The sequence below is a fragment of the Eschrichtius robustus genome, chromosome 17 (assembly GCF_028021215.1).
Source record: "Eschrichtius robustus isolate mEscRob2 chromosome 17, mEscRob2.pri, whole genome shotgun sequence".
NCBI lineage: Eukaryota > Metazoa > Chordata > Mammalia > Artiodactyla > Eschrichtiidae > Eschrichtius > Eschrichtius robustus.
Window position 1 is genome coordinate 85702449 of NC_090840.1, and position 123990 is coordinate 85826438.

General features: G+C 61.5%; 2 protein-coding genes across 3 annotated transcripts; both read right to left on the reverse strand.

Moving 5' to 3' along the window:
* Nucleotides 1–25384: 25384 nt before the first annotated feature.
* MAFA (MAF bZIP transcription factor A) lies at nt 25385–26416 on the reverse strand. Its single transcript, XM_068525944.1, has one exon. It carries the CDS (start codon nt 26414–26416, stop codon nt 25385–25387), a length of 1032 nt encoding a protein of 343 aa, XP_068382045.1.
* A 7992-nt stretch (nt 26417–34408) lies between these two features.
* Nucleotides 34409–117087, reverse strand: ZC3H3 (zinc finger CCCH-type containing 3). Of its 2 annotated transcripts, XM_068526055.1 has the most exons (13): nt 116933–117087; nt 114198–115515; nt 112779–112975; nt 85948–86101; nt 60437–60624; nt 55465–55507; nt 55230–55391; nt 55078–55147; nt 53024–53155; nt 44932–45048; nt 37167–37351; nt 36219–36580; nt 34409–34518 (listed from the first exon to the last, which is right to left on the reverse strand). In XM_068526055.1, the coding sequence occupies exons 1-13, from the start codon at nt 117018–117020 to the stop codon at nt 34487–34489; spliced, it is 3048 nt and encodes a 1015-aa protein (XP_068382156.1). In that variant the 5' UTR covers nt 117021–117087; the 3' UTR covers nt 34409–34486. The 2 variants fall into 2 exon arrangements, with proteins under 2 accessions (XP_068382156.1, XP_068382157.1); XM_068526056.1 differs by lacking the exon at nt 44932–45048.
* Between the last annotated feature and the right edge of the window lie 6903 nt (nt 117088–123990).

Genomic DNA, 123990 nt, shown 5'->3' on the forward strand with positions numbered 1-123990 from the left:
AGACCCTGTGGGTGGAGGGTTTGATGGAGCAGGCATGGGGGAGGGGAGGCGGCAGCGGTAACGACAGCCCAGCAGCGAATTGATGTCTCCAGGCGGCCAGAAGCAGAGAGGGTTTCTAATGGTCCCTCAAGCCCTCGGTCAGCCCGCAGCGCTGAGCTCAGCATTCCCCCGTGAGGCTGGGAGGGGCCCACCCGGGAGGGGCCCACCCGGCACTCATCTCCCACCCGCTCTCCTCCTCCCCTCCGGGGCCACCACAACTGGCCGCCAAAGAACTCAAGGAGAGGGGGGCAGAGCCCTGTCCTGTGGGTCTTCAGACCACAGTTCTGACCCCTGCCTGCCAGGCCGGAACTGCCCTGCCCTTGGAGGCCCTGCTGGGGGGCAGGGACAGATCGGAAGCTGCCCCAGCATCCTCCATCCTGTTTGTCAAGGGACCCATTAGGAGCTGACAGCTGCTTCCCTGTCTGCCCACCTCGAGGCAGGGCCTCGGCCCCCAAACCCCCATCAATCATGGACCCTGGGGTCTGCAGCCCCCTCCACCTTGGTCTGGGCCAGGGGCCCTCAATAGGACTGTTCGTTCAGGAAGGGCACCATGGAGGACTTGGGAGCATGTGGAGGGGAGGTAGCTCCCAAGCCAGGAGGGGCAGTAGTACGGCCCAGCCCCGGCTGGCGGCCAGAGCAGGTGCCTGGGCCTGGAGAGTCAGGGTCAGGCCGGTCACAACCCCGCCCCTCATGGCCCACCCTCTGGAGGGGGCCTGAGGCTGACACTGCTGGGTCTCTGGGCCTCTGTTTGCCCATCACCTGGGCTAGAGGGTGCATGGGAGGCCAGTCAGACCCCACGAGGGTCCAGCCGCTGGTCTCATTGGGCTGAGCCACTGCCGGCATGGGTGCTGGGCCAGGAAGAAGGGAGCCACCGGAAACGTCTGGCAGCTCCTTCCCTCTTCCAGAGGCTGCGTGCAGGCCTGGATGCAGGTGACGGCCTGGCCAGGCACACCAGCTGCCCCCAGGTCAGGACTGCCCGGCAGGCTGTGGTTTATTTATATGACGAGGTTTATTTATTTATAGGGCTCCCACTGGGCGGTGCCCAGCCATGGACTGGGAACTCCCAGCTGCCAGAGGGGCCTGAGCCCTGAGATACTCAAGGCCCCACTGCAGAGAGGCCCACTGCAAAGGTGGCCGATGTCCACCCCTCCACGGGGAAGCAGTCCCCAAGGGGCCTCCCTCCTCCTTCTGGGTGGGGAAGCAGCGGTCACGCAGGTGAGGGTCACCAAGGAAGGGGTGTCAGGTCACAGCCGGGCTGGACCACGATTATGACAACAGTCCTCCAAGACCACGTTTCTGGAGCGCCCACACCCTGGACCGGCTCGCGGCTTCTTGGTGCCCTGCTGGTCATGACTTTGGGAGGCTGGCGGGGATGACTGGGCCTGGGGCGGTGTGGGCCCTGCCAGGCTCTGGGGTCACAAGGCTTCCCTCCTGCCTGTCCCGTGCTCCCTCCCCAGGTCTTCAGGTAAAGCACAGGACCCCAGGGGCATGCGCATTTTACACAGGCAATGAATACTTTTTAGTATAAGTAGTCCCCAAATCAAGCATGGGGCGTACTTATAACTCAAATTGTTAAGTTGTTGTTGATCTGAAATCTGGCTGTAACGGGGCCTCTTGGGTTTTTATTTGCTAAATCTGGCTGCCTTCCAAGCACAGGACAGGCCACTGTCTGGGACCCCCTCTGAGGACAGAGGCAGCCCCACCCCCGCAGAAAAGGGCCCTGAGGGCCGGCCTGGCCAGACCTGTCCCTGCCCTGCTTCCTCCTCATATTTCAACCTCCCACTTGCCCTGTGCCCACACCCCTGCGCCTGGATTAATTTGGGAAGGACAATGTTTATATTAACCATTCATTTATCGACGTCTGCTTGCTGGGTCAATGGCCAAATTTATTGTCTCACAAGATGGGCCTCACTGAGCCGTGTATGCCCCTCCCCCCCCAGCCCTGGGTGGACAGACGCTGTCAATACACAGACAGCTGACCTTGGGCCTGCCAGCCTCTGCTGGGGGCTGGGGGTCTCCCGGGAGAGGCTGCAGGAACAGGGAGGAGAGCGGGGGGGGGGGGCGTTCACCCCTGGACCCCACCATCGCTGTGGCCCCTTAGTCGGCCGCACCCTCCCTCACGGATGGGGGTGGCACTGCCCAGAGGCCAGGGCTCTGACCCAGGCAGGGGGAGTTCAGAAGCTCGAGAGGATGGGGGACAACGGACCACAAGCCCACTAGGCACCTGCCCAGTGATGCAGAGGCCTGAGGCATCAGTGCATAATTACACATGGCACTTAGTGGCCAGAGCCTGCGGGGAGCGCCCAGGGCAGGGACGGGGCAGAGGAGCCAGGGGTGCAGAAGGCCTGAGAGCCGGCCACCCACCCTGCTGCCCGGCTGTGTAGACGGCTGGTGTAGATGCCTGGGTCAGTGCTGAGGTCCTGTGCAGAGAGACTGGGGTGTGTGCTGGCCTCAGGGAGGCCTGCGCCTCCAGGCCGGCCCGCCACTGGCTGAGGGGGAGGGCGAGGCCCGCTTGGGCCCTGAGGGCCGAGCTTCCCCGCAGCCCAGGCTCGTTCAGGTCCCAGGGGGCAAGATGGGCTCTTGCCCTCCCTCTGTCTGCAGAGTCCTGCGGGGCCTACGGACAGGGCTGTTCTGGGCAGGGGACCTGCCAACTCCAGGGTCCTGAGCAGGAGCGGGCCGCAGGCTGGGGGCCAGGGGCCAGCAGAGCCCCAGGAGGCTGCTCAGCTTAGGCTTCGGAGGGGCCGGGAGGGGTGACAAGGTGAGTTCTGGTGTCTTTGAAGGACGATCACGTGGGTGTGAGAGGGGTCTGGCGCTGGCGGTGGGGTCTGCACACTTCCGGGGCAAGGAGCTGGCTGGGGGTGGGGAAGAGGCGTTGCTGGGGAGCTGCTCCTGCCAGAGGTGTCCTCCTGGGGCGCAGCCCGCACTGAGCCCCTCCCAGATCCTCCCCTTTCACCCCCACCCCCCGCACTGCGCTGCCAAGGGGAGCTGGCGGGTGGGCTCATTTGTGGGCAGCAGGTGGTTGATGGGCCTGGGACAGCGTGGCGCTGATGAAGATGTCACCCTGGAGTTACGGCCTCCTGGAAACAGGGATGATCCTTCGGTCAGCTCAGCTCGTCCGGGGAGCAGGGCCCAGAGGTGGGGAGAGACGGGGCTTGGGAGGATGGGTCCGTCCCCTTGGGCTAGGTGGATCCCAGCCCCTCAGAGATCCCCCTAGCCCTCCATCCCTTCCGATGGGGACAGGGCCATAGCAGGCCCACATCTTTTTGCTGTTTCCTTTGATAGATAGATAGATAGATAGATAGGTGTAGATATAAAATTAATAGACTTTTTTGGGTTCCTTGGTGGTCCAGTGGTTAGGACTTGGCGCTTTCACTGCCGTGGCCCGGGTTCAACCTGTGGATGAGGAACTAAATCCCACAAGCTGCGCGGCCAAAAAAAAAAAAAAAATTAATAGCGTTTTTTGGAGCATTTTTATATTTATGGAAAAATGAGCAGTAAGCACAGAGTTGCCATATATACCCTCGATCCCTTCCCAACACATTGCGTTAGTGTGATACTTTTGTTGTAATTGATGAGCCAACATTGATACATTATTATTATTAACTAAAGTCCATAGCTTTCCTTCGGGTTCACTCTCGGTGGGGTATTGTACATTCTATGACGTGTATCCACCATTACGATGTCATACAGAAGAGTTTCACTGCCCTAAAAATGCCCTGTGCTCCCCCTCTTCATCCCTCCTCACCACACACACCCCTGGCAAACGCTGATCCTTTTACTGTCTCTATTAGTTTTGCCTTTTCCAAAGTAGAGTCATAGAGATAGAATCACACAGTATGTAAGCTTTTCAGATTGGCTTCTTTCACTTAGTGATATGCATTTAAGGTTCCTCATGTCTCTTCATGGTTGGTAGTTCATTTCTTTCTTTTTTCTTTTCTTTCCTTTTTCTTTTTCTTTCTTTTTTTTTTTTTTTTGGTAGTCTTGAAGAAATCTCTCTCTCTTTTTTTAATTGAAGTGTAGTTGATTTACAATATCATGTTAGTTTTAGGTGTACAGCAAAGTGATTCAGTTTCATACACACACACACAGAGATATATATCAATATATATATTCTTTTCCAGATTCTTTCCCCTTATATGTTATTACAAAGTATTGAGTACAGTTCCCTGTGCTATACAGTAGGTCCTTGTTGGTTATCTATTTTATATATAGTACTGTGTATATGTTAATCCCAACCTCCTAATTTATCCCTCCTGATAGTTCATTTCCTTTTAGCACTACTATTCCATTGCTTGGATGGACCACAGCTTATCCACTCACCTACTAAAGGACATCTTGGCTACTTCCACGTTTGGGCAATTATGAATAAAGCTGCTATAAACATCCACGTGCAGGTTTTGTGTAAACATAAGTTTTCACCTACTTTGGGTAAATACCAAGGAGCAGGGTCCCGGGATGCTATGGTATGTTAATTTTATAACCAAACTGCCTTCCAAAGTGGCTGCACTATTCCGCATCCCATCCAGCAACGGATGGGAGGTCCGGTTGCTCCACATCCTCGCCAGCACTTCCGGTGGTGTCTTCTCCACGTTTCCAAATAATCTGTGAACGTGGCTCTCTTGAGTTTTCAGCTTTAGTCGTCCCCAGTCCCTTCCTCCTCAAAACGAGGGTCTCCAGCCCCTTACCCTGATTTGTTCACATCCTCGTCATTGCCAGCTGTGGTTAGAGCACCGTTTCTGGTCGGTCATTACTGTGGCAGTGTAGATCTGTCCACAGCTGACACTGTGTGTCCTACAGCCCACAGGATCCTGGAGCCAGTCCCCCTTCCCCTCCCCACCCCGCCCCCTCCTCCCTGAGGCTCAGGGCCCTACGTGGCTTCCCCGCCCCCGCACTGGGTGTCAGCAGTGTGAAGCTCCCGCGGGCTTTCCCAGGCCGTACTTCTGGACCTTCTGTCTGCAGTGTGCCCTCGTCCTGGGATGACCTTGCCACTCCTGTGGTTGGTTCCCTGGGCCTCTCTCCTGTGCTGGGGCCCCGTTTGTAGGGACCCATGTCTTCCTCCTCCCTGGCTTTCTCTCACAGCTGCTGTCTGCTCACTTCCCCAGGAAGGACACTGCAAGGCAAACCTGTGGGGACTTTGCACACCTTAAATTGTCCTGATTCTACAACCCACCTCAAGGGGCAGCCGGCCCAGGATTCTGGTTGCCAAGTTGGCTGTGAGGGGACGCTCTGTTGTCTTCTGACTCTTCCCCTTTCTGCTTTTCTTCTTTGTATGTGACCTGGGCCACCCCCTCCCCCAGTCTTTTAGGATATTCTCTTTGTCCTCAGGTTGGGAAGTTTCATAATGATGTTTGGCCTCTGTCCACCAGACGTCAGAGCAAGAGCTCATGGTCCAGGAGTGGGGCGCGTTTCACCATCCACAGGCCACGATGGGCAGCATCCTTCCTCCGTGTTCTGGGAGACGAGGACGGGCACTGTGGGACCCACTGGGGAAGATCCCACCTTTCCACACAGAAGAGGGGTGCCCCCCTCCCCAAGCTGCTGTGCCCCCTGCCGGCCCCCAGCAGCCTCAGCTGCACTGCTGCTCCAACACTCACGGCCTAGCGGGGGCCAACGGAGGCTGGGGCATAGGCGGGCAGCCAACTGGATGCCCAGGCAGGGCAGGGGCTGGGAACCTGCTGTCCTGGTTGGCAAAGGGGAGGCTAGGACAGGCTGGAGGCTCTGGGGGTGTCCCCACCCCCCAGGCTGAGGTCACCTTCCAATCTCAGCCAGCTGCACTATTCATGTCGTGGTGGAGTGGCCTGAAACCCAACCCCACAGCTCCAGTTCCCTCCGCAGAGCCCAGAGCCTGGCAGGAGGGCCGGGAGGGCTGGTCCACTGAGGATGCTGTCCACCACTGCCCACCAAGGGGAGCCATCACTGGCCAGGGCAGGTGCGGTGAGCAAGGGAGAGGGCAGAGGGGGGTGGGGGCACTGCTTACAGTCACCTGGCCAGGGCCCTGTCCTCTCCATTCCCTGGCTAGCCTCTGGCCTCTCTGCCCTGGCTGCAGGTCACCTGTGAGGTCATTTCAATGCCACCTCCTCAGGAAGCCCTCCCTCCCAAACACTGTCCCTCCACCTTCCAAGGCCCTTGTAATCAGCCATGTAATCCTGGGCCCTAGGAGGCCCTTCCCAGACTCCTGAAGGCAAATTCTGGGCGGGTCCTTGGCCCCTGGGCTGTTCTGCCACCCTGCCCGCGACCCCTCATCCATGGATGCCCCCCCCAGCAAGATCGCCTCTCCTTTCCAGCCCAGCTTGCCCCCTCCCGCCCCCAGCCCAGGGTCTGGTCTCCTACATGCTTGGCCTGATGCCAGGTGTCCCCAGCGGAGTAGGTGGCAGGATCTCTGGGGTATCTGTTAAAAATGCAGATTCCCAGGCCTGCCCTCGGGCCTTGGGATCCCCAGGGTGGGGCGAGGAGTATGCACCTTGGACTGCTCCTGGGGCGGGGTGGGCACTGTGGAGGGGGCCGCCATCAACCACACGAGGTCTGGGACCCCTACAGAACCAAAGCCTCCGGAGGACGGGAACGTGTGGCCCTTCTCAGCCTTTGAGCACCTCACCTCCACCAACACGGGTTATTTATGATAAATACATTCCACTTTGGTCAAATAGATTTGATTAGGAAAACACCTTAATTTCATTGCTTTGAGAAACATAGCAAATGCAGGTTGGAATGAAATTTATTCGTTTTAATAAAAGTGCATTGGGCCTAGTGTTTTTTTCTTTTTTTTGGGTGGGGGGCCTAGTGGTTTTTAAAAGAAGGCCACAGGCCGGAGCCTGTCCCAGGTCCTCACACCAGCCATTTGCTTCCAGGCTAAGCATCCCGTGTCCAACCCCACACTCACTCCTGTAATTCCTGGCTGGCCACTCCTTCCAGGAGCCTTGTCTGAGGTGCCCCATCGCAGGCTGCAGGACACCCCGCTCAGGACCAGGCACAGGAAGAAGTCCTCAGACCCTCCAGACCCTTCTGCAGCCTGACCCCAGTGACCTCACCCTGCTGCCCACAGTGGTCCCTGGGCTGCAGCACCCCCAATGCCTGCTCCCTCGGCCTCCACCCTGCCTGGACTGTTCTCCCCCAGCGACCACAGCACCATCTCCTCCAGGGCCCGGGAGAAGCTGCCCCTCTGGGGATCCCTGCCACATTCCAGGCCCCGCCCCTGGCCGCCCCTCCCCCACCCCTTCGCCTGCTCCACCGGACTCAGCACAGCACTCAAGGCAGCACCGGACTCAGCACAGCACTCAAGGCAGCCGGGAGTGCAGGGGGCCCCCTTCAGCGTGGGGACCCAGTAGGCTGGCCTGGCCTCCCCGCAGGACTGGACAGGAAGCGTGCCCCTCTCAGAGCAGCCCTTCACGCACCTCCTGCCTTCACCCCAGGGCGGTCTCAGTTATTCACAAGAGAGCCAGCTCCCGTGACCTCCACCTCCTTCCCGGAAGCCTCTTCAGCCCACCGCCCCGCCCCGCCCCCCGGGGGACAAGGCCGGAGGTGAGGCTGCGGGAGGCGGACCCTGCGCTCCAGGAACGCCAGCCGCTAGCTCTGCTGCCTGCTGCTTGCCGGGGGCTGCGACCTCCTCCTCGGCCTCCAGCACCCGCACCCCACCGAACTGGGGGCCTCACAGGTGCTCACAGTCAAGTGCTCAGCTGGCTGCAAGAGTCAGGGGACCTGCCTCCCCTGGGCCCCTAGAGCCACCACACGGGGGCAAGGCCACTGTCCGGGGACTCCCACCCTGTCCTGTGGATGTCCCGGGCAGTCATGTGCTTTGAGGCTGTGTGCCCCCCACTGCCCCCATACTCCTCATCCTCATTCTGGGAGTAGCCGGCCTGGAAGAAGCTAAGATGGACCCAGAGGGCCCACCAACCATGCCCTGAGGGTGCCCTTTTAGCTCCGTCCTTGGCGTAGGGCTCTCCGTGGGGAAAAGCCCCCAGGAAAACCGGGGTGTTTTTCACTTTCTGACAAGGAGACACGGGTGACTGGGGTTCAGTTCAATTGGGCCACGGGAGCTTCTTTTTGTTGCTTCATCTCCTCTTCTTTTATCTTTAAGGACGTCTATTTTCTGCCTTACCTGTGGATTTCCTGCACGTTACCTCAAATCGTTATACGGCCCCACGCCCTCCTTACCCCCAGCCTGGGTGGGGAGTGAACGGCTCACCTGGGCCGCAGGGGCAGGCCCGGGCAGGTGCCATGGCACAGACGCAGTGAGAGCCCGTGGGGGGATGCGAGGGCCAGTAAGGGCGCGTGGGCGGGGTCACAAGGGCTGGTCCCCGGGCCTCCCGCCCCGCCCTGGGAGCCCCGGCCGCGCACGCGCACTGGCGGCCCGCCCTGGCACCGCGCAGCTGCGAGGAGACAGCTGCGCCCGCCCGCGCGTTCCCACCTCGCCCCGCCGGGGCGCGTCGGGACAGCCCCGGGCACCGGCGGTGGCAGCTCGGAGTGTCACCTCTCCTGCCACCCGCGCGGCGCAGCGGGCACGCGGCCCCTCCAGATGCGCAGGGCCCAGGGCCCCAGCACGCTTCCTCGGCGGAGGCGGGGGTCCGCCCGGGGCGGCACCATCTGACGCCCCCCTCACCTATCCGCCCACCCCGCCCGCTGCCATCTGTCTGCCGTGGAGCCGCGCCAGGCCAGGGGCCAGGGCCCGGAGAGCGCCCCAGCCCCTCCCCACGTCCAGCCGTCCCCGTCCGCATGCCGGTCTGGAATGCAGAGTCCCTGCTCGTCCCGGATGACGCCCTTGGGGCCGAGGGCGAAGCAGGGGAGGGAGGGTGTCGAGAGGTACGGGTGCCCGGACCTCTACGTGGAGCCAAAAGAAGAGCTGCTGGGATCCTCCTTCCCGGGAGTCTCCACTGTGGGGCCTCCTCAGCTTCAAGCACCGGCCTGCTCCGGCCCTCACCGCGCCCCGGGCCCCGCCCCCCCCCCCCCGGCCCCCAACCCCGTGCTGCCCGGCTCCGGCTCTCCAAGCGCCCCCATCGGGCTCCTCAGGTTGGACCCTAGTTTGCAACCCCCGACATCTGCAGCCCCAGAGCAGCAAGGAGCCTGGAGGCGACTTTCTCCTCCACTGGTTCAATCTGCGTGGCCCCTACTCAAGACCGCTAGCGGGTGGGGGGGGGCTCCCCTTGCCCCCGTGGCCATGCCTCCTCTCTCCTCGCCAGGGAATCAGGCTGATCAGCAAAGAACCACAAGGGGGGCCGGCCCCATATCCCTGGAGGGAGGCCTGTCATCACCACCCACTTTACAGATGAGGAAACTGAGGCTTAGAGGGAGTGTGGCCATCCTTTGGCCGTCCCACCCTCCTCACCTGCCCATTGGCTCCTTCAGGGAGAGGAGGGGTGTGGTCCTCCTGGGGGGGGAGGGTGGAATCCCCCAAGCCTCACTGCGGTGGAACACAGGCATTGTGGGCTGCACAAGGATGCCAGGAGGTCCCTCAGAGGGACCCCAATCCCTGGGCTCCCCACCCACCCCCAGCCTTTCCTCTCTCCCCCTTTTTCATCAGCCTTCCTACTCTCTACCACCTCTCTACTTACCCCCATGACCCTGTGGGGAAGGGGCTTCAAAGGCATGGGGGCCTGGCCACAGTCACCTGCCTGTCAGGCCACTGTGTCCAGGTCCCCTGTGGGTCTGTGGCTGCTTGGGGTGAAGGGAGGGAGAGCCAGAGTCCAGAGGAGCCCAGGTGGTCACAGATGGGCCAGGAGCCTGGAGAGGGACAAGGGCCCTGCGGTGAGGTATGGGCACGCTGCCCTCATGGCCAGGAGTCATGGTCAGTGCTGGTGGCTGGAAGCTCTAGGACACATCTCCCCTGGGAAAGCCATCTCGAGAGGGAGGGGGGGCTCTCTGTCACTGGCTGAGCTCAAGTCCTTTGCTCTCTCCTCTGGGCAGGGGTGCTGAGGGGGAAAGAGTGGCCAGGGGCTGCTCCGTCTAAGGTGGTTGGAGAGGGACAAGAGAGGCCGTGGGGGGCTGTCTTGAGGGTGAGGGCCTCGGGGTGGGGGCCAGGCTGGGAGACTCCAGCTGGGAGAGCCGGAGAGCAGCCCAGCGGGGAGGAGCACCCACTGCCAAGGTTACCCTTCACCCTCCTCCAGTCTCAATCAAGCTGCTAATTAGCATCCTGACCACTCAATTAATTAGGCTGTGCGTGCTTAATTATGACAGAGTGCCCGGCGGGGGTGGGGCAGCACCGTCAGCCCACAGCCCCAGGCCCCCCCGGGAGCTGAGGTTTATTGACCAGAAAAGACATATGAGGAGACCCTGGCCACGTGCAGCAGGGTGGGGTGCGGGGTGAGTGGAGGGGTAGGGGAGGGAGGCGGGAGCCCCGAGTGTGTGTGTGTGTGTGTGTGTGTGTAGGGGGCACTCCCATATCCTTAGCCCGGTTCCCGCCCAGTTCCCTGGGGGCGAGTCCTCCCCTTTCCACATCTCTGGCCCCCAAGTTTCTACTCATACCTGCCTTGCCTGAAGACAGCAGTTACCTGAAGTTATCCCAGGCAGGGTGGGTGTGTGGCCTGGAGCCCCCAGAGTGGAGGCCACACCCCTGCCCAGCCCTCTTCTCTTGGGGCCTGGAGCAGGTGTGTGCCCTGGGCCAGCCAGGACACCTGGTGTGCTCACCCCCGATCTGTCTGCTATGCTGTTCAACTCATGATGTGTTCTGCCAGACCACCAACCAGAGTGGCAAGGCTCAAGGCCCTCCCAGATGACCCCAGCCCCAGAGACTCCTCCCGGTTTACTGTTCTGTGGGCAGAAATAGTCAATTTGGCATTGAGTTTTTCTCAGAAATACAAGAGGTTGTGTGTTATCTCCCAGCTAGATGATCATGAATCTAGCGAGGTCCACAGTAGGCACTGATAGTGCATAATGCAGTGGTGACAGTGATGATGGTGGTAGTGGTGGTGGTGGTGGTGGCGATGGCGGTGGCAGTGGCGGTGGTGGTGGCGATGGCGGTGATGGTGGCGGTGGTGGCAGTGGCGGTGGCGGTGATGGTGGCGGTGGCATTGATGGTGGTGGTGGCGGTGGCGCTGGCGGTGATGGTGGTGGCGGTGGCAGTGGCAGTGGCGGTGGTGGTGGCGATGGCGGTGATGGTGGCGGTGGCAGTGGCGGTGACAGTGATGGTGGTGGTGGCGGAGGTGGTGGTGGTGGTGGCGGTGGTGATGGCGGAGGTGATGGTGGCAGTGGTGGTGATGGTGGTGGTGGTGATGGTGGCGGTGGCGGTGGTGGTGGTGATGACAGAGGTGGTGGTGGTGGTGGTGGTGATGGTGAGGTGAGGGGCCCTGCCTTGGGATGCTTCTCACAGGCTTGAGTGGCATGTGTCCTGAACACAGCCTGGTGAGGCTGAAGGAAGGCACCCTCATCTAGGAAAGGCAGTGCAGGGTGTGGGCCCCAAGGGCCTGGGAAGATGTTTGGTGGAGGCTGGAGGTCCTCAACAGAGACTCAGTGGGCTCTGGGGTTCCTCTGTCTCCTGAGATCCTGGGCCTGACCTCACCATTTGTGTGGGGAAACCCAGGGTAGAGCTCTGCCTGATCTTTGACCTCTATCCCAGATGGCTTGTCCCAGGCACACAGTAAGGCCACACTGTTGAGGACCCCAGTGCCTTCTGCCCAGCTGGGCCTGGTAGGTGACAGAGACCTGGAGGCACAGCATGGGGAGGAGAGGGACTGGCAGTGCTGGGGCCGCGTGGGGGCAGAGGCCGGAGCCCTGGGGGTGTCCAGGGCCTCTGAGGTGGGTCTGAGGGGTTGGCAGCAGCTCCCTAACGTGTGGGGCTGGGGCAGGGTCCCCAGGTGTCTGCCCGGCATGACCCTGCAGTGACCGAGGCTCCCCCACGGTGTGCCTGCGCCCCCCATGCAGCCAGAGCGGGCCTGGAAATCCCTGCTGGAAGGTCACGTCCCAGCAGATTCAGAGGCCCACCAGCCACGCCGTACAGCCAGGAGGCCCCCACGACAAGGCCCTGTGGGGAATCAAGGAGGCCAAGCGAGACCCAGACGAGAGCCCGGAGCGCCCTGGGGAGGGAGAGAGGGGGTGCTCTGTCTCGAGGCGTGCAGCCCCATCCTGGCTCTAGTTGGGGTGCCCTGGGCCCCTGCCCCGCCCTGGGAGGGAGGCCCCATCAACTCTGAGGAGCTGAGAGCCTGGCGTTCCCCAGACAAACGAGGCCAAGGAGGACCCCTGCACCAAGGGGTCAAGGGCTGGAGGTTGGTCCCAGGCAGAGGGCAGAGCTGCCCGGCTGAGAGGCCAAAGGCTGGTACCCCCGCCTGCCCATCCCCGAAGCCATGGTGGGCGCTGGGAGTCAGATACAATTACTCACTCCGTGCATCATAATTACCGCAAATAGCCCATTAAAGAGAAATTACCATCAATATGATATTAGCAGACAGCGGGGAAATGAAGAAAGAAAAGTGCTTATTCTCCCATTGTCCCCCTAATGGGGACAAGGGATGGGGAGGCAGTGACACCCCCCTTCACTGACCTGCAGCCACGAGAGAGCCTGCAGGCCCAGGGCCGAGGCTTGGATTGGGGTGGGCCTCACACCTGCCCAGCTGCCAGAGGCTCTGCCCGCCCCCTCCCAAAGGCAGCTCCAGCCAGACCTGGCTGGCTCAGGCCGCACCCACTAGCCTCCCCAAGCCCTTTGCTAGGGCCCTCCCGCCCTCACACCTTGGGGAAAGCCCTGCAATAGGAAGGGTCTGAGCTCTGCGCATCCTGGCTCAGTGCGGAAACACCAGGGCCCCGTCAAGTCCTGGGAACCCAGACTTCTGTTAGACGTGGCGGTGAGGGCAGGGGTGTCACTTCTTGGTGTCTCCCAAAAAGCGACCAAAATGACAGAGAAACAATAGAGAGAGAGGTGGTCTGTGGGACCAAGAGCAAAGCAGAGCCAAGAAAGCCAGAGAAGGGACGCCCAGCAGGAGAGAAGCCAGAGGTTCTGCTCTGGACCTGGGGCACCAACATCTGTGGTCAGAGCCACTGGCCGCCCTGTGACCTCTGCCAGCCACAGGGGACCAGAGATCTGCTGTTGGGGAAGCTGGCTGTGGGCACGGATGGGGGGGGCGGGGGGCATGGTGAGAGCACATCTCTGTTTGCAGAGCACTCAGTGTCCCCCATCTTGGCAAGCGGAAGGGACGTGATGACTGATGGCCAAGAGGCCACCTGTACCCAGGAGGTACTTGCAGGATGAAGGACCCCATCAGCGGACACGGAGCAGAGAACTGGCCATTGGGGGCGGCCTGACCCTGCCCTGTGCCCCCGCCTGTGTGCCAGGCCCCCGCCTGGGCTCACTCTGGTGGTAGTAGGTGAAGCGCGGACTTCAGTCTTGGGGAGAGATGGCGGTGGGCGGGGGTCGCAGAGGGACAGTGGCTCAGGGCGCCTTCAACGCTCAGAAGAGGGCAGGGATCGAGAGGGAGGGTCTCAGCACTTCTTGAGCAACCCAGGCTACCTGGAGGGAAGCAGGAGCCAGAGAACGGCTTAGGGGGCAGCCGTGTGTGGGCAAGGTGGTCGCTGTAAGGAGAAGGGACGAGGGGCTGGAGGGGGGCGCTTACAAGGTCAGTCCATCTCTCCACCTCTCTTTCCTTTGTTTTCTCCTTTCAACACTTATTTATTAAGCACCTCCTCTGTGCCAGGCACTGGTGTCAGCTCTAGGAAACCAACAGTGGAGTCACACAGACCCTGCCCTCCTGAAGCTGATATTCTGCGGTCAAGGGAGACAGAGTAAATAGAGCAGTAAGGTATATTAGAAGGTGACAGGAGTCCGGAGAGAAGCAAGCGTGGGAGAGGAGAGGGGAGCACTGGGAGGCCCAGTGATGATACAGGTTTCTCGAAAATGCAAGTGCAAGATTTGAGGAGGGCTCTGAAAAGAGGAGAGAAGGGGAGAGATGTGAGAAGGTTCTGGTGGGAGAATAATAGTTTGGAGTTGCCCCATAGCTTTCTACAGCATCCATGTGCCTATCCACCCATCCACCCACCCACCCACCCAGCCATCCATCCACCCATCCATCCATCCCCCATCCATCTACCCATCCACCCATCCACCCACCCACCCAGCCATCCATCCACCCATCCATCCATCCCCCATCAATCTACGCATCCATCCATCCATCCCCCATCCACCCACCCATCCATCCATCCATCCACCCATCCATCTACCCATCTACCCATCCACCCACCCACCCAGCCATCCATCTACCCATCCATCCATCCATCCCCCATCCATCCATCTATCCATCCATCCATCAATCCATCCATCCATCAATCCATCCATCCATCAGTCCATCCATCCATCTTCCATCCATCCATCTCTCCATCTTTCCCCCATCCATTCATCACTGTATTCATCCATCCATCGTCAACCATCCATAGATCCTTCTATCCAGCCACCATCCTTCCATCTTCTCACCCGCCCATCCCTCCTTCCATCTTCCTAGTCACCCATCCAGTTTTCTGTCTGTCTGTCCATCCATCCAGCCTACTCATATTTATCAAGTGTCTTCTCACTCCAGGTGGCCAGTTCTGACCCCAGGTTCCAGCTGCTACCCCAATAGTGGTCTGGATTGTGGTGGTAGGAGTCTTGGGGTCTAGACCTGGACCCTGGATTGTAGGCCTGTTGCCTGTGGCTAAGTTATGCTTTCCTGGGTCATAATCTCGACAGGGCCCTAAGTACCCTGTCCATGCACCAGATTTTCTGAACTCAGCTTAATTCAGCTCCCCAAACTCAGTAGGAAGTGCTGAGAGATGGGAATGGGACTGTCCCCCAAGAATAACCCCTGGTGCCCAGGTCTGGACAAGGGCAGTGCAGGGACAGACCTAGATTGGAGGTGGAGGAAATTGGAGGGGCGGAGGGCTGGGCACCTCTGTGTGTCCCTCCTATGCTTCTTCCTTCCCTGCCCACCTCCCACCAGGAACAGGAGCCTGGAGCTAAGCTCCTGCAGGTGGTGGCTTCCACAAAAGTGGCCATGGACTGGGGGCAACCCCTTCTGCAAACCCTGCCCCAGTGCACCTGGAGAGGCATGTCTTGCTCCATGCCCTCCCCTCCGTACATCACCTCCTCTTCCAGGAAGCCTTCCCAGACTGACAGAGGACTTGCCTTTTCTCATTTGTCCCTCACAAGGACGCTGTGTGGGCAGGGGGAGCTCAGTGTCCTTTTACGGATGAGGTGACTGAGCCCACAGAAGTCACTCCCCCTACTTCCAGCTGGTGAGGGGCAGAGCTGGGAGTAAAGTCAGGCCTGGCTCCAGCCTTGGTGTGGATGGTGATTGGGGCAGGGGAGCCTGCGGAGGTGTCCCTCCAACCCGACCCGGCCTTTAGGCCGGGACTCTGCCCACCCCAAACTGCCATGACCCACTTCCAAGGCATGGGCAGCCCTTATTCCACTCTAGAGAAGGGGCACTGAGGCCTTTTCTGGCTCGCCAACCCCAGGCGGAACCCTCCACACCAGCCATGCTTCCTGAGCCCTGGGGTGTCGTGCTGGTGGGCTGTCTCCAAGCACCCACAAAAGTGCCCGAGGGGCTGCCCTTCGGGGGCACCCAGACCAGCCTCCTGCCTTGGCTCTCTTGGAGGGCTGGTGGGATGGAGGGAGGGGCTCTGATCACTGTGGGGGTGGAGGCTCTGGGGCTAAAGTTAACCTCACTACACCCATGGGGGACATCTGTGTCACCCCCAACCACAGAGGAGACTGACGCCAGAACGGGGCAGCCGTTGGCCCAGGTCTCACCCCAGGCAGCCTGGGGAAGTGCATGCCCTGGTACAGCACCCCCAGAAACAGGAGGGCTGAGATGATGGCCGGTCAGGGGACCGTGTGAGCACCTACCCTCAGGGGGAACAAGAGGGTGAGGGCACCATCCACGCCCCGCCATGGCTATACCCTGCCCCATTTCATCCCCAAGCAAACCAGGGAAGCAAGTTCTATTATCATAATCCCACGCTCCCGCTGGGAAAACTGAGGACTCTTGCCCCTCTGAACTACGGCACAGGGGAGGGAGAGAGAACTCAACGGCCTGGCCAGCCTCCTGCCTGCACCTGGGGGTGGCCTCCAGCTCATCCCCCAAGATCTGTCCCTAAGGACGAGAAGGGGGTGGGGGGGGCAGGGGGGGTCGGGGGGCCCTTGCCCTGTTCCCACACCAACCAGACTTCTGTGACCTGCCCTGCTTCCTCTCAGCCCTCCCCCCACCCTCCCCCAGCCCCTCCCCGGCAGCTTTGTGGGCCCCACCTCCCCTTCAGGCCCAGCCAGGCACCCCTGCACCTGGGCACCTGCTGCTGCCTCTGTCCGGAGGGTTCTTTCCCTCTCCCCTCCCCCTGCAGTCCCCCCTCCCCATGCAGTCCCCCTGCAGTCCCCCTGCTCTCCCCTCCCCCTCCAGTCCCCCCTCCCCCCTGCAGTCCCCCTGCCCTCCCCCTCCCCCTGCACCCCCACCCCACCTTCCTTCTGCTCCTCCGCCCCACCCAGCTGCGCTGTCTCCTGTGCCTACCTCACCTCGCTCTCTGACTTACTCTGTCATTTACTTATTTAAGTTGCTGACCGGCTCGCTTCCCAGTAGAGCAGAGCCCCCCCCCCCCCAGCCCTGTCCCTGCAGCTCGAGGTGGCAGCAGTGCTCACACGTGCCCACCTGGAGTAACAGGTCCCAGGGCTGCGCTTCCACGCGATCTGTGTACTGATCCATGTACGTGTCCTGCAGGGACCCAGCCAGGGCGTCTCACCCACTGACACACACACCTGGAAGTGCCACTTTTTGACATCCTCTGCCACTCACACCCACAGTCACGAAGTCACGTGCCCCACCCTGGGAAGGCGTGGCTCCCACCCCCATGGCAGCACTTGAGGAAAGCCTCGGGCCTGTGGTGGGTGCAGGCGTGGGACCCCCGCCACCATCTTCCGGTGCCCCTCTGGCCACGCCCCAGCCCCCTCCCAAACCCCAAACGGTGGGGTCCCCTGAGGATAGGGAGGTTTCAGTTGTGTTGTGGCCCCAGGCAGTGGGGGTAGATCTGGGGCTGAACCAGTGGCCGCATGGGGTGGGTGGGGCTCCACTCACCACCCGTATCTGGGGTGGATGAGTGTGGGATCACCAGGAGTCAGCAAGCGGGATGCTGGGACCAGGTGGGAGTTAGCGGGGAAGGTGAGGAAGGAAGAAGCCACCTGGGACAGGAATCAGAGAGCCCTGAGGCCCCAGGGCTACAGTCAGATCCCTCAGGAGCTGGGGGTGAGGGCACTGGGGAGTCACCGGCGGCTCCTGCCTGGAGTTGAAGAGGAGAGACCAGAGGCACGAGGGAGGAGCTGGGGTCAGGTCTGCGTGGACTCCAGCCATGGCCAGTGGTGTTTAGAACCCCTTCCGTCTCGGGGAAGGAGTGGGCTGTGCCCCCCGCCAGGTCGTCAGCTGCTCGCTGGGGCACCTGTGCCCTGCAGAGAGCTTGAGGGAGCCTCGAGGGGACCCCGCCCCTCCGCCCTGGGTCTGACACTGTGGGAGAAGGGGCAGCGGAACTCTCCTTAACAGAGGAACTGGCAATTGCATCCTTGTCGACTGTCCTCTCGGGTCCAGCTGGGCCCCACTGAGCGACCTTGAGGACAGTCGCTGGCTTCTCCATGCCCAGCCCCTCAGCCCAGCCCCTCATCTGCAAAATGGGCCCTTGCCATCCAGGACCATTCCCAGGAGGCCATCGGGCGATCTGGAATCTGGCACACGCTGGACACTCCACTGTGGCATTCCTGGGCCCCTCTCTGAGGACAGGGTGGGAGGGAGGAGCGTCAGGGGAGGGCCCGTGGGAGAGAAGGGGAGGGCAGCCTCCTGGGGGCTGGGCCCCGACTGCAGTGATGCAGGTGTCGAGGTGGAGTCGCAAGGGACATGGCTGAGGCCACAAGGCAACAGGCCAAGGCGCCCGCCCCTGTGGGGACCGGGAAGGGAGCAGGAGGGGGAGGGTGGGATAGGGGGCAGAGGCAAGTCGTGGGGGGGGGGCGTGCAGAGCGTGGCTATCTGGGAAGGCAGTGGCCCAGCGATGGGGAACAATTCCCCTTGAGGCTGGCATGGCCGATCCCAGCTGGCCTCAGGACACCTAACTAGGGTGTCAGCCAGCAAGGGCTCCAGAGTCGGGGAGGCCAGTGTGGAGGAAGTGGCAAGGCTCAGGGTAGTGCCAGGGCCAAGAGGGATAGGAGGAGGGCTGCTGCTGCAGGCAGCTGGAGCACCCCTTCCGCACGCTGCTCCCCATCAACACTGGGTTGAGGTCCCACACCCACAGTCTGCTTCTTTCAGCGCCACCCCCTGACTCTTGGGGGCGTCTCCCTGCAGGCCCCTCCATCCTCCCAAACCTGTTTCCTCCTGCGATCCAACCCGGCCCCAAAAGAAAACCTTCTGGTCTCCACACCCCCTGCCCTGTGGCTTCAGCCCCGAGCGCCCTAGAAATGCAGGTTCTTGCCGCCCTGAGGTTCAGGGCCTCTGCATTTTAGCAGGATTCTAGCTTGGCGTCCGAGTCCTGAGAATGTTCCCGGCCCGGTTCTCCTCCCTAGGCGAGGATGCCCGGTCAGCCTGGAAGCTGACTGAAGGAGGGGGTGGAGGAGGAAGAGGAGGTGGAGAAGGAGAGGGAGGCGGGAGAGCAGGCGTGAGGAAGCGGGAGGAGGAGGAGGAGGAGGCAGAGCAGGAGCGGGGGACCGCCCCCAGCGCACTTGGCCTGCCCCTCCCCTGCGCCCGCCCCTCCGCGTCCCCTCCTCCGCGTCCCCTCCTCCGCCCCCGCCGCCAGCCTTCTTTCCCCCGGGGTCGCGGCTAATCGGCTGTGACAACTCGAGCCCTCAGCAGCTGAGCGGTGTCACCGCGAATTAGGCCGGCGCTGAGCCCGCCAACGGCAAATTACTCGTCGCTGCTGCGCTGGGGCAGCGGCCGAGCGCGGGCGAGGCTGCGGCGGTGGCGGCGGGAGCCTCGTGAACGGCCCAGGGGCAGGTGTGCCGTGAGCTCGGCGCCAGCGAGGGTGTGGTGGGAGCGAGGGGTGCCCCGCAGCGGCCCTGCCCTCCCTGCAGCCCACCCCTCCCAGCACTGCAGCCCCCGCCGGTCCCGTCCTTCCAGCTCCCGCCCTTCTGCCTTCCCCAGCCCCGCGCCCTCACCCCCAGGTCCACGCCCACCTTCTCTAACTTTCTTCCCAGCCCCGTTGTTGATCTGCTCTCCTTTCAGCAAAACTTCCCCCACAGTGACCTGGGCTCAGTGTCCCACTTCCCGGGCCCCAGCGCTACCCCACCGGCTCACCAGCAGCAAACGCAGGACGGCCTTTCCGCCTCCTCTGCTGGTCTGGCCCTCAGGCTGGGGGGCGGCCTCCCACCAGAATAGGACCCCCAGGCAGTGGGCTGTCTGTCCTGTTCCCAGTTCTGTCCTCACCTTCTAGAATAGACCTTAGCACACAGTAGGTGCTCCATGAATAGTTTTGAGTGAATGAATGAGTCCCCTCCCCCTGGAGGAAAGGCAGACTTTTCTCCAGGCTGGCCCTCCTTCCATCCGGTGTGGTGTCCCTGTGGTGGCCAGGCCGGCTGGGCTTGTATCTGGGAGAGCAGGGGTGAGACCAAGTTCCCTGCACCCCAGCAGGGCCTCCCTGGCCCGTGGCCAGACTCTGTGGTCTCAGGAACTGCTGACAGTGTGGCCCAGGGAGGTGACAGAGCTGGTCCTGTGGGGTCAGAGCCGCAGGCAGGGCTAGGGGCTGTGCGGGGGGACAGCTTTGGACCTCCACAGGACTGGTGGCCCTTCCCTGTCCCCCAACTGTCCCCTCAAGTGCTGGGTGTCCCCTGTCATCGCAGCCTGTCATCTCTGTGGCCAGCTCAAACCTGCCACTTGTCTGCTTCCCCGAGCGGCTAGAGGTGAGAAGACCCAGGCCCACTGGGGTCTGGGTGAAGACCATTCTTGTCCGGACGCCCAACGCTCACCCTGTCCCAAGTCCCTCGGCCTGGGGCCAGAGAGTCCCAGGGCCAGTGCCATGGGATGGCTTGACCCTTCCTTGGGCCCCAGGCTCCCAGCCCTGCCTGGTGGGCAGGTCACACAGCGCCGGCCCCACCAGTTCCCCACAGGTCAGTCTGCAGCTCGGAATCCTTCACAGCTCCCTGCGCCCTTCTAGGCCAGGCCAGCCCGGCACCATGCAGGCCCAGCGCGGGTCTGGACCTGGTACCCGCTGAGAGAGTGAATTCTGGACGTGGAGCCCCCAGTCCAGTGCAACTGGTGATGGTTCCCGCTGGGGCAGGGCCTGGCCTTTACCACACGGGGGGCGCGGCGTGAGCCTGAAGAGGCCGCTGCTCTTAGCCCAGGCTGCGGAGGAGGCCTCCATCCTGGAACCTCACCAGTGGCACGGAGGGCGCAGGCTGGCCAGAGAGAGGACAAAGGGGCAGGTAGGGCAGCTGTAGGGTCCGGGCCTGGGCAGTAGCTGAGGGTGGCACTTCCCTGGTGTGGCCAGTGTCAGAGCTCATGAGGCCACAGGGCCAGGACGTGGGGTGAAGGGCCTGGGCCTGGGACAGAAAACCCACGCGGTCCCTGTGCACGTCTGTGCAGGTCCCGCGTGTGCTGTCACGGGCTCCTGGATCTGTGTGCTCCTGAGCACGTCCAGTCCTGTGTGCGTGCGTATGTGCGTATGTGGGTCTGTGCATTTGCACATGTCTCAGCCCACGCGTGTGGCCGTGTCTATCTGCGTGTGCGTGTCTGCGTGTGCGCCCATCCTGGGGAGGGGGGAGGCCAGGGAAGAGGACACCTTGGCCTTGGCTGGCCCCGCCCAGGAGCAGCTATAAATAGGAGGCCGGGGAGGGGCCAGCGGACAGCCACCCGCTGCCCGCAGAGGGCTGGGCTGGTGTGGAAATGGAGAGAGGCAGGGGAAGGGGGCGCTGCCGACTGCGAAGTGAAGTGGGGGCCCCAGTACCGAGCAGCCCTGAGCATCACCTAGGGCCAGCAGCTGGGGAAGGGGCCTAGGGCCTGTCTGGGTCCCCTCGAATCCCAACTCAGGATTTTTCCTGGAATCCTGAACCAGCTGGAGGACGAGGGCAGCAGCTGTGCTGTGTTCGCGTGTGTTTGGGGTGTAGGGATCCTTGCAGGAGGGGAAGATGAGGCCCAGCTGGGTGCTCTGTGGGGTGAGGGCCTGAAATGCAGGGGCGGAGCAGGGCCTGGACGGGGTGTGGGGTGCTGCGGCCTCAGCTCAGGCAGCCTCCCGGGGCTGGGAGCTGAGGCTGTCGGTGCAGGGGTGGCCCTGGGGATCCCAGCAGGCGGCAGTGAGCACAGCTGTGGTGGGCGAGGGCGGGGGAGAGGGACTCTATCCTGCCACCCACCGCCCGCAGTGGGGCAGCCATGCGGGGGAGTGTGTGGAGTGCATTGAGTGCATGTGTGGGAGCCACAGCTGCGCTGTCATCTACGTGTGGACCTGTGTATGTCGAGTGTAATGAGTGTGCACGTGTCCAGTGTGTGTGTATGCTGCCCTGTCCTCTCCAGGGCCACGGGTCACAGTCCGCTCACTCAGCCCCCAGGCCCCCGGAGGGCGACTCCTGGGCCCTCTGGGAACACGAGGTCCTCATGCTGCCTTCCAGGCTGCCCCAAATCTGCTCTAATGTCCTAGACCGCCCCCCCCGCCCCGAACTGCCACCCCCTCCTTTCCTCTAGGCACTCTGCCGCTGCTGCCGTCTAAGGAACTTGCTTACTGGGTGGGTGATTGTCTCTCTCCCTTGGAACGCCAGGTGAGGGCTGTCATTTTGGTCCCTGCTGTGGTCCCCACTGGGCCTGGCACAGAGTTAGGACTCAAACTGAATGAAGTAACAAAGGAATGAAGAATGGATCCCCCCAGAGGTGGGGGCAGGGTCGGGGGTGGCCAGGGTGCTTGCGGCCCCAAGGCCGCTAGGTGCAGATTCTGTCTGTATGCTGGTTCTGGGGAGCCCCCTCCCGGAGGGCAGAGGATGGAGGTGTGAGCTGACAGGGTGCGAGTCTCTGGGATAGGCCCTGCCAGGAGTGACCAAGGCAAGGGTACCACCACGGCCCCGTGAACATCCAGGCTGGCACAGCAGCCCAGGGACCTGGGCGTCGAGTGGAGGCTTGTCCTGCAGCTTGGGCGCTGCAGTCACCCCTACCCCAGGCGGGGGCCCTCGCTGCCCCGCCAGCTCCCTCTCAGACCAGTCCCGGTGGCTCCAGGGATCTCGGTGCTGCCACTGCCCTCCCCACACCTACAGGGACACAAGTCACATCACACTCATACAGGCAGATAGAGACACACCTGAGCACTGGCTGTCACACGCCCGAGGTCCCCCTGCTCTCGTGGCCCCAGGCCCAGTGAGGTGGAGTCTCCACCACACACCTCCCTCTCCCGCCCCCACCCCTGGGCCCCGCCCCGCCCCCCGGCTGCAGCAGCACCTCCCCCGCGGGCAGAAGCTCCGCCCCCAGCACCTGCCCGACGGCGCCCCGCTAGGAGGAGGGAGCAGGTAGGGAGCCTAAGCTCTGCACTCCTGGAGGACTCAGAGGTGCTCCAGGGACTCAGAGGTGCTTTCCACAGGCTGGCTGCTTTCCTGCAGGAGTTCGTGGATCCCCTGAAAGCTTTTTGGAAAAGATCTGTCTCTAAACACAAAAATAAGCGCTCCTCCTGCCTCCCCCAATAATTTCCCTGTCCTCCATGTTCATTTGTCTTCTCCATCTTATCCTAGAGGGAAAACCAGAGGAAAGAAGAGGTGGGGGAAGAAAGGAAGGAAAAAGAAAGAGGAAAGCAGGGAGGAAAAAGCAAAAGAAAATAGAAGAGGAAAGTGAAACCAAACCCAGCACTCAGCCCCTCGCTCAGGCCCACCCTGCAGAGGAACCCAAGCACTGGGGCGCGGGGGCGGGGGTACTTCCCGAGCCTCCCCGCCCCACCCCAGCCCCACTGCCCGGTCCAGGCCCCGAGTATTGGGCTCTGAGAGGCCTGGGGTGCTGGAGGCAGAGGGATGAGCGCGGCTCCCTGCCCACCAACCCCTCCCCGCAGAAGAAGACCGTCAGGCTGCATGGCCCTCAGCCGGCCATCCGCTTTCTCTGCCAGGAGGATGGCTCTCCAATGGCCCCTCAGGCGGCAGCAGTGGAAACTAAGGTGCCCTCATCAAAACCAACCAGCAGACCGCCCTCGCACGCACCCAGACTCTGGGCCCCTCCTCGTCGGCAAAAGTCTGAGCCGCGGGGCCGTCCTGAGGTTGGCTGGGACCCGCCGGGTGCCCCCTCTCCCCCTCGCCACGCTGCAGTCTCCCCAACTGGTCCCCTTAACTCACTCCCCCACGCCCACACTTCTACTTCTCTCTGCACCAGCGTTTTTTGCCTGCGGAGAGGGCAGCTCGCTCCCCTCCCTGGGGGCTTGGAGGACTCAGCCCCTGGGTTTGGGGGTTTTGCTCAAACCCTCACGGAGACCCAACCTCTTGGTTCTAAGTTTCATTCTAAGGCAAAGAGGGAGGGGGCAGCCCTCGGCTTTTCTCTGTCTTGCAGACAGAGACACTAAAACAAACTCAGGCGACATCCTCGCGGGACCTGCAGTTGTCCCAGCCCCGAGGAGGAGCCTTGCTGTCCCCAGACAAAAGCGGGGAGCCTTGGCAAGTTCCGTGGCAAGCTCTTCTCCAAATGTGCAAACCACAGACTTCACCCGACTCCGTCCCCCATCCCGCTATGAACAGAGGTTAACAGTAAAGTTATCTTACGGTGGCCCCAGCTCTCTTAGCATGAAGTTTCCAGAGGTGCCGCCCTCCCTGGTGCCCTCGCAGTTCAGGCCTCGGCCCTGCAGGCGGGAGACCGCAGGCTCAGAAGAGCTGAGGACAGCGTTTGCCACCAGGACGCAACGGCGCTGTGTGTGTGGGGTCGCCACCAAGGATGGCCTCACGCACCGGGCCGCGTCCTGCCTTAGCGGGGCCAAGGCCACCCTGTGCGGCCCTCCTCCCAGTGGGGCAGCCCAGGGGTGGCAGGGCAGGTGCCTGCGGGTCGGGCCCTGACAGCAGCCTTTTTTAAAAAACTCTGGTCAGTCTCTCCCGGTCGGCCCAGGCGGGTCACCCAGAGCTAAGGCAGGGCCCAGTTCAGGGACCTCCTTTTCTTTCTATTCAGGAAGAAATATGGCAAAAACGAAAGCCACAGAAAAACCAGCCAGGCTCCAGTGACTTTTGGATCTAAACGGATTTATTTTGTGTGTGTTTTTTTCTTTCTTCAGTTTCGTATTAAAAGAAAAAAGAACCCAACGAAATACAACAACACAACGAAACTTGCAACGACTTGGAGTCTCCTGCGCCCAGCAGAAGCAGGCGCTGAAGGAGTGCAGGACGGGCTGCAGTCCGGGGCTGGGGGCTTGCAGGGGCCGGAGCACCGGCCTCCCCACCCTCTCTTCCGGCTACTCCAAAAAGTGATCAGCTCTTAAAACAAGAATCCACAAAAAACGAAACACATTTTAAATTAAAGTAAAAACACTTTCTCCACCCGCCCCCATGCCAGGAGATTCAGGCGAAACCTCCTCTTTAAAAAAATTTTTTTTCTGCTAGAAATACTGTGCATTACTTTTTTTCTTTCACTTCTCTTGAGGGTTAAAATAAGATATATTTTCCCGGGAGTCATAAATACGATCTGGTGCACAGAGAAATAGCAGCTCGGGAGTCCGGGCCAGCTCCCACCCCCCTCCCCCCGTGGAGTACAGCAGGGCAGCAGGACTGAACACAGCATAGATAATGCTCCTCGGCTTCAATCTCTAGGGGACGCCAGCGGCAGGGTGGGGGGCAGGCAGGCAGGAGGGCAGGCAGGGGCCAGGCCCCTCGGAGCGAGCGACACATGCTGGGACACGCGACGTCCGAGGGCAAACCCGGCCGGGAAGCAGGGAGCTTCCTCTAGGGTTTTCTTTTCTCACCACCGAGCAAAATAAATATAAATACTTCGAAAATAAGACCGCTTTAAAAAGGAGTAGAAAAGGGCAGGGTAAGGAGGCCAAAAGAAAGGAAACGAAGGAGCGCGAAGGAGCGCGGGGCGGCGGCGGAGGCCCTCGCGGCGGTCCGGGTGAGGTTGGGCGCAGAACCGCACCTCACGTATGTACAAGCGGACGCCAGGAAGGACTTCGACCCGGCCCAACTCTCCCGGGAATCGCCGTGCTCCGAGCAGAGGAGTCGTGGCAGCGTCAGGACGGCCACCCGCTAAGGTGCGCGGGCCGGGAGCGAGGAGGCCGAGGCGCGGGAAGGGGCCTCCAGTCCGGAGCCTGCAGACGTCGCAGCGGGGCTCGCGGGGCCGGCCCGGCCGGAGGCGGCGGCGTTAACGCGGGCGCCCGCGCGCGGCGGGCGCCTCGGCCCGGCCGTGCGTCCTCGCCCTGGGCCGCGGAGTCCGGGCCGCGGAGTCCGAGCCGAGGCCCCGGGCCGCCCGCGCGAGCCTCTTCTCGGCGGCGGCGCGGGCTCGGGGTCCGGTGCTCACAGGAAGAAGTCGGAAGCGCCCTTGGCCCCGACTCCCGGCGAGGACTCCCGCGGGAAGCCGGCTCCGCCCGCGCCCCCGGGGCCGCCCCGGCCGGCCAGCTTCTCGTATTTCTCCTTGTACAGGTCCCGCTCCTTGGCCAGGCGCCCCACCTCCAGCTTCAGCTGCTCCACCTGGCTCTGGAGCTGGCACTTCTCGCTCTCCAGAATGTGCCGCTGCTGCACCCGCTTGAAGCGGCACGACTGAGCGTAGCCGCGGTTCTTGAGCGTGCGCCGCTTCTGCTTCAGCCGGATGACCTCCTCCTTACTGAAGCCGCGGAGCTGCCTGTTCAGCTCGCGCACGGACATGGACACCAGCTGGTCGTCGGAGAAGCGCTCCTCCAGGCGCACGTGGTGGCCCGTGCCGCCGCCGCCATGGCCCGCGCCGCCGTGGTGGTGGTGGTGGTGGTGATGGTGGTGGGCGGCGTGGTGCGTGCCGTGGTGGTGGCCGGCGCCCATGTCGTCCGCGCCGCCGCCGCCCGCGAAGCCCTGGCCCCGGAAGGCCTCGTAGGCCGCGGCGGCCTCTGGGTGGTGGTGCGCGCCGTGGTGCCCGGTGTGGTGGCCGCTGCCGATGAGCGCCTCCACCGCGTCCTCGGGCGTCAGGTTGAGCGCCTCGGGGTTCAGGTGGTGCTGGTAGCCGCTCATCCAGTACAGATCCTCCAGCGCCGGCTTCCCCGAGGCGCCCCCGACGGCGCCGGGGCCCCCGCTTGCCGGCCCCGGGGCAGCCCCGGCCTGCACCGCGCCGCCGCCGCCCCCCGCGCCGCCGCCGGTGCCCGGGCTGGGCGCGCAGAAGCTGGGCGAGGAGGGCACGGAGGAGCAGGGCGTGCTGAGCGGCGTCGAGGATAGCGAGCCGGGCGGCAGACGGTGGCAGAAGCGCTCGGCCTCGGGTGGCTCCTTCTTCACCTCGAACTTCATCAGGTCGAAGTCATTGACGTACTCGATGGCCAGCGGGCTGCTGGGCAGCTCGGCGCCCATCGCCAGCTCCGCGGCCATCGCCCGGGGGAGCCCGCCGCCTCGCCCGGCTGAGCCCCAACAGGAGGCGGGGGGGGGGAGCCACGGGCCTCTCCCCCCCCTTCCCTCCCCGCGGGCGGCGGGTCCCTGCCGGGGCGGCGGCGAGAGGCGCGGGCTCCGAGCCGAAGCGCGCGGGGAAAAGTTTCACGCAGCCAACTCAGGGGTGGCCACTGGGGACGCCGCCGGTAGGGCCTCTCGGGCAGCCCTGGGTCGCTCCCCGGCGGGTGCAGGCCGGCCGCGGTGCCCTGTTCCCGAGCCGGCGGCCAGGCGGTGGCCCGGCGGGTGGCGGTGCGGCCACCGCCTCCGGCTGCTCGGGTTCCCCTCGCTCCGCCCGCGTACAGCCGGCCCCGCCTCCACCGCCGAGTGCCGAGCTGTGCGCTCTCCCTTATAGTGCCGGGCGCCTGGGCCCGCCTTTCTGGGAAGGGTACGCGCCTCCGGGCCAATCAGAGCCCCAGACCCGGCGCTCTCATTTGCATATCCCCATGGCAACCGGAGCCCAGCTGTCAATCTCCTGCGGGGAACAGCTGTGGGAAGGGGTGGTGACCCGCCGCCAGGGAGAGGAGGGGCAGGGCCCTCTGGTGGCCGCCTCGGGGGACTGCACGGGCAGAGGGCGCGGGGCGCGCGGGGGCCGCGGGACGGGGCCCGAGGCCTCCGAGGCCTCGCGTCCGCGACGGGGCGGCCACAGAGTCTCGGGGAGCAGGGGCTGCTCCTCGGTGCCTCCTTCCCCTGCAGCCCAGCTGGCCGTGACCCGGCAGCCCCTTCCCAGGTTGTTTTCCGGCCGGCCAGGAGCCTGCGTCCAGCCCCGCTAGCGTGGTGGCGCCGGGACATTCCGGTCTCCCGACACGGGTGACACTGCGCGGCCTGGCCGGGCGCTGCGCGGGAGAGCCGGTTATTTTTAGCTCCGCGGTTCAGGCGGGTTCAGGAATTTAGTCAACAAAGTTGCTGGCACCTCCGTGCGGCGGGATCCACCGCGGGACGCCCGACTCCAAGGGTGTGCGGCGCAGGTGGGGAGGGAGTCGCGCGCAGGCCAGCGAAGTGGGGGCGCCAGGGACCCTAGTATTGGGGCCTGAGCTGCGGGACGGGTGAGGCCTGGGACTCAGGGGTTGGTTGGAGGGACCCGGGGTGGGAGGGGCGCTTAGGGCCAGAGGGCCGCCAGGCCCGCACCGCATTAGGCGTCCGGGCTCCAGCTGCCCGCCTGCCCAGGTCCGGCCTCTTGGCGGGGGTTGTGGCGCAGAGCTGGGCGGGGGCGGGGATTGGGGCGGCGGAGGTGGGGAGCCTGCAGTGCGAGGAGAAACCGGGCGGGCTGGGCTCAGGGAGCGGAGGGGAGCGGAGGCGCGCCTATTGCCCAGGGCTTGGTGACTAGGTAAAGAACTGTGGAGTAGTGGGTGCGCCCAGAGCAGGGGGCGGTCCCTGCCACGGCCCTCCAGGGTCGGCTGAGATGGGAGGGCATGACCCAGAGAGGCCCCCAATTCTCTATACTATTATGTGACTTTTATAATTTAAAAACTCAGTCTTAAATGCAACCATCTATGCACATAGAAGCAAAAGTCTGGAGGGACTGTGGGCAAGACGTCACCAGGGGCAGCCTAGCCATGTGCTGGGGGTGTTTATCTACCAGGGTTTTTACCTTGTTCCTGGCATGAATATCTAATATTTTATAATAAGAAAAGTGTCATACAATGGGGAGTGAAACCGCACTTCTTAAGATGCCATGGGGGTGGCCCGGCCCCATCTGCACAGTGGGCACCTCTTGCCCCTTCCTCCTCTCCCCCACGTCCCTCTGGGTGGGGCTGGGCTGTGAGGCCGGGCCATGCGGAGAACAAGGACCCGTCCCACAGGGATGGCCCAGCAAGTGGCAGAACACAGGCCCCAGGCTGGGGGTTTGGGCTCTAAGGCCAGATGCGTTGCCAGGTTTGGGGCTCCCTTTAAAGCCCGCAGCGTTCAGAGGGGTGATGTCGAGCTGGTGGTACGTCTGCCTGTCTGAGGGGGAGAGCGTGTCTGCACTGGGCTGCTGTGTCTGGCCACCTGGGCTCGGCCCCTCACACTGTGGCTCCCGCCAGGCCGCTAGACCAGCTACGGGTTTGGTCCCAAGCGCAGAAGGCTGCTGGGGTGGAGCCAGGCTTGTGCACATGGGGGCCCTCCTCACAGCTCCTGGCCTCAGGCCGAGGGGCACTGACCTACAGCCATGCCTGGGCTCTGTGGCACCCCCAGTCCCACCCAGTCGCCTCGTCTTGTCCTGAGACGTGCAGTAAGGCCCACCCCAAGCCCACCCTGGACCTCCTCGAGTCCTCTGCTCGGCCACACCAAGTCAGGGACAGTTCCCGCCACGTCCAGCCCCAGAATGTGATGCTCACGGATGCTGGGCCCCGCCCCAGCCCAGAGCCAGCCCGCCCCTCACTCAGTCACACGCACAGGCCACAGGCCGTTCGTTCACTCCCTCCACTGTGGGGGGGGGGACCCAGCGCAAGGCCTGCTGCAGAGACTGCATTCAGAACTGGGGAGAGGCACGGGGGCCTTCGGGGCAGCCTGGGACCAAGTAGGGTACCCATGTCCCTGACTGGCTTAGGCAGCCGGTAAGCTCCCTGGTCCTGGACTTTGCCTCGGGGTCGGACTGGCTTCCTAGAAGGTCTTTGGGCCGGCAGGCCTGACCTCAGCTCCTGGCGGTCCCCGAGCCTGGGGAACAGGAGCCCCTGGGGGGCCCTCAGTCTGCTCCCTGACTCTGCATAGTCTCAGCTGAGCTTTCTTCTCTCCTGTTAGTCACAGCCGGGCAGGTGGGAAAGGGGCCAAGAGTCCCCGTATGCAGGCTTTGGAGGGCTCGCCCGACCACCCGGCGCCCTGCACTGTGGGCAAGACAGGCTCTCCCAGCCCAGGGAAGGTGCTGCCCCTTCGTGACTCAGGTGGTGGGCTCCAGGCTGGCTCCTTTCTCTTCAGAAACTCCTCTTTGCCACTTGCTGGCCTGGGGTGGGGCAAGTTCAAGGAGGCGCTCACAGCAGGGTGTGGGGAGCCAAGGCCACGAGGGACCAGGGCCATCCTGTCTGCCAGGAATGGCTGGTAGAAGGCCACAGAGAGAGCATACAGGTGTGCTGTGTGCCCCGGCCGTGGCTGTCCTCTCAGCTCCCTGGACGGTGGAGGCTGGGCGAGAACACGCCAATTCCATGTTGCCCAGAAAAGGATCACTTTCTTCCCATCCAGCGCCACCACGTCCTCTGGGGGCCTCTCGCACCCACCAAACAATCAGCACCTGAACCCACGGAACTCCACAGGGAGCACCCGTGGGGCTCGTCATTAAATGTACCCCACGAGTCTTTACTGAGCACATTCTGTGTGCCAGGCTGCCTGCCCGAGGGCAGTGTCCACTGCCTTTCACCAGGGAGGTGGCCCTGGTGTGTGGGAAGCGTGGTGCAGCCAATAGTGTGCTCATGGGCTCTGCAGTGGACGGTTCGCCCTGGGTGCAGCTGGACGGCTCTCTCTGACCCCGACAGCTGGGAGGACTTGAAGGCTAGAGTGACTGGACAGCTGATGGCTGGCAGATAACAGGGGCTGTAGCTGGACTGGCATCTCCACACGGCAGCTGACCGGTTGGGCTTCCTCGCAGCATGGCGGCTGGTTCCCAGAGGGAGTGTCCAAGAGAGACTGGCGGACGTGCCTGGCATTTTTGTGAGGTGCGGCAGTGCTCAGCCCACATCCCAGGGGGGCACAGACACAGTCTCCTACAGGTCACGTAGAGGAAAAACACTACACTGGTACAGCATCGTTGGCAAATACAGTCTACCAGAGTGGGGATGAGAGAGCAGGAAATAAACCATAAAATAATAAGTAAATTACACAGCTTATCGGTTTCCCACTGCTGCGCAGGAAATCACAAGTCCAGCAACTCCAAACAGCATCTTTACTGTCTCAGTGCTGTAGTCAGGAGTCCCGCAGGGCTAGGGTCTCAAGGTCGGGGGTGGGTGCATGTGTGTTGTGTATGTGTGTGTGTGTGTGTCTCTCTCTCTCTCTCTAGTCTGGAGGTTCCCCTGGGGAAAGAGACCCCCAAGCTCCCTCAGGTTGTCAGGACCATTTCTTGGAGTCTGAGGAACCAAGGCCCCGGGCTCAGGGGGCTGGAGGCCGCCCTGGCTCCCTGCACCCCATGACTGCCCCAAGGTGGCCAGGCCAGCGACAAGAGCCTCTGGAGGAGCCCTGCCCACCCGATGGGGAGGGGCCACCACAGCAGGTGAGAAAGGGAAAGGTCGAGGGGGCTTGGCCTGATGTGGGGAGGGATCAGGTGCCTGTGGTGCCACCTCTGGGGACCACAGGATCGCCCATGGGCAGTGCTGCGTCAAAGTCCCAGCTCAGCGCCCTGGGCTCTGGGCAAGTCCTGTTGCAAGGGCTAAACGCTCCATCACAAAGTGCGGCGCTGCAGGTTCTGCACGGGCCCGCTACTGAGCTGCCTCATGGAAGTCACAAGGTGAAGCCCCAAGACTCCCGTCCTGAACAGCCGGCCCCAGGCTCTCCAGGCTAGGGTCAGAGGTGCTGCTCAGCCTCGGCCAGGGCCCAGCTGAAGGCCTCTGCTCAGCACTCCCTCCCTCCGGGGATCTCTTCCTGAGCTCAGAGCGCCAGCTGGTGCTCTCCCCACCCAGGGGCTCATCAGCATTCAAAAGTGAGGAACCGGGTCTGCATACTCTGCGGGGTGGGCGGTGCCTCCCTGGGGAAGGGCTCAGGCCGCTGGAGTGCCACACACGCCCCCTTCCAACTCCTCCCAGCCCCCAGGAGAGGCCGGGCCCCTGCCCAGGCAGCACCTCCTCCAGACTCCATGTGGGAGTCACCTTGGCGGACCCCAGGCCCACAGGCCTCCCCAGTGCACCCCCCCACCTCGGATGCCTCGCCTCCCCTGGGGCTAGGGGCCCAGATTCTGAGGACCCTCGTGTGGTGGACCAGGCCCACGCCACCTGCTGGTCACCTGACTTCAGGCCTCACCTAGAGGGCCTGCCCGGCCACGGCTCCCTGTCCTTGGGGCCATCAACTGAGAGGCTGCATGACCTGCCTCACTAGAGCAAAGGGCAGTTCACGGGGTAGCAGGGGGGACAGGCCTGAACAGGGCAGCGGGCTCCTGACAAGGCAAGAAGGCTCCAGGAGACCCTGCCTGGGCTCCACGGCCCTCACGCAGTTGGGGCTAGTGCAGGGCACTGGGGCGGCGACCCGCACCTTCAACCCCAGGGCGCCTGGTTGGCCTGCCCCTTAGCACGAGGAGCCCAGAGTGACCACTGCCCCCTCCTCCTGCCTGGGAACAGAGACTCTGACCAGGCTGAGCCTGAGGCTGACAAGGTCCTCAGGGGGTCACAGGGGCTGAAGGGTCCCCAGGGCACGGGCCCAGGGGCCCAGGGCAGCCGCTGGTGGGGCAACTCCTCTTCCCGGGGTGCCCAGCCCTTCCTGAGCTTTGCACACTGGCCTGCAGCTGTCAGACCGGCTGCTTCCAGGCGGTGGGCTGCGCCGTGGGCAGTGGGGCCAGGGTACAGGTATGCACACAGAGGAGAGAGAGCGGCTGGGGAGGGTGGAGGGTGGACCCCGGAGAGCAGTGGCGGTCCCAGGCAGGCGGTGGGCGTCCAGCTGCCCACTGGTCTGTCGGGAGCCCCCGCAATGGACACACCTGCCCACCTCCTGTCCAGCTGGTGCCCACTTTGCAGTCTTGGGTGCGTGTCCCCTCTTTTACCGTGGAGGGAGGTACAGGGAGTTAGTGAGGAGGTGAGGGTCTGAGCCGGCCTCTCAGATCAGGAGGGACCAACAGCTGTGTCCCTGGTGGTCTCCTATCTGCCCAGTCGGGGGAGGGAGGGTTTATCCCCCGCCCTCCCATCATCGAAGGTTTGCCCGCTGTGGTGGCGCTGACGGTGGGCATCAAGAGGGAGCCTGGGGAGGGTCGCCGGGCAGCGGGGCAGGTTGCATCCCCGGCTCTTGCGGTCTCCTCCGTCATCACTTAGCCCAGGATCCTCGGCCCCCGCCGCACCAATCCACGTGGCTCCTCCAAGGCCCTGGGCCGAGGCCACCACCGAGAGACCCGAGGGGTGGCCGGGTGAGGACACGGGCTCTGCCAACATCTGCCCGCGGGGCCAGGCTGGGGAAGCTAGCTGGCCCACAGCTGGTCCACTCAGTTCCCTGACGGGCTGGGGGCCCTTTTAAAAAAAAAATCAATTAATTAATTAGTTAATTAATTTATTTTTTTGGCCGCGTTGGGTCTTCGTTGCTGCGCGCAGGCTTTCTCTAGTTGCGGCGAGCGGGGGCTACTCTTCATTGAGGTGCGCAGGCTTCTCATTGCGGTGGCTTCTCTCGTTGCGGAGCACGGGCTCTAGGTGCGCAGGGTTCAGCACTTGTGGCGCACGGGCTTAGTTGCTCCGTGGCATGTGGGATCTTCCCGGACCAGGGCTTGAACCTGTGTGTCCTGAACGGGCAGGCGGATTCTCAACCGCTGCGCCACCAGAGAAGCCCCTGGGGGCCCTTTCTTCACAGCTGGGTCTGACTCCAGAATCCACCACCCTGCCGAAGTGGCACACGTCAGGCCCCAGCGATCAGCACGGGACGACGGGACCCCTGCTCCGCTGGATTTAGCGGCGCCACCGCATGCTGACGCTGGGCAGGACCTTTGCCACGAACCGGCCTTGGTTCTTGTCACCTCTGGGGCTGCCGCAGGGACGTGCCATCACACAGACAAGGACTGGTGGAGAGCAGGAGCCCCGGATGCTCACCTTGGCCTCCCGGGGTGGAGTGTCCATCCCTCCCGAGCCGGGGCTGGGCCGAGGGGCCTTCTTTGGCCCATGTGACCCTCGAGGATGCAGCGTGGGTGGAGGCCCGGAAGGAGCCCGTGGAGGACAAGCGGCCGTGCAGCTGCCCCGACTCCAGGCAGGAGTGTGAGGCTTCAGGCTGGGAACAAGAGGGCCCCCAGCGCACGGGGTGGTTTGTGATGCAGATCCCGGGGCGGTAGCCAACTGATACAGAGATGCAGGCATGGGGCGGCCACCCCAGGAGGGAGGCTGCTGGCACATGCTCACCAGGGGGAGCACAGCTCACTTCCCTGGGGGTGAGGGGTAAATACCCTGAGCGGCCATGCACCCCTCTAGGCCTGGGCAGTGGCATCCAGCAGGGGGCCAGACCCTGTCCGAGGCCCCCGTGCCCTCAGCCGGGGCTCCCCAGGCCCTGGGGCCAGAGACGCTGCCTCCTCCCCCGGGCTGCCCTGTCCCAGGCCTGGTGACAGCTTGGGGCAGGTCCTCTGGCCCCAGGCTGTGGCATCCAACGTGTAGCCAGGCCCCTCCTGGGTCTCTCCCAGCCACAAATCACACTGGCCTAGCCGTAGGGGACAGGCTGCCCCAACCCTCTGAGCCATCTCGGGGTGGCAGGGAAGTGGCCCACGTTCCTGCCCGAAGGCACAGAGGGGCTGTGCCTCCGCCTCGCCAGGGCCAGGCGGGCAGGTGGAGAATGAGTGGGGGCCGCTGGAGGGGGGTCTGTGGCCTGCCCCTCACCTTCCCCTCCATCTCAGGCCTCCAGGTCACCCTGGGGAGGCTCTGGGGCCCCTGGGTAGTGTGCGCCCACCCGAGCCATGCTCAGCAGGCCGGGCAGCGGTGGGGTGGCAGTCAGGACAGCCACGCGGACACAGGACAGAACCTTTATTGCTGAACACAAAATGCCCACCAGGGAGGCCTGCCTGGCAGTCTCTCCCTGGGCAGGAGGCCTGCGGAAGGACCGGGGGGGGGGTGGGGGAGGCGGGGGGGGGGGGGGGCGCGTGCATCGCATGGCCGCTGCCACACCCACAGAGGGGACGGGCCTGGGGGTGAGCCCTGCCAAGCACCCCTCGGGGCAAGGCTGAGGACCCAGGGGTGGGCGGGTGGGTGGAGCCCAGCCCGAGGGAGGCGAGGCCTGGGCACTGATCACACAGGGCTGAGAGCCAGGCGGGCAGAGCGACGGCCCTGCAGCCCCCGGGGGGCGCTCTGTGGCAAGCGGTCCCTCCTATGGGGCAGTGGCGGGCAGAGCCTCCTTCCTCTCCAGGGATGAAGGGCTGAGGTAGGCGTGGGCCGGCTCCCTGGGCCCTCACAGACGGGGTTTGATGTGCAGCGATTTCCCTGTTCCAGAGAGGGGCAAAGGTCAGGCACCAGGAGCCCCCCAGCCAGGAGGAATGCCCCGCCTCCCAAAGCTTCTGGGTCAGGGACCGCTAGCCATGGGGAGAGGGGCTTTGACACCCTCGTCCTCTCGTCCACCACCCACTGCCCTCCCTGGGGTCCGGCGTCTAGCAGGGTGCAGGCCTGGCCTGTGGGGCTGAGAGCTCCCCTGGGTGGGGGAGCAGAGGCCTGCCAGCTGGGGTAGCCCCTGGGGAGTGGGTGGGTCACGGCGGGAGCCACAGCAGTCTGCAGGCTGAGCTATAAACACCAGGTGCAGGTGGCCTGCACGCAGACACAGCACAGGCTTGCACCTGGACGAGTCTGAGGCTGCCAGACGGAGCCCCTGACGTGAAAAGCCAGGGTGGGTGCGAGCAGTTGCTGGGCGAGGGGCGGGGCTGAGGCCCCTGTGCAGGGTGACGTGCCGGGGGGCAGGAGGGGCGGGGCGGGAGAGGCTTCCCACAGCAGAGCAGGCTCCTGCCCTGTGTGGCCCACGCTCACTGGGTGCCAACGCCCCTCCCCTCCTGTGAACACTCCAGGCCAGCAGCCCGCTGACCACAGACACCTCCGTGCGGCTGCCCATCGGCACGGCACTGTCCACGTGCCCCCTGCCAGCCCGCCTCTCCTCCTGGGACCCCACTTCAGGGCCAAGGACCCCAGTCACCGGCTCAGCTAAGCCAGTGCCTAGAGGTCAGCCCAGCCAGCCAGGGCCCCCCGCCTGCAGACTCCACCAGCCTCTGCCCGAGGGGCCTCGGCCCCCCTCTGCCTGTCCTTCCAGCTCCCGGAAGGTCGGCAAGGCCTGAGCAGGGAAGGAGGCTGATGGGGTCCCCCAGGCCAGTGGGGGTCTGCAGCCTCTCACCCACCCTGCCTGCTTCCCCTGATTCTGGGGCTGGCTGCAGGGTTCCTTATCTTACTTAAAAAAAAAAAGAATTTTCAAAGGTGGCTGCCTCAGGCTCTCTGCTCCCTCCTCCCATGCTCCAGTGTGTCCTCCCGATGGAAGGAGCTGGTGACCAGCCAGGCCGGGTGGGCAGGTGGAGGGCCTGGCCGCAGCTTGGCGCCCGTGACGCGGGGGCTTGAGCAGGCGTGTGAGTGAGCTCAGCCGAGCTGTTAGAAAAGGCTGCAGCAAGCGTCTTCCATTAACGTTACGACCGTGAAATATGACAATAAAATGATAGCCGTATGGTCGCAAATTTGCAGCCCGCCGAGCTGCGTGGGGTTTATCGTCACTCAAACGCGCAGAGAGCTGTAAAATGTTTACAGAAAGGGTCGTTTGCAGCCATAAAATCCTCTTTTCTCTCCTAAACAAGGCTGAGTGGAGCCATTTACCAAGCCCCAAATGTTCATCGGGGGAGAGGGAACATCTGTTCTCTCCAGGAGCGTGCAGCGATCTTCCAGAACAAATTAACAGAAATGGGTGCTTTCTAATTAAATCAGCCCTCGGCTGGGGCGGTCTGTGCAGGCGGCGCTGCTGTGCTCGCACCTCGCCGGCCCTGCCCCTGTGGGCCCCCGCAGGTGCACACCTGCCAAGCCGGGGACAGGGCACAGCAGCGCCCGGCCCACGCCAGCTCTCCGGAACCATCCAGGCCCCGCCTAGAGATTCTGACCCAGTGGGTCTGAGGCGGGCACTGCAAGAGTGCAGGCTGGGCTCCGGCGGGCGGGCTGCCTACCTGAGTCCTTGGTGGGGCTGCTCCTGGGGGTCGGGGCCCTGGGCTGGCCTCCTGGGCCTGGCGAGGACTGCAGGGAGATGAAGGAGGGCAGCTTGCAGAGGCTGCCGGAGCCCGTCCCCGCCGAGGCAGCCTCCTCCGGCAGAGACAGCTCCTCCTGGTCCAGCGGCAGGGAGGCGGAGGGGGAGGAGGGAGAGGGGCGGGAGGGGGAGGATGGGGGGGAGGGGCGGGAGGAGACAGAGGAGGAAGAGGCCGAGGCTGCAGCTAACAGCCGTGGGGAAGGCGGTGGGGAGGCCGAGCCGGCTGCCGCGGAGGTGGGGGAGCTGGACGTCTGCCTGGTGGGGCGCTGGGTGGCCAAGGACTTCCTGCGGGAAAGGAAGGGGAGCAGAGGCGTGAGGGTGGGCGGCCGTGGGGCAGGCGGGCGTCGGGGGGGCTGGCCGGCCACCTGTATATTGCCTGTCCCGGAGGCAGCCATCGGGCATGGCCGTGCGGGTTCAAGGCTGGCCCTCGGCCCAAGGACAGGCTGGCGGCGCTACAGGGCCTGCAGCAACGCCACGCTGACCCTGTCCTCACCTTCTGCAGCCTTCCTCGTCCACACGGGCTCCCACACTCACAGGGGGGTGAGCACAACAGGGGCCCCAGCCGTGAGCATCACCTGGGACCCTCCCTCTCCTGGGGAGTTGTGGGGGGCAGCTGAGAAGCCCCCACCTTCCTCCCCAGGGCGGGGGCTGGGCAGCCCTGCACAGCTTGGTCTGGGCCAGGGATGCCCTTGGCTCCGCCCAGCCTGGGGAGCAGGGGGTGGGGCACCTCAAGGTCACTTGATCGACTCTGGACTGAGGTTTCTTTTGGGGTCTGAAGCCCACAGAGCTGGGTGGCGGCGGGGGGGGGGGGCTCCTTCCTGACCACCCCCCACCCCGCGCTTACACATGCAGCGCCCACTGTCCCCGTCACCTGGGCCCGTGGCTGGTGGAAGCCCTGCTCCTGGGGGGCGTGGTGTTGGGCTCCGGGGCCGGGGCTGTGGCTGCCCGCCGGCCGAGGTGCCTCTGGTTGCGGTGGAGCAGCTGGCACTGGGCGCCCCGGGGGCAGACGCCCCTGCGGGAGAAGTCGGGACACAGCAGCGTGTGCTTCTTCTTGCACTGCGGGGAGAAGGGGTGCGGCTGGGCAAGCCAGTGGAGGCCTCTGTGCCACTGGGGTGGCCCTGCCTGCTCCGCCCGGTGGGGCTTGGGCCAAAGGCTTCCTGTTGGGGGACTGAGGCCCTCAGGCCAGAGTGGCCCCGCGGCCCACACCCCACCCACCAAGAACATGCCCCTGAGCAGCCCAAGGGTCGAGGGCACCGCCCTGGCTGTACCAGCACCGCCCAGCCCGGCCCTGGGCCTGGACCGAGGGCGGGGCCTGGCTTGAGGGTCCTGCCAGGCTGAGGTGGGGATTCTCAGGGCGCTAACTCCTCCTCCTGACCACAGCCCACCCATCCTGGCAGAGGACCAGGGTGGGGGGGTGCTAGGCCTGGGGGCCCAGGGTGGAGGCCGGCTGCACACCTGATCCGCCACACCTGTCACGGTGCTGATTACGCCCTGCGGGGGCGGCCTGCGAGCAGCTCGGGGCGACGGGCAGCCTCAGCTCTGCCCGCCAGGCCCAAGGCCTGCCTTTCCTCGGCCCTCCTGCCCCCAGGACTGGGGCTGCAGGGCCCAACTCTGCAGCCGGGCTGTGTGCCCACGTCTTGCCTGGCTCTTCTAGGGGTGGGGGTCCTGTTCTTCCCCACCCCCAACAGCTGGCTTAGGGGGCACGACCCAGCAGGAGAGAGCCAGGTGTAGCAAGCCTCATGTTGGGCCCGGTGACAGGCGACATGCTGGAGACAGACCCGGATGGGAACCACTGCAAGCAGAGTCCCTGTCAAACCCACCCAGAGGGGAGTTTAAAACCAGCCCCGGTGCCTGAGCAGCTCGAGGGTGCCCACCAGCTCAGCCACTGGAAATATACGGCAACAGCCTCGAGAGCACTTCCTCCTGGGCCCCGTAACCTCTCCCCGGGCACGTGCCCTCCGACTCCCGGATCTTAGCTCTGCTCCCAGCACCCAGGACAAAGCCGGCCGAGGACCCCACGGGGCGTGCACCCATTCTGTGAGCAGGATCTGGGCAATGACCCCATTCTTGTCCCTGCACCGGGCTCCCGGCTGCCCCCAAGGGACTAGACGCCCCTCACACTGGAGCCTGGGGGCTGGCGTGAAGACAGGCAGGCAACAGCCCCTGAGCACCCCTGCACCACCACAGCAGCCCGTCCCTGTGCTGGGCAGACCAGCCCTGCCCCCAAGCAGAAGGCAGGCTCATGCCAACGCCTGCTCTCCCTCCCTCCCTCTCTCCCTCCCTCTCTCCCTCCCTCCCTCTCTCCCTCCCTTCCACACGGCCCTCTGCCCTGGGCCTGGCCCGTGACACGATCCGGAACCCAGTGGCCCCGCCCTTGCTGGTGCACACTTAAAAGGGACACATGGAGACGTCGGGGCCACGCAGGGCTGCCCCTCGGGGTCTCCTGGGGAATAAGGGGGGTCCGGGCAGGTAGAGGGAACAGGAAGGACCTTTGGGTGGAGAGGGCCCAGCACCGGGCTGCACACAGAGAGATGGCTAGAGGGCACTGGACCTGCACTGTCCCGCGGTGACCACGAGCCCCGCGGCTGCTCTGAGCCTGGACGGTGCGACAGGGGCAACACACAGGGGGCGCCAGGTAAAAGGCGGCACAGAGGTTTCCTCCCTGGTCGCACGCTGACGTTTGTGATCTGCTGGGTCAAATAAACTCATCTCACCTGTTTCTGTTTCACCTTCTTAAGGTGGCTACTAGGAAATGTGAAATCCCGCGTGGGGTTCACATCTGACTGACCTTCCTACTAGAGACAGCTGGTCTGAACTAGCTGTCCTCCCAAGAACAACCGAAACCTAGGCTAGAGCGTAAAGAACTTTCTCAAATCGTCTGAGAGCTATCGAGAAAGTGAAATGATGGAGGAAAATCTATGCAGAGACGTGGCGGACACAGGGCTAGTCTCAGGTCTCAAAGGCCTGACATCCCCCTTAGACCAAGGTCACTGAGGAAGGGGCAAAACCAACCAACCACACAATACCCCCCGCAGAGCTGGAAATTAAGAAAGTCACTGCTAAATAATTCATTGGTCAAACAAGAAACAATGGAAATTAGGTAATACTTAGAACCAAATGATAACACCAAAACAACCCATCAAAATTTGTGGAATGCAGCTAAAGCAGCACTTGGAGAGAAGTCCTCAGCCTTACAGGCTTATGTTATTAGCAAAGAGGATGTACCTCAAAAGTTAGAAGGAAAACACCAAAATGACCCAAAGAAAGCAGAGGGAAGGAAATAAAGAGAAAGGGAACATAAGAACAGTATTAGGAATGACAAAAGTGCTGTTAAACTGCTGACGCTGCAGAAAGCAAAAAAGATATCAAGATGATACAATGAACAAACTTTATGCCAATGAATCTAAAAGCAGATGAAATCTACAAATTCTAGAAAAACTGACAAGAACTGACATAAAACCTGAATGAACATTCCTATGACCATAAAGGAATTTGAACCAGTAGTTAAAAAATAAGGAAAGCTCCAGCCCAGGGTTTCACTGGTAGTTCAACCACATATTCAAGAGTTGCATCATTTCAACCTTACATGAACTGGTCCACAGAAAAGGAAAGCAGAGAATACTTCTCAACTTAGTTTACTGGACCAGAATAATCTTAGAACCAAACCCTGACCAGAATTGGATGACAAGAGAACATTTAGGGACTTCCCTGGTGGTGCAGTGGTTAGGAATCCACCTGTCAATGCAGAGGACATGGGTTCGAGCCCTGGTCTGGGAAGACCCCACATGCCGTGGAGCAACTAAGCCCGTGCTCCACAACTACTGAGCCTGCGCTCTAGAGCCCGCGAGCCACAACTACTCAGCCCACATGCTACAACTACTGAAGCCCGCGCGCTTAGAGCCCGTGTTCTGCAACGAGAAGCCACCGCAATGAGAAGCCCGCACACCGCAACAAAGAGTAGCCCCCACTCGCCGCCGACTAGAGAAAGCCCGTGCGCAGCAATGAAGACTCAACACAGCCAAAAATAAATTAAAAAAAAATAAAATTCAGCATCAATTCAAAGTTTAGCAAATTAGTGATAGAAGGGAACTTCCTTAGCTTAATATAGAACCTTCCAGAAAGCCTCACTTGCCAAGGGGCATGGCTGGAAGCCCACGGCCATGACGAGTCAATATCACACTGGACTTACAGGCAGGGCAGAAAAAGAAAGAAAAGGCATTTAAACTCAGAGGAAGAAAATATGGTCGTTACTTCAAAAGATATGACTGTTTATGTAGAGAAACCCAAGAGAATCAACCCTACGGATGATTTACTACAATTACTAATATAGTTTAACAAGGTTGCTGGAAACAAAATCAATATTAAAAACTGTATGTCCATACACCAAGGAACAGTGAGAAGATAACATTTAAAAACATGTTCTTTGTAATAATAATAAATGTGACAGGAATAAATCTGACAAAGATAAGACAAGCAAGAATTTTATTAAACGAAAAGTTTCTGACAAAATTCAACACCCATTTATGATAAAAACTCTCCAGAAATTGGGCATAGAGGGAACCTACCTCAACATAATAAAGGCCATATATGACAAACCCAGAGCAAACATCATTCTCAATGGTGAAAAACTGAAAGCATTTCCTCTAAGATCAGGAACAAGACAAGGATGTCCACTCTCACCACCATTATTCAACATAGTTTTGGAAGTCCTAGCCATGGCAATCAGAGAAGAAAAAGAAATAAAAGGAATACGAATTGGAAAAGAGGAAGTAAAACTGTCACTGTTTGCAGATGACATGATACTATACATAGAGAACCCTAAAGATGCCACCAGAAAACTACTAGAGCTAATCAATGAATTTGGTAAAGTTGCAGGATACAAAATTAATGCACAGAAATCTCTTGCATTCCTATACACTAACAATGAAAGATCAGAAAGAGAAATTAAGGAAACAATCCCATTTGCTTACATATCAAAAAGAATAAAATACCTAGGAATAAACCTACCTATGGAGGTAAAAGACCTGTACTCAGAAAACTCTAAGACACTGATGAAAGAAATCAAAGATGACACAAACAGATGCAGAGGTATACCATGTCCTTGGATTAGAAGAATCAATACTGTGAAAATGACTATACTACCTAAAGCAATCTACAAATTCAATGCCATCCTTATCAAATTACCAGTGGCATTTTTACAGAACTAGAACAAAAAATCTTAAAATCTGTATGGAGACACAAAAGACACCGAATAGCCAAAGCAGTCTTGAGGGAAAAAAACGGAGCTGGAGGAATCAGACTCCCTGACTCCAGACTATACTACAAAGCTACAGTAATCAAGACAATATGGTACTGGCACACAAACAGAAACATAGATCAATGGAACAGGATAGAAAGCCCAGAGATAAACCCATGCACCTACGGTCAACTAATCTATGACAAAGGAGGCAAGGACATACAATGGAGAAAAGACAGTCTCTTCAATAAGTGGTGCTGGGAAAACTGGACAGCTACATGTAAAAGAATGAAAGTAGAACACTCCCTAACACCATACACAAAAATAAACTCAAAATGGATTAGAGACCTAAATGTAAGACCAGACACTATAAAACTCTTAGAGGAAAACATAGGAAGAACACTCTTTGACATAAATCACAGCAAGATCTTTTTTGATCCACCTCCTAGAGTAATGGAAATAAAAACAAAAATAAACAAATGGGACCTAATGAAACTTAAAAGCTTTTGCAAAGCAAAGGAAACTACAAACAAGACGAAAAGACAACCCTCAGAATGGGAGAAAATATTTGCAAACGAATCAACAGACAAAGGATTAATCTCCAAAATATATAAACAGCTCATGCAGCTCAATATTAAAAAAACAAACAATGCAATCCAAAAATGGGCAGAAGACCTAAATAGACATTTCTCCAAAGAAGACATACAGATGGCCAAGAAGCACATGAAAAGCTGCTCAACATCACTAATTATTAGAGAAATGCAAATCAAAACTACAATGAGGTATCACCTCACACCAGTCAGAACGGGCATCATCAGAAAATCTACAAACAACAAATGCTGGAGAGGGTGTGGAGAAAAGGGAACCCTCTTGCACTGTTGGTGGGAATGTAAATTAATACATCCACTATGGAGAATAGTACAGAGGTTCCTTAAAAAACTAAAAATAGAATTACCATATGACCCAGCAATCCCACTACTGGGCATATATATACCCAGAGAAAACCATAATTCAAAAAGACACATGCACCCCAATGTTCACTGCAGCACTATTTACAATAGCCAGGTCATGGAAGCAACCTAAATGCCCATCAACAGACGAATGGATAAAGAAGATGTGGTACATATACACAATGGAATATTACTCAGCCATAAAAAGGAACGAAATTGGGTCATTTGTAGAGATGTGGATGGATCTGGAGACTGTCATACAGAGTGAAGTAAGTCAGAAAGAGAAAAACAAATATCGTGTATTAACGCATATATGTGGAACCTAGAAAAATGGTACAGATGAACCGGTTTGCAGGGCAGAAATAGAGACACATATGTAGAGAACAAACGTATGGACACCAAGGCGGGGGGTGGGGTGGGGAGTGGTGGTGGTGGGGAAGTGGCAGGGGTGGTGGTGGTGGCGGTGGGATGAATTGGGAGATGGGGATTGACATACATACACTAATATGGATAAAATAGATAACTAATAAGAACCTGCTGTATAAAAAAATAAATAAAATAAAATTCAAAAAAAAAAAAGAAAAAGAATTTTATTAAACGACATCAAAGGAGAACCCTGTGTAACTAGAGATGGTGCCTTGATCATGGGCAGAAGACTCACTGGAAAGACAGATGCCAACTGTCCAAGGAAACCTAACTACAGAGGGGCCCACGACAGATCCACGGGGCGAAGGGGCTCTTCAGTGCAAGGTGTGTGGGCGAAACAACACTGGTCCCCTACACAGACACAAAATCACTTCCAGCTGGACTGGTCCTAAATGGCAAAGATCCGACCACAGGACGCAGTGGGGAAGGAGGTCTCATACAAGCACAAGAGGTGCAAACTGCAAAGAGAGATGAATAATAGTATTTCCATTAAAATTAAGAGCTTTTGTTCCTCAAGATACATCACAAAGATGGGACTTCCCTGGTGGTCCCAATGCAGGAGGCCTGGGTTCGATCCCTAGTCAGGGAACTAGGTCCCACATGCCGCAACTAAAGACCCCACATGCCGTAACTAAGACCCAGTGCAGCCAGATAAATAAATACATAAATAAATAAATATTAAAAAGAAAAAGATACACCACAAAGAAGTGAAAAAATAAACGACAAACTGAAATAAGATGCTTGCCACTAATGTGAATGACAAAAGATTAATATTCAGAATATTTTACATTGATATACATATTTTTTTTAATTTTAAAAAATATTGATTTATTTATTTTTGGCTGCATTGTGTCTTCGTTGCTGCGCGCGGGCTTTCTCTAGTTGCGGCGAGTGGGGGCTACTCTTCACTGCGGGGTGCGGGCTTCTCACTGCGGGGGCCTCTCTCGTTGCGGAGCACGGGCTCTAGGCGCACGGGCTTCAGTAGTTGTGGCACGCGGGCTCAGTAGTTGTGCCTCGCGGGCTTAGCTGCTCCACGGCATGTGGGATCTTCCCGGACCAGGGCTCGAACCCCTGTCCCCTGCATTGGCAGGTGGATTCTTAAACACTGCGTCACCAGGGAAGTCCCACAATGATATATTTTTATGTTCACGTTTATATTTTATAAATTTCCCATGAGTCAGTAAGAGAAAACCGACACACTGGAAAAATGTCTCCACAATCACTTAAAAACAAAACAACAAAACCCCAGGTATTTTTCAGAAGAGAAGGCACAAGGGGTTTAAACATTAGGGAAGATGTTCTGCTTCATTTAAAACAGAGAAAGGCAAATTAAAAAATGCAAGGTAGCTTTTAATCTTTAAAATGATCAAAAAGAAAACAGAGGCCGCCGTCAGGAGGAACGTGTGGGCATGGCCTCTGGGGGTCACCTGGAGGTTCCGACTACAGCGACCCGCCACACACTCCGCGCCTGCGGCCCTCGCTCTCCAAGGGCTCTAAAGTCCTGGTCCCCTCGGGGGCGGCAGAGCCCGCGGCACAGACTGTCCCCAAGGCGCCAGCCTGCCCTCCCGAAGCCCTTCTGCAGGGGCGAGGCCGGGAGGACCGCTGAGCCGCACACCTGCGCTCGCCCCTCAGCCACCAGGGCTCCCGGGGGCCACTCTGTCCAGGCCGCGTCCCCGCTGGCCGTCTGCGCCAGGCCTGGTGGTGACTGTGGAGGAGCTGGTGTGGGGCTGCAGGTCCTCTCCTCCTTGGCCAGCAACATGCCGGAGTCTTCCGTCTGGCTTGTCCACAGCAGCCCCACATGCTGGTGTGGCCCAGGGGCCGCTGGCCCTCGCACTCTACCTGGGTCCCGCCCACTCATTTCCGCCCTCCCCTGGGGGCCAGGTCCTCCCTCGGGGGCCAGCAACACCTCCACTGGGTGACCCATCAACGTCCCCGGTGACTCACTAGCTTCCTTTCCACCTTCCCAAACCAAAGCTGCCCCCTTCTCCAGCTTGGAGACCCCCTCCCTCGCCACCTCTGCCCACCACTGGCCCCTCTGCAGGCCTCTCGAGTGCGTCTACTCTTGGCCACTGTCGTGGAGGCCCTGCCTCAATCACTTCATCATTCACTCCAAAACTGGCGCCCAAATGCAGCGTGATACCCTAGAACAGAGAACAGAAATTAGGGGAAAACCGGGTAAAACCCAAACAAAGCCTCAAGTTAAGTTGGTAGTAACGTACCAATGTTAATTTTTTAGTTTTGACAGACAGTTACAGTTATGTAAGATACTAGGGCTTTCCTGGTGACGCCGTGGTTAAGAATCCGCCTGCCAATGCAGGGGACACGGGTTCGAGCCCTGGTCCAGGAAGATCCCACACGCCGTAGAGCAACTAAGCCCATGCACCACAACTCCTGAGCCTGCACACTAGAGCCCGCGTGCCACAACTACTGAACCCCGCGTGCCTAGAGCCCGTCCTCTGCAACAAAGAGAAGCCACCACAATCGGAAGCCCGCGCACCGCAACGAAGAGTAGCCCCCGCTCGCCACAACTAGAGAAAGCCCGCGCGCAGCAAGGAAGACCCGGCGCAGCCAAAAATAAATAAATAAATATTTTTAAATAAATAAATAAATAAACAAACAAACAAACAGCACTTACCAAAATGATATTTAAAAAAAAAAAAAAAGATACTAGCAGTGCAGGAGCCTGGGTGAAGGGTGCGCGGGCCCTTCTCTGCACTATCTGCAACTTTTCGGTGAATCTACACGATCACACAGAAGATGCTTAGCCCAGGATAAAACGACGAGCACTCTGTGCCGGGGCCGTGCAGAGGACAAGCCGCCCCCTCCCAGTCCAGGTGCCCGCTGGGCTCCTTCTGAGGGCATCAGAGGCCACTGCAAGGCCAGGGCCCTGCAGCAACAGAAGCTGATCCCAAGGGTGAGACCTGTTGTCTGAAAAGGACAATTCGATGGGCAAACCTCGGGCGAGACAGCCCAGAGAAAAGGCGAGAAAATGCCAACTAAATACAGATGGAAAAGGTTAAGAGCTCAAGATACAATAGAGAATGCTATACACACAAAGGCACACCAATACATTGAAAACCTCGATAAAACAGATCAATTTCTGGGGGAAAATAAGTCAAAATCGGCAAAATAAAGAAATAGAAGGGACTTCCACTTCCTGGAAGACAAAGGAGACATATTTGTCCCTACTCCTCCACTAAGCACCACCAAAACCCTGACAACCGTAGGAAGACCATAAAAGGTGGAAAGGAGGCAGGCCACCAGGGACCTGGGGACCCAAGGAGCGACACAGGGTTGGCTCCTGGGACTTCCTGCTGCCTCGTCATCCTGACCTGGAGCGGAAGAAGTTGGCACCTTGGAAGTGTCAGTGGGTGCAGATAAGGGGTGGCCCTGTCACACCCGGGCCAGCAAAGGCTGAGTGGGGAGCCTTGACCCTGGCGTCCCTCCCCACCCTGCTGGGATGGTGCTGGAGGAGGCCGAGTGGGAAGCGAGTACTGCCATCCACCCAGGACCACCAGGGAGACCCCTCCTCAGGGGTCAGTGAAGGCCGAGTGGGGAACCAGGATTTCTACCTGCACGCCCCCTGCCCACCTGCCCACCTGCTGGAGTGGACTCAGAGGAAACCTGCTGAAACAGAAGGTTTAAATAAGATCCAGACTCTCATAACAACCAAAACATCCAGGTTTCAATAGGAAATGACTCACACACCAAGAGCGGCTGGCAGGGAACCGCGTATACGGAGGAATAACTGTAAAGTTGTATGTGGATTTTCAACTGTGCCGGGGATGGGGGGTGTTGGTGCCCCTGACCACCCCCCACCCCGTGCTGTTCAAGGGTCAACTGTATAGTGCAGAGACTGAATCAGTAATCAAAAGCCTCCCCACAAGGAAAAGCCCAAGACCAGATGGTTTAAACAGGTGAACCCTACTAAACATGTAAAGAAGAACTGATACCTATTCTTCTTAGATTCTTCCAAAAAACTGAAGAGGAGAGAATACTTCCTAAGTTACAATAGCCAAAACAATCTATGAGGCTAGGCTTACCTTGATTCCAAGACCAGACAAAGATACTACAAGAAAAGGAAACTACAGATCAATATTACTTATGAATACAGATGTAAATCCTCAACAAAATACTATAAAACTGAACTAGTGGCATATTAGAAGGATTATACCTCGTGATCCAGTGGGATTTAGTCTCAGAATGCATAGATGGTTCAACATCCAAAAATCAATCAATATAATTGTGATTGATCATTGTGATCAATATGTTTATTGACCAGCTTAACAGAATGAAGGGAAAAAACCCCACATGATCATCTCAATTGATACAAAAAAGATTTGACAGGACTCAACACCTTTTCATAATAAAAACACCAAATAAACTAGGACTGGAAGAGAATAACCTCAACGTAATAAAGGCCACATACGACAAGCCCTCAGCTAACAGCATACTCAACAGTGAAAGACTGAAAGCTATTCTATAAGATGAAGAACAAGACAAGGATATCCCCGTTGTTCACTTTTATTCAACATAGTACTAGAAGCTCTAGCCAGAGCAATTCGGCAAAAAAAAGGAAGGAAGAAAAGAAGGGAGGGAGGGAGGGAGGGAGGGAGGAAGGGATAGAGAAGAGACTAAAAGGCATCCAAATCAAAAAGGAAGAAAATTATCTCTGTTAGCAGATGACATGATCTTGTATGTAGAAAACCGTAAAGAACCCACAAAAAAATTGTTAGAGTTAATAAGTGAATTCAGCAAAATTTTAGGATATAAAATGAACACACAAAAATCAACTGCATTACTATACATTTACAATGAACAATCCCATTTAAATAACATCAAAAAGTATAAAACACTCGGGAAAAATTTATTTATTTATTTATTCATTCATTCATTCATTCATTTACTTATGGCTGCACTGGGTCTTCGTTGCTGTGCGCGGGCTTTTTCTAGTTGCGGTGAGCGGGGGCTACTCTTTGCTGCGGTGCGCGGGCTTCTCACCGCGGTCGCTTCTTTTGTTGCGGAGCATGGGCTCTAGGCGCTCGGGCTTCAGTAGTTGTGGCACGTGGGCTCAGTAGTTGTGGCACGTGGGCTCTAGAGCGCAGGCTCAGTAGTTGTGGCGCACGGGCTTAGTTGCTCTGCGGCGTGTGGGATCTTCCTGGACCAGGGCTCGAACCCGTGTCCCCTGCACTGGCAGGCGGATTCCTAACCACTGTGCCACCAGGGAAGCCCAACACTCAGGAATAAATTTAACCAAGGAGGCAAAAGACTTATACACTGAAAACTACAAAATACTGCTGAAAGAAATTAATGAAGGTCTAAATAAACGAAAACACATCATGCATTCATGGACTGGAAGACCTCATATTGTTAAGATGACAACACTACCGGCAGTGATACACAGAGCTGATGCAATCCCTGTTAAAATCCCAAAGGCCTTTAAAAAAAAAAACAGAAATAGAGAAACCCATCCAAAAGTTTACATGGAATCTCAAGGAACCCCGAATAGCCAAAACAACCTTGGCAAAGAAGAACAAAGTTTGAAGGATTCACATTTCCTGATTTCAAAACTTATTATAAAGATATAGTAATCAAAACACAAACATACACAAACATACAATGTAATAGAAAAGAGAAGCCAGAAATGAACCATCTCAAGTATGGTCAATAAATTTTCAACAATGGTGCCAAGACCATTCAATGGGGAAAGGACAGTCTTTTCAACAAGCAGTGCTGGGACTTCCCTGGTGGTCCAGTGGTTAAGACTCCGTGCTCCCAATGCAGGGGGCGCGGGCTTGATCCCTGGTCGGGGAACTAAGATCCCACATGCCGCGGGGCATGGTCAAAACAAAAAAAAAAAGGAAAAAAGGCAAAGGACTTGAAGAGAAATTTCTCCAAAGAAGATACAGCAGTGACCAAGAAGCATGTGAAAACATGTTCAACATCATTCATCTCTAAGGCACTGTGAACTGAAAACAGTCAGATGCCGCACGCTGGATGGCTGTTAACCAACGAGGAAGATAATTCACGGGTGAGGACGTGGAGGAAGCGAAACCCTCGCGCGCTGCTGGTGGGGATGCGAACGGCGCGGTCATTACGGCAAAGTCTGGCGGTCCCTCAAAGAGCTAAATACAGGATTATCGTATCATCGGCAATTCCACTCCTGGTGCCTCTGTACCCAAAGGAAGTGACAGGAGTAACCTGAAGAGCCACTCGTACGTTGATGGTCACAGCATGCAAAAGGTACAACCCCCGTGTCCATCCCCAGAGGAGGGGACAGATGAGTGTGGTCTGGACGCACGATGGGCCGTCGCTCAGCCATAAAAGGGGTGAGCCCTGAACGCGTGGTGCTCAGCGGGAGAAGCCCGACGTGAAGGGACAAATACTGTAGGATTCCACTTATGTTAAATATCTAGAAGAGGCAGATTCATGGAGACGGAATGTAGATCTGTGGTTGCCAGGAGTTGGAGAGAGAGGGGGAACAGGGAGTCATTGCCGACTGTTTATACAGATTCTGTTTGGGGTGATGGAAAAGTTTTGGAAATAGACAGTGGTGGTGTTGTACAGTATTGTAAATGTAATTAATGCCACTGACCTGTATACTTAACAAGGGCAAATTTTATGTTTTATTTAGTTTACTACAATTACAAAATTAAAAATGTAATACACCAAAAACCACTGTACTGTGCACTTAAACGGGTGACAGCGTTGGCAGGTGCTGGCAAGGAAGTGACAAAATGAGACCCTCACTCATTCCCGGTGGGAGCTGGACCAGTGCGGGCGGGTATCCCCGCAGGCTGTGCCCACACTGAGACCCGCAGACGCTCACAGCAGGCTCACTCCAAACAGCCCCACTGGCCACAACCCAAGTGCCCATCCCCCAACGAGCGGAGAAACAGAAAGTGGTCCCTGCACACAGTGGAGGGCTGCTCGTGTGCTGCTAAAGACCACAGCACGACGACCCTCAAAAACACGTTCACGACAGAAGCCAGACGCTGAAGTCTGCATGGTAGGACTCCCCCGTGTGCGCTGCCCACAAAAGACAGGTTCACGCAGACGGAGGTACGTTAGTGTGTCCTGGGGGTGGGGTCGGGGGGGCAGCAGAGACAGGACCGACCACAGAAAGGGTTGAGGAAATGTTCTGGGGTGACGCAAATGCTCCAGCACCGGGGGGTGGTGATGGCTGCACAACTTCGTAAACTTACTAAAACCTACCGAATCGTACACCTGTGCAACAGATGAACGGGGCGATATGTAAACCGTACCTCAATAAAGCTGGCTTTAAAAAATGGCACCACAAATCAGAGAGGAAAGAACGGACAGCTTAGCACGTATCTGCGGGGAAAGGCTCACTACGTGGAAGAAACGAAGCGAGGTCGCACCTCACACCACAGGCTAGGTAACAGGGACACCGAGCCTCCCCGACACTCCCCTTCCTCAAAGGGCTGTGAAGCACTGCACTAATGTATGTACGTATTTACTTACTTACTTATTTATTTATGGCTGCATTGGGTCTTTGTTGCTCCGCGTGGGCATTCTCTAGTTGCAGTGAGCGGGGGCTACCCCTCGTTGCGGTGCGCGTGCTTCCTGTTGCGGTGGCCTCCCTTGTTGCGGAGCACGGGCCCTAGGCGTGCGGGCTTCAGTAGTTGCGGCACGGGGGCTGAGCAGTTGTGGCTCGCGGGCTCTAGAGCACAGGCTCAGCAGTTGTGGCTCACGGGCTTAGTTGCTCCGTGGCAGGTGGGATCTTCCCGGACCAGGGCTCGAACCCGTGTCCCCTGCATTGGCAGGCAGACTCTCAACCACTGTGCCACCAGGGAAGCCTCCTGCACTAACCTCGTAATCTTCACAACCTTCCTACATGCTAAGTACTACCGTTACCCCAATTTCACAGAAAGGAAACCGAGGCCCAGAGGGTGAACAACTTGTGCAGGGCCACGGCCGCGAGCAGACTGGGGTCTGAGCCCCATCCAGAGCCTCGCCTCCAACCCGCCTCACCGCAGCTCGTAAAGCCAAACTGGAGAAGGCGCAGGGGGGGTGCATGGCCTTGGGTGGGGGCAGATCCTGGAACCAGACCCACATGGAGAAAAATGGAAGGACGCTCCCATAAAAACAGGAAGGATTTCAGCCTAAGAAAGGGTACCCGGGGCAAGTTATCAGGCGGTGACAAGGAGACGCTATCTGTGACTCCAAAGACTGATATGACGGGACAAAGAGCCTCCGAAGGGCAGGAGGAAGCAGGGGACAGGGGCGGAGGGGCCTCTCCAGCAGGCAGAGAGCCCCTGGAAGGCCAGACCCTGACACACGCAGGGGCAGGGCGAGAAGGAGGTCGAGGAGAGCATGTGAGGGCGGCACAAGGGCCGGGACGCAGCCGGGCGGGGGCTGTCGGTACAGAGGTGGCCGCGGATGAGACTGCACGTGCGCTGCGGCAGGAGGGGCTGGAGACGCGCGACACCCCAGCTGCAGTGAGCGCCCTGACCACAAGCTGTGAACACGAGGAAGAGGAGCCAGGGTGCCGGGAGGGACGGCCGTTCCAGGGCAGGGGTGGGCTGCGCGTCCTGCAGCGCCAGAAGGCACCTGGGGACCACGCGAGCCACCGGACGGCGACAGTGCGGTCGCGGTGGGAGTCGCGGAGTCGGGGAGTCGGCACTGCTACGCACTCCCGGTGGGGGCAGGCAGGGCAGAGCGCTCTCCCTCTGAGGGCAGCGCTGGTGGCGGTGCTCCGACGCGGCGGACAGAGCAGCAGGGCTGCTAGCGCCGCGCCTCACAGAGGTGTGCCCCACGGCACGCGCGTTAACAGCTGCTCCGCCGACCCGACAGCAAGGGACCAAGGCCACCCCGCCGCCAGCGCCAGGAGTGACGGGGCTCGCGCAGGAAGCTCTGCGGCGGCGACCCTGTGACGTGTGGCCACTGGACCACCCGAGGTGACAGGCTTCCCACAGGAGGACGCCGTGTCCCCAAGTGTCCTGAGAGTCCGGAGGGACAAAGTGAGGAGACGCGAGGGGCTGACCGCTGAGCCTCAGGCCCAGGAGGAGCGCCTGGCCCCCGAAAAGGGGAAGGAGCAGGGACCTACTCCGGGCCTAAATTATCCACAAGGAAAGGGAACGCGCCTCTTTAACAAGCCAGCGCTTTGTGAAGCAAGGTTAACAATTCCACTTGATTCAGTGGAATATTATAAACTCTCTGGGGCCCATCTGAGGACTTCCACTTCAGGAGCAAGGTGACGACTCAGCACTTTTTATATTATTTAGAGAATAAAATTAACCCTCGCCGGCCCAGGCTGCTGCCTCTGCTCCCACCGGATCCGGCCTGCTCAGTGCTTTTCCCACCTATAATTACCAGCCGCCATCCATCATGGGGCAGCCTTGCAGCGCCCACACGCCGAAAGGGACGCACTATAAGCACTTCCACTCATAGAGGCAGACCTTAAAGACCGCTTTGATATTTTCATTTAAATGGAATCTCTTACAATAATCACCCCCAGCCTCCGGGGGTCCTGCCCCCAGCCCCACCTGGGCTGCTCGGGACCTGCCTGCTGGGCCCCGCCTCCAGGAAGGGCCGCACTCAGGGTCACCGCCGGCTCCGCTTGGCTCCGCTTGGGGCCCTGGGTCTGCGGAGCCCAGCCCGGCCCAGCCCTTAGGCTTGGGCAGGAGGAAGAGGATTCGGGGAAGGGCTCGACCGACTGGAGAGAGCCGGCGCAGGACGGGAGGGGAGCCGGCCCCGCACTGCCACGCGCTCCCCTTGCGCAGGGCCCAGGCCTGGTCCCCCACAGCAGACCACGGGTCCCCGAGGCAGGGCGGTCACTCACAAGCGTGTGGGGAAGGGGTGGCAGCGGGCCTCGCTGCAGCCCCTAGGCTGGTGAGGGGGCTCCCTCTCGGGGCACCGGGACCGAAGAGGCCTGTGCGGGGGGGCCCCCACGGCCCGTGCGGCCTCCCCGCTGCCCCGCAGGCCCACGGGGGCGGGCCCTCCCTGAAGGAGCCGCGGTGGCACGGAGGGCACCCGCTTCTCAGCTTCTCAGCTGCCGGCAGCTCTCCCACAAAGCGGAGCTGAGCTGAGCCCACAGGCGAGCGTGCCGGCGAGGACGCAGCCACGAGCCCCTCCCGCCGCCCCGCCTCTCACCTTCGCGCCCAGCGGGCAGTAGCCTTTGAGGAAGTCGGTGCAGACCTCCGCCCTGCGGGACACGTAGACGTGGCTGTAGGGACAGTTGCTGTTGCTGCAGATTCCTTTCAGGAAGTAGGAGCACACGGGCATCTGGGGGGGCGGGAAGGCAGTGAGGCTGAGGGCAGGCCACTTCCCCCGAGCCCCCTCCTCAGCCCACTTCACAGGCAGGAACGCCGGGGCCCCACCCAGGGCTCCACCGCCAGGCATGAGCCACACACTGACTGTGGAAATAAACACAGTGCTGGCCAGCAGGAGGGGCCGCCCACCCTGAAGTCAGACCCTCAGCCTCCCCAGAAGGTCGCCCGGGCAGAGCACGTCTGCCCTCACACGGTCCAGATGAGGATACTGAGACAGGGGACCCAGCCCAGCAGGCTGGCTCAGGCCCAGATGTGCTGTCACCTGAGTCCATCACCTGCCCCGAGCCTGTCTGGTTTCCAGGGTGTAGGGCTGGGGTGGCATGGGCCAGGAGGAGGTTGGTCTAGAAGAGCAGGGCTGGGGGGTAGGAGGGAGGTGGCGCAGGGGGGCTCTAGCTGGGGTGTCAGCCCATAGGGCCTGAAACCCAGCAGAGTTTCCAGCTGCCTGATGCGTGGACAGCTGGCAGCGTCCGTGAACTGGAGACCTGACTTGGCCGGTGAAGCCTGGCCGCGGGGCTCTGCTGAGCACTGACCGCAGGCGGGCACTGTGGGGCACTGGTGCAGGCGGCAGGCTCCCAGCACCCTGGCCCGTCGGCAGGTGGGCCCAGGGGAGACCTGGTGGGGGACACAGGGTGCGCAGCCCCCCTTCTCCCCCGTGGGGGGACTGAGGCCTGAGGGCCAGCGGACGGCGGGAGGGGAGGGTGTGTGCCTCTGAAGTCGCCCATGCTGACCCCTGAAGCCGCCACTCTTCCAGGCAGCAACGACTCCTGGGTTGGGGCCCCTGGGGTGAGCCCTGCCCCTCCTGCAGGGCAGCCTCCTGGGGGGATGGAACCTTGCCAGGAGCTGTCACCCTGTAGGTCTCACACCCTCCACAGGCCTCACACCTCTCGGGGGGGCCTCCTCCCTCCGCTGTCAGACCTGCCTGCCCTGCCCACGTGGTCCCCGGGCACCCCCCCACTGCTGGCCTCTCCCGGCCGGACTCCTCACCACACCCCACTGGACTCCTGCCTGCCTGCAGAGGACACACAGGGGCTTCGAAAAGCCACTTTTCTGGGGAGAGGCGTGGGGTGGGGGGAGCGGAATACCACTACAGCTGAGGAGGGAAGGAGAGAAAGCAGAGAAACAAAGGGTGATTTAGCGAGGAGACTTTATTTTTAATTGCCTTTTAACTGCAGCGCAGAAGGGAGCGGCCGGCCTGGGGCTGGCAGTGCCTTGGCTGCAGACAATTCCCTTAATGTGCGCTTTGATACAGGGCCCAAATTAGCGCTAATAAAAAGGGGTAATAAAGCCAACTCTTGCACCAAACGGAACTCCTCTAGCTGTCAGCACCATTATCAAGAGGAAACTGCGTTCTCATTTCAATTAACCTTGTTTGCACTCAGCACGTCCACACAAATAACAAAAACATTAATTCAGGGCGCTGGTGCGGGGCTTCCGCGTTAGACAGCTCAGAGCCTGCACCGGCTTTGGAGCTGGAGCTAATGAACCCGAAACTCGACGTGAATTTCCAAATTGCTCACAGCAGAGTTTCGAAGCTCTACTAGGGAGAAAAATGCTGATTCTTTTCAAGTTCCTCAAGGGGAAAAGCTGCAGCAGCAGCACGCCTCTGCCTGATCCCGCCTCCCCTGACCCGCTGCAGCCCCCGCTCCGGGCGGCGGGCGGCCCCCCGGCCAGCACTGACCCCTGACCTCAGAGCTCCCCGCACTGTGGGGGGCCCAGCTGTGCGCCCCCCTCCGCCACGGCCCAGCCCCACGCAGCTGCCCCTCGCCAAGCCCAGGCGCACCTGGGGGCCACTGGGCACGTGGCGGGCTGGAGGGGCAGAGCCTCCAGGTCCCACCCCCCCCCCCCAACGGGCGCAGGGGACAGGGGAAAACTCACCTTCTCCTTGGAGACGTGGTGGGAGAAGGGGCAGGTCCCGTCCGTCTTCTTGCACGTGCCCCGAACAAACCTAGGCAAACAGGGAGGGTCTGAGGGGTGGGGAGTCCGCGCCAGCCCCCACCCCACCTGCAGGGAGGCCGCGGCGGGCGCACCTGGTGCACACGGCCACCTTCTCGGGGTCGTGGATGTAGGGGCAGTGCTCGCCGCGGTTGCACCTGCCGAAGCGGTTGTAGTACATGCAGTACTCCTCCTTCCTCCGCCGCCGCCTCTGCCGCGCCTGCCGCACGATGGCCAGGCTGCGCTGCACGGCCCGGCTGGGGAGGGGGCAGACGTCCGTGAGCCCCGGAAGGACGGGGAGCACCCCGCCCCCAACCCCAAGGGACGTACCTGGCCAGGGAGCGGCTGCAGCTGCTGGCAGGGTCCAAGCGGCCTGTGGGGGGGAGAGGCCGGTCACTCCAGGCCCACCGCCCCGGGCTCTGCCCTCTCCCCGCTCACCTGCCTGGCACCGGCCCCCTGGGATGCCCCACCCTCAGCCCCACCCTCAGGAAACCGCTTGCCCTCCTGGACCCCTGCCAGGCCACCTCCCAGCCCCGTGCAGGGGAGAGGCCGAGGCGAGAAGGCAGAAGCGGGCGGGGACGAAGGCTCAGGGACCAGGTCTGGTGGCACAGCTCCCTGAGGCCACCCTGGTTGCTAGCCAGTGGTCTTTTTTTTTTTTTTTTTAAATTAATTAATTAATTAATTTTTGGCTGCATTGGGTCTTCGTTGCTATGCACGGGCTTCCTCTAGTTGTGGCGAGCGGGGGCTACTCTTCGTTGCGGTGCGCGGGCTTCTCACTGTGGTGGCTTCTCTTTGTTGCGGAGCACGGGCTCTAGGCGCGCAAGCTTCAGTAGTTGTGGCACGTGGGCTTGGCAGCTGTGGCCTGCGGGCTCTAGAGCACAGGCTCAGCAGTTGTGGTGCACGGGCTTAATTGCTCCACAGCATGTGGGATCTTCCCGGACCAGGGCTCGAACCCGTGTCCCCTGCATTGGCAGGCGGATTCTTAACCACTGCGCCACCAGGGAAGTCCCTGGCCGGTGGTCTTGTCTCAAGGCAAGTGGTCCCAGGAACAGTGGGTGGTGGGGCTTCCCTGCCACCTTCCTCTGTCTGGAGCAGAACCCAGGGACGCGTGACCTGAGTGGGGTCTGGGAATGCCAGCTGGTAATGCAGTAGCTAAGAATAGCTTATTTAAAGCGTCATAAGATAAAAACAAAAAAGATGTGTATGGCCACAAATCCTGAAATCCTCACTGCCAGGCCCTGAGGAAGCTGCGTGCCGACCTCGGCCTGCGTCGTGTGGCTGGAGGCCCTGGCGGGTACCCGCTCCTCACAGTTTCGGAGGCACCTTGTAAGACACTCCTCAAAACCCCAAGTGCACAGACCAAGCAAGGCCTCTCTGAGGTCACTGACTGTGGCCTGAAGGGGAGTTGCTCACAAAGTGGTCGGTGGCGACAGGAAGGGAACAGGTGGACGCTCAGCCAGGGCAGCTGGGGTTCGGGTGGGGCTGGGCCCTGGGGGCAGGGGACGCGGGGCAGGCGAGTGGCGCTGTCTTCTGCGGTGTGAGCTCACCCTGCAGAAGGGGCATCTGGGCTAATATACGGCTCCCGCCTGCCTTTTTGATACCAGGTCACTCCCCAGGACCAAGGCGGGCCGGGCAGGGTGAGAGCTGCTCAGGACGGCCACAGTTCCTCAACACACACATGACCCTTCCCAGACCAGATCCAGTTTCCCACAGGCAGCTGCTGAAATGGATCCGGCAGCAGGAGGCACGAGTGACATCACTCAGAAATTCTAGGGACCTGAGGCGATGACAAAGCATCCCAGGTTTAAAAAGGGACACCCCCAAGCTGCCTGGCCCCGAGCCCCCCGCCCCACCGGAGCCGGAGCCACGTGGGAGGCCTGGGCAGGCGGCCCTCCTGTCACCTGTAGGGCCCTCTCCCTGGCTCGCCCCAGGGCATCCTTTCCCAGGGCCCGCTCAGCTTGGTCTCCCGAGCTCCTCACCCAGTCACACCAGTGTTCTGACACTTCACTCGGCCTGTCCAAACCCAAACCCCTTTGCGCCCCACAGGCCGGACCCTCAGACGCCCTCCTCCACATCCCACCCTCTGCTAAGCCCTGACCGCTCCCTGGACGCTCTGTGAGCCCGTTCTGGGCCAGTGCCCTCACTGCCCTGCTGGAGCTGCCCTCTGGCCAGCGTCCGCCCTCCTCTGACCCTCAGTCTCCTCAAGTTAAAAAAGGCGGCTCCAGGGCTGTGCCGCAAGACCCCGGCAGGAGGGAAGTGCTCTGCACGGTGGCCCAGGCGGCTGAGTTACTGTGTGAATGGGGGAAGGGAACGCGATGACACAGAAGGGAGAGAGGGGGCTCAGAGCGTGAGGGCTGGCGGGGAGGGGGTCTTAGGATGGCTCCAGGCCATACTAGAGTCTGGTTTCCAGGCCGGGGACACCCATCCTCGGGGTGGCAGTGGAGGCCAGTCCAGATGGCATGCGGTGGCCCTCCACCTGCCAGCCTGAGGGCGACGGTGCAATCTGATCACTGCCGGTGAGCGCGGCTTCCGGGGCAGCCACCCAGGCTGCCGGCGACGCTGTGGCGCCATCTGCCCCCGCCAGGGGCCGCTGTCGCCATGTGCCTGCCTGTCAGGGCGGCCCGCAGGCCTGGCCTCTGGTCGGGGCAGGGGGCGGGCAGGTTTACTCCTCTTTCCACTTCTGCTCTTAAAAAAAATGCCAGTGCAGGGCCCGGTAGGAGTTTTTACAAGAACAGGAGGCACCTTTTCAAATACTCTGCAGTGCTAAAAAATGCACATAAAGTAGCTGTTTGAAAAGAGGCGTGGAGGCGCTGAAAAGTTCAGCTGAAAACCCTTGGCGACCTCGGAGCAGGAGGCACTGAGCCTTCCGGAGAGCTTGCACTTCCCAAGGGTCTTCCCAAAATAGACTCAGGAGGCGAGGCAGCCCCCGCCCAGGCAGCGACTCAGACACCGCCCGCCACCCCCACCCCCCGCACTACCTGCCCAGGGCGTGTGGTGGCAGGTCAGCAGCAGCAGGGAGACTGCCCACCACAGCCTACTTCTGCCTCGGTCTGGGGCCTGGGGCTCAGGAGAAGCCTGGGAGCCGGGCCTGCAGCCCAGGCCGAGCGAGGCGGCTCTGGCAGGGGGACGTGGGGCTTCTGCTCCACTGCAGGGACCTGCTGGCTCTCGGGGCCGAGGCACAGGCCAGGCCCAGTGGAGCCCCCGTCACAGCCACCGCCTGGGGGGACCCCCGCCAGGTTCCAGGCCGAAGCATGTGGGGAGGGGTCCCAGGGTTGGGCCCTTCGGGTGGGCAGACCTTAGACCTGGGAGGAAGTGCTTGGCCCCGGGGTTCCAGGGAAGCGGGGTTTGCCTGCTAGAAGGCCCTGCCCCTGGGGCTCGGGAGCTGGGCAGGGCAAGGCTCTCCCCAACGAAGCCTGGGATGGCTCGGGCACCCCAACCAGGGGCTGATGCTGTCCCAGAGAGGCCGGCAGCCAGGAGGAGAGGGGGTGGAGCCCCCGCCCCCTCCCAAGGAGGCCTGCACTTTCTCGCTGAAGTCAAAGCTCTGTCGACTCCGGAGGAGAAAATTTCTTTCCTTAATTATCATTCACCTAAGTGGGCTGCCGGTCCACAGGCATTCCCACAGCTGGGAGCAATCCACCTGCCTTACAGCCAAGAGTCGGCCACCCGTATGGGGGTCCAGGCCGCTGCTGCTGTGTTGGGCCGGCCTCGTGCCCCCAGGACAGGCTGCCCTGTGGTCTGTGCTCCAAACCCCACCTCCCTGCCCCGACCCTGAGGTGGGAGGGCTGAGCCCCAGGGCTGCCCGCAGGGGCTGGTCGGCAGGGAGGAGGCCTCCACACCCCCCCCACCTCACCTAATCGCCCAGAGGCTGGAGGGCTGGGGGAAGAGGGGTGGGGAAGGCCAGGGCGCCACCCTGCAGCCGTCCTGTGCCCACCTCTCTGTCTGAGCAGGGAGGTGGGACCCTGCGGAGCTCAGCACTTGGAGGGCAGCGGGCTCAGCGTGGCATCCTCCCCGGGGAGAAGTGCCCCACAGTCCCTAACGCCGGCCCCGCCCACCGGCTCTCACGGCACCCCGGGGCAGCGGCTCGAAGGTGGGGCCCCGCAATGCCTGTGGGCTGGTCTGGATGCCCGGGCACCCACGGCCCTGTCCAGCCCGCCAGCAGGCCTGGCTGCGGCAGCCCCGTGAGGGGCCCGGCTCAGGGGAAGCAGCAGGCTGGAAGCGGCCGTGGACAGAGGAGGGGTCTGAGGTCCCTGCCCTCTGAGATGCCCACAGCTGCGTGTGGGCCCCACAGACTACGAGCCCACGTGCTACAGGCCTGCTGAGCTCTGGTGTCAGAGGCAATCGGGGTGGGGCAGGGCTGTCCCCTGACCCCAGGCCCCGGCCCCCCGGGCTGAGGCTCACCGAGGCCCCTGAGGAGCCCGGCCAGGGCTGTGCACCCGCTCCTCCACCACCAAGCTCTCGAGGTCGGGGCAGAGGCCCTGGGAGGCCACACAGCCCAACCCCGCAAGGTGGGAAGCAGGCACGAGGCGGGCGGAGACTGCCTGTCCTGGGGAGCCCGGGGCACCTGGCCTGGAATTCAGCAGCCGGGCGCCCCAGGCCAACAGACCGAGGCCCTGGGAGAAGAGAGGCAGGGCTTCCGGGAGGGGCCCTCGGGCTGTCACCCACGCCCCGCCTCCTCCCTGGACCGGGCCTCTTCTCCCTCCTGCCCCTTTGGGCGGGTCGGGCTGGGGGCTGGGGGTAGCTGGGCCTGTGCAATCCCCGTACCACCTGCAACCTCTCCCTGTTTTTTTCCCTTTTCGACAGCAAAGGAAAAGAGTAAAATTGGACTGAAACCAAAATATTTTTCTAGTTAATGTGCACACTAAGCAAATCCAAAGCATCTCCTTCTCCGCGGCCTGGGGGCGCATGTGGTGGTGCCGGCCTCCAGGCACAGCGGGGAGGCGTTGCCAAAGCGATTAGGCACCGCAGCCCCAGGTGTTCACTCGCCCAGGCCGCGTTTACCATACCTGGCTCATCTCCTTTGTCCAGGAGCAAAACACAGAAAATCAGAGGCGGCTTAGCCAAGCAAGAGGCAGGTGCACCCGAGCAGTCCCTGGGGGGCCTCCCCATCGTGGCCGCTGCCAGCCTTGTGAGGGGCAATTCCTGAGGCTCTGCGAGCAGGAGTGAAACGGCCCTGGGGCTGGGGCGCTGTCTGGGGAGCCCTCGCTCGGGACGGCTCCGGGAGAGCCCCAGGCCCGGGGCCTCCGACCGGTGGCCAGCCTAGAGCAACGGCGCACGCACAGCCCTCACCCGCCAGGAGCCTCACCTGCGCGCAGGAGGGGCCTGCTGCCCCCGTCGCTGCCGGGCCGGCCATAGGTCTTGGAAAGCTTGTTGGCTGACACCTTGTAGAGGACGCCTCCGATGCAGCGGTAGCCTTTGTTCCGCCACCGAGGGGAGCCGGGCTGGGCTTTCCCACCTGCTGCAGCAGTACGCAGGCCGTTCAGCACCAAGGACCTGCAAGGACAGGGAACGCCTGTCAGCCCAGCCCCAGGGCCCCGCGGTCGGGAAACCTCTGCCCTCCGCCCTCCGCTGGCACAGGAGGGGGCACCCTCAACCCCACCAACCAGGCTGGGACTGAGCCTCCCCCTCCAACACGCGCGCCCCTGCGACACAGCTTCGAGAGGGCTCCTTTGTGCCCTCGGTGCTTGCACTAAGGCGGCCCTGAGGGTCTACTCCAAGGCCTGTGGCCGTCACCACTGCCCGGGAACACCTCCTGGACGCTGCCCCAGTGGTGCCACCCCGGCTTTGGGAAGGCCGTGCTGTGGGGTCAGCAAGCTCCACTGCCCGCCCTCCCTGCCTCTCTTTCCACTGCACGGAGGGCCCTGCACGGAGACTGGGAGGGGACAGGCTCACAGACCCCGCTCCTGCCGGCAAGCTGTGTCGGGGGAAAGACTGAAGTCTCCTCGAGGTCAAGGGCTGACAGAGGACTGAGCCGCCTGTCCTGGGATTAGCGGACGCCCAGGCCAGCCCAAGGGCAGACGGGCCGGGAGAAGTCCCCCGACAGACACACAGCGGGCAGCGGCCGCACAGCCCCAGACCCAGGTCCCACAGATGGTGGGCCTGCAGCTGCCCTGGTGGACCTGCTCCCCGAGCCGCCACGAGGGGTCCAAGGCCCTCCCGCTGCCCAGGGCCTCAGGGCTCCAGAAGGACTTGGCCTTGGCCCCCCGGTGCATTTCAGCAGGAATCTGTTTATGCAAATTGAGCTTAATTCCCTATGAGCTCAGATTCTGCTCATCACGCTGTCACCGCCCAGTGTACATTCGGGCCCCACTGGCAAACCTGGGCAAGGGGGCACCGGCTGTCGCGTGAGCATCACCTCTACCCGAAGATGGCCCCCAAGCAGCAGGAGGGGCGGGGCGTGAGGAGGGTGGCCCTACTGCAGGCAGTGCCACCAGCGGCAGCTTGGGGCCCAGCAGAGGAGCCAGCTGAAGTCAGGGCCCGTCCTGGGGCACACATGGCACCCTCCCTCTGGGTTCTCCAAAGTGCTCCCGTTGAGGCCCCCACGCCCTGCAGCCCCTTCCCCTGGGAGCATATGAACCCCAACTCCACCTGGGCAGCAGTACACCCTTTCCTGGCTCCCTAGGGCCAGTGGGGGGGGCGCCCAGACCTGGGTCTGAAGCGCAGACGGGACGCGGCAGGCCTCCGGGCACCCTAGCACGCAAGCTGGCCCACCCCTTGGCCTCCATCTCTCCATCTGCGAGTTGGGGGTCGTTGTAACCAGCCGAGTGAGCCGGGCGCTGGGGGCCCGAAGCGGCAGCGCCAGGCAGGAGGCCGAGGAGGACTTCCCGCCAGAAAGCGCGCAACCCAGCTTCCCTTAATTAAAACTTAAGTTCACAAACACCAAACTTGGAGCGAAGGACACCTGCCAAGGGTCCTCGGCAGCCCGGCCCACGCTGGCCGTGCCGACAGGCCCCAGCTGCCCTCTCACGGGGCACGTGGGCATCCTCTGGGGGAGGAGCCAGACCTCTAGGCTCTCCCGGACCTTGGGACCGCAGATCTACCCGCTGTGGCCTCAGGGCACCTGCCCTGTCCCCTGGGCTCGCACCAAGGCCAGGTGGAGGTGTGAGGAGGGGCAGGCCTGGTGGGGTCTCCTCCCCTCACTGCAGAACGCTGTCAGCCTTGGGAGCCGGGGACCCTCTGCAGGAGCTGTGGCTGCTGTCCGAAATGCACAGCTTGGCCCGAGTCCTGAGCCCCAAGGTTGAGAGCAGAGCCCAGGCCAGTGGCCGCCACAGCTCACTTAGCCCGAGGCCGAGAGGCCCCCGACAGCCCCGGCGCCCAGCCCCGCACCGTCCCGAGTCCTCAGAGGTCTCCCCGCCCACAAAGCAGCAGCCCTTTCATCTGCCAGCCCTGGGCCAGGGGCAGCGTCGGGGCCCCCTCACTCCACAGCCCCCACCTGTGCACCCAGGGTCGCCCCCCCGAGCGCCGGCGGCTCGTGGCACCCAGGCCCTCACCACGGGGTGGCCGCTCAGGGCCGGCCCCCAGCCTCCGGCACAGGCTGTGCATCGCGATCGCGACCGTGGGACTGCGCTTGCCGGGAACGAAGACGCGCTAAGCCGCCCCTCCCCTTACCAGGGGCACCCCCTCTCCCACCTGCCTCTCCCTCCGCCCACGGAGCTGGCCCCCATCAAACGTGAGAGACGGGGGGAGGGAGGGAGTCAGGCCCTTCGAGGGGTGAGAAAGCTCCCCACCTGTGGGCATGCGCTCCTGGCTGAGGCCGGACAGGGACAGACCACCGCCCCCACCCCAGAGGCAGCCACGCAGGCGACGCCGCGGGATTCAAGCAGCACGTGGCAGCCCAAGGGAAGAGGAGGCCCGCCCAGGCAGGGCCCAGCGGGGTGGAGGCCAGCAGGTCCTGGGGTCAGAAGGAACTGGAAGCTTCAGGGCAGAGCGTGTGCCGGCCCCCTCGGGCGGCCCCCCACGAGGGCCTGCGCCCCACAGCTCTGTGCACGGAGAAGCCTCAGTCTGGGGCTGTTGCTGGCCACCCCCCGCCCCCAGGAGAAGAAGTGGCCCTGTTAATCACTGCCTTCCGCGATTTGCTCTTACAGCTAAAACGCCCGTCTCAGGTGACGCTTCTTTCTCGAGACAATGTTGATTATTCTTATGGATGAACACGACCAACCGATCCATCCCCTTTCCGACCCGAAAAGCCATGTCCCTGGGCTCTGGTGCGGTGACGGGGCGACTGCGGGCCTCTGGGAGGAGCGGAGGCGCAGCAGGCCTCCTGCTCCGAGGCCCCGGCTCTGCGCTCACAGTCTGTGCTCACACCTGGGCCCGAGGACCCCGCGTGCCTGGGCGCAGGGCTGCAGCACGACAACAGCCCTGGACCCACAGCTCCCAGGGGCACCCCAGGAGCCTGGGAGCCAAGCTGGGAGAAGCTGCATTCCCAGATGGTGCCCTGGGGCTGCCTGGGGGAGGTGGATGCACCCAAAGAACTCGGGGAGGGCTGGCGAGGGTTGGGGAGGGCCCCCCGCCCATGGAAACCGGCCTGGCCTGCAGTCTCTCAGAGCCGCCTCTGCCCTTCCCTCTCCCGCTGGTCCCGCTGACTTTGGACCTGTGGCCCGGCAGGTGCCGGGCAGGCGGGGGCTGGAACAGTGGGCTGGGGGGCCCCCCCCCGCCCCAAACGCCTTGTAGCTTTTCACTGCCGTGGGTGTCACAGCACTCCAGTAAATTGTTACACTAATGGAGAGGACAGCCTTTGGAAACGAACTGTATTGAGAAGAGGGAATAAAATTAATGAGATAATAGCAGGGCCAAGGACCCAGGGAACACGCCTGCCCTCGCTGCAAGGGCCTGTAATTCCTTTTCTACAACAGGAGCCTCAGATCTAAAGCTTCTCCCATCCGTCCGGCAGGCCCCTGCCGCCAGGAAATTTCATTAACGCTGGAAAATAGGAAAGGTATTAAGCGTGGATAATGAAGGCCAGGGAGGGAACCGTGCCTTACGATAGTCCTCCTTCTCGCCTTTGTGATGGGAGGCATGAACTTTCCCTTCAAATCCATTTCTAATCCATTTGAAATACTACAGCAAATTATCCTTCCTTCAGCCCGAAAGCGGCCAGCCAATTTACTCCGAATAGCAGTGACAATGCCCCAGGATTTATCACCATAACCTTGACTACTCTGGGGTGAGGGCTGGGCCTCCCCTCGGCCCCCTGGGGGCCACGAAGGACAGGTGGGGGGGGAGATAACGTTCTAAATGAAAAGCGGCAGTAATGGGGAGAAAGACACACACGCCACAAAAGTAGGTTTAAAAAGAAAAGCAGTCCGCGTGCCCGCTGTCTGGGGAGCAGCTAGAAACTTCTAGGCCCAAGGCCATCCAGGAACTCCAAGGGGCTCTGCCCTCTGAGGCCCCTCTCACCTGCTGTACCCGGGAAGCGAGTAGAAAGTCCCAGGGAAAAGGGACCCCGAGAGACCCGGCGTCAGGGTCTGGGCAAGACAGGAAAGCTCTCCCCAAGGAGCCAGGATGAGTGTGACGCATCCTCTGCTCGGCCTGCGGGGCGCACTGCTGTCACACTGCTGTCAGTGGCCGAGTGCCCAGCCTGCCAGGGCTCCCCCACCCCCCAGCGGTTTCGAAGGCTGGCCCTGGACACCCAGGCTCCCTGCACACTCCCTGGCCACTGCCCAAGCAGGTCTGTGTAGCCCCCAACACCGTGCGCAGGGCGCCCCTGCTGCGGGTCTGCTTCTCAGGCTGCACGGCTGAGATGGGCCCAGCCAGGGCATCCTCGGCTAAGCGGCCTGGCAGCCTGGGGCACAGGTGTGCATGGACGGAGTGGACAGGCAGACCAGCTCCTGAACACCACGCACCTCGCCTGTCCCAGTGCACCCAAGACCCTGGGCCGAGGACAGGCAGCCTGCCGGGCCACGTCACCTGAAGGCCCACAGAGTGGCTGGCTCCTCCTAACAGAGGGCACAGTCGGGTGCAGGGAGGCGAGGGGCAGGGAGCCGGCCTGGCCCTGGAGACCCTGGAAGCAGCCCCAGCCTCCAGGACACCCTGGGCAGGGTGAGCGTCACCCTGGAGCTGCGCCCGGGTGCCCGGGCCTCCTCGCCAGGTCCACTGGCCTCTAAACCGACACTGCCTCAGGCCGCCAGCACAGCCCCGCCGGGCTCCTCCTTGGCTGTCACTGCTCAGGTGGGATGGCAGGACCACACCGGAGCTGAAGGGGCCCCGCTCCGGCGCATCCACTGCTGAGGGCCAGGCCTCTCAGCACCCAGTCCTAAGGCAGCCTGGCACAGGCCACGTGGACCCAGAGCGGGTGGGAGAGACCCCGCCAGGGACAGAGCCAGGCCCAGGGAGCCCGCGCCCGGACGAGAAGTTGCTGGCGGAACCGACGGCTATGTTCCCACGGGAAGGCCCCCCAGGCACAGAGGCGTTTTGCTGGCACCTTCTTCCCAGTCCCCACAGTCTGCTCCCCTCCTCCGCACGCCCCGCCCCGCCCCGCCCCGCCCCGGGATGGGGACGCAGCCCAGACCTCTGTCACCGTCACCCAGGAAGCTGCCCTCTCGCCCCAGAGGCAGTCTGGGGTCCTGCCCTCATTCACGGCTCCCTGGTGGGGTCCCCGTCCCATCAGCTGGTTTGAAAGCTGCAACGTCTGCTCAAGCTCCCCGCGCTCCACCTGCCCCCCTGCAGGCGGGTCTCTCGGGCCCTCACCGGCCACTGCTTCCTGGAGGGCACTGTGACCCCCCTCGAGCCGGGCCTGCGCACGTGCCGTCCCTCTGCCTGTCACACGGGTCTGCCCGGAGACCAAGCTCAGACGTCAGGTCCTTGGGAAGCCTCCCCCAAACCCCGACGGCTCACTGTCACGGGCCCCAGGCCCCGCATAGGGCCGTGTCACACCTGGGAGCGAGCACCACGGGGCGGGGGCCGTGCTGGCGAGCGGGGGCTCCAGTGACTGGTGCTGGGTGAACGCACACCAGGAGGGAGGCTGGGGGGCCACCCGGGTCCCGCACACCGGGGTGCCCTGAGGTGTGAGGGGAGACACGCAGACAGGACACCTCGGTGGGCGGGAGACGGGACACGCGGGGCACTTACACCAGGAGAGGCCCCTGGGCTCAGCTGGAGGGACTGAGGCCGGGGCTGGGCCGCGGAGGGCCGGGAGGCGGGCAGGCTGGCCGGGAGCAGAGAAAACAAGCGGGGAAGCATTTTTCAGGAAATGGACCGGTTTCCACGCAGCTCCAGGCAAGCGGGGAGTGCGCCGTCAGCAGAAGGGGCGCCCGGGGCGGCGGCTGCGCGGCGAATCCCAAGTAGGTCAGGCTCAGCCGCTGCCGCCACCGTGACGGCTGCAAACTGCTTAAGCGGGCTTTCCACGGAAACGCTGACGGCCTGGCTCCCCGCCACAGGCCGTGCCCTCCCAGCCGAGGCCTCTCTCGGGGTCCCGGCCGTCGTGCAGGTGCTGACAGAACGTTCTGGGTTCTGGGGGCGAGGGACAGAGGCCCTCGGGGGCTAAGGTCCCGGAGGGGTGGCAGGGCGGGCTCCCGGGAGCCAGGGACTCAGCGGACGGACGGACGGACGGACGGACGGTGCGGGCCTCGGGATGACTGGGGCCACCTGGCTTCCTAGGACCCTCCTCCCGGCACATGATGTGCTCCTCCTGAGTGTGGTCCTGGCCACCCTGGGGCAGGGGCGAGGTGATGGCTCGGCTTCCCAGGACACACCTGCTCGCAGTGGATGCGGGGCTACGGGTCCGGGGTGGGGGGGGGTGGGGGGTGGAGCTGAGGCCTGAGGGCCCTGGTGGGTCGCGACAAGGACAGGACGGCCCTGGAGAGGGCGGGCCGGCCCAGGGCACAGGCTGAGCACTTGAGGGTGGAACTGGGGGGCGGGGGGTGCAGGCAGGGGGCTGGCTCCCACGGGCCCCCCTGACCCAGCAGGACACCTAGGCGTCGTCTCTGAGGGCGCTGCTCCTTCCCAAGGGACCCCGCCCCATCTCTCCCCGGTAACGAACAGAAATGATTCGGGGCGCCCCTGGCCAGCCGGCATCTGGTGGGCAACACTAATCGTGCTGCCTGCAGTACAAGCGCCACGGCTGCATGATGCGGGGCTGGGTTGTTTTATGTGCTCACATCTATTCAATTGGTATTTAGATCAATGCATGCATTACAAGCTTTCCCTTTAAGAGCCTAATAAACAACAAGATAGAAAGTAAAATTCTCCATAAAATGACACGTTTAAAAATCCATTTCAGCTGAAGCTATTGGTGTTTTGTATGTTAGCTGCAAAAAACAGGTATTATTGGGCCTTAATGGCCCCACTCCAGAGGGCAGAGTTCAGCTCGCTGGGCTGAGGGGCTGGAGGGGGCCCAGGATCAGGCAGCCAAATGGCTGGTGTAGCCCAGGGCGGGACCCCGGTCCTCTGCGCCCAAGGGTCGCCCTCCAGGCTGGGCTGTCGCCCAGGGCTCCCCTGGCCCCTGACTGCTGGTCAGTCAGCAGGAAGGGCGGGCCCTTCCTCTGCTCCCTCGGCCCCTCCCACGTCGCTCTCTCTTGCCCACCAACTCCCCCCCACCCACCCCCACCGGCTCACCGTGCCCGTGAAGTCCAGCCCACCCATCCCAGCCCTCTCCCGCAGGGCTGCATCGGGGAGGGGCTCCACGTGGGCAACAGACGAGGGAAGGCTGCTCAGGCAGTAGAGCGCCAGCCCCAGGTTCTCTGGCTCCCAGAGGACACCCCTGAAGGAGCCCTGTGCCAGTCGTCTGGCTCATCCGGTACCCGGCCTTTGCAACCCGAGGACACCCCCGGGCACCATCCGCGATGCCCGGGCTTCAGGTCCAGCCCAGCCTCCACCACCCCTCCACGTCCCACCCCGAGCCAAGACCTCAGACTCTGCCCCCCCCCCCCCGCGAGCCCCGAGGGCGCTTCCTCAGGCTCCCTCCTCAAAGCTGGGCCGGCCCGTCAGCCCCTGCTGCCCACACACCATCCTCAGAGCAACCCCTCCTCTGTGCCCTGGTGTCCATGGCTCTGACCCCCATCACCAGGGACGCGGGGACCAGCCCAGAGAGCGCCCCCGTGGAGCCCTGGTGGCGGGACGGGCCGAGGCCCCAGTGAAAAGCCAGGCCACCTAACCTCTGGCAGCAGAGGGCTCGCGCTCCTTGGCCAGGCCTCCCATCACCTACCTGCCTGGCGGCCCATCTCGGGGCCTCTGCCCTCGCACTGCCCGGCAGCCCTGCCGGCTGGCGCTCGGCGCGCTCCACCTTGCAGCCGGCCCTGCTCGGGACGCGGCTCGCAACCCCTCGCTCGCTGAGCGCCACGTGGCCTACGGCTCGGGGTTAGAGGGCCCTGGCCACCTACACCCCTCCCCGGCTCTCCAGCTCCCCTCTGGTCCCAGGGCCCAGGGCTGCCACCTGCTCGGCAGGCACCTCCCTGCACCCCCGCTGCACCTCTGGCTCTCACGCCAGTCGCCCGTGTCCCTCTGGTGACCCCCTAGGACATTCACGCTTGCGTGTACGTCACGAAGGGGCCCCAGCACCTGGACGTGGCCAAGCTGAGAGACACTGGAGGGCAGCCCAAGCGGGAGCATGTGACACAGTGGGAACACGACCAGACCCCCAAATGCTACAAGCCCCGGCCCTCAGGGACCCGCATGTCACCGCTACCTAAAGAGACTCAGGAAGAGAGGAGATGGGGGGGGCAGGTGCCCCTCCCCCACAGTCCCCAGTGGGACGGCTCCTCCTAGAGTCACACGTGAGCACAGCCTGGCTCCCCGGGGAAGGGGGTGGGGGCCGCGCAGACGGCGGGATCCACGCAACTCCAGGGAAAGGCCCACGAGCTCAACAGCAAAAGCTCCTGAGAGTCAGAGGGCGAGCAGGTAGCTGGCTGCAAAGTGAACACACGCCCGTCAAAGCCTCCAAGACACCAGCAGGACTGGCTGGGGCCACAAGAAAAGGCAAAACAAAACACTAAAGGCGACACCTCAGCAGGTGTGCCCGGAGACAGGCAAAACCCACGCAACACTGTTCCTGCAAGACTGAGACGAGGCAAGCCCTGCACAGCGGGCAGATGAGAAGCTTAAATGCAGGTGGGTGGGTTTGGAGGCTGGCTGGCTGGGGAAGGCTGAGAAACTGAGCCAGTGTTGCTACGGTTCACCTGAAGAATACGGAGGCCAGACACACAGGTGGGTGGTGAGGACGGACAGCCCAGCAAGAGCACAGTCTCCGGCTCTGCATTTCGGTGGGGGGAGGGGCTCGTCTCAGCAAACGTCTCTGGGAGGAGACAAAGAAACCTTGACCCCCCCCCACCTCAGACGTCGAGTAAAAGTTAACTCACAAAGGATCGTAGGCTGAATATAAACGTTAAAATAGCCAAACTTCTAGAAGAAAGCGTGACCTTGGGGTAGGCAACTATTTCTTCAACACGACACAGAGCACTACTCATAAGAGACTGATAAATTAGACAGCATTGAAAGGCAAGCCCCACACTGTGAGAAGATATCTGACAGAGAAATGTAGCCATAATATATAAAGAACACTAGCAAATCAATAAAAAGACAAACTAATACAAAAGTGGGCAAACGACTCCACGGGGCGCTTCACGAAGGACTGCAGAAGTGGGAGAAGACGCTGGCACCGTGAGTCATCTGGACGTGAGATACCACCCCAGCCCCCCGTGACCGGAGCACCCTCACACTGTGGCACAAGTGCAGGCTAGGACAGCCATGGGGGAGACCGGCCTTCCCTGCTACAGCCCAGCATCCATCCACCCGCTGAGGCCACAGTTCCATAGAGAGGAGGGCTCCCAGTCACTCGGCAACATGCCCAACAGGACAGAGAGCAGCAGAGACCGGAAATAACCCAGACGTCCATGGAGAGCAAAAGGAGCCCAGCGTGGCGCACCCTGAGAGGAGTACGGCACGGTGAGGAAAAAGAAGGCGCCTCTGCTGCACCCAGCACCGTCTCAGCTGGCTCAGGCTGCCATAAGGCACCACAGACAGGCGGCTAGATTGGCCGCAGTTCTGGAGCACCAGCAGGGCTGGTTCCTGGTGAGGCCTTTCTTCCTGGCCTGCAGGTGGCATCTGAGTGCTCAGCTCTGGTGTCTCTTCCTCTTCTTATGAAGACACCAAACCTATCAGATTAGGGCCCCACCCTAAATGACCACATTTAACCTTAACCACCTCTGTAAAGGCCTCATCTCCAAATACAGCCACACTGGGATTCAGGGACTCAGCCTATGAATTTGGATGATTCAGTCCACAACAAATGGTGAGCAAAAGAAGTTACACACAAAACAGTACCTACTATATGAATCCACTCGTATGAAGTTCAAAAGTTTTGAGACAGAGCTAGTCTAGAGGCCAGAGGCCAGAGGAGTGGGACCTATGGGTTGGCTGGCTGGGGATGTGACGGGAGGGAGCATGTAGGAGCTTCCGGAGCAGGAGGTGGGCATACGCTGACCTGTGCGGTAGGCACGCAAGATGAAAACCCACAGAACTGACCACTGAAAATACAAACCACCACAAATGTTTTGCAAAGGGAAATCAAAGAGAAAGATTTGTCCAGAAGGCCAAGTTCAGGAACAAGATTTGTACATGACAAAAGTGACATTTTTAAATAGTGGGAAAAAAGTCTGAACGTCTAGTGGTCCAGAGACAACCAGGTAAGCGTTAAGCAAAATTAAATTTGACCTTTAGTCTTACACCATGTCCCCAATAAAGTCCAGGTAGGTTACAGTTTTTTTTGTTTTTTTTTTAAAGATTTATTGATTGATTGATTGATTGATTGCTGTGTTGGGTCTTCGTTTCTGTGCTAGGGCTTTCTCTAGTTGCGGCAAGCGGGGGCCACTCTTCATCGCGGTGCGGGGGCCTCTCACTATCGCAGCCTCTTGCTGCGGAGCACAGGCTCCAGACGCGCAGGCTCAGTAGTTGTGGCCCACGGGCCCAGTTGCTCCGCAGCATGTGGGATCTTCCCAGACCAGGGCTCGAACCCGCGTCCCCCGCATTGGCAGGCAGACTCTCAACCACTGCGCCACCAGGGAAGCCCTAGGTTACAGTTTTAAATGCAAACCTTGACAACATAGCACTAGAATAAAATAATTGAACTCATGTAATCTTGGGATGAGGAAGGCTGTTCTAAGCAAATCAATATACTAAGTCTTAACAGACTGACAGATTTAAGAACACAGAAAAGTAAAAAGTTCTGTTAAAAATCCAAAAGGGTGCCCCCCACCCCGAATACTTAGAGAGTCTTGAAAACCTGTAAGAAACAGGCCAGAGACAAATGAATGGTACATATAGAGAATGTTGAACTTGACAAAGGGTATGAATAAAACTGAAATTAAAAGAGTTCCCTGGTGGTCTAGCGGTTAGGATTTCACGCTTTCGCTGCTGTGGCCCGGGTTCAATCCCTGGTCGGGGAACTGAGATTCCCACAAGCCGTGTGGTGTGGGGAAAAAAACAAAAACAAAAACTGGATAGCATTCTCCTTCAGTAAATTGTCAAAAAGCTTCTGGCAGTGGCAGCTAACACCAAGGAGGACACGAGAAGATGCAAACCAGCATGTCAGGAGGTGCCCCCCTGGCTCTCCCTAAAGCCCAGAACCAGGGCGGCCCCTCCTGGATGAACCGACCTCAATGAGGTAGACAAAAGAGGCACAACTTCAACAGCCGGGTCAGGCTGTAGCCACCTACGCGGCAAGCCAAATGTCACCTCCTTGCCTCGGGAACACCTCCGGGCTGCAGACACCACTGGGCAGAGCCATCTGTGGGAGGGAGGAGGTGGCGGCAGTGCGGTCCCATCGGCGCAGGGTCTCACACGGCAGAGACCTTGCTAGCACCTGCTGGTGGAGGATGGTCCGGGTGGAAAGCGCTCAGCCAGGGCCCGGCCCCAAGGAGGTCCTAGGGGTGGGGTGGGGGGAGCCCCGGAGGGCAGAGCGGCAAAGCCCACCCTCCCAGGGCCAGACGCCTGAGCCCAGCAGGGCGGGGTCAGGCAGGTGGCCTGGCCTCGCCCACATGCAAGCCCCGACCTGGGCATACCCGCCTGGGCCCCTACCGGGCAAGTGGGCAGGGCGGGGCGGACTGGGAGGGGCCTGGCGCACCCCCTCCGCCCTGCCCCACCCCCAGAGGATCTGCCTTGCCAAGGGGACAGAGCCTGGGCCATAATTTATGCTCCCCCGCCTATGCTTTATGGCTTTCTTAATTCGGCTCCTGCTACTATTAATGTAGTTAATGCTGAGATTATATCTATTTTCTGGCGTCAGACGGTGATTTATTCAAGCCATTTTTCCGGTGGAGGCTCCCACGCTGTTAAATCAAGCGCCTTGCCAATTAAGTGCTGACTTGGGAAGCGGACGCGATCTTAACAGACGTCTCACCGCAAATTAAACCGGGGCCCCTCACTCTGGGGAGTGGGTGGGGCAGCCACAGAAACCTTGCTGACTTCGAAGAAAGTCCGAGGAAAATAAGCCGGCTCCACACCCGCCTGCTGCTCTGGCTCCAGGAGGTGGGAGTGCGGGCCCAGAGCCCGGCTCAGCTGGAGCTGGGCTCAGGGTCCTGCCTGGCCGCGGTGACTGCCCCGCGGCAGGGGTGGCCGGGGGAAGGGCAGCCGTCACCGGGCCCGCCCCAACACACAGAGGTCTGTGCAACTGCAGCCCCTCCCACTCGGGACAAACGTTTGAAAGGAGACACCCCACGATTCCTCCACTGTCCACCAGCTGGCACGTGAAGTGGCTGAAGAGGCCCTCTGACGGCCTTAGCAGGGTGCCAGGTGGGAGAAGATGTGACGGGGACGCCCCAGCAGTGGATGGACGACATTCTGGCTCTGCAACCCCGGTCCTGCGTGGAGCCCTCAATGGCCATGGGTGGAAGAGGGGCGAACCAAAGGCCCACCTCTGAGGACTCGCATGGCGACATGCTGGCGGGGGGAGGTTACGTGCCGAGCCACGGCAGGGGGAGGACATGCCCACCCCACCCCCCAAGGGCCCAGCAGCTCCTTGGGTGCCCCTGTGCCCTTTGGGAGCCCCCTGCCCAGAGAAGCTGAGGGTGACGCGGAGCAGGGCTGATGCCACAGGGTGGGGCCCAGGGAGGAGGTGGCGGCCAGGCTGCCTGAGGCCCACCAGGGGCCTGAGCGGGCACCTGCTTGTGGGAGCCCTTTGGGCACGGTCCTCAGCAGGGGGGGCCCCCCGGACCCCGCAGCCATCGTGGGGAGCCCATTATCCTAAGCTACCCAGACCCCTAGAACAACGCCTCCCCCCCACCCATCTCCAGAGGCCCCAGCTCGGCCCCGAGAGGGGAATCGTGCCGTGGGGTAAGATCAGGCAGGAGGGTGGACATACGCAGAGAGTTAAATATGGTATTGATTATTTGGACGATGCTTTACTACCACCTCTAAAGCCAGGATAAAAGTGGTATTTAAAACGGTGTTTGATTGTGTAAGGCACCCAGGAAGCACTGGGTGGACAAGGCCGTTTTATTTCTTCCTGTCGGGGGCAGTCTTTTCAGCTTCCCCTGCTCCCCATCCCCCGGGACACCGACACAGACGCACGAGGGCCCACAGTGCAACGTGCAGCCAGGGCCTGGGCACAACCGAGGGCCATCTCCCACAGGGCTCCACGGGGAGGGACCTCACGGGACCTGCCCAGCTTCCTTCCAACAGTCCCGCTGCCTTTGGAACAAAGCTTCCCCCGGGGCCAACGGCAGGGATGCTCTCTCTAGGTTTATCCTGAGACACCCAACCTGGCCTGTCCCACTCTTCCTCTGTGAGTCGCTGTGCTGTCACCAAGCGCACGGGGAGGCCACACCGTGGCCTGTGCTTTGGCCGTGGCAGTGGCAGCGTCGCACGGGGCCCTGCAGGGTGCTGTCCCGTCAGCGTTGGCCCACAAGGAGCCAGGCCCGGGCGAGGCGCCCGCCTGCCTGACCCTTTTCCACGCCGGTCTGGAGGCTGCTGGGCAGGCCTTGGCCACACAAGCCAGCTCCCGTAGGGCGAAGAAGCCCCCTGCACATCTCATGATCAAGACGCAGTGCACTACGGCAGGCGAAGCAGGCCCGGCCACAGGCAGCAGGGACGGAGGGTGGCCTGGGAGAGCCCTTCCCCGCGGGGCAGCTGCAGCGAGGCGCGGAGGCTGGGGGATGGCACCGGGCCGCGGGGTGGTGCCAGGCTCGGGCGTTCTAGCGTAAGAGCGCCTCACAGCCTGCCACCGCCGGGGCCTCGGCCACTCGGCATGCCCGCCCTCCTCACCTCCCTGTCCCCGGCACCCCGTGCACGCCTGAGGCGCCAGGGAGCGGCGCCCCACACCGCAAGAGGAAGGGCGCGGGGCAGTGGGAGCAGGACAGAGGGAGGCACGCGCACGTCCGTCCATGGAGAGAAAGACACCAATGTGCGGAGGCAGCGACAAGAAAGCAGGGCCAAGGGATGAAGCAAGAGGACTGATGGCTAGAGGGCCCAAGTCACACACAGACGAGGGAGCAGCAGGGCTGGTGGGGCTGGCCGGACGACAGAGACCGTCCCAGAAGGGACCTGCGGCAGAGCGCCCTGGCCTTCTCAGGGGGGCCGCTGTGCCCTGCACCCCAGCCTTGGCCCCAGCCCTGTGCGGCAGCTCCTGCCTACCAGCATGGCCCTCAGGGACACTGACCCAGGGATGCACCCTGGGCCAGCGAGCTCCAGGCCAGCTCACCACGGGCCCGGAGAGGGAGGGGACCACGGCCACGGAACGGCAGCCCCTGGCCTGAGACGGAGCAAACGGGGGCTCCAGTGTAGGCCGCCAGCCTCCGCTCCCACACCGTCTGCAGATGGAACACAGGTGCCACCTGTCACGTGGTCTCGCCACAAACACTCTGGCTATAGTGCCTGTGACCCTGGGCCCACACCAGCGGTCCCCACGGCCAGGGAAGAAGTGGTGGCACAGAGCTGCGTTGGGGGCAACTGTCACGGGGGGCTGTGTGGCCACTGGGGAGGACGGGCCGGAGGCTCGGACGGATGGGGAAGAGGCACGTGAGCCCCACCCGGCCCCACCCCACACCAGGCACCCGCGCACCCCATGTCAATGCCCCCGCAGTGCCAGCACAGAGAGCCGAGGAGGAGGATGGCTCAGCCTCGCCCCTGCCTGGGAGCGCAGAGGCCGCGTGGCACTGGGGTGGCCCGGCCGAGCGCAGCCTCCCCTCACTCAGGGCTCCGGACCCTTAGTGCTGACTCCCTGCAGCGCTGGCCGTGTCCCCCGACATCACACAGGTCCGTCCTAGAGCTGCCCACACGGGGCAGGACGGGGACTGAGAGAACGAACAGACCCCGGACCCAGAGGGCCAGGCTGGCCTGGTGCTCAGCTCCTGAGGGCGGGGGGTTCCACGTGCCAGCCCACACCGGTGGCGGTGCTTGACAGAGGGCACAGAAGAGAAGGAAGGCAGCAGGGCCACCTCAGCCTGTGCACCAGCTGGGCCCTGGCGCCCAGGGCCCTCTCCTCAGGGTCCTGCATCCCAGGCCTGGCCCTGCCAGCGAGGGGCTGGGCTCTAACGTGGCCAAGAAAGGCCCCCCTTCTGGACCAGGTTCCGGAGGGAGAGCGGGTAGCCCTCAACGTCCCAGCCTCAGTGCCAACAGGGGACGGCTGTGCCCTGGCAAGGCTGGTCTCCTCCCTCACCTCCCCGAAACCATCAAGGGGGTGAGGAGTCAAGGCCCCACATTGTCGCCCGAGCCCCAGGCCCTCCCCAAACCCACCGGGGAGCGCAGGCAGGCATTCAGGCCTCAGGGCTGCCGACAGCTGAAAGGCCTGCTAGACTCAGACAGAGAGATAAATAAATAACCAAGACGCGCTTTGAACCGACTTCCAAATTAAGAGTTGCACCCTTGCTGTCAGGCCCCCGCCAGCAGTTTCCGCGGCACCTCCCGTGCAGAAACGCACCTCAGCCCATTTATTAGAATGATGAAGGCAAAGGGACCTACAACTGCACTCCTTCCTTAATGAGCAGCCGAAGGGATCGGTAAGCATAATTTCAGAGGCCGGTAATATTTTATATAATCGCCGAGTGGTTTAAATTGAAAACCCCCAACTGAATCAATATTTACTGCATTGAAACGAAATGAATAGTAATAAGTCACTAAGCTCTCTGTCCTGTTTCATAAAATAAAAAATTATAAAAATCAGCCCAGGCGCAGGCAGGCCATCACATTAACTTTTACAGCACTTGGGGAGCCGTAACCGCCTGTTCTCATAAAATAAAATTCTAAAAAACCTGCCAGAGGAGACCTGCTTCAGCACCACGTGGGGAAGCAGGCAGGGGTGGGGGGCAGGAGGGGAGGGGGCAGGGTCACCCCAGGTCCCTCCCTGACCCCTACTGGCGCCCACCAATTCCCTTAAAGAGGCCCCACCCTAATCTCTCCAAAGCTCAGCACCAAGAGCTGGGTCACACCTCCCTGTCACCCTCAGGCCAAACTTCCTGCTCTGATTTCTTTTCTCATAATCCTTTTTCTTTTTAAATAAATAAATTTATTTATTTTTGGCTGCATTGGGTCTTCGTTGCTGCACGTGGGCTTTCTCTAGTTGCGACAAGTGGGGGCTACTCTTCATTGCGGTGCGCAGGCTTCTCATTGCGGTGGCTTCTCTTGTTCCGGAGCATGGGCTCCAGGCATGTGGGCTTCAGCAGTTGTGGCACGTGGGCTCAGCAGTTGTGGCACACGGACTTAGTTGCTCCGCGGCATGTGGGATCTTCCCGGACCAGGGCTCGAACCCGTGTCCCCTACATTGGCAGGCGGATTCTTAAGCACTGCGCCACCAGGGAAGTCCTTCCTGCTCTGAGTTCTTTACCTATTTCTTCCAAACCCACCCTGAGGGATGCTCTTGGCTGCGCCCGTGGCACAGGAAAGGCTGTTCTCTGACCACTCCCAGGCCCGGGGCTGGTGAGGGGTGCATGTGAGTGAGGGCAGAGGACGGGGTCCAGCACAGAGCAGCAGCCTGCGCTCCCCGTGGGCCCAGAGAGGTTGAGAAAGGCCAGGCTTCCCCTCTGGGGCTCCAGGTCCCCCAGGAGACCCAGGCCTGCAGGGCTCCCTCGGGGGCTGGGGAGGCGATGCTGGCAGAGAGCAGAGCCAGGTGAGAGCCTCCGGGAGGAAGGGCCCTTGACCTCACACTCTGAACGTGGGGCTGAGGATGGCGGCACAGCAGCCACAGGGCACAAGCCCCCCAGAGGGCCGAGAGCCCCCGTGGACCCGCCACCAGACTCCTGGGCAGGAAACAAGGCGCTCATTCAAGCTGAGGCCGACTTGGCCAGGAACGGCACGGACACAGGGCCTTGAACAAGTGGACCACTCCCGCAACTCAAGAACAGGAGACAAACCAGCAATTAAAAACGGGCAAAAGATGTGAGCACAAAAGAAGACACAAAAGAACACAAGAATGGCCTTAAACAATCCCGTGCCTAAGCGTTCAACATGACTGGTAATCAGGGAAATTCAAATTAAACCACGACGAGATGCCACGGCACCTTGAGAACGTGCTGCGATGGGAACTGGAGCAGACAGGGGGCGCTGCTCCGGGAGGGGACCCGCGTCTACACAAAGAGCCCCGTGAGAGCGGGGAGCCGCCCGCCCGCCCGCCCGCGAGAGCAGGGCAATCAGCAATCGCTGGGGGTGGCTGCAGGCGGACGTGCTGAGTGTGCACCTCCCCTGCGGCGTCTGGAACCAGCCAGAAGGACCCCAGTGAAAGCGGCCAGAAGAGAGCTCCTCAGGGGAGTCGCGAGGGCACAGGGGGAGGCGGCCTGAAGCAGCAGCAGCAGCACGGAGACAGCTGTGCGCACAGGTGCGCGGATCTGACCCAGGAAGGCCTGCAAGGAGGACGCGCCCCGCTGCCCAGACCCGCGCGACATGCTCCCGTCACTCCTCAGCAGCGCGGCTGCGAGCGGCCAGGAGCCACTGTGCTGTCAGGAGCCGGGGTCCGCAGACGCGGCTGGTTCCGGGCTGGAAGAGGGCAAGTCCCAGGTGAGCCTGGAAGCTTCCACTGGGCAGGTGAGGGAGTCTCGGTGAGTGACGGTGCCACGTGGAAAGGAGACAGGGCCAGCCCAGAGGGGGCCTCCGCGGGCCAGCGCCGTGGCCAACGGAGGGTCGAATGAATCACATCAACAGATTACAGCCTGAAAAATAAGAATCGGGAGTCCATACCATTACAAATAAATGAATATACAAGGCAACAAGGGATGAGGGACAGCAGTTCCTTACAGGACCCCGACCAACCGATACGGAAGGAATGAGGGGCTGGAAATCACTAAGGGTCTAGAAGGAGCGGGTGAGGCCCAGCGAGGAACAGGACGCCCACACAGGCTCGACGTCACCAACACCCAGAGGGACCCACAGCGCTCCTGCCCAAACGGCGAAGCTGAGTCCCGTCACGCACGAGGAGGCCTCTGCTGCCCCGGTCAAGGGCACCGAGGCTGCAACGCCCTCACAAACGGTGGTCTGCGGTCAGAGAGTGGAAACAATACAGCAGACGGGGCAAGGTACAAATAACCGGTGGATTTAGGTGAAGAATACACAGCAGTTCTGTGTACTACTTTTGCAACTTTTCTATAAGTTCAGAAGTATGTGAAATAAAGTTACTCCCCAAAATTAAACGCAAGACACTGACTAGGAGAGGGACCAGGAGTGAGCCAGGAGCGCACGGCGACAGCCCCCGTCCCCGCCCTCCCCACTGGCCCAGGCCCGCCCTGGCTCCTCCATGCACCCCTCCCACACGACAGCCCCCGGCTCACAGCCCTCCTGGGGCTGAAGGGTGGTCAGCAGCAACAGGGCGCTGCCCCCAACGTGCTGACATAAAAGTGGCCCACTCAGGCCACAAGCCACAGAGCAGGGCTACAGCCCAGTGGCGACCATCTGCAGGGCCAGGCAGAGAGAGTGGCGGTCAGTGGTCAGCAGGGCCCTGGGCGGCCAGGCGCCCCCGAGCAGGACCTGGGCCAGGGCCGCTCACTACTTGACCAGACTAGCCCCTGAAGCCTTAGGCCTGGTCACACCTCCGCCCGTGAACCTGCTCTGCCTCCTGCCCGGCCGTCTCGCGGCTCCCCCGTGCGGTGTGTGTCATTTCCCCTGCCGGGGGAGAGCCCCCGGGCCTGGTCACGCCCACTCACCGCAGCCAGGCCTGGGGGAGACCCAGGGCTGCGGAGAGGCCTTCCGGCCCAGGACAGTCTGTCCCCCACTGGGCCGCAGCTTCCAAGCAGGCCGGGGCCTGACGCAGGACAGGCCCTCCACGGACACCTGGGGAGTGAGTAGACTGGCTCCTCTTCCGCAAGCCCAGGGGCAGCTAGGAGCCACTGCAGCCCCCCACCCGGGGACCCCGCCTGCTCTGCTCCGCCAGGCCTGAGCTGCGACACAGAGGGGCCGGGGAAAGAAAATGCTCAGGTGCCACCCAACTGAAAGCCACAACCCGAACAACCCCCGAGCTCCAGCCCAGATGGAAGGCCCTTCTCCCAGAGGGGACAGCCCCGTCAGGGCAGAGAGCAGGCCCCGCAGAACGTGTTGGGGGACCCCTCCTCCTGTCCCACTCTTCCTCCACTCTCACTGCCCCCAACCCCGGGCACAAGCCGGGTGGGGGCGGGCGGCGGGGAAACCCTGCCTCTGACATGAACCCAGGACAGTCCTGACTGCCCGCTGCCGACGGAGCAGGCGGGGCCCGAAGCGGGCATCCGGGGCCCTCAGCCCAGGGGGCGTCCCGGTGAGACCCGGGGAACGTCCTCCTCGCTTGAAACGGGCGCTTTCCGCTGTAACAGAACCAGTCCAGAGCTCTGCTACCCACTCGCCACAACCCCTCAGCCCCTTCGCAGGCAGCCTGAGCGGCGCTCGGCCCAGCGGCCTCCTCGGCTCTCAGTACAAGCCGCCCACGGGCAGAGCTGTCATGGGGCAGCCAGGGGCACAGGGCTGGACGGAGCCAGGCGCGGCGTGCAGCTCCCCAGGCTCCACGTCAGAGGCAGGCGGGCACCCCCAGAACCATGCAAGCCAGGTCAAGGTCAAGGTCGGCCACGGCGTGTGCCCAGGGCCTGCACGCAGCAGTCACAGCCTGGGAAGCGGGGCCGCCGGGAGGAAGGGTTGCAGCCCCCACCCTGACATCCCCCCGGCCCCTGCGGGTCCAGCAGCAGGGCCCAGGTCCCACCTTCCACGCCAGCCTCTGCTGCCCTCTGAGCAGACATCCCGGGCTCCTTCCCAGCCCTCCGGGAAAGGCCCTCACAATGCGGCCCACACTGACCCCACTGGCCCCAGCCCCAGAGGAGCCTTCTCTGGGCTCCTTGGTGGCCCGTCCACCCTGGGTGAGTCTCAGTGCTTCCCAGCACTTGCCACCCCGTGCAAGTATTTGCTTCATCCTCTGCTTGCTTCCTGACCCCCTGCCTACTGGGAGGCGAGTGCCGCGGGCAGAGAACTCGCCCACACAGGACGGCTGCCCGCAGGGATCTGCAGGGGAGCCCCGCTGCCCAGCACTGGGCACCCTACTAGCTCTGTCACAGGGTTGCGGCCTGGGCTGAGCCGGGAGGGGTCCCTGCACACCACCAGGCTGGGGCCTTGCCAGAGACAGAGCGGGGCCCCGGGCTGTGGCCATGGTGGAGGCGACTGGAAGGGAACACTGCTTTCCCAGAAGGGTTCTCCCCAGGTCCCTCTAACTGCCACACCCTTCGGGGCAGGGCAGGAGGCTGTGGGGACCCCAGTTCCGCTGGCCTGCGCAGGACACTCCCTGCTCTGACTGAAGGCTGTGTCCCCCCCTTCAATTCCTATGTTGAAGCCCTAACCCCAGTGTGATGCTGTTTGGAGGTGGGGCCTTTGGGCGGTGATGAGGGTGAGATGAGGTCGTCGGGGTGGGGCCCCGTGATGGGGTTAGTGGCCTCATTAAGACCCCCGAGGCTTCTGCTCTCCCTCCACACGGGAGGACACGGCGAGCAGGTGGCATCTGCAACCTGGAGGAGACGTGGGCCCGGCCAGCACCCGGACCTCAGATGTGCAGCCTCCAGACCGTGAGGAACACACGTCTGTGGCGTAAGCCGCCCCGTGTGAGGCGTTGCGTTACGGCAGCCCAAGCTGCCCAACACCCCGATAACCGGAGGTGAGAAGGAGGCCGGGCAGGGCCAAGGCTGGCCTCCTGCTCACCAGGGAGCCGGCAAGGGTACGCGTGAAGGGAGGACGTCGAGCTGAGGCCACCCCGCAGGGACACTGCCCATCCTCGCCCTGGATTCCTCTTCAATAATGACTCGTCACTTCGGAGAAGCATTTTAGAGCCTTCAAAATCGCGGCCCAAACCTCGACAAACTGCCCGGAGATTACTTAAAGATTTACCGCACAGACACAAAAATAAAATAAAATAAGGCAGCCCAGCGAGCGGCAGCCCCTGTGACAGCACCATTTGTAGTCGGGATGGAGCAGCCGCCAGACTCATCTGCTTAAGCACAGGGGCTTCTGTTTATTCTGCACTTCCATGTCAAATGAATTTGGAAAGAAAAAAAGTGACAGGCAGTTTAGGGATATAGGTCACATTTCAGCTTCAGTTCAGATTAATGAACTTGTTGGAAGCCGGCGAGGGCACAGGCAAATCCACAAATCTTCGAACAAAAAAAATTAAATCCTCGCTCAGTGTGCGCCTCAGCCCCGGGGTGTGCTCGTGGGTTCCCCTGCTGCCCAGGCCCCGGGGGCCGGCTCTGGGCCGTGGCGCTGTGCAGTCCTCGAGCCCCAGCCATGCCTCCTGGGGCCCTGGACCTGGCCTGCCCGGGACAGCTGCCACTCCCCCTGCACGCAGGCGGCCCCAAAGCCAGGCATCTGCTGGCCGGGGCAGCAGTACAGACGTGGCGCCGAGGATTCCGCCCCACTCAGGCCACAGTCCTTCCCAGGAGGGGAAGCCACCCCCCACCCTGTGTCCCTCCGGAGCTCCGGCCTCCACACGCTCCCCTGGCCAGGGCAGCGGCCACCTCATCCAGCCCATGGCTCTCGATGGGAGGGGCAGTGCCCACGGGGTCCAGGAGCTGAGGCCCGGCGGCTTCCCACCTTCCGTCTGCCCCAACGTGGATGAGGGCTGAGCGGCCGACAGAACTGACGGGCTAGCTGCCCTACTTCCAGCTGACTCTCCTCTCAGATGTTTCTGGAGTCAGGTCCTCAGCACAGAAGCACCAGAACCTCCTCCAGACCAGACAACTCGTGGTGGGAAGGGGACCCCAGGACTCCTGCTGTGAACGTGGGCTACCACGTGGCCCCTCAGCTCCCCACACGTTAGGCCAAAACTGACATGGGGCTCAGAGTAGGTTTCTGTCTAAACCGGGAAACAAAGTGCAAAGCTGCCTTGTGAGGCAGACGTGCAGCCTGGCGCCCAGGACAGCACTGTCAGTGGTGGCCACACTGCCACGTGGCTCAGGTCACGGTGCAGAACACGGGCTTCCAGGGAGGGGAACGGGCCAAGGACCCTGCAACCCTCTGCCTCTTCCCAGACACCAGGAGCCAGGCCTGGGGATGCCCACCTCCCGAGCCCCCCCGGAGCAGGGAGCGGGCAGAGGAGCTGCGCCGCCCCTGACCCAGGGCCAGCAGGGTAGGGAGGAGAGGAGAACGTCATAACATGCCTCTCCTGAGGCCGCCGGCCCCGCCCCAAGAGTGTGGAAGGCGAGGTGCCCCAACACAAGGGAGGGCTGTGCTGAGAGTGGAGGAGGGGCCCGTCTCCAGCCTGGGCAGCGCCCTGTCTCATCCCTCTCGGGAGAGGGCTCGCAGCAGCCCCGCCACCTCTGAAGTCTTTCTAAAGCCAGGCCCCGCGCGGTGCAGGACTGAGCGTGGCGTCCCCACCGCTACAAGGGGCGTGTCATTCGTCGCACAGGGAGGGCAGGGACTTGCCAAGGCCATGGCTGTTAGGCGCGGGTCTGGGCTGAGCCCAGGGTCACACGCTGTGTGCCGCCTACCGGGGGCTCCCTGGGCTCCCCCAGGCTGGCAGCCCCCCCAACGCACACACAGCTTCCTCTCTGCAGAGACTCACAGTGAGGGTCTGCAGGGGGGTGGGGTCCAGGGCCACCTCATGCCAACACTGGCACTCAGCTGCTGGGCCACCTGCCTCACCTCCCACCTGTGTCCACCAGCCCCCAACTCTGCCCACTGAGATTTCCAGGACTGCTGGGGCCTGCCTGCCAGCCCCTCGGAGGTGCCCTCTCTCCATGGGGGACACAGATCGGGAGGCCCAAGAAGAGCCCTTGGTTCCTGGGCTCAGCCCCACTGCCTGTGGGACCGCCCTGCTTTCTCATCACTGCAGCAGCCCGTAGCCCACACTGGCCTCAGTCCAGCCACCAGCCCAACCCCCGCTTCTGCCAGGGAGAGCTGAGGAACCTGCAGCTGCAGAGGACAGAGGTCAAGGTCAAGGCCAAGGCCAAAGCCAGTTGGCCCCAGAACCTCTCTGGGACCTGCTGACCACACACAGGCAGCCCCAGCTCTGATGGAGCTGAAGGAGGAGGGTGGGAGGGCATCAGACTGGCCTCCGGCCCTGGAGACAAGCCCTTCCTGCTGCCTCGACACGCTGAGCCTGGCGTGTACAGCCGACGGCGGGCTGGACAGCTGGCGGGTGGCAACTGCTGAGAAGGCAGCCTCGCCAGGGCACAGGTGGCCTTGGGCATAGGAAGCCCGGGCCACTGGCAGCCCAACCCACACTTCCCAGGGCGTCCCAGCCGCTCGGCCCTGCCGCCCTGCAGACCACGTCCAGAGGCCAGGCCCCCAGGGTCCAGGGCTCTGGGTTCAAGGAGCCTCCCAGGTGCACGGCGATGGGTCACGCAGGCCTGCAGAGAGGCAGGCAGGCGGAGGGAGGCCTCACTGAGCACAGCCCACACGTGCCCTCAGTGCACATGTGGCCATCCTGGGGTGGGCATGGCCGCACCTCCACGCCCAGGGAGGGCACTGGGGCCTGGCGCAGCTGGGAACCTGCCTCAGAGCGCCCAGCCACCAAGCACAGGCCAGGGCTGCGGGGCCTGAGCTGTCTGGCACTCGGCACGGCCCTTGGTGGGGCTACACACAGCCATCTAGGTGCGCGCCCTCCCCACAAAGCCCGGTACCACCTTCGCTGGGAGCTTGAGGCAAGCAGTGGCCGGGCGGGGCTGGCAGCTGGGCTGGGCCTGTCCCGATGGCCCGTCCTATCCACCTGACCCAAGTGCGGACCTCACACACCTGCCCATGAGGCAGCCCCCACCTGTCTCCAGAACTGAGGGGCAGGCACACTCCCCGCCCTGCTGCTGACCGGGCTGTCCTCGGCCTGATGCGCTTGACACTCCGGCTGAAAGTATGAGGCGGCGGCTGCCTCGGGGGTGCACCCAGCCACCTCCCTCCTCCAGAGCCCTCGGCCCCTAAGCCTGGCACCTGTTTCTGCTCAGTGACCCCATCAGGGCCTGGCACACTCAACACTGGGCCAGCTGGACCCACACCTGGGCTTCCGTGGCGCTCAGAGGCCAGGAAGGAGAGGCCCGCTGGTGCCTCCCTGACGAAGGCCACCCCCGGCCCCCAGCCAGGCCCCCTGGGAGAGGCGGGGCCGGGCCAGGGCTGCCCATGCAGGCGGGAAGGCCGACTGCAGGAGGGGGAGAGAGGAGCAAGAATCAATAAATCTGAACCTCATTCATGAAGATCTGGGGCTCTTATTAAGTAAATTAATTTAAGTTAATTTAGCTCGATCATGACTCCCGATCACAGTGATTTAGTGAGGGGGAAATTGCATTAGGAAAGGCCGTGCTCACCAGATAGGAGAACGGAAGAAAATTAGACCCACTTAGCACTGTGAATTAATATGGAAATAGCAGGTGTAAATTCAACCTTATCGAGAGAGTGAAAACTATCTTCATAAATTTGTAGAAATAGCCCCCAAGATGCTTATAAATCTATTTAAAACAAAAATACTACAAAAAGTGCAGTAAAATTAATTTAAAATATACTCCCAGCTACTGCCTCCAGAAAAGTCGGCAGCAGGGCCAAGTTTCGTGCGGCCTGGTGGGAAGGGAGGAGGGCAGTGGCCACCGCCGACCGCCTGGGCAGGCTGACCTCCTGGCACACCTACCATGGGCCAGTAGGCCAGCACCTCCTCTCCCATGTCCAGAGAGCGGGGGGTCCGTGGGGGGCTGGCAGGATGGCCCCTGCCCAGGACTATAGCTGCTCTGCCCCATGGCCCAGCCCTTTGGGGCACAATGGCCCCCTGGCCCAAGGCCCGAGGCCATGTGCTCTGGAGTGCCCAGTGCAGCCAGCTGGAAGCCCACACTGGGCCAAGGGGCTCCCACACCGCTCCCCAGAAGGACAGAGGACAGAGGGAGGGGGCCTGCCACTGCCCGATTCCAACCCACCCAGGCTGTCACCCCTTCCCCTGACTCATTGAAGGAAGGAGCCGCACCCCAACCTCGGCAGCCCTCCTGCTTCTGGGCCCAGGGGACCCAGAAAAGAAGGTGGAGCCGACCGCACCGCACATGCCCTCCGGCAGAAGCAGCCTGGAGCGAGGCCACAGCGCTCAGCGTGCAGGCCAGACCCTGGTGTGGGCAGCTGGAGAGGGACACAGCCTCACCTCCGCCCGCAACAATCAATATATCGACAGTGAGATGGCCCAGCCTCTCTCACCAGAAGTTTCTCCCTGAGGGACACCCAGGCGTGGTGTGGCCTCAATGGTCCGGCAGCGGCTGCTCCCAGACCACCACCCCACCCCCCGGCCCAAGCTGGCAGCTTGCTGCTAACGGACAGGGAGCGTGCGTGTCTGCACGAGTGCACAGCACACACAGGCCGGCCACACGTCTCGTGCAGAAATCGCTAGACAGAAAAATTAGCCCATTCCCCAGCCAACAACTGTAGACCAAGCACTTCCGGGGGCGTGCTCAGTCCTCGGGCCCCGCCCTGCACTTTGGAGCCCACCAGCCACAGGCCTCCTACCTGGACAGGGAGAGCCGCAGTGCCCGCCAGGAGGGTGGGGCCAGGGGACCGGGGGGGCTGCTGAGAGGTGAGGCCTGGGTCTTCTTGACGATGCGGTAGCGAGTCTTGATCACTTTGCTGGTGGGAGGGTTCCGCTGGCCGTGCAGGCTGGAGGCTGCAGGGAAACCCAGACACGGGTGGTCAGTGGAGGTCAGTGGGGCCTCCCATCACCCCCTGATCCAACCCCCCGCCCACTCCCAGAGAGCTCAGCAGCCCAGGGCTGCCGGAGCCGGAGGCGGCCAGCACGGCCTCCAGGAGAGCAAGCGGGGTGGGTGTGGCCAGCTGCAGCAGCCGGCATGGCAGGCCGGTGCTCCCCGTGGGCAGTGAGGAGGGGCCCACGGGCGGGTCCGGGAGGCTGCGGGTGTGAAGCGCTCACCTCCCTCTCTGGGAACCCTCACTGGGTATCCACGCAGATTTATGTACTTAATCACTTCTGTTTTCAGAACATTTTGCAGGGTGATGTACACCACAGCTTTATTTCTTGCTGAATGTTTCATGCAATTAACAGGGATCTGTTTTGCCCCAGTTCCCTTCCACTTGATAGCCAGCAATTTCCCCATAGCTATAAGGAACGCATCTAATTGCCCGACTTTCATAATATACAGCTCTAACTGCCCAGATAATTAAAGCTAACGCAGCACGGGAACACGGGCGCTGCTGCCTCTTGTGACCGATCCAGCACCCCAGTCCCTCAGGCCAGGCTGCTCGGACCCAGGTTCCCAAAGGTGCCTCCTTGTGGCCCCACCTAACTTGCCTGCACGGAGCCCAGGCTCTGCTTGGAAGGGGGGCCCCTACCAGCCACCCCAGCAGCAGACGGCTTCTGGGCAGCACAGCCAGGCAGGGGGTGAGGGGCGTGGGGGGAGGGTGAATGGGAAGGAGCAGAGACAAGGAGGCCAGGAAAACACACGTGCTCTCACCACCAGAGCTTCGGCACAAGGACAGGCCTATGACCCCTGGGCAATAACTAGCTGACCCTCAGCTGAAGGCCACCGGGGTCCAGGGTGGCCCAGGAGAGGGAGCACGGCAGGGGCACGGTGGTGCCAGACCCACAGGTTCCCACACTCCTGGCTGCTCAGGGCCAGCCGTGACAGCGGCCAGCCACCCCACTCCCTGACAGCACAAACCGGTGCTCCACGACCCGAACCTGCTCCCCTAGGCCCCAAGGACACATCCTCCCAGCACCTGCAAACTCCACGAGAAGCGGTGACTGCTCCATGAACAGTGACAGTAACACTGGGCAAAAATCACCTTCCAGAGCCCTAAGCACAGCAGACCACCAGCCCACAGCCAGGCCCTCCCCCAGTCAGCAGTCAGCACCTTGGCCCAGATGTCTTCTCTCCAGGGCTCACCCAGCCTGATGGGCGGTGGGGTGCGGGGCCTGCCTGGGAGCAGGCAGGACAAGTCCGCCCCACGGGAGCCACCGCACCTGCACGGTCATCGGAACTGGCACTGTGTCTCCTTGTCCAGACGCTGGAAGAGCCCCTCCCTCAGGTGTCCCCAAACCCATCCCTGGGGCACTGCAGCCTCTAACAGGGCTCCCACGCACCCACATGAGAAGGCCAGGACACAGCACAGGCTCAGAGCGCCCCTGCGAGCCCCCAGACCAGAGGAGCAGGCTGTGCAGGGTCCACGCGCCCAGCTGGGGTCGGGGTGGACGTGGGGCTGCAAGGCCCCGGGAGTGCTGAGAGCGGAGGACGCCTCTGCCCCCGGGACTGGAGGCAGGGGCCCACAGCGGCTGCCCACCAGGGGTCCACAGAGGTCCAGGCAAGGCCAGGCCAGCACCCCCCCAGTCTCCATCTCCGTCTCCGTCTCTCTCTCCTTGCAAGGGCTGCAGCTCAGGGGGCAGTGAGGGAGAAAGAGGGCAGCTGGGCAGAAGCAGCGGCAGCACCCGGGACGCCTGATCCTGCTGAGCGACCAAAGCGACGGACCCTTCAGCTCCGGCAGCCCCCACACATTCGGGATGCACGGGAGAGCCTAGCACACGGGGGGCATCAGTAAATAAATGTTTGTTGAATTGAATTTTCAAGGTCTTACAAGCAAGAAGAGACCAATGAAAATCAATAATAGCTTGTTCCAACTAAGCGCTCAGGAACACAGGAATTCCTCTAAGTTACTGCCAAGCCCCACGCTGACCCCATGGCCTCCAAACCCACTCCCTGCTCCCACAGCCCCTGCACCTGGACAGCCCACCTGCCCCTCCCCTCCGCTGCCGCGGGGGCCACCCGCTCTCGGCCCCCTTTGGCTCCCACACCAGCCACCACCTGCCAGTCTGGGCTGCGACACACACCCTAGAGCCCCAGGGCCCTGGCTCTGCAGCTCGGGGGCACAGGTGTGCAGGGTGGGAAGGAGGGCTGGGCTGTGCTGGGGCAGGGCCCCTCCTCACCAACCCTGTTTTCATCCTGAGCACCGGGAGCCCCAGGCCTGGCCAGCTTCGTGCCCCCCTCGTCCAGATGCACAACATCGGCTTCTCCCATCCCCCTTCCTGTTCCACCAGATGCCACCTCCTCCAGGAAGCCCCCAGCCCCCAATGCCCAAGGGACTGGACTCTGCATTCAGCAAAGTTCCTCTTGGGACATACCACCTCTGGGCCTGGCCCTCATTCCTGCCGTTAACGGGCATCAGTATTTATAACATTCCTTTGCAACGCAGCCCCACTGTGAAATTTAACTTTTCACTAACTTACTGCATTTTACTTATTAGTACCTGATAACCACTTCTAAGAAAATACAAAGTAATAAAGTAGGCCCCCCTCTTAAAAGGCTTAGTGTCACCTCCCAGACTTCGGCACCCGTTAGGCCCCAGCCCCCGCGATCCCGAGGGGCAGAGGGGAGGGCACACCAGCCCATGCCCCGCCCCCCAGAGTGGGGCTGTGACCCTCACAGCCTGGCCCCGCAGACCCTCCTGGTCTTCCCCATGAGCGACTTGGCCCTGGGGGTGGAAGCACTCACGACAACGCCCTGAAGAGAACAGTCCAGGGCGCCCATGCTGAGGGCACATATAGCTCAGCAGGGCGGACAGACGGGTGGCATCGCCCCCCCATCCTACGGCTGATAGGAGTGAAAGCTCCTCAGACCACGCGTGGCACACAGGGACCGGAACCGTGAGCCCAGTGCAAAGGCAGAGCGGCAGGTATGGGCGAGCTCCCCGTGGGCAGGGTGCCCGGCCTCCCCCCGGCCCTGTGGTGCTGGAGGGTTGCCCCGGCAGCAGCCTCGGCAGGCAGCAGTCTCTCCCCTTCCTCCTGGCTGGCTGAGGGTTTGTGTAGATAATCATGTTATTTAGATAGGATGTTGGTTTAATTCCCTTCATTACAGACTCCCAGGGCTGTAATTTTTTTCTCAGCATGATGTATTCCCCGTGGCACGTTTCACTCAAATCAAACCCTTCGTGCCTTTATTGCCAACGACGCCCGGGTGCCGCGTTATCAGGCCCACACACACACACAGCCCTCTCCACCCTGCCGTGCAGAGGTCACTTCTAATGACTAATCGATCTCATTAGCTTCCCTAATTAAAAACTTTACTACCGCAATGGAAGACAAACTACAAAAAAACTGCTGGCATCATATTTGAATGGGATGTGAGCCCATCTATCAGCAGGGCCCGGCTCCTGCACGAGCGAGCTGGGGAGGGAGGCCACCGGCCAAGAGGCGGGGGCTGGACGACGGCAGCAGAGCCCAGGCGGTCTGGCACTCGGGCTGCGGAAGTGGCGAGAGCGCCAGCCTTCCCGGGGCCTGTGCAGCTCGCGTGGCCGGTCAGGCGGCGCTGTCTGCAGCAGCCCGGCCTCCGGCTGACCCCGGCCCCGGCCTCAACGAGCCACCACAGACGGCAGAGCCCATCAGACGGAGGTCACGGCTCTTGCTCTGTTTCACTGCGACTGGGGGTCGAGAGGGAGTTCAGGTTTTCGTGGAACTTCAAAGGGAGAGAACTAGGAAGAAGGGGCGCTGCTGATCTCACCACTGTATAGTGAGTGAGGAAGAGACGGAGCCAGAGCTCCTCTGAGCAGAGACTGCCCGGGGCCGCCGGCAGGAGAGAGGCGGCTGTGGGACAAGCCCCAGGAGCCCGGCGGCCAGCAGCCCCCACGGCCGCCCAGCTGTCCGTCAGGCTCCGTCAGGAAAGGCGGGGGCGGGGGGAGCGAAGCAGACCTGGGACCTCGGGGGGCCGGGACCTGCAGGCCCCCCGCCCCGACTCGCCCTGACCGCGGCCCAGGCCCCGCGGCTCGCCATCCACCAGCCTCCAGACCCACGCGGGGCACCAGGGCCTCCCGAACAGGCAGACTGAGCAACGGGGGGAGGAGGCCCAAGACGGCAGACGGTTCTCGGCCGGGCCTCCCACGCCGCCCAGCATCTGAGGACCAGCGGGCGTGAGGAGACAGCTCGGGCGCTGCTGGTGAGGGCCCGGCCCGAGAGCACGGCCACCTGCAGCCCTCCCAGACAGCTGAGCAAAGGCCGGTGCCCGCTGCCCGAGCGCAGGGCTCACCAGACCAGCCGCACAAGGCGCTGGGCCGGTGGAGCGCGCGGACGAAGAATCCCGCCTGCCTGTCAGGCACCCCGGAGTCCAAGCCCCGCTCCCGAAAGGGGGCTCCAGGCCAGGCCCCCAGGCCCCACGGGCGGAGGGGACGGGTGGGGGCCAGCACAGGCGCCCAGCCTCGCGGGGTCACCGCAGTGTGGCCGCCGGGAGCCAGGCTGGCGGGGCTGCCGGGCCCGGCCTTTCCCGTGCCCGGGTCCTACCATTCAAACTCCCCGCGTGTCGCCGACTGCTCTTCATCAACAGCTGCCTGGACGCTTCTGCAGGACCCCCGCCTTCGCGGCTGAAGACAGCCCTGGAAGGCCGCGTCGCGGCTCAGCCTTTTCGGGAGCCGCCCTGACTTCCGCTCTTCCGCCCCGCAAGCCACCCTCCCGTCCCAGTAACTCAGGTCCCGGCTGGCCTGTCGCCTCACCGTCAGCCGTCAGTGCCCTCACACCCACCACTGCGCCCGCCTCCCCCAGGCCGACCCCGGCCCCCGACCCCGGCCGGGCCCAGCACAGCACACGGGGCCTCCACCTGACGGGGCCCGTGGGCGCCGCCAACCAAAGCAACTTCCACACCCTCGAGCTCGCTCTTCCTGGTTTCCGTGGTCTGAAAGGGCTCGCACGCCCATGGTCCCCAAGGGGGCTCCCCTGCGAGGCCTCTTCCCAGCGCCCTCGCCCGGACCAATCCCCGGCCCCCCGGAGAGCAGGCCTCTCAGGCTAACCGCCTGCTTAGAGCTGGGGTCACAACGCAAGGCGCTCAGGGGTGCAGCGGGTGCACCACGGGCTGGACCCACGAGGGGCGGCCCCCACAGTGACACTGCTGGCCGGGGTGGGGTCCAGGCCGAGGGGGTGGCATGGCCACAGGCCCCAGGACAGTGAGAAGCAGGGGAGAGCCGTAGGCAGGCGGTGCCCTCGCATCTCCTGGCAGGAGGGGGAGCGTGGGCCTGCCCTGCGCTGCCCCGCGGCTGGCGGAAGGCTCACACATTGCTCCCAGACTCTGCACCAGCACGGGGACAAGGCCAGGCCGGGCCGAGGGGGGCAGGTGGCTCTGGACAGCGGGAAGGCAATGAGCCCACAGAGCCTGAGCCGGGGAAGGGTCCCCAGAGAGCCAGTGGGAGGGATCGAGCCCAGACAGGCCCCTGGTACCCAGCTCAGAACACGTCACACGGCCCGTCCAGGGCTTCACCTTCCCACCCATCTGACAGGAAAGCCGGGCCTGCAGCTGGACTGTGGGTGCCCAGAGGCTCCTGGCCCTCTCGGCAGCAGCAGGCGGGCCTCACACAGGACAGGAAGCCGTATGCAGGAGCCCGACGCGCAGGACCCCGGCCGAGCAGGGGTCAGGCAGCCTCTCTCCCACAGTGGCCGAGCCGCCGTCTCGGGAAAGTGGCCACAGAAGAGCCGGCACGCGTTTCTGAGAGGCCTCCACAGCACCTGCAGGCTTGCTGCACATCTGAGGTGTGTGCAGAGCCCTGGGCCTGGCGGGATGGCACTGACCACGACTGGAGCCAGAGCAAAGGCCACGCCAGCGGGACGCGGCATCTCCCGATGAGGGTGCACTGCTCCTGGGTGGGGAGACCCTGCCAGACCACACGATGAGGGGCGCTGCCCTCTCCAGACACTGCCCGTCTACCAGGGCATTTCCGAAAGCCAGCCCCGTCTGAGCTGTCCCCTCACTGACACAGTCCTGGAGACAGCAAGGCCACAACAGCATTTGGGGGTGAAAAGCGCCCTGGGGCTGAGGAGGGGCGAGCAGACCCCAGGGGCCACAAGGAGAGGCTCCGCCACCAGCAGGAAGCAGCAAGAGGAAGGCCGAGGCAGGCGCTAAGGAGGCCGCGCAGCCGGAGCAACTGCCAGAGTGGTAGTGCCCAGCAGGTGTCCAGCAGGTGGGTGGTGGATGGGGACGGCAGGCCCCACGCGGACCCCTCACGTCTCGTTGAAGGGCCGGGCCGGGAGCAGAGCCGGGCGAGACACCTGCTGGGAGGACCCTGCCGCTGCCTGCGAAGAAGCAGATGAAGCCGGTTCCACGGGGGGGCTGGGCCCTCCTCCTGCCCAGACCTCCAGGTCCCTCCGCTGTTTACAGGCGAGGACCCAGGGAGGACTGGCTCTGGCCAGCTCAGGTGGCACCTCCCTGTCAACAGAAGTGAGGACCCTCTGTCCCCTCATCCCCTTCGCACAGAATCCACAATGCCCACCGCACAGCAGAGCTGACGGGGCATGCCAGCCCCCCGGTGAACAGATCAGAAGACTAAGGCCTAGAGAAGGAAAATGACCTGCCCACCATGCCCAGCAGGATAGGGCCCAGGCTGGGCCAGGGGGGGCACTGGGCCAAGGGGCCTCTGCTCAGGAGTCTCTCAGGAAGGACAGAGATGGACTCAACTCCCACTGACATCAGCCTAGAAGACACACACCGCTCCATCCCATAAAGACAGCTAGAAACACACCTGCAGACCTTCCCCTGCACTCCCAGACCTCCAGCTGTGCCTGTAGATCTCCACCTGTGCTCCCAGACCTCTCCCCGTACCCCAGATCTCCCCCTGCACCTGCAGACCTCCCCCTGTGCCCCCAGACTTCCCCCTGCACGCCTAGACCTCTGTCTGTATTCTCACACGGGTGCACTGCTCACCTGGTGCCAGCCCCGGGCCCACTGCACTCAGCGCTCCGGCACCCAGCCAGCCCCAGCCAGTCCCAGCCCAGGCCCTGCAGGTGCAGGGAGCACACAGGTGACAGGGCTTGGCCCTCCTGCTCCCACCCACGAGAACACAGCTGTAATAACATGACAAATCCCCAGCCCTGTGAACGGTTCTTCACGTGCTTGCGGAGGCCTGTCCATTTCTCCAAATGAGCAGGGATGGCAGCGGGCAGGAGGCAGCAAACGCCCCGCCCCCGCCCCTGCCACGGCGGGAGCTGCCAGGGACCGCGCTCTAACAAGCTTCAGACGTGGGATGACTGAAGTGGGATCGCAAAGTATGAATTTTTATGAGTCTAATAAATCACTCCACTTTTCCTGTGCCTGATGGTTCCCGACACTTCGAACACTGGAAAAGCCCTGCTGCAATCAGGCGGCTCAGCCTTCATCTCCGGTGGCAGTCACAGAGGAGGTGACGGGACAGCCAGAGGCCCCTCCTAGGCACCCAGGACAACCCAGCTCTGCACCCTGGGGCCACTGGAGGCCAGCACTCATGCAGGCCCCTCGGGAATGGGTCGGGCGGCCCGTGGAGAGGCCCTGCCAGACTCCGACACACAGCTGGCCGCAGCACCTCTGCGTTTCCAGCCAGAATCCACACGGGCGGCCCTGGGAGGATGAGTGTACGTGCTCGCTAACACACACACACACACACACACACACACACACACGGTGTGCACACGTCTGCAACGGTGGGGGGAGGGGACCCCCGGCCCAGGGCCTCACCTTGCTGGGCTTCCTGCAGCACTGCTGTCTGAACTGGGGACCAGCCTCTGACACACATTTACCGATTACAAAGACTCAAAGCAGCCAAAAATAAAAAATAAAATAAACTTATTAAAAAAAACCCCAACATTTACTGATTACTAAGTCACAGTGGCAGCCCGACAGGGCCATACGTCACGGAGCAGCGGTCAGCACCACCGCAAGAGGAGCGTGGGCAGCTGGGTGATGACAAACCGCCGCTGTCAGCTGCCTGTCCCTGCGGCCGCCTTCTCTGTCGTCCCGCACTACCTGGTGTTTAATGACAACACTGTCAGCCTGAGACACGCGGTGCTGGGACTGTCGGGGCCCTATTAGAGGAAAGATTGAGACCCTACTCTTCTCAAACTCACTCAAGCGACACAAGCCGCTCGTTCCTATAATTACTGTGCGAGAGCCATCGATCGCGCGACGACACTGACCCGTCTGTATGAAATGGGAGTAGTTTGCTCCCTGACAGTCGCTGTACATTATGGGGGTGGGTCTTCCCTCCCCTTTTAACCATCCCTCTAGAGGATGGAAGAGGGGAAGGCGAGCACCTCCCAGCCCCCACCCCGCCTGCAGGCCTTGGGCCCAGGGGGAAGGGAGCCCCAGCACATCCCAGGGAGGCGCGCCCCAGAAGGCGGAGGTGACAGCACAGCGTGTGGCTGGGAGATCCAGGTAGGGGGAAACTCGCTGAGCGGGGCCCACAGGAGCAAGAGGCGGCCGCACTCCAAGGCCATGAGCCCCAAGCGAAGGCAGGGGAGGCAGGGTCCGTGCCAGGCAGACAGCGTGCCCTCCCAGGACCGCCCCCCCCCCCCCGAGACAGGACCAGGCCTGAGGGTGCTGGGAGCAGCGTCTGCGTGATGCAGGCTCGTCCAGCTGCACGGCTGGTGCTCACCCCTTCCCCAGCAGACCAAGCAGCCCCTGCCCGCTTGGGGCCACACCCTGTAGGCACCGGACTGTGAGGCCAGCTGCTCCCCCAGTGCCCCATCTGACCTCAGCCAGAAGCAGCTACGACAGGACATACCCTGCCCTGTCCGCTTTCACTCAGACCCCGATGAGCAAAATCCACCTCTTACTCAGGACAAAAGGCAAACCCACTTCTGGCTCAGCAGCCCCGGCCGGGCTCCAGGACCCGCGGGCACGAGAGGGGCCAGTGTCCAGGACAGCAGGTGGGGTGGCCATGGAGGTACCGACGCGAGCCCCCAGGGCCTCACAGGTGAGGGCACGCACATGCATGTTAGAGACAGGAATCTGCCTTCAGCGGGGAGCAGGTCCTAAGGCTCGGCTCCAGCCTCCAGAGACGCAGCTCACAACCGGGGGGCCCACCCTGCTCCCCTCCTCCCCTTGGCCCTGGGTCATGGAGCAGGACCGGGACGTGAAAAAGCTTAGAAAGAAAACAGTGAAAATGAAGTGTTTTAAAAGCAACTGCAGACCATGGAGGAAGCCAGAGAGGGAACTGGACCCTCATGCTTGACAAAAGCCACCCCAGAGGTCAGAGGGCTGAGGAAAGGATGCCCAGGCAGCACCAACACCAGTGTGCCCCTTGCACAGAGCTCGCTCAGTCAGTCAACAGACATTCGGCGAGCCCGCTGTATGCTGGCCCCTGGGCTCTGGGGAGGCGGCAGGGAGCACAGCAAGCGCCCCTTCTCAGGGCAGGTGAGTCCTCTCAGCCCCTCCCGGGAAGGGCAGGTCGCTCCACAGCACGCTGGAAGAGGCAGAGGCAGCACTTGATACGTTAGCCCGGAACACGAAGAGCATCCGCACCAGCACCTGGACTGGGCAAGCCCTTCCTGCCCAGGGTTTCAGGGGCTCTGGAGGGCCAGCACCACCGGAAGCACCTAAACTTCTCTCGAGATGGCCCCCCTCCGTGCCGGTGCCAGGGGCTCGGATGACCCCTCGGTCCTGCCCACCCGATGCCAAGGCTCCCTCTCCACCTGCTGCAGGCCTCCCCGCCTGGCAGGGCCCAGCACTGGTGGCCCCGAGCTCCCTGCGATCCAGGTGGGACGAAGCACAGAGCTGCTGGCTGCCGGCGGGGACCCCCATCCAGGTAAACACGGAGCCGGCCACAGTGCCCCCGCCCCGGGCACGGTGCCCAGCCCAGCTCCCTGCACCTGCCAGGGGACAGGAAGTGAAGCCAGCCCAGCAGGAGAGGCCCCAGAGCAGGCCAAGACCTCACGCCGAGGCCTCTCTACCTACGCTGTGCCTGGGGCTGACATGCTCAGATGCAGAGGCCAGAGGCCTCTGACTGCCCAGGAGGGACCAGGTACCAGCCAACACCTACCCCGCACTGGGTCTACTGGCGTGTGTCTCCGCCCTCACAAAACGGCAGTCCTCCGTCATCACTAAGTCTCTCCATTTGAGGGCCTGGCCCAGATGTGCCAGGAGGGCCGGAAGGGGCATCCATTCCCTCACCGGGCTGAAACTCTAGAAGGCCAGAGCCCGGGGGAGCAATGGGGGCTCCCAAGTCCCCGAGGGAGAATCAAGGGGCCTTGTCCACACTCCACCGACAGCAACGGGGCCTCCACACGAGCCGGGCCAGCCCAGCTGAGGGGACGAAGCCCAGCCTGTGAGGTAAAGGCCCATCCCACCCTGGCAGCTTCTGCTGGGGGCTTTCAGGGGCGCAGGAAATTGCCCGCTAGTCCCAGGTGGACAGATACCCCACGTTCCAAGCCACGAGAGGCGGAGAGGGACCGGTCCCTGCCCCTGAAGGGGGTGCTGCAGAGCACACCCCGTCCCCCCCCTGGCAGGTGCTGTGACACTAACGGGGCGCCACGGGACGGGCACCGACGAGCCCGCCTCTGCCTTTCTGACCCCCAGGGACCCCCCCATCCTCTCCCACAGGGGCGGGAGCACGAGGGGGGCTTCCCCCGGCAGACACAGGGCGGGCGGCACAGCCCCGCAGGTGTCTGACAGACACTGGGCCTCAGCCACCCCAGGGAAGCCCGGCTCCACCACGTGGCCCGGAGCTGTGGCTCTTGTGAGGGCAGCGCTCCTGCTGGCCACAGCCTAGCCTCTCGGGATCCCTGCCCTGCTTCCTCGGAGTCAGGGCCAGAGAGAGACGCTTTCGAGAGAGCCTGGAAATAAGCCCGCTATAAAAAGCAGCGGCCATGGAGAGAAAACCACGTATCCCCTCACAGGCTCCGGGCTGCCCAGGCTCTCCGGCCGCTCACCCGTTCCTTCCTGGTGGCCGAAGGGGCAGGGCTGCGGCACAGGGGCAGCGGGCAGGCCGCGGAGGGGAGTCTGGGTGTGGGGTGGGCCCCGGCCTCACTCAGCCCTACAGCCAGCCTGCCCAGCGCTGGGCGCTGCGGCGGCAGAAGGAGGGCAGCGCGCGAGCACGGGAGCTCGGGGCCGCGTCCCTGCCTCCCCACCCTCAGCTCCACGGAGGCCACAGCGAGGAGCCTGGCCTTGGCTGCGGCTGCAGCTGCGCTGGGCCAGCAGACTCCAGAGTGGGCCCTGCGCTCCCCTGTCCCCCTCTGCCCTCCCCTGCCCTCCCCCTCCCCCCTCCCCTCCCCCCCTCCCCTCCCTTCCTTCCCTCCCCTGCCCTCCCCCTCTGCCCTCCCCTCCCCCCTTCCCCTCCCCTCCCCTCCCCCTCTGCCCTCCCCTCCCCCTCCCCTCCCCTGCCCTCCCCCTCTGCCCTCCCCTCCCCTCCCTTCCCCTCTGGGATCCTCCAGTCCCTGCACAGGATGCAGCCCCTGAGCCAGCAGCAGCGCCTGCCTCAGGGTCAGTTCCCAAGCACACAGCCGGCAAAAAGTTCCTGCTGGGGCCAATGTAAGGTTGGGGGCAGCAGGGGCCATACGGGTGAGGACCAAGGGCCATCCTGGGGCCCCTGAGAAAGGGGGCTCAAAGCAGCCCCACCCATCTGTGGGAGCTGGGGCTCCTCCAGAAGACGGGGCCTCGGCCCTCTGTGAGAGGAAGGAGGGGGAGGGGAAGGGGGAGGGAAGGAGGTGCAAGGGTCTGAGGAAGGGCTGTGGGGCACAGGGCTAGCCTGGGCAGGGCAGGCAGAGGCCCAGAGCAGAGGCCTCCCAAACTCAGGGTGGTGGGCGCCCGCAGGCCACTCTGTCTGTGGACTCAGAGCAAGCAGAGGGCGCCACACCTGATGCACGTGCCATCTGGGGGGGAAGGGAGCCCCGAGAAACTCAACGGAAGGAAGAGAGGGAAGCAGAAGGGCTCCCAAGAGAAGGCCCGGGGCGCAGGCCGCCCCCCAGTGCCGAGGCCCCAGGTCACGGTGCCCACCGGCACCACAGCCTGGAGGGGCAGCCGGGGTGCCCGAGCTCAGCCAGGCTGGTCCCAGGGTCCAGCCCGCCCCCCAGTTCAACACTCCAGACCCCCACGCAGGTGTAGAGCGAGCAGTGACGGGAACACATGGCGCTGGTGATTTGCTGGACCACCGTGGGCTCCAGCGGGGCTCACCCCAGACACACTGGGAGTTGGTGGGCCAGGCCTGCTCGGACCCCGGGTCTCCCACCTCGAGCAGGGCCTGGCACAGAACAAGCTTCTCTCCTCGGCCTTCCCAGACTCTGCGGCAGGCCCGGGCCACAGAGTTCAGCTTCTCTCACAACGCCAGGCCCGCCTTCCATCTCCTGCAGACACAGGGAGGTGCGCCCCCTCGCCCCGCTGCCCCACGCGCCTCCCCCGGCCCGTGGTGGTGCCGGGTCTGGCGGCTGCCCTGCTGCAGCCTGGCGTGCGGGGTGGGAGCAAGCCGCTCTGAGGGCGCCCCTGCAGTGAGCCATCCTTCGCGCTAGAGACGCCTCCTGCCAAGCAGGCTCGCGCCCCTCCCCGCACCCAGCACGCACTGCCTCACAGGACGCCACCTGCTGCCAGCGGCCGTGCCGCTGCGCCCACTCTCAGCTGCCACCTACTCGCGCGGCCACTGGCGCTGCCAGAGCCCATCAGGGATCGGCACAGCTTGGGATACGCCGTGAAAAGGAAACACAACAGCTCCGAATTAATTTAGAAAGCGCAGCACCCCGAAGAATGACAACAAACGGCCGGCAAACGGCTCTCCTGGGCGGAGCCAGCCGGGGGTGAAGTCTCCCCATCCGCAGACGGGCAGGAAAGGCAGAAGCGGCAGCACGTCCCTTAGGTCCCTGCCACACCCAAAAACTTTAACGAGATGGGAGGGGGCGAGTGTGCCAGGGACAAGACCCCTGGGCCGGCGCCACACCCTGCAGACGCCCCGAAGCATCCCAGGATGGGTCCCGGCACTGCAGACAGGCCTGCACGGGGCAGAGGCAGTCAGCGGCCCGTGCCCGGCCCGGAGAGAACACTGGCCCCAGAACCCACCCGGGCCTCTCCACGCACCGCACCTGAGGGTTCAGCCCCCGGAGGGCACAGGAGGGCGTGGTGGGGGGCAGCGGCTCGCTTCCACGCTTGCAACCCCACGGCAGGGGACCTGCCACCTCCCTGAGCCAGACACCTTGTCCCAGTGCTGCCCGGACCAGCCAGCAGTGGGAGCAGGAACAGTGCAGACCCATGAGGACCCCTGGGCCAGAGATAACCAGAAGGGCCAGGGCTCCTCTTGCCAGGCCTGGGAGACACTCAGGCAAACCAGCAAATAACTGCACACCTAATGGTTAGAAGCTGATAGGTTTACAGTCCTTGCGTTTGGCTATAGATTTTCTTTGCAAATTCCATCAATTCTATGCATTAGGGCCAAAGCTTCAAATTGGAAGGATACCTGTGATTGCTGAGAGCCCCGGGCCACACAGGTGATGCCTAGGTGGTGCCAGCAGGGCCCAGCTGGGCTGTGGTGCCTTCTCAGCCTGGGATCTGCCTGGAAAGGGCTCAGTCTTGGGGGAAGCACTGCTCACTTCCCATGGATACGAGAGGGAAGACAGGAAAGCAGGAGGGCTACGAAGAGCAGAGGGCCCCACGTACACCAGCGCTTTTCCAGGGTCACACGGCCTGTCCAGAAGCCCCCGGCAGAGGGACACACGGCCCCGCCTTTTCCAGGACAGCTGAGCCCACCGCCCTCGTGGCCTCCCTCGGCAGAGCAAGTAGCGGGGCCCCGGCAGGGTGGGAAGCAGAGGGTCTCAGCTCAGAGCCTGGGGGAGGCCCATCCTTGGTGCCCATCCTGACTGGGCTCCCTGTGTGTCAACACGCTCCCAGGAGGACACGGTGGCGGGGGGCGAGCAAGGGGACACAGCCGAGGGGGCTCCAAGCAAGTGCACCATCGCTGCCTGCCGGATCCGGGGCAACAAGCCCTTCCTGCCCACGACCCTTCCCACCACCCCAAGAGGAGAGACGCAGCCTCAGGTACAACAGAGCTGGGAGCCAAGTGTCACCAGGTCCTGTTCCTTCCCCAAAGCCAGCAGCTCCAGCCCACGTGAGCTGCAGGAGCAGGGAGGGAGCTGCTGGGACGTCTGAGCCCCACCGGCCCAGCCTGCACGCCCTGCGGGGCAGAGAGACACCCACCCTCCCAGGCTGAGGCCTCTCGAAGCTCAGGCGGCCTGCCCGCCCGGGCCCAGAGAGGTGTGCCCCGAGGCAGTCAGCTCTTGTCCGGACCAGGCTGCCCCACTCCCTCGGGCAGCCTGTGCACCAGGGCCCTCTGCCGGTGGCCGCCTCAGAACCCAACGCTCTCCCTGGATGTCACCGAAGGCCCTACTGACACAAGCACCGCCACCCCAGCTGTCACGCAACCCCACTGCAACTCCTCGCCCACCCCTGGGCAGGCAGCACCCCTAGCCCCTCACCCGGCCTCCACCGCCTGTGCCCAGGCCTGCCCGGCCCCTACAGCAGGCTTTGCACGGGGAAGCAGGCAGGGCTGCCAGAGGCCCCTCCCAGGGCCTGGAGCGGAGGCGGGGCAAGGCCTACAGGAGCAAGGCCACCGTGCAGGAGGCCCACGGGCTGCCCCATCTACCCCACACCCAGAGACCTCTACCTCTCAGAGGCCACGGGTCAGTGAGGCCCTCCTGTCTCCAGCACACAGGTCGCTGGGGGTTGCAGGGAGCCGCCCTTCTTCCCCCACCAAGCACACACTGGGGACAGGTGAGCAAGTGGGCCTCTAGATGCAGGGCTGGGCTGAGCGGGATCCCACCGCCCCTCCCTCGCCCTTCTCCCGCACAGACCCTGTTCTGCAGGCCAGCCTGCCGGTGCAGTGAGCCCGCCCCAGCACGGGGCCCTCCCTGGGCAGGAAGTGCCTGGGCACTCTCACTGCCCACACTGCCCTGACTCTGCAGGTCTGCTCCCCCAGGGGCCACGCACCCTGTCTGGGGGAACATGACATCATCCGGCCTTGAATTAGCTCCAGAATTCCATACACAACGTCCACCACTCAATACAAAATAACCATACATACAAGCAAATCACACTTGACCCAAAACTAAGAAGGAAAAAAACAGGCAATGGAATGAACAGGGACCCTGATAACTGGGTGGTCAGACACGGACTTTAAACAAGATTAATATGTTCAAGGCCTTAAAGACAAGATTGCAGGACTTCCCTGGTGGCGCAGTGGTTGAGAATCTGCCTGCCAATGCAGGGGACACGGGTTCGAGCCCTGGTCTGGGAAGATCCCACATGCTGCGGAGCAACTAAGCCCGTGTGCCGCAACTACTGAGCCTGCGCTCTAGAGCCCGCGAGCCACAACTACTGAGCCTGCGTGCCACAACTACTGAAGCCCGCGCACCTAGAGCCCATGCTCCGCTACAAGAGAAGCCACCACAATGAGAAGCCCATGCACCACAACAAAGAGTAGCCCCCTGCTCGCCACAACTAGAGAAAGCCCACACGCAGCAACAAAGACCCAACACAGCCAAAAATAAATAAATAATAATAAAAAAAAGACAAGATTGCAAATTTTGGCAGAGACCTAGTAACTATCTTTTAATAGAAATTTTAGAATTTGAAAGTCACTAAAACTAAGATCTCAAAGGATGCATTTTGTAGCAGATTATACAAAGCTGAAAAGACAGTAACTAAACTAGAAAATAGGCTAGAAGAAACTACCCAGATTTAAGCATGGAGACAAAGAAGACAGAGAGAAGAACACAGGAAACATGTACGACATGGTGAGAAGGTTCAGTACAAATGCAGCTGAAGTCCCAGAAGAAGAGAGGTGGGAATGGAGCAGAAGCAATGCTTAAAGACAGAACGGCTGAGACTCCAAAAGTGATGAAAACCATCAAGCCACAGGTTCAAGAGACACCACAGACCCTGAGCAGGACAGGTAAAATGTACAGGAAGCACACCAGAGCACACCTGCTAAAAACCAGAGACAGAGAAAGCCCCACAGCCAGAGGGGGAAGAGCCATGCTACCCGCCCGGGAAGGACAGCTGACTTCACCAAAAGCCCACACCAGCTAGCGATGGGAAGGGTCTCTCCCCAGCACCGAAAGCCCCACGGCTTCCCAGGCAAAATCACTCTCCAGAGAGTAAGGCAAGAACAAAGACTTTTCAGATAAACATCTATAGAGAGCAATGGTCCCCAGCACACCTGCAATATTACAGGATATGTTAAGAGGTGTTTCTCAAACAGAAGGCAAGGAAGGGATGAAGAGAAATGGGAGAATAAATACACAGTCTAGGTCAACGCTGACTGTACACAATGTTTTCTAGGGTCTAAAATACATGGAGAATTAAAATCATGGCAGTTCTCCACAGCTGATGGAAGAGAGGAAAATAGGGTTTAAGTACTCCAAGCTTCTTACATTGTCTGGGGAGGGATCAGACAGTAATTTCTAAGTACCAATAACAGTGAGTCAAGAACGCACAATATAACCTCTGGGGAGACCACCCAAAGAAGAATAAAAGAATGTATAATAAGCTTAATTGAGGAGAAAATGGAATTAAAAAATGTACATCCAAAAGAAAAAAAAAAAAGGAGCGAAAAAAGCAAAACAGGTGCAACAAAGAAAAAGCACACAGTAAGACAGTAGATTTAAACCCAAATACCCTAGTAATTGCATTAAGTGTGAACAGACGAAACCCTTTTTTAGAAAGACAATTTCAGATTGCACTTAAAAAACAACTATTTGCTGGATACAAAAAAATGTAAACATAATAACGGCTGAAAGTAAACATGTTTGCACATGTCACACATATATACATTTGCATAGAGTGTGTGTGTGTGTGTGTGTGTACACATGTGTATATACACACATTTTGTGACACTAACTAAAAGGAAACTGGCCTAGCTCTACCTGCTTCAGAGAAAGTAAACTTTAAGGCCAGAAGCTTTACTGGAGATAAAAAAGGACATTTCGTAGCAGTAAAAGATTCAATCCACCGGGGAGATATAACGACTCTAAGTGGTTTGCACTCAGTCAAATGACCTCAAAATGCTTAATGCAAAAGTGACAACTGGAGAACAGTGGAAGATCTTAACACTCTCTCTCTGTGACTGGAAAAAACAGACACCCTCCCTGCCCCGCAAAATCAGTAAGTACACAGAAGATCTGAACAACACAATTAATATAACTTACCTTACAGAGCCCCAAACTCCCCAAATGGAATCATTCTCCCTAAGTGCACACAAGAGCTTTACCAAAACGGACCCTAAGCTGGTCCTTAAGACAAGTCTGAGCAGACTTCAAGGACTGAAATCACGCAGACAGCTCGCCCAGGGGAGTGAAGCTGGGAGCGGCCATTACAAAGAAACTCAGAAGCCCCAGGGGTTCGGAAATGAAGCAATCCCTTCTGAATAACCCCGGATCAAAGAAAAAATTACAATGAAAATTAGAAAAAGTTTTGGAGGAACACAAAAATAATTAACTTGCAGAAGACAGCTAAGGCTATGCTCAGGGGAGAATTTACAAGCTTACACCTGCATATTTCAAAAAAAAAGAGAACCTGAAGGTCAACTGTCCAGCCATCTGGTCCTGTTGCGCTCTGTCCAAGCTCAGGCCCACTGGCCACGTGGGCAGCTCCGACCCTGGACAGCAGCCCCCAGCCCCGGCCTCTGCTCCCCGGCTGCCTGTCTCCCCACGTGCTGCCCCTTGGGGCACTGTCTCACGGCCCAGAGTCAAGGACATACACAGCCGGGCCGGCCCCAGGGTCAGTGCGGCCCTGCAGCCCCTCCCCCTGCTGCCCTGCCTGCCCAAGCCGAGGGGACCACACAGCATGGGGGTGGCAGCCTGAGCCAGATGCAGACCACAAACCCCCACCCCACCTGGCATCTTCCCCCTTTAAAACGCAAGCAGTAAGGAGAGCCCGGCTAAAGAGAGCTCCACAGGGGAAACATGTTTTTGGAGTTCCTTTCTGAGATGCCTTCTCTGTGCCCAAGCCCAGCTGCCCACCTCGGCGCCCCAGCTTCACTCAAAGAGAGGGACAAGGAAGAGCGGCTCCAGCCCAGACCCCCGGCTCTGAGTCCCACAGGGAGGCCACTGCGTCACTGTCCGCACTGGCACAGGGCCAGGCCGAGGTGTGCAGGGGAGGGGGTGCTCCGTGACGTAGCCCGGGGCGGGCTCCTGGCCTGGGACCATGGGAGCATGGAGGAGTGGGACCCGGGTCTGGATGGGGTGCCCAGCAACATCCTGAAGCTGTGGAGAGAAGGTGCCACAATCCAGGACCTGGAGGGCCATGGCCCACCTCCAGCAGGTAGGAGCTCCCACGCCCCCGTCACCAGGTGGCCCCCACTCCCCAAGGGAGGAAGGGGCTGGGCCCAGGAGAGCAGGTGGGACAGACCACCTGATGGGCCAGCGGCAGCCACAGGGAGAGCACTGAGGGCCGAGGGGGAGGCCGGGAGACAAAGCAGCCCTAGGAAGACTCCGCCCTGCACCCCATGCCCACTGACGGCCGGGCTTCTGAGAGCCCCCGGTTGAGAGGGACCCTCAGGCCAGGCCAGGCGCAGCTGGCACAGAGGCTGGGCTTAACTCGGTCAGCCAGGACACGGGGACGGGCCACCCTCAGCACACCATCTACACTCGTCAGACACCTGGGGACCCTGGCCCACGAGACCCCAGGGCTGCAAGCTCTGCCATCGTGAGAACATCACCCCTCCTTCCTGGGTGAGGAGCGGCTCCCAGGGCTTCAGCCTCACGGAGTCACCAGGTGCCCCTGACTCCGCGGAGGTCACAGCTCCCCTAGAGGCCCCACGCCTGCCGGGCACCACACAGGCAATGCGCACGCACATGCACGCACTCCCACGCCAGCTCGCGTGGAATAATTAATTAGCACGGCCATGACGAACGTAGAACTGGAGGCCTCCGACACGCCTGGTAATTTATGCAAGGCTCAGGATCGCTGCGGCTGCCTTTTGCAGGGCCTACTTCAGCATTTTCATTTTCCCTTAGGAAAGCAGGGCTCCAGACTGAACTGCTCTCACGCCCTTTACAGCGTCTGCCGTAGTAAAGCTAAACAACCCAGCTGCACAACAGCGAGTGATGGTGGGTCACAGACCGCTCCAGGGCGGGAAACTCCAGCAGCGAGAAGAACACCAGCAGCCTCCCAGTCTAGGATCCGCCAAGCCTGCCCCGTCCCCTCAATCCGCCCAGAAACCCCCAAGAGATGACCCTTCCACAGCTGTGGGAACAGAGCAAGGCAATGCCAGCACCAGCCTGGAGGCTCATAACCAGGGCTTGCCCACACCTCAGGACCGGGACCCAGGACCAGGGCGCTGGACAGGACGGGGACACCACAGGAGTCACCTAGCCCCGGCCCTGCGTCCACCCCTCCGGGCCACAGCAAGCCTGCCTCCTTCCTCCCACGTGCCCTGGCTCCTGATCACCCCACAGTGCTCCCAGTGGGCACTGGTGATGAAAGCACACTACTGATGCACGTGGAGACCCAGGGCAAGGCTTCGCTCTGCTCCCTCTGACCGCTGACCCTCCCGCAGTCCTGAGGCCAGCACAGCCCATGCCCAGGGCGGCCCAGCGCCAAGCAGCGTGATGCTGCCGTGCCAGTACCTGGCCCACCGCCTGCCCCTGTCCAGTGGGCACATCTGGTCAGAGGGGAGGCGGGGCCTGTTGGGAGAGGCTTGGGGCACGGTAAGACGGGGCGGCGCATTGAGTGGGGCGGGACATTGAGGGTGTGGTGAGAGGGGCGGGGCATGTCAAGGGGCGGGGCGTGGTGAGAGGGGCAGGGCGGGCAGACTGGGGCAGAATCTGGAACTGGGTTTTCCGGTGCACCTGGAACCACAGGACTACAGAGGAGGTTAAGTGAGGACCGCTTTTAAGACTCCCTTGGCTACCCAGGCGCTGCTGGAGCAGAAAGCCGGCCGGCGGGCGACTCCCTGTAGGTACCCCCCGAGTCCCGGAGCTGGTGCTGCTCAAGGGGAGCCCTGCAAACTCCCCTGGACAAACTGAGCACCACAGACAGGCTCTGGTGCCCAGGCAGCTGAGGGCCTGCTCTGACCTCCACAGGAGGCACCCCGGGGACATGGGGACAGCCCCAAGGTGGGCCCTTCAAGCCCAAATGACCGAGCAGTGGGGGGAGGCAGCGCCAGGATGTCCCCTCACGGTCAGCCCACAGAGGGGCCACCCAGGGACTGTGAACCTGAGGGGTACCCAGCCCCCACAGGGCCCTGCTCTGGGGCTTGGTGAGGAGCCTGGGTACTGGGTAGGGGGGGAGGCCAGAGGAGGGGTCCAAGGAGGGGCTTACACAAGGAAGGACTCCCTGACTACTTCCTTGGAGAAACTTGGACACAGGGAATGGGTGTCAGTTTCCAACAGACACTCACACTCAGGCCGGGGTGGCAAGGTGGTCCCAGCGCTGGGTGACCCCAGCCAGAGGAGTGTCTCACTGACCACCATGGCCAGGGGTCAGAGACGGGGGGCTGCATGGTGAAGACCGGGCAGGGTCCAAGACCACACCTACCTTTTCTGCCGGTGACCCAGGATGAGTGGCCGCCCACTGCATCCATAAACAGGTGACAGCAGATCCTCCAGACCACGTGGCTGGCATGGCAGACTAAGGGACGTGTGGGAAGCGCCCGCCACATGCTGGCAAGCTCTGAGCCAGAGGCAGGCAGCTGTGTGAGGCCCGGCTTGAGTGAAAGCCTCGGCAGCGCTCAGATCCACACCTGATGGCACCGTGAACACTGGGCCCTTCCTGTCAACCACAGCCCTGCCGGCACAGCCCTGAGCGACCCACCAGGCCCACACCCCACCCACCGCGCTGGCCACTTGTCTGTGCAGAGGCAGGCGAAGGAGAGGTGGGTGGGCTGTCGCCACACATGCACTGTCCTGGGCAACCCCTGGGAGGCGAGAACGCCACTGCCCGCCCACCCGCCCATGGCTTTTCCTTGGCACCTGACGGCAGACCTCTCCAAGTGACTGGGAGGAATTGCATGACCTATTGCTACCAGGAAGCCCCCTAGCCTGGGGCCGAGTGTGCTGGGTGGGCTGCCAGCCCCCAACACCGCAAGCGTCGTGCTGGGTTGGTGTGGACCAGGCAGCACCCTCTCTGCACACACGAAGCCTGTCACCTCAGGGCAGCCCGAGTCATGGCGCTGCGCCCACTGTGGCCGGGGGAGAGGAGCCCCGGTGCTGGACCCGAAGCCCCAGGTCTGCACTGGAAAGCGCACGTCCACACCGCGGGCTGTGACGACTAACTTCCGCAATCAAACGGGTGGCCAATCGGAAACCATTTTTGAGGTTTACGAAAGGTTCTCTTCTCTGCTGCCTTCTCTGGGGTCTGTTGGCCCTGAGGCGGATCAAGTGGGGCCTCTGGCAGCCAAGGTGCGGTTATCCCCCAGGGAGCACGGGGTGGGGTAGGGGTGTCACGTGGGGACCCCCAGGGACCACCTGCCCCACCCCCCAGCCAAAGTCTGACTCTAGGCCCAGGGAACTAGGCGGGAGGGTCAGAGGGCTCGGCCAGAGAGGGCCGGCGGGGAGCAGAGCGGGAGGAGGAGTCAGGCTGGAATCTTCGTAAGGCCAGGTCCCCAAGGCACGAGGCCCCAGGCCTGCTGAACGTGCAGTTTCGAATTCAATTAAAGCGATTATCTGCTGTGTCAAATAAACTGTGTGCACCATATATCCGGCGGCACTGTACACCTCGGGCTCATTATTCCCTAACTGTTTCCTCCTGTTTACGCGCCCTCAAATTAAACTGCTGATAATATGAGCCAAAATAAAAAATGAGCACACCTTGTCCCGAGAAAATTGATTCTCCCTTCTCCTGAACCGGCGATTGCCAGGTTTTATATACTCTGTTCCTGGTGATCATTAGTAATTCAATTTTCTTTTTATTAGCCCCCTTATCTGCTGAGCAATATAGTGGCAGAGCTGACCTCTTTCGCACGGGCAAATGTTTAAAATCTTTTCCCTGATTAATTTTGCCAGTTAAGAAAAAGAGGAGAAATGGCCCGGCTCTTAGCCATCACAATGAATAAAGCTTAATGTTGATTGTGATGGAATTTCTAATGCCAGGGAAATTGACTGAACGCGGCAATTACACTGCAGTAGTAACTCAAGGGAGAAGGGATCGCTTTCTCCTGGCCATAGCCTTTGGGTTATTTAAAACAATCCAATTTGCAAGGATAATTATGTATTAGTGTTTTATCTGCCACTTGAAATGAACAGGGGAGTTTCGATACTGGCCCAGCATTAGCAGGTTATTGCTGCAGATTACTTGATATCTGCTTTCTTTCACATAAAGAGGAAATTAGGCAATCAATTACCAGAAAAAGGTGGATGAGGAATAAGAGGGGCAAGTGCGCCCTCTGCTGGCCACGGGGCTGCACAGCCGGCCTGAAGTGGGGACCCCAGGTGGGGAAGCCCACCTCTCCCTCTCCCCCTCCACAGCCCTCCTGGCCTCAGCAGCGAGGGAGTCCCAAAGGGGTCAGGTCTGACACCGCTCCAAGCGGAGGGCTGCATCTGGCACTAAAAGTCTGTGTGGGAAACAGGGCAGAGAAGCCTCAAAGCAAGTAGATGCAGAGGCAGCCTCTGCCCCCATTCCCAGGGAGGCCCTGCCAGCGGCCCCTAGGTGGGGTCTGCACTTTCCAGGAGACAGGAGAGCACGCACGCACACGCATACACACGCACGCACGCACACACACACACGCGCACACACACACACACACACCTGCTCGGGCCCACCAAGGGAGGGCAGGCAGGCAGAGCCGGGCAGGCCTTTCGAGAGGAGGGGGCTGGGGGAGCCGTCAGCCCAGGGAAATGACCTCCACCTGTACCGGACTCACGATGCCTGCCCAGCACACTCGCCTCCGCCAGCGCAAGCCTCTCCCATGAGCTTCCGGCCATCAAGTCTCGAGGATGAGGATCTCACCCCTCGGCCTGGAGTTCAGTCCTCACCCGCAGTCTCATCCTGGCTGCTGCCCCTCCGGGACCGCTGGACACTCCTGGGGCCCCGACGCGGCCGCCGTGTGTCCCTGAGCACACCCATGCAGGCCCAGGTGCCTCCACTGTCCCTCAGGGGCTTCCCAACAGAACCCCCTTTTCCTTGCTGTGGCCCAGCACCCTGTCCCATCACCTGGTCCCGCCTGCCCTCTGGCCTCGGCCCCTCCCACCCTCCAGGACACCGGCCACACAGGACCAGTCTCTGCTCCTGGAACCGGCAAAGCTCAGCCTACCTGTGACTTCGCCTGCACAGGTGTGTCCACGCGCCCCTCTGCTCGCGCAGGGCTCGGTTCAGATGGCGCTCCTCAGAGACGCCCCCGCCGCCCACCCTCCCCGCAGCTCCCTGCAACACTGCCACCTGTCTCCTTTTCCTCAGAGTGCTCCTGCCACCTGAAAGCAACTTTTCTTTTTTTTTTGGCCGCGCTGTGCAGCCTGTGGGATCTTAGTTCCCCGACCAGGGACTGAAGCCGGGCCCCCAGCATTGGAAGCGCTGAGTCCTAACCACTTGACCGACAAGGAATTCCCCCTGAAAGCAACTTTTCAGCCTGTTTACAAGCACCCGAGGGGCAGTTTGTGTCCACTGACGCAGCACGGCCCCAGCACACACACACCCCAGGAGACAGCACACTGCCCTGCACAGACGTGCAGGAGATGGGGAGGGGGTGACAGGGTGGAGGACAGAGGATGCGTGGGGGGGTGGACAAGGGGCTGAGTGAGGGGAGGCCTTCTGCAAGCCCTTCCCCCAACAGGACCCTCTCCCTCCTCTGCCTCCACCTCTCCCGCAGGGCATTCTGTGCGTGGTTATCACACTGCCTATAACTATGAGCTGATTCATCTGCCTCCTAGTGGAGAGGAGCGTGAAGGCAGGGACTGTGGCAGCCTTCTTGGCAGGCGCCGCAGTCCCCACCTGACAGCCCCACACCCAGCGGTGCCCGCAGCCTTTCTCACCCTCCCACCGAGTACCACAGCTGCCCTGCCAGCAGGCGGCAGCCGCCACCGTCCCCAGCCTGCACCCCACTCTGCTCTGGGCCTACAAAGGGGCCAGGCTATTCACAAGTGCAGGTGCAGCTCCAGGGAGGACACAAGCCACCTCCTCTCCCACCTGGCCTGGTTATCGAATCTGCAGGCGCAGCGTCTGTGCCCCCGCCAGCCCCTCACCCCTCTGTCCACCCCGCGACCGGGTGAGCAACCCAGAATATCTCTGGCCCATGGCCCTGGGACGCTGCCCACAGGCCCCTACCCAGCTCTCCAGCTTCCCGGCCGCCCCTTGGCCAGTAGTTCCTGCAGCAAGGCTGCTGCCAGGCTGTTCCCGTGCCTGGGGCAGCCCTCACCCCGGCCCCCAAGCCGCACCAGAGCTCTCCGGCCTGGAGCCGGGAGAGAGGGCACCCAGGACCACCTGGCCGGCTGGTGGGAAAGCTTGGCTCTGCGAGGAGAGTTCCCGGTGCTACCGCTGCCCACCCGTCTGCAGAGAGCCCCTCGGTCCGTGGGTCCTCAGCCCACAAGACAGGAGGACCTCCTCGACCGCGTGGCGCTCCTTCCCTGGGTTGCCCATGGCACGGGCCAGCAGCAGCCTGCCTTGGGCCTGTCGACCCCCAGACCAGGCTCCTTGGGGGCAGGGGCAGCACAGGCCTGGCAGGGACAGAGTCAAGGCCAGTGCGCGTACGTGCATCAGGACTCAGCACCCCTGGGCGGCAGGAAGGGTGCCAAGAGGCCCGGGGCCCTGTCTGCCACAACCATGCCATACTCAACACCTGCCCAGCAGGTGCTCTACACACACACCTGCTTCCAGGCCCAGCAAGGGGGCCCGACGCCCAGCAGACGCCCACCAGATCCCCCAAGAGCTCTGGTGTCAGGAAGGGCCCGAGAAGGCAGGACAGGGCCTTAGGGCCTTCCCAGCACGCTGCCCCGGCTGGGACACTCCTCCCCCAAGCCACCTCCAACCACATCCGTCAGTCAAGCCTCGCTGAAATACTACCTCCACAAGGGGCCCTACCTGGCCACCCCCTCTCCGTTGCCCCGACACAGCCTGCTAATGGCAAGTCACGATGGGAACGTCTCAGCAGCTGGCCAGCTCGAATGCAGGCACCAGAGGGCAGGAGGGACCACCCCTGCCTTGGGTCTCCTGGACCCCCAGCACCTGGACCGCCCACCTCCCACAGCCGGCCCTGAGCACCATCACGGCCTGCACGCTGCCATCCCGCGTGACACCTCATCTGTGGGGACAGATCTGTCTGCAACTTCTCTGCACACCTGACATCTCAGCCGGCTAAGGCAACACCGTGACAGAGAGGATCTGAACAGGGGCCATGAGTCCCCACAGAGGCCCAGATGTCCACAGACACCACCTCCTGGCCTCTCTCCCAGCTGCCCCAAGAGGCCACCTGACCCCTCACCTGCCCTCAAGCTCCCTGGGGGCCCCCCCGCCACCAGTCTCTCGAAGCGAGGGGCACCCTCAACTCGTCCTCTCCAGTCAACCCGCGGCAGCCTGACCGCTGGTCACCTTCAACCTCTTCACTCCCAGCCCGTCCTGCAGCCAAGGCCCAACCCCCAGTCCAGCCACCTCACAGCAACCAGGGGCCGCTAACGGGGCTCCCTCAGCTCTGTCACCTGGCATGACATCCACACTTGCCATGGCGCACAGGATACGGCCGAAGGAGGATGGGTGGGAGGCCGGCACCCTCCAGCCTCACTTCCCCACAGCCCTCTCGCTGCCCCGCTCGACCCTCTGCCTGGGACCCCACGGCCCCCCCTCCCACGGCCGGCTCCGCGCAGATGCTCAGCACGGCCCAGGCACCAGCTCCTCCAGAAGCCTTCTTCACAGCCTCCTGGCCAGGCCAAGGACCACGCCCTCAGCTGGGTTCCCCAGGCACCAAGCGTAGCACAGCTGTTAGAGCACAAGGCCCCGACCGGAGCGCGCGGCGCCGAGCCTGCCGGGCCCCAGACCCTGTCACCTCCAGATCTCACACGGGTCAGTCTAGAAGCCACTGCCGCACGTTCGCCCCGCAGCTCAGAGGGGCCACCTCAGGACCAGGCACCCAGATGAAGCCTGGCTCTGCAGCCTCCCCAGAGCACCGCCGTCGCGGCAGTGGGGAGCTGGCCTCCTGCGGGGGCCACGCCCACAGCGCTCCCCATCCTGTTCCTGGACTCCAGGGACTCAATAAGAGGGCAAAGCCGACCCCTCCCAGGCCAGCTCAGGCTTCCCGAAGAAAAGGCAGCAGCCAGCAGGGAGGGGAGGGGTAGACCTGCGGCCCAGGCAGCGAGGAAAGGAGGGAGAGGCCCTGGGCGGCACAAGCCATGTCTCCTCCCCCTTCAGGGCTGCGTGGCTGCCACCCTCTCATCTACCTTCCCGCTCCTCCTGCCAAGAGGGACTCAGCTGCACATACACGGAGGGACGTGCTGCAAAGACCACCACATGCCTGCCTGGCAGCATCTCCCCACCCAGAGCACAGGGCACGGTACCCCGGGTCTTCTCCTCCTCCACTCACTAGCCCAGGCCGCCCACTGCCCGCCAGGCTGAGCGCTCCTGGGCCAGGGCCCAACAATGCAAGGTGGACGGCGAAGGTGGGTCCCAACAGGGAGCAGAGCCAGCACAGGCCCAGGGAGCCCCTCCTCCTGGTCGTACCTTCCTTGGTGGGGAGGTGGGCCCGGCTAGGAGGCAGGCAGCACAGCCGGTGCCTGCTGACCTGCATCAGGCCCTTGTTGGGCGTCTTCTTCAGCACGGGGCTGCTCTTCCCCCGGAGGGTCTGCCTCCGCCGCAGGCTGAACTGGCTCTTGGCCGTGGCAGCAGGTGGGGGGCTGCTCTTCTTGTCCCCAGGAAGGCTGCAGAGACAAAGAGCAGACAGCTCCCAACAGGTTCCCCCAGCGAGTGGCTCACCTCCCCACCCCTGCCCACCCAGATCCCAGCAACATGGACTCAGCCCCCGGAGGCAGCCCACTTCGCTTTCTCACCTAACCAACCTCAGCAGCCGTCAGAAGGCTGCTCCCCGCCCATCCCCCCCACCCCACCCCCCTCCTCCTCCCCGCCAGGCTCCCAGCCACAACCCTGGAGGATCCCAGAGCCAAGGGAGGCGGAGAGCGCAGGAGAGCAGCCCTCGACCCCCACCCAGTGTTCCACAACCACCTCCTGCACCTCCCCAGGCCAGATGAGCCCCCGCCTGGAGCTGGGGGAGAAGCAAAGCAGGCAGGCCTTGTACGGAGGAGGAGTTGCCCCCAGCCTCGTGACCCCCTCCCCACACTGGCTGAAACAGAGGCCGCTGTCCAGAAAAAGTGAGGAGGGCAGGGAGCCCGAGGGATCCAAGACAGCGCCTATCTGGGAGAGCAGGGCCCAAGATCAAGGTCAGACAGCAGGAAGGACCTCTGGAGTGGGACTTGCTGGGAGGACAGCGAGTGTCACCACGTCCGATGGCAGAGGCAGGCCCTCTGCCCTTGCCACTGGCAGCCACCACAATTAAGCCCCTGACCCCAGACGGAGCACTGGGCCACGACCCCGTCCTCGAGCCTCCTCTAGATCCGAGAGGACAGAGGGCGGGGAAGGTGACATGGGTTCAGTGAGGCAGTGACTCACCCTGTCACCCGGCCGTCAAGGGGCAGCCTTCCTCCCCGGTGGAAAGACGACCCCCTCCCGCAGAGACACTGCACCCTGAGTTTGCTTGCCCTGCTCCTGGCCTGGGCACAAACCCTGGGGGCCCAGAACAGGAACCACCCCAGCAGTCTCTGGTCTCTTGCCCACAGGAGAAAGGGTGGGATGCTGTGACCACCTCCACCTGCCCCGCCTGGCTGGGAGCCCCGGGCCAGCCCCCAGCCAGGCTGAGCCCTTTCAACTGTAAGGGACAGCAGTGACCCTGGCCTCATTCCTACTGACTATGGTGACACCACCACAGGCAAAGCTCCGCGCTCAGGCCCCTGCCGCTCAGGCCCTGTCCGGGACGAGGCTTCCCCTCCGCCTCCCACACCCCTGCAGGTGGGCCCTCCCACCCGCTCTGCATACAAGGCAGAGTCTGCCTGGCCAGACAGGACCCCGGGGCGGGGCGGGGACACACACCTAGCACTCCCCCGCCTCCGGATGATCTTGGTGCGGCTCTTCACTTTGTAAGCCGAGAGCGGGGTCTCACTGAAGAGGGGCTTCAAGCTGCTGGGTCCCACTGCTGGTCTGTCCCCTGGGGGGAACCGAGGTGGGACTGGGGAGAGCTGGGAGGCATGGTCCTTGCTGCCGGCCTCTGACTGCCAACGGAAGGAGGAGGACGAGGAGGCCGAGGGGCTGGAGGCCTTCCACTTGTACTTGCTCGGGGAGACCCCAGGCACGGAGGCTGTGGCCGACCTCCTGGGCTTGGCATCCAGGTTGGCTCTGAGCTGCGGCTTCTCCGTTCGTTCCGCTGCAGAAAAGGGGGCCTTGCACACATTCTCCGCCACTGCTCTGGGACTGAGGGCCCTCCGAGGGGCCCGGGGACTCTTCGCCGAGGCAGCCACCCACTTGTAGTCGTTTTTCCGGAACTTGTTGGTTCGACAGGACACCAGCAGCAAGGGCTCCCGGGTCTGCCTGGGTCCAGCAGCAGGTCTAGCTGGGCCGGCCAGCAGGCCGGAGGCAGCTGACTGACCTGCATGGCCGGCGTTCGCTCTCCCGTCCCCAAGGACCTGTGCACCACAGCTGGCCACAGAGTGCGAGCCCACCTTCCGGCCCAGGGCCGTGCCGCCCCGCTGGGGCAGGCCGGGGGGCACGAAGCGGGCCTTGGCCGCAGCTGCGCTCTCACTGACCGTCCGCCAGGGCTCCGAGGGGCTGCTGCCCACGGCGCTCAGCGACTTCACCAGCCGGGGCTTGCCAGGCTCCTTCCGGCAGACCAGAAGGGGGTCCTCCTCACTGCAGCTCCCCTTGGCTCTTCCTGGCCTCGAGGGCTGCCGCTGCCCACCGGCAGGCCCACCCTCACCTTCCTGAGGCCTGTGGCTGCTCCAGGGGGGATCCCCGTATGCTTCCAAGGAGCCCCGCAGGACCCCTGCAGTGCCAGCTGAGCCCGGCTTTGACGGTGGTTTGACCTTGATGACCATGTTCTGATCCGGACTGAGCTGGACCTGCCTCTCCGGGATGTACTGCTGGGGGTCGGGACCCTGGCTGCCCCCAGCCCCAGGGGGCGGCTGCGCAGCACAGTCGCCGGGGGGGTCCGAGGATCCCAAGGGCCGATTCACAAGGGAGTATTTCTTGCGCCACACGGGCCCATGGTTCGGGGAGAAGCCCCTCCGGCTCAGACGAGGGTAGCGCGCACTGAAGGCCCTGCCGCTGCTGTAAGTGGGCGGCTGCCACTGGGAAGCGGCGGAGGTGCCTGGGGCAGAGGCACTGCCATGGAGGTTTTTGTAGTCATCGATCAGACCTGAGGAGACAGGAGCACAGGCCCCGTTAACCGGAGAGTGAGTAAAATCAGTGAGAATTCCCTGGAGGGGCATCAGCTGACCAGACACCCCGCAGACCCCAGTGGATCCTGCCAGGCCCCAGTGCAGGAGGGGCAGCTGCCAGTGCCTGAGAACCACTGAGAGTCAGCCCAAATGCCCTAGGCCAGTCTTCTCCGTAAGTCTTTTCCCGTCAGTTCTACTTCAGTCCTATTTCTAGTTGCTTATCCTTAAAATGCACCCCTGTGGCATATTCCCTATCTGCCAGGAATGTTATGCTGGGTTCACAATCCTTTGAGGAGAAGTGTCACTCAGTATGAAGACACCAGCAAGGCCCTATGCTGTAATGCCTCAAGAGACATGGAGGCCCCCTGGCTTGCCCACAGATAGAAAGGGAGCAGGGCTGCACCTTAATGAGCTCCCTGCCTGGCACACAAGACAGTGAGGGTAAGATAAGTGACACCCCTGGGTACTCCACACTTGACAAGAATGTCACACCATCCTCCCCTGAGGAGAGGAGAGGCCTAATCGTCTGGAATCGCAGTGCAGTGGACCGCCACGGGGCCCTGCCAAGGAAGCCTCTGGACAGCTGTGCCCGTGCAGGTGGGGCCCAGGCCTCGGCTGGAACAACCCAAGCTGTTACAACTCAGCCAACAAGCCCCACAGTTACAACTCTCCCCCACCATATGTCCCGCCCCCAGGCCCAAAGAGAGCCAGGTCCAGACCTGGTGACACCTCAGGGCAGATATGATGGAGGGCCAGGAAGTGCCTGGAAGGTGGGCTCAGCCCACCTGAACTCTCCCCTATACACACTTTCCAAGTCCTTAAGTCTTCTCTTTGTGGGAATAACTTTACAAGGGGAATTTTTTTTTTTTAAGTACAGCAAACCACATTAGATCTAAAAATGGAAAAGTTTGGAAACTGAAGACTGGGGAGTCTAGGCCGGGAATATCAAGGAGAGTGTGGCTGTACGGACGGAAGGAGCGTCAAAACGGGCTGTCCGGGGAAGAAACACACACCTGGCCCCGAGCGGGCTTTGCCACTGTCGGGCGCCGGGAGCGAGGGAGCGCCCAAGGGGCGCCGAGTACGTGCCCGCGCGTGGGGGTGGGGGGGCCCCCCTCCCGCCCGCCGGTTACTAAGCGACCGCCCCGCCGCCACCCGCCGCAGCGCCAGAAACGCTCGCACCCTCCGTCGAAACCCGAGCTGGAGGTGACCCAGGCCGGTCGGGACGCCCCTCCGGGTCCCCTAGACGCAGCCCGACCCCACCTACCTCCCCACCCGACCGGACCTAGCCGCCGAGACCGCGGGCGGAAAGCCACCCCCTTAGGGGAGGCGGGCAGGGGCCCGCTGTGAAGTGAAGGGGAAGAAAGGGACGCGCGACCCGGGCCCGACCCGACCCACCCTGCAGGAGACGGATCTGCCGCCGTAATTGCTCCTTTTCCTCCATCTCCGGAGTCCGCGACGCCAGACCAGGCCCCCACGACTTCATCGCCGCGCGACCGCTTCCCCGCGGGCTGGGCGGAGCGCGGTGAGGCGCCGAGACTGCGCACTGAGGCGAGGCCTGGGCGACTGCCGGGCCGCGGGGAGCGGGAGCAGGAGAGATGCGCCGTCGCCCTGGCAACGGCTGGAGAGGCGGGGTCACGCATGCGCAGAGCTAGGGGCGGGGGCAACGTCACTACGGAGCGCCGGGAAGTGTACTCACCGCCCGTGTGGAGGGGGGCGCTGCGGCAGGTGGTCACCGCCCTGTAGAGCTCTGGCCGGGTTCTCCGCCAAGAGCTCTCGTTCCCTGCGGGACTGGGCGAGGGGCCGAACCCCAGACCCCACCCCAGCTGCAGCGCAGTTCCTTCCGCGTAGAATTAGGCTCTGGGGGTTCTGCAGGGGCGACCTGGTGGGATGAGGGCCCAAGAGACTCTGTTGTTGCGCGGGCCAGGACAGGAGAAGAAACGTCCAAGATCGAAGAGGCCCTACAGAGACGTGTTAAACCTCTGAAAACAGGAAAGATTTTGGTGTATCAGTGGAAACAAGTATAAAACCAGGTGTGTAAATCCCTCTATAGAGCTGGGGCGTGTAAAATGGTATGGCCGCTGTGGAAAACAGTCTGGTGTTTCCTCAGAAAGTTAAAAACAGAATTACGGGTTGACCCAGCACTTCCACTTCCGGGTATATACCCTGAAGAAGTGAGAACAGGGACTCAAACATGTGTGCCAATGTTGGGTGGAGCATTATTCGCAATAACCAAAAGGTGGAAATAGCCCAAGTGTCCATGAGGATGAATGGATAAACAGTGTATATCCGTACAATGGAACAGGATTTAGCCTTGAAAAGGACTGAAGTACTGATCCGTGCTACAGCATAAATGAACCTCAGAAACATTATGCTAAATGAAGGAAGCCAGTCACGAAAGGACAAATATGGCAAAATTCCACTTATATGACATAGCTAGAATAGGGAAATTTATAGAGACAGAAAGTAGATCAGAGGTTACCAAGGGCCGAGGGGAGGAGGAATGGGGAATTATTGCTTTTTGGGTAGAGAGTCTATGTTTGGAGCGATGAAAAAGTTTTGGAAACAAGCAGTGGTGAGGGTTGCACAACATTGTGAATGTACTTAATGCCACTGAATTGGACACTTAAAAATGATTATAACAACTTGTATGTATTTACCACAATAAAAAGAAAGTGGACAGAATGTGTCTGCACAGACCTGAAAAACAGGAAATGTTAAAATGTTCTTCGAGCTGAAGGGAAATGATACAATATGGAGACAGATCTACATGAAGAAAGAGGACAGGAAACGAGAAATATGTTAGTAGTTTTTTTTTTAATTCTCATTTCTTATTTTCTCTAAAAGACAAATAGATACAGCAAAAATAATAAAAACGTATTGTGGGTCTATAACATATGTAGAGGTAAAACATATGCCACCAATGATTCAAGGGGTCACGTGCACTGTGTCTCCTGCAGGTGAGGATGCAGCCCACAGCCTCTTAGGTCAGCACCTGAACCCACCTTAGGGAGGCAGTGTTACTCCACTCAACATACAGCAGTGGGCACCCTGGGATTTCTTTGGCGGAGGTGGCCCCAGGCTAGGAAGACCAGGCAATAGAATGGCCCCTGCACTCAGGCTGTGAGACGGGGTGAGCCACAGGTCGTGCCCCACCAGCTGAACACTGTGTAAGACCCTTAGACCTTGGCAAAACTCTGAGGGCAGGGTAGGGGCGTTCTTTTAGAATGAGGGAATTTCCCACCAGGGATCTTGAAAAGCACTTCTTTGGACTTGCCCTGTCTTGCTTCTCTTGAGAATCCTGCAGCCATCACCTTATGAGTGAGCCAGGGCTGGCCTGATGGAGGATGGACAGCACATGCCTAGTTAATACCACTGACCCTCTTGACAGCCAGCCGTCTGCCAAACACATGAGGCCAGTGGTTGCCAGCTAGCCACAAAATCGATGAACCCAGGTGATACCACGTGGAGCAGAGATGAGCCTAAATGTCATAATTTAGGGCACCTCACATAATTATGAGCAAACCAGTGGATGTTTGTGTCACTAGGTTTTGGGGTGATTTATTAGCACAAACTGACGGATTCATGGGTCTAGCACTGAACTTGTCTTCTGTGCCCGACAAGCTCTCTGCTCCTGGACTTCAGTCCTGGGTTGGTGGAGGGGAGAGCCCAGCCACTTGCTGAGAGGAGGCAAGGTTTGTGGGTTTGTCTCCTGGAGTTGTGAAACCGTAAGTGGGATGTAAGTGCTGTCACGATTAACTCCTTAAAACGGACCTTGACAGTTACACTTAAAACTCTTTGATGGGGGCTTCCCTGGTGGCACAGTGGTTGAGAATCTGCCTGCCAATGCAGGGGACACGGGTTCGAGCCCTGGTCTGGGAGGATCCCGCATGCCGCGGAGCAACTAGGCCCGTGAGCCACAATTACCGAGCCTGCGCGTCTGGAGCCTGTGCTCCGCAACAAGAGAGGCCGCGATAGTGAGAGGCCCGTGCACTGCGATGAAGAGTGGCCCCCGCTTGCCGCAACTGGAGAAAGCCCTTGCACAGAAACGAAGACCCAACACAGCCATAAATAAATAAATAAATAAATAAAATTTTTAAAAAAAACAAACTCTGATGTCCATCAAGCTGCCAAAGATTAAACAGTCTGCCTTCAGTGTTTGGGGGTGAGGGGAAGAGACTTCACTATTCACTTTTTGGATGTTGGCACAGCCTTTCTGAAGGGCAATTTGCAACACGTGCCAAGACCCTGAATACCGTTTGAGGAATTTCACTTTTCAGAATCTCCCCAAAAGAGATAATGAAACACGTGAAGGCCTTATGAACAAAAATATCAGGTGCTGGGGGGAAAGGGATGGGGAGGGATAAATTAGGAGTTTGGGATTAGCAGATACAAACTACTATATATAAAATAGATAAACAACAAGGTCTTACTGTATAGCACAGGGAACTGTATTCAATATCCTGTAAAAAACCATAATGGGAAGGAATATGAAAATACATACACATGTATAACTGAATCACTTTGCTGTATACCAAAAACTAACAGGATATTGTAAATCAACTATACTTCAATAAAAATTAAAAATTCTAAAGTCAGGTGCTGAGTTCTTTACACGGAACAAAAATATTGAGCACGTTTATAGCCCATTACGGCGTGCCAGGCCCCCCTTTTTTTTTTTTTTTAAAGCACAGGTCTGTGTGTGTTTGTTTACTTATTTATTTATTTATGTATTTATTTTGGCTGTGCAGGCTCTTTGTTGCAGGCTTGTCTCTAGTTGCAGCACGTGGGTTTAGTTGCGTGGCGGCATGTGGGATCTTAGTTCCCCGACCAGGGATCGAACCCGCGTCCCCCGCGTTGGTAAGGCAGATTCTTAACCAGTGGACCAGCAAGAAAGTCCCTAGGCCCCATTCTAGCGTTAACACATATTAATGCATTGAGTTTTCACAACAACCCTGTCATTTCCGTCTTAAGGATGAGGAGACCAACACAAAGGGGGTCAATCTCCCATCCCAAATCACGGTAGCCTCACACTCCCCAGACTCCTGCGCATCCTGGGCCAACTACTTCCTGGCCATCTCTCTCCTCCAGAGGTCTCTTCTTGCTGGCTGCCCACTCTCCGAGTGATCTCTTCTCTGCCAGTCTTCTCTCTTCCTCGCAGTGGACCTTCCCGTAGGGCTGCCCAGGTGCAGGTCTGGGGCCATAAAAAGGACTCCATTACTGGCATTCAGCAAACAAGTGCTGAGGAACAGACATCCCTGTTGCTGGAAGGTCATTTCCATGGACTTCTCCCTCTCTCCCCTCACAGGGGAGTTGTCTCCCACCGCCACCCCTCACCTCCCTCTGCTCTCCTCCCTTCTCCCACACCCAGCTTCCTGCTCTTTTCACCACCCTAGCCCAAGCAGCGTTCCTGAGCTGCAAGCTGTTCCCCTGGCCACCCCACCCACGTCTGCCCTTGGCCTTGGACACCCCCCTTCTCTCCAGCCCCAGCACAGAAGGCTACCCCAGGCACCAGCCTCTCTGAAGGGCGTGGGAGAGTAGTAAAGGGAAAGCAATGCAGCTGTACCGAATGCACTTTTACCAGGGCACGAGCACAAAATGTCAAATCCTTCCTGAGCTTGTTACCTGTCTCCTGGCTCTACGGCCTGCAAAAGTGTCTGCATCCCCCCTCCACCAACCCAGCCTGCACCTCCCTTGGGGAATGTCCCCCTCCTGCCATCTCCTTCCCTCCAGGAGGTCTGCGTGCGATGGGAGTCAGGCACCCTGACTCACCGGGCCCTCACGTGGGAACAGGTGGTTGGCCGGCTGGGACCGCTACCCCATGGATACCCCCTCGCCTTTTATCCCAGAGGGAGAGAGGCAGGAAGTGAGTGTAGACGAGAACTGCCATTGAGGGCTCTGTGGGTCCCTCCTTCATCCCAGCTTCCAATCCCCCACTTGACCCTCCACCCTCACGGCAGAGCATGAGCCTCAGAACCAGATCCTTTTGGGAGAAAAGTTGATTAATCTACCGTTTCCTAGATGGCAGCATTTCCACGAGGCTCTCAGGGACCACGGTGGATGGATGGTGTGACTCTCACCACCACAATTTCCCACATGCCCTAGTACTGGGCAAACCTGCCTAGGTGGAAGAGACACCACCACCCCCAGCCCAGCAATGCCTGGATCCCAGCAGTAAGAGCCTCCTGCAGCTGGGGCAAAGTGAAGTGAGGCTCGGAGCGTCGGAAACAAGAGCAGTAGGGCCGCTTCCCTCTGCAGAGGACCGGTTGGAGTGGGGCAGGGTTCTGAGCCGCTCCCCCGACCCCTGTCAGCAGAAAGTGCCGGGAGCCAGGCAGGATGCCGCAGGCCTCCGGACAGAGGACCGAAAGGAAGCAAGACGGGAGGGCCGTGCGGGGGAGGGGCGGCTGGAGGCGGGGCGTGGGCAGAGGGAACCGCTAGTCACCCGCGCCGGCCCCCAGGACGCACCGTGAGCCTCCGCTGATCCCGACCTGCGGGGGGCAGTTTCTCCGCCTGTCCCCCCAGGTTCTGCCGCCCCTTCCTGCGCCCTACGCCCCTCCTGACTCCCGGGGCGCCCCTGGATCCGAGACCGCCCTGCTCTGGGGCCTCGCCGTCGCCCAGCGATCCGCCGAGCGTTGATTGAGCGCCTGCTGGACAGGCCCTGCTGACCGGCGGTCCGAGCCGCCGCCGAGGGTCCGGGCCAGCAAGGGGGGCCGGGGCGGCGAGCGGGAGGGAGGCCCCGCGGGGACTCAACTCTCAAAGGAAAGGACTCCTGGGACTTCAGTGCGTCTGGCACCCTCTCGGCCCCCGCTCCGCGTTCGTTCACTCCCGGCCGAGTGGCTCTCGGGCACACGGGGCCCTCCGGGGCGCCTCTTGCCCGCGCGGGCTCCTGGGGGCGCGGCGGCGCGGGCCGCGGCTGCCGACATCCTGGGCGCCGACTTCCGGCACCCTGGGAACCCCCAAAGTGTCACTGGGCGGCGGGCACAGGGTGGAGCCAGCCCCCCGGGCTGCACCACCCACATCGCGGACCGAGATGAGCCCGAGGCCCGCAGCTCCCCCTACCCCTCCCCAGACCCTGGCCGTCCCTGATGCCCGATGGCCGGGGCTGGGTGGGTTCCTCGGGCCGACTACCCCCTAGCCCCGTCTCATGCGGTCCTGGCCTCCACTGTCCCTTCCTGGAGGCCCTGCCTGGACGCCCTCAGGCCTCCTCTCCCTAAGCCCAGTCTCCCATGTCCTCTGAGGTATCCCAACTGCTGCCTCCAAAGGGCTGTCCTGGTTATCTCCTGGGTCTTACGACCTTTCTTCCTCCCAGGGGCTCGGCCCTCCCAGAGCAGAGGCTGTGGCCTCCTCTGCCCAGTTCCCAGCAGTGCCTGGCCGGGCCTGCCCCACACCGGGAGGGGGGGGGGGGGGCGGGCATCGGGTTGCCGTGAGCTTCCTCTTCCTTAGAACTCTCCCAGAGGTGCTGACCCTTCCCCGCACACAGCCAGAAGCCCCCTCCCAGGCTCCCATCCCTGGTCACGGTTCTCCCTCCAAGGGCGCGGTGTCCTAGCTGGCTCTGGACCCCCAGGGTCTGCCCAGACGTTGCCCAGGGAGGCCTCACCCACCCCCATATCACAGAGTGGCTGTGAGGAAGATGGGAGGTTACCCCAGACTTCCTGGCCCTGGAAATGTCCGGGTGCTCCCCAGCCCTCCAAACGGGGTAGAGGGAGGGGGTGCAGGGCCAGCCCCACCCACCTTCCTTCTGCTTTTTCTCCCCAGTGGACTCACTTCCTGTCCTCTCAGGCTGACTCTGCCCTCAGGAGCCTAGTGACACAACCACTCACCAAGCCCAGTGCCTCTTGTTTAGTTTATTGCCAAAGAACTGAGCGTGTGAACGAGGAGTTGCTGCAGCAATGCCCTGTCCACGCTTCACTCAGCCCCGGGTCACTGCAACATTCCAAAACACACACCCCAGGAAGTCACTTTCCCTGCACTGGCATCAGGGCCGCTGCCAGCGGCTCTACCTGGAGGGGCCCTTGTCCCGTTCACGGCCAGAGCCCTCATCTGCAGGAGCACATGGCACCAGGTGCTGATAAACACTCGTGGCTCGAATGAATGCATGTGGCGGAGCCTGCGGGGTGAGTCTCAGGCCAGCCAACTGGCAGGGGCCCTGGTGCGGGCTCCAGAGTGTCATAGGGCCCAGAGGCAGGATGTGGCGGTGGAGTGGTGGAGAAAAGGGGACACGGGGCTCCTGGCTGCCTTGCACTGGACATGATCCGCAAGCAGCCCAGGAGACTAAGGGTGTTGAGAACCTGAGACAGGCCTGGATGTTGTTACTTGGCTTCAGGTTTTCAAAGTAACAGCTTTATTGAGATATAATTCACATACCATACAATTCACCCATTAAAAGTGTAAAACTCTGGGGTTTTTAGCATATTCAGAGTTGTGCAATCATCACCACAATCGACTCGAGAACATTT

Coding starts and splice junctions, on each gene's coding strand:
- ZC3H3 (XM_068526055.1), bottom strand. CDS start 117,020: ATGAAGTCGTGGGGGCCTGGTCTGGCGTCGCGGACTCCGGAGATGGAG. Junction 112,976..114,197: donor CGGAGGCGGGGGAGTGCTAG/GTGTGTGTCCCC, acceptor TTGTCTCTGCAG/CCTTCCTGGGGACAAGAAGA. Junction 55,392..55,464: donor TGCAGCCGCTCCCTGGCCAG/GTACGTCCCTTG, acceptor CCCCCTCCCCAG/CCGGGCCGTGCAGCGCAGCC.
- MAFA (XM_068525944.1), bottom strand. CDS start 26,416: ATGGCCGCGGAGCTGGCGATGGGCGCCGAGCTGCCCAGCAGCCCGCTG.